The following is a 105,474-nucleotide window of genomic DNA, read 5'->3' on the forward strand; positions in this document are numbered from 1 at the left end:
TGCCGTTAGGTCAGACGATGGAAATGCCGTTTGCACGCTTAGAGTAGCGGATTGACGGTGACCAACTTTAAACAGAACTTGATTAATTTTCACACACATTTATTAAAATAATAAAAAGCATAGACATTATGTAACTTGATTCTGGATGCTGTTTACAATTGACAGTCTGAAGTTCCTTTGGTCTTGGTACGTTAATCTTATTCTCACATATCTCTGATACTTGACAAAGTGTCTATACATTTCTCCTCATGGCTATGTACAGGAATATGATAATCTTATTAGGCGCAGACTGAAACTTGACTATAGACTGGTACAGACAAATGCAGACTAATGCAGACTGGTGCAGACAAATGCAGACTGACTAACCGGAGGTCTGTACACTCGTTATAATACCTCCCGCATTCAGGTATCACTGCACGAGTGTGATCCGCGAGGAGAAAAGGTTCTACGTTATCAGCAATCTCATTGGCTGCATTACATATTAATACACGAATCGGCAGAAGCAGAATTTGGTCCATCTTTATGGCAGCGCCATCTCGTAGTGCAGAGACGGATGAGCGTTGCGCCTGAGCTGTTGTGCTTAGCGGGGCGGGCTCTAGTGGGAAAGTTGTGTACACGCTGACTACGCGGAACTATGTACACAACAATCTCACATATCTTTCAGATCCAGTAAAACATATTTTTTCAATTAACCTTTGGCTCAATTTTTCTGATATTAGATACTTGTCATTAGTGTAAAATTCATAGACTGTCTATCTGACAATGTCTTTATCAAAGTTGTTTAATTTGATAAAGAGCTGTGTTTTTTAGTATTTATTGGGAGAATCAAACATTTGGGATTTTCCTTCATGACACATGTGCTGAATAACTCTTAAATCAATGCCACAAGCTGCAGCACAACAGCTTGTACATTATCAAGGCTTTTTCCTTACCATGTTTTTTCTAAAGATATCACTGCATTTCTTAGTTATTTAGTTATGTATTCCATAGATCATATAAACAATTATTTAATCAAACTGATGTGTAATGAGGCAGTTTATACGACATGTATGACTGATTGGCGTTAACGATAGATAATAAGCACATTATTATTTTGGTCCTAATAATGCAGCTACATTTAAAAACAAGTTTTTTTTCATTTTTACTGACTACTACTTTTTAAGTAGAAATTAGTCAATGGGACAGGAGGAGTTGTCCAGAAGAAATGATTTTAAGTTAGGTTTAAAACTTGAATTGCTACCTGTCTGAGGTTTTATATTATGTGGCAAATGATTAAAGATTTTTGCTGCTGCATATGGAACTTCTTTCTGAGCCAGTGACATCTTTGAAAAAAGAGGTGAGAAAAGTCATTTTCCATCTAGTGCTGTAGGTATGGACAACAAATATGATGGATTATTTGTGATGAATTTCATTGCTGAATATAAGTACAGTGACAGTGGAGTTAGAAAGTCTAGCTCTTCAAAGAGGTACCTACATGACATCTGTGGGTGAGCACTATGTATTATTTTACTGCTTGCTTTTGTGCAATCAATACTTTGATTCTAAGTGATGAATTACCCCAGGAAATGATTCCAAAAGACATTAGTGAGTGGAAATAAAATACATCAAGAGGTTGATTCATTTGTTTCCAAGATTAGCAATTATACAAAAAGGAAAAGTAGCTAAACTTAATTTTTTGATAATCTCAGTAGATTCCTCTGGTCTACGTTTTCATGAATATGTATGCCCAAAAATTTGGATCATTCTACTCCGTTTACTGACCCCTGTTCATGTACTACATCAATTGTGGTACACGACTAATATAGTGTGTTTTTCAAAATTTAGGGAGAGTCCACTTTCTGAAAACCTTGTTTAATTCTTTGGAAAATATCATTTACCATCCCTTCTGTTGCTTTCTTTCTAACGGGATTTATTATAATTCTAGTATTGCCTGCAAAACGTACCAATTCTGCTTGTTGAATGTTAAGTGGAGAGCCATTCATACATATAAGAAATAAGAGTGGACCCAAATTTGAACCCAGAGGAACGTCCTTTGTATTTTCTCCTCAGTTTTTAAAATTTTCTATCCTTCCCACTTTGTTTTAATTATTCAGCACAATCTTTTGCATTCTGTTTGTTAAGTATGATTCAAACAATGTGTTTGTAAAGCCATCTGTAAAACTTGAATTTTTCTAAGAGAGTAACATGATAAATGCATTGGGGAAAAAAGCAGCTGGTGATATTGTGTTATTTAAGGCTTTTACTATTTGATGAGTGAGTTATAAATAGCACTCCCAGTTGAGCAACCCTTCTGGAATCCATACTGTGACATGCGAAGTTAATTATTTCCATGTAAGTGTGGCACTGCTCTTGAGTACTTTTTCAAATATTTTGGAAAATATGTCAGTATGGAAGTGGGGTGATAACTCCCTTTGAAAAAGTTATTGATTGGTTTCCTGCAAATGGGCTTGCTCTGAACTTTGGAAAAAGAAGCACAGTACATCCAATTTTATACTGCAAGGAGTACAATTCCTTCAATAAATATATTTGGGTGTTCATATAGATGAGAATCTTAAGTGGAAAATTCATGTTTTGGATCGTCTAAAGCAACTAGGTTCAGTAACTATTGCAATCAGAATAATTGCTAATTTTTAGGATATGGACATCAGCAAGCTAACATACTTTTCATACTTTCACTCGCTGATGTCATACGGAATAATATTTTGGGCTAACTCAACACTTCGGACAAAAAGTCTACACTGCTCAACAGAAAGTGGTTGGAATAATGTGTGAGGCTCATAGTCACACATCTTGTAGGTATATGTTTATTAGGTTAGGAATGCTTACAACAGCCTCACAGTACATTTAGTCAGTAATGAAATTTGTTCTTAACAACATGGACCAGTTTAAAAACAACAGTGACATTCATGATTATAATACCAGAAGAAAGAAAGACTTACACTATCCCCTATGTAATCTATCTAATCTATCTTTGACACAGAAAGGGGTAAAACATGCTGCTGTAAAACTTTTTGATAAATTACCAGATGAAATAAAAGTCTGACATACAGCAGTAATACTTCCAAAAATAAATGGAAATGGTATCCCCTTGACAACTCCTTCTATACCATAGATGGATTCTGGAATAGGAATAAATAAATCTATAAGTATAATATATGAACTTTGTGCCATTTAAGGGAATGGGGTAGGCAATAAAAATTTTAAGCTTTCTTTATAAAAAAAAAGAAAAAGAAGAAAAAGAAAAATCTCAATTCATATGTCATTTCTTATGCACTTGACACATTCCACAGCACAACAGTTTCTGTGAGATTGATCAATGGAACACGTAACTAACAAACTTCACTTCACCATCCACTGTTGTTTCTGCTGACGCCTTGAATTTTTTTTGCATGTTTTGCTCCTACTGCTGGGTCTATTGCTTCTACATTTTTTGAGGTTTTTTCGTCATTCCTGGTGGGTCTGATGATGGCATTGTGACTATGGGTTTGGTTTTGAAGTTAGTTTGGTGTTTTTTTAATTCCTTGGTTATCAGGTTCACCAGATATCTTTACCCAAGTCATTCACGTGTATCCATGTTGTGTGTGGAATCTGCATCCTATATTACTCACATCAACACATTTCTAAAATATGTGTAGATATTAGCAAACTGATTATTGGCACTTTGACACACGTCTTCCTCACAATATCATGGTGGTGTGGAATTTTCATAATTATGACAACTGTATGTGTGAGATTTTTCAGACATTGTTTAAGATTGCACGTAGCAATCACCACTTCATTTTTGTACAAGTTACTAGAACCTCCCAAAAGTACGACAAAGTCTTTATCGTGTAGATTTTTTACTGCTGCAGATGCAACCATTTTTTTAACTTCCCCAAATGAGGCTCCTGGTTACACTATACCACAAGAATATATATTAGATTTTTCTTTTAATTTATTTGCAAGACCATGACAATGGCTGTTTGAAAGCATGAACAGCTCGCTGTTATAGTTTACAATCTGGAAGTAATTTTGTGTCATTTTACTAACTGCTTCAGCACAACTTTGGTTCGCAGATCTGCATTGTCCACATTTATGCTTGGTTTCTTATTTGTCAGTGTTAGTAAATTTTCTTCTGCTTTATTCACATTGTCCTTTTCCTCTTCAACTTGTTGACGAGAACTGCATAGGCCTGCACTTTCACAATCATTGGTAGAAAGAACTTGAATTGAGTTTTCAGATACTAAGCTTATGTTACTTTCACAGTTTTTTGATTTAGCACTTTTTTTCTTGCTGCTATTGCACATCACATTTGTCCACTTTCCTATAACTGTCCTACTTTCATGTGGAAAGTACTTTCAATATGTTCAGTTCACTTTTTTGAGCTGTAATCTCACAATATCTGTTTTCAAAGTGCTGATAATAAACTGCAAACTAGTTAAGCATTCATTCAGTTTGCTAATGTCATCCCCACAGTTTTCACAGAAAAATTGACTTTTTTTTGGGAAGACACGTTTAACTTTTACACTTGCAGCCATATTGTAAAGATCAACTAACATCAATACCTTAACACATCCTTGTACAATTATGCTGTATGCTAATCTTGATGGTAAATTGGCTGGGAAGTTATTTATTATGCTGCAAAAAGTTGGATGTGATCTGCCCTCTACAATTCTTTCTCATGTGTGTGATCTTGCAAGAGCAGTAAGCAAGAATGGGAAAATGGTCATAATAGATCTACAACTTTGGTGTAAGCACTGCTTTGGCCAACAGCTGGTCAAAATAACTTGCTTCTGCTTGATTCCTGGTCTGCATGTAAAAATCATACTCCTTTAAAGGAAAGTATCCCTCCTGAAAAGTGTGTTACTTTGCAGTTCATACCACCTGGAACCACAGGATAAATTCAGTCTCTGGATGTTTGTTTTTTTGTGTGTATAAAACAGATTATTGCACTACATGCAGCTAACCTAAAGGGTAGCTAGTTTCACAATAAGTTCCATGACAGATTGTTTCATGATTCTATATGCTTTCTTTAAGAGTGCATACCTAGCTGAATGTCCTGCATGATTTGTAAGTCCTAAGGAGCTTGTATTCAGTCTTGATGGTGTGAACCTTTGTGATCACTGTGGGTGCCATTTTGCAGTATTCATGGTGCAAGTCAATGGTTCGTTTTGAATATTTCTTGAATGTTGATGTTGTCCATTTTGTGAAATGTAGTACATACATCCTGTACAAGACTGATCTCTGCATCTTCTGGATACTCATTTTCTGCCGCCCTTCTGATATGCTGATGAGTCATTAGCAGCTGATATTTTTCCTGTCATAATTTTTAACACAACACTTTCTAATGAGTCTTACTAAATATTGAACTTCTGACTTCTGACTCAAGAGGTTCCTTGTTAATAATTCTAAGAAAATGTCATCTACTCTAGGGGACTTACATATTTTTCCTCTTGATTATAATTTATATAGCTTATAATGTAAATGCATGACACATATTACTGTAAAATCATTATGTAGCTTTATATCTGTAATTCTTTTAAAATGAGAAGATTAACAAATGTGTTAAAAGTAAAGTACCTTCTATACTTGCAGGTGGGGGATCTTCAAGAATTGGGTGCAATAGCAGATTTATTTTTGAAGAAAAGATCATCTCCTTTGTTGATAGGTACTATCAAATCAAATATGGGCCATACAGAAGCAGCTTCAGGAATATGTTCTGTAATCAAATCACTATTAGTTCTAGAAAATAATGAAATTCCTCCCAACCTGCATTACAAAAATCCAAACTCTAAAGTGCCAGCTCTTTTAGATGGAAGACTGAAGGTGAGTCAATTTTGTTGAATCTCATGTCGTAGCATCAACATAATAATGACTGTTATGTAGTTGATAAGTTATAAGAGCATATTAGCAAAAGTTTAGAAGTCTATTATGCAGCAGCATGCATGAGATGGCTCTTGATCTCAAGATATGGAAGCAGAACTCCTATCTTGAGAGCTGGAAGTATGTAAAATGAGGAATAGGTGTAAACGAGTGTCAAAGGCTGTTAAGAGCAGTGCAACTTACTCACATCTCATGATCAGGGAACAGAGCAAATTGTGGGAGAAATGGGACTTTTAAGGCATAGTAGCTGAATTAAGTCTTATTGCCAGATCCAGAATGGGGCAGGTTCAGTTTCATTGACAGCCAATTCAACATCTCTCTATTTGTAGCTGCATGATTTCTTTATTTTTGTATTGGTATCAGAAACTTAGAATGTGGAGTCTCATTACATTATATGCCTGATGCTTTCTTAATTTTGTGGTGATATATTCTTCCTTTTGCAATATTGTTCTCCTTTAGTTCTATTCTTTCATCTGTGTAGCTAGTGAGGAAGTGTTTGCTGATTTACAATGCTTGAGAAGACAGTGCCATCACCTTTATACAGGGCTATTACAAATGACTGAAGCAATTTCATAAATTCACTGTAGCTCCATTCATTGACATATGGTCACGACACACTACAGATATGTAGAAAAACTCAAAGTTTTGTTCGGCTGAAGCTGCACTTCAGGTTTCTGCCGCCAGAGCGCTCGAGAGCGCAGTGAGACAAAATGGCGACAGGAGCCGAGAAAGCGTATGTCGTGCTTCACTTCAGGACGAAGTTCAACAAAGATCCACCAACTGCTAACTCCATTCGGTGATGGTATGCGAAGTTTAAAGCTTCTGGATGCCTCTGTAAGGGGAAATCAATGGGTCAGCCTGCAGTGAGCGAAGAAACGGTTGAACGCGTGCGGGCAAGTTTCACGCATAGCCCGCGGAAGTCGACAAATAAAGCAAGCAGGGAGCTAAACGTACCACAGCCGACGGTTTGGAAAATCTTACGTTTACAATTTTACAAGCCCTGACACCCGATGACAAAGTCAAACGCTTTGAATTGTCGGCGCAGTTGCAACAGCTCATGGAAGAGGATGTGTTCAGTGCGAAACTTGTTTTCAGTGATGAAGCAACATTTTTTCTTAATGGTGAAGTGAACAGACACAATGTGCGAATATGGGCAGTAGAGAATCCTCACGCATTCGTGCAACAAATTCGCAATTCACCATGAGTTAACGTGTTTTGTGCAATCTCACGGTTTAAAGTTTACGGCCCCTTTTTCTTCTGCGAAAAAAACGTTACAGGACACGCGTATCTGGACATGCTGGAAAATTGGCTCATGCCACAACTGGAGACCGACAGCACCGACTTCATCTTTCAACAGGATGGTGCTCCACTGCACTTCCATCATGATGTTCGGCATTTCTTAAACAGGATGTTGGAAAACCGATGGATCGGTCATGGTGGAGATCATGATCAGCAATTCATGTCATGGCCTCCATGCTCTCCCGACTTAACCCCATGCGATTTCTTTCTGTGGGGTTATGTGAAAGATTCAGTGTTTAAACCTCCTCTACCAAGAAACGTGCCAGAACTGTGAGCTCGCATCAACGATGCTTTCGAACTCATTGATGGGGACATGCTGCGCCGAGTGTGGGAGGAACTTGATTATCGGCGTGATGTCTGCTGAATCACTAAAGGGGCACATGTCGAACATTTGTGAATGCCTAAAAAACTTTTTGAGTTTTTGTATGTGTGTGCAAAGCATTGTGAAAATATCTCAAATAATAAAGTTATTGTAAAGCTGTGAAATTGCTTCAATCATTTGTAATAAGCCTGTACAGCTAGCTCCCAGCTAAATAAAAATTACAAATTTTGCTATTTTATCGCAATATTTGTGTATGTAGTGTCTTTATTTGCACAGTAATTGGTTTATTGATAGGTGGTTTCTGTTTTAGGTGGTCACTGAGCGACTTAAATGGCATGGTAACTTAATTGCTGTTAATTGCTTTGGATTTGGTGGATCAAATTCACATATAATTCTGAGAAGACCACAATCCACCCAGAGAAAAGATTCTTTCATATATCCTCTAACTAAAGTAATCTGTGTATCTGGACGCAATCAAGTGGCTGTGAAAACCCTGCTGACTAAAGTACAGTTGCCCAATTACTTTTGTTTGCCTGTAACCATATTATGGTATTCTGTGTATGATTTTAGCTATATTGGAGTCCAAAACCTTAATATAATTTAGAAAAGTGAAAGTGTAAAAAGTGAACAATCAGAGTAAATGGAAGTGAAGACAACCTCATAAAACAAAATTTTGCCATATTTTGAAGAATGATTCAAAACCAATAAAAACATGTTTTTTATTTACACAGTGTCTCAATAATGTGTACATTTTTGTTGCGAACAGAAGGTAACTTCCTGGTGATGTTTACAATGCAGTGCCACAAGGACTCCACTTGGCTCCTATTTTGTAGGGGTGAATCCACAGACACACTGTTGCAGACCACTCAGAGTAACAGTGAATGTATTATTAAGTGCCATTTCAAACCTTTTCTCAGGGTTCTGATATGCAGTAACTATTGATCAAAGGCCAGTATATGGTCGGCATATAAGCATTATATGGTAATTGCTCCACAAAATGAATCACTATCAGGCTCTGATGGCTTGGTAAAATCCTACAATATCTGCAAAGCTTACAATTATGCTAGGAGTTGCAGTTTGTTTTACAAAATTTGTGTTGGTGACCATTTATTGAGATGGGCAATTGGTTGGGTGTTACATCAACAATTTAAGTTCTGCAGTGATTACAGCAGAGTTGGTATACAACATGGCTGCTTTCACAGATGGTCTTGCCTATTAAGGGGTTAAGGTAGGCCTGTGACAGAAATGGAGTAGCAAATGCTGGGTGGGTGGATTTGATAGGTCTTGCACCTGGGTGTACCACAGAGATACAATAACTGTGGCAAGGAGTTGGGATTGGAAGTGGCATAGGGATGGGCTAGGTTGGTGTGTAACCTGGGTGGGCAATGGAACATCACTTTAGGAATGGTGGGAAGGATATTGGTTAGGATGTGCCACAGTTCAGGGCACGATGATAAATAATGAAAGCCATGACTAAAGATGTGGTTCAGTTATTCCAGTCCTTGGTGATACTAAATGATGAGGGAGAAGCTCTTTAGGGCTGATTCTTGGGGGTGGTGAGAGGATTAGAGGTGGGTGAGGATATGGCACAGGAAACCTGTTCGCAGACTGGGTTTGGAGAGGTAGTGCCCACTTGTGAAGGTCTTCATGAGACCTTCAGCATACTGGGCAAGTTAGTTCTTGTCCTTACAGATACACCGTCCATGGGTGGCCAGTTATTTCTTGGTGTGGATGGGGTAACAGCTGTCAAAATGCAGGTACTGTTGGTGACTGGTTGGTTTAATATAGACAGACATGTGAATGGAGCCACCAGAGAGGTGGAGGTAAACGTCCAGGAGAATGACATGCTGGGTTGAGGAGGAACACATGAAGCAGATGGGAAAGAAAGTATTGAGATTGTGAAGGACTGAGATAGTGTGTCTTGGCTCTGAGCCCAAATCATATAGATATCATCAGTGAGCCTGAACCAGACAAGGGTTTGCTGTTTTGGGAGGCTATGCATGTACCTCTAAATGGTCCATATAAATGTAACATAGGAGGGTACCAAGGGGTGCCCATGACTGTTTTGTGGATGTATTTATATACCTTCCCCTCGAAGGAGAAGTGCTAGTGTGTATGAAGATATAGTTGATAAGGTGTAAGAAGAATGAGGTAGTGGCTTTGGAGGCTGAAGGATGTTGGGTGAGGTAGTTTATGATAGTGGGAAGATAATGGGCGTGTGAGATGACTGTGCATATGGAGGTGTCAGCAAGAGTGATGAGTTTGGATCCAGGAGATAAAGGGGTGGGAATAATGGAGCATTGGTGGAGGAAGTGGTTGGTGCCTTTGATGAGAGAGGCCTTGTTTTGTGCAGTTGATTGGAGGTGTTGGTCAACACATGAGGAAATTCTTTCAGCAGGAGCACAATAATCTGCTACAGTGAGACATCCAGGATTGTTGGAGTTGTGGACTTTGGGGGGTATGTAGAGGATGGATGTGCATAGTGTCATGGTGAAGAGGTAGGTAGATTCTGGGGAGAGGTTCTGGGATGGGCTTAAGACTTTCAGTAGAGACTGAAGATTATATTGGACATCTGGGATGGGATCACTGTGTCAGAGCATTTAGTTGGAGATGTCAGACAGTTGGTGGAAACCTTCTGTCAGATAGCCCCTGTGATACATCATGGCAATGGTGGAGCTTTTTTCTGCAGGGGTGATAGTTACGTTAGGATCTGTTTTGAGGTGAGTATGGCTGTCGTTTCTTTTGCTGACAGTTTAGTTTTCTTTGGAAGAGCTTTGGGGAAGGATGGTGACACCAAGGCAGTGCTAAGGATTTCTCAGAAGAGCAGGGCTTGGTTGGTGGCGGGGGGGGGGGGGGGGGGGGGGGGGGGGGGGGGGGTTGGTCCTCAGCTGGAGGGTGGTATGAACAGGAAGAGGCAATCTTCTATGTTGGGATTATGTTGGCTTTGGTTCGAGGGATTGGTGGCAAAGAAGTGTTTCCACTGCAGGGATCAGGGAAGGAGAGTAGGTGTTTAATAAGTCTAGCATGATTAAACCTCCATCTGGCGAAGCCTTTGAATAGGACTGCAACTTCTGTGGGATTGAGGTTTTTGGTGGAAATTTAACAACAGTGTTTTGTGTTAGTTCGGTTTCTGAGTTTAGTACAGTGTTTGGAGCATCTGGGAGGATGTGGCACATTGAAAAAATTAGCTAGGCAGGGTGTGTATACTATGAGGAGTTGATAATGGAAAATCAGTGAGGCAGGGCATGGATAGTATGAGGAGTTGATAAGGGTAGTCACTGTGAATGGTTGGGATGTTGATGGCTAGTGATGCTCCAAGGCAGGAGTAAGATGTCAACAGGTTGGACAAATTTTGGAACTAGTATCTGGAACGCTCTTATAGGTGTTGGAGGGCAGGATTGTGTTTGAAGTCCAGTTGGTGAGTATGCTTAACAGCAAAACTCTCAGCATTTGAAGAAGACAGCTGGGCTACCCATTGAGATATTGTGCATAAAATGGAAACAATTTGGCAGAACACCCAGAAGCATGCTGTAATGAAGGTGTTTCTTGGGAAACTTTTCTGACAGCAATAAGATTATTAAGACCATTGAAAATAACCTTCCAGAAACACACGTAAGCTACTGATTCAAAAATTACAACTCATTATGCTGCCTTGATTATATATCTGGTAGGTCTCATCATTTGTGAAGAAGTTTTATAGAACAGAGAATAGCATATATTTGATATTTACATAAAAATTATAATATCATGTTAAAGGTGAAACTACATACAGAACTTTCACACAGGAAAGTGTAAACACTGAATCACTGCAAATCAAAATAAATCAAATGATCATATTGGAAAAAATAGTTCTTAATGTGCACCTCCCAAACAAGTGCTATTACAATGTATAGAAAAAGTTAGAAAATGACCAATAAGGTACTATTCTATAGGAAATTCAAATGGTTACTAAAAAAGTTTTTGCAGGAAACAGGGTTTGTTGTTAAGCATAATCCTTACATAATGCAATCACCTTGCTTTAATCCCTTCTATTTTCTTCAGTGAAATGATGTTTCATTTATATTCTACTGAAACACTGTCAAATATGATGTACCCACCGGATGCGGATGGGATGCGATTGTTAAGCTTGCCGAATACATTACTACTACGTAATGAATCTACTGGGAATCTTCACGTGTATTGTTCTTACTTGGATTCACCAATTAACAAGAAAGCTCATGCACAATCCAAACCCCTCTAAAATCTCATTACAATGGGTTGACACCTATGCTAAGAATGTGAAATTTGAAAAATGAACTTTTAGTACAGGCATACAATGAAATTATTTTAATTTAATTAATTCTGTCAGAATTGCTCATGTGCATAAAAACTATTATAATTAACCTTTAATGATGCTCATAGCTAATGACCATGTATATTATGTTGTTTAATGTAAGTAAAGTTACAGCTAAACATCTTTTAATAAAACCATAAGAGTAAAATATCTTAACCAGGATAGCTTTCAAGCCAGGTATTTACTGTTCTGTTTTACATGAGCAGCTTCAAGATGAGGATAAAAATCATGCATTCCAAGCACTTATACAAGAAATACACTCAATGAATATCATAAGACATGAATGGAGAGGCTACATAGTGATGAATCCCAGTGGTAACAACCTACAAGACATACAGGTAAACGAAATTCTTTGTTGTTAGTTAGTTTGTTACTTGTTCTATAGATTGTAGTCACTATAAACTTTATGATATGAATTGCATCAACACAGAAAACAGAATATAAAAACACATTCAAAGAGTGGGGTATTGTTTATGAAGAAACAAAACTTAATTTCACCATGAAGAAAATACCAATTTCTCACAAACAGTCTTGTATTCAGATCCTGCATCAGTAAGTCAGTGTTTCCAGTCAGTGTGTTAATACTACTACTTCATGGATCAAAAATGTTGCCACATATCTCTTGTGACTGACATTTGTAACTAAATTAGAAAAGACATAATGCAATATGTATCACTATGAACTTATATTATGTAGCAGGTCTCCCACCAACTAATTTTCATTTCATATGCCCTAACAGATCTGCAACAAACAGAGAAAACCAGTGTGGTTAGTTTTTTCTGGACTTGGTAGCCAATGGGCAGCTGCAGGGCGAGTGTTTCTGCAGCTATCAATCTTAAAAGATGTCATAAGACAGTGTGCTGAGTCACTTTATCCATTCAAAATTGATCTTTTTGAACTTCTCGAAGATGAAGATGATACATACACAGATCACACTAAAACATTCATTTCCATTGTTACAGTACAGGTGAGTGTTGAGTTGCAATTGGGTTTTGCAATAAATTAGGGGAAATAAAATTATGTCACTGTGCATATATGTCAAGAAAAAAGAACTTATCATTTTACCAAATGGAACAAGAAAAACTGGAGCAAAGGCAACACTCAAACTGTTGAAAAACTATATTTCAGAAATCTAGATTTGTAACAGTAAGTAGTCTTTCTCCTTCATTTTCACCTGTTTTTGCTGCCAAAAACTGTATCTGTTTCTGCAACCTAGTGAAGTGTCAGCCTCTTTCACATTTTCAGTTCTCACAATTGGTTTTACATCAACACTATACTTAAATCTGTTTCCAATTAGTAAGTTTATTTAGTTCTTGTAAATTCTTGCTGTTTTATTTTTATTTTATGTACTTATTTGTCGTTAGGTCATTTTACTTGAAATCAGATATGATAGTTTAAGAAGAAGCAAGAAGCTGCTGTGTTTCGTGTTACTGGACTGGTTATGGTTATACAAATATTCACAACATATACTACATAAAATGTTCATGCTACCTACAAAAACAAAAAGTTCATATATGCAATTGCATCCCATAAATAGTTAAGTATACATATACAGTTCATCTTCTTGGAGATTTTTTTCCTTTGTATTGTTCATGTTGCCTCAATTTATTTCACAGAATGTGTAGTACTGTTTCGTGTTTGACAATGAGAATATTTAAATACACAAAAATGGAAAACACATGGCAGATACGATAATACAACTGTGTGAGATAAGTTTTCACTCTGTTGCTAATTCTTTGCTTTAGTCACACACACTTTTACCCCTAAGCACATAGAGTTTGTGTTTAGTAGCTGTGATGTTTGTGCAGGTATTCTTTATGCTATAGGGACATGTCATAGTATGTAGACTTTAGTTTTTGTTTAAATTATGAAAATATTTTTATATCCTTTATATCATGTAGGAGATAACTATTCGAAATACACACTGCTTCTGTAAGGTCCTTATATGTTAATAGTTAGTATCAGTCTTTACATGTCATATGGCGATCATTCTAGTTTTAGTATTAAATAAGTGCAGAGCTTTATTCAGTGTTCCTTCAAGTTCATCGTGTTGTGTGTGTGTGTGTGTGTGTGTGTGTGTGTGTGAGAGAGAGAGAGAGAGAGAGAGAGAGAGAGAGAGAGAGAGAGAGAGAGAGAGAGAGACTGTGCAATACACCTTACAGCTTGCTTTTGGAGTGTAACCATTCTCGAGTATGGCTGGGAATGGTGGTACTGAGTTTTTAGTGTCAGGAAGCTTGTAGTACACCACCCTGGGTGTGATAGCAGTGAAGTGGTGTGTGGATGCCTGGTAGTCATTCAGCATGTCAGCATTAAAACATCAGTGTTAGTATAATAATTTACTGCTCAATAAACTACAGCAGTTACATTGAGGCTTGGAGAATACACCATCTCCAGGACATTAGTTGTAGGCACCCTATGAAGGCCTGCAGCTGTCAGCAACATCATGAATCCGGTAAAGTGATGATTGCAATGACCCCACAAACACTAATTGCAGCTGCTGGTGGTAAGCAATTTATCCACACAGCAGACTAAAGGCTACCCATGTGTACTTGCTGAGTTGTGCTGAGGCATACCACATCACTCTGTGATCCCACTGTGGATGAGATGGCTCACAGCAGCATCAGCGTCCACCCACATGAACGGAGGCAGGTAGCAAGGAGTTTACCTGTACAAGTGATGATGGCTGAGTGGCTGCCCATTCCTGGGCTTGAATGGTCAAGTCCTAAGGTAGCAAGCTGGTGGCAGGTGAAGCAAGGCCCCAGGTAGACTGCTGGTTGGAGAGTGCTAAAACCACATCATCAGACTTGGTGCAAGCAGCAGGGATGCAGCTAGCAGTGACAGGGTACAGAGGTGGTGACTTCTTGATACATGTTAGTTATTAGCTACATGTTCTATAGGTCATCTGAACAATTCTTTTACCGAAATGATGTGGAGTACGTCAAGATATGTATACATGATTAGTGTTAGCATTAATTAACACATTATCATTTCTTTGCTACTCGTGAAGCTGCACCTTTTTTTTCTGGCTACCACTTTTTAATTAGAAATTTGTCACTGGAATGCAAGGAGTTGTCCAGGAGATATGATCTTAAATTAAATTTAAGACTTGCTTCACTACCTGTCAGACATTTTATGTTATAAGGCAAATGATCAAAACATTGTATTGCTGTTTATCAAACTGCTCTTTGAGCCCCTGACAGTTTTAACAATGGGCAGTAAAGGTTATTTATCCCTGTAGCATTTTAGGTCTGTACCTCACTCTTCTTCTCAAATTGTGATGGATAATTTATGATGAATATCCTTGTAGGCTTGTAAGACTGATATGCCATTGTAGTTACTCTCTCAGGACTGCTGGCAGGCAGACACTGATTAAAAATGATGGGTATGCCATCTTCTGATGAAGAGGAATACAAGTTCTACCAAGATCTCTGATACATACTTCAGGCCATTCCTTCTGCAGATAAAGTCCTGTTGCTTGGAGATTTCAATGCTCATGTTAGCAGTGATTTCAATGCCCGGAATAGAGTCATTGGTCGCCATGAAATTGGAAAATGCAACTCAAATTGTCTTGATTTTTTAACTTTATATGCTGAATTTGAACTCTGTTTGACAAATACACATTTTCAGATGCCCGATAAATATAAAACGACATGGATGCACCCAAGATCTAAGCACTGGCACCTTCTAGAATATGTGATTGTATGGAAAAAAGATCTTGGTGAAGTACTGATCTCACGTGCTATGAGAGGCACTCAGGGTTGGACAGACCATCGACTTGTGAGGTCCAAATTAAATATAACTTTGAAAGCACCATATCCAAGTGTTACACAAAATACCATCAAAATTATCCAGCAAAATCTTGGTCTGCGATCAGACTGAGAACAAAACTGGGTGATGCATTCAGTTATGATGGGCTTTTGATATTCAAGTCTGCCTCTGTAGATGAGCACTGGAAAGTATATGCTACCAAACTGCACAGATGTGCCACAGAAGTCTTGGGAAAACCTCAGAAAAAGAAACAAGCTTGGTTTGACAGTTCAGATGTAGAGCTTCTTAATGGTTTCAGACCATCTCTTCACAGTCATGATCTTGCCAACTGCAAAGTAGCACATACAACCTGAAAGTGAAGGTGCACTCACTCAAAGACAAATGGCGGCTGAATAAAACCAATGAAATGCAATCATATGCTGACACAAACCAAACGGGCAGATTCTTCGATTGCCTGAAAACTATCTTTGGTCCAAAATCAAGGAAGATAGCACGTATTAATGACAAAGATAAAACCTGTCAGCTGACACAGTAGAGTGATATTCTTGCTTGGTGGACAGAACATTTTGATGACGTTCTTAATCCCTACCATCAGACAACTGATATTCCATACATAGAATTACCTGAAGGCCTGCCAGTCGATGAACAACTTGCTGATGCCCCTTCATTCAGTGAATTCATTTCAGCATTGGCTAAGGTGAAAAATAGCAAATCAGCAGGATTAGAGAACTTACCATCAGAACTCTATAAATATGGTGGGCCAAACATTATGAACCCACTGTTTGTTCTGGTTTCAAAGATTTGGGAGTGCGAAATAATTCCACAAGATTGGAAAGATTCCTGCATTTGCAAGATTCACAAAGGCAAAGGTGACATTTCTGACTGCTGTTCTCACAGGGGAATCTCTCTTGTATCAGCAGCAGGGAAAGTCCTGGCTCACATATTCAACAACCGGCTAATGCACCCTGCAGAAAAAGGGCTACCAGAGACCCAGTGTGGCTTTCGACTGAACAGAGACATAGTGGATGCCATATTTGTTATCAAACAAATGCAAGAGAAAAGCTTAGAGCATCATCAGCCTCTCTTCAGGTGCTTTGTAGACCTCGAAAAAGCATTTAGCCAAGTCCCACGGGAAGCTCTCTGGACTATACTAAAGAAAACCGGCTGCCCTGACAAAATTATTAATTTGATTAAACAGTTTCATGACAACACAATGGCAAAAATCCGCCATGAAAATGAGCTTTGAGACCAGTTTCCTGTGACATGCAGTCTAAAACAAGGGTGTGTACTGGCTCCCACACTCTTCTCACTTTATTTCACAGCTGTTATGAGAGACGTGATCAAAGCCTGCAGTGGGCAAATGGGTCTTGACTCGAGAACAGACAAAAGTGTCTTCAACATGTCTCGCCTCAGAACAAAAAGTCGCATAAATAAAGTATCTATCTTAGAAATTGTTTACGCAGATGACATATGCATGATGGCTAATTCCTGAATCTCTCCAAACATACATGAACCTGCTAAATGACTCTTGAAGAAGATTTGGTTTAGTCATAAGCATCACCAAGATGCAAGTCCATCAACAACCACTTAGGGGTTCCAATGCAGATGACTGCAGCATTAAGTTGAACAACAAATATTTGAAAAATGTGTCACACTTTAAATATCCTGGTAGCCAAACTAGAAGTGACAACAGCCTGACAACAGAAATTGCAGCTCATATAGACAATGCAGCCTCAGTTTTTGGCAAACTGAATCTCCGAGTATGGAAATCACATGATCTCAGACTACAAACTAAAACTGCGGTCTACAAAGCAATAATATTACCAGTTTTACTCTACACCTTGGAAACCAGATGCTGTTATAAAGCTGACATTTGGAGGCTAGACACCTTTCATCTTCGCTGTCTGAGATCAATTCTCCACATGAAATGGGAAGACCGTGTTCCAAACACGGAGATTTTGCATTGTGTGATACGGCCTGGCATTGAAGCTCTCTTAATGACACACCAATTGAGATGGAGTGGCCATATCATACGCATGGATGACAATAGACTTCCCAAAGCAGTGTTCTACTCAGAGCTCTTGTGTAGAAAGCAGTAGCAAGGTGGCCAACACCTGCGATATAAGGACACCATCAAACGCCACCTCACAGCCTGTGGCATTCCGAGCAAACGTTGGGAGGAGCTTGTATTGCACTGATCAGAGTGGTGCTCAACTGTACACAAGAGTGTGGAACAATTCGAGGATATCTGCCTAAAGAACCTGGACGATAAACGAAAGCTCTTCAAATCTACGCCCAAGCCTAATTACATATATACGCATATCTCTACTGGGCAACTGCATTGCACTCCGTGTGACCAGATTTTAAAAGCAAACCTCAGTTTTGCAAGCCACATCTGAGCCTGCCACAACATGGACTAAACAACTGATGGAGTTGCTGTCGCCAGACATGGCAAGGAGGACATGATGATGATGATGATGATGATGATGATGATGATAATGATTAAGCCTTGGGTTCCTCCACTCATTTGCAGCGTTTACTAATCACCCTGATACATTGGAGCCATTGCTTGCCATGTGAGCAAATAGATTCTGTTGTAACTGTGTTTGTCAGGCTCTGATCTGACCTGCTTCCATGGCTCTTGCATTAGCTATGGTAGAGATGTTTCTTCAGGAATGCCAAAAAAATAGTAGTGGCACTACTTTGTTTGTGTGTTTTTCCCAAAACAAGTACTTGTCGACCACCTCTCCCAAGAATTTGCAGCTGCTTGTCTATGTAGGTCTGTGTACCAAACTTAAAGGCTCATATTTTCAGTGTAGCCATTTCTGTCAGCATGGACCTACATGAGCCTCAGTTCTTTCCATTTATGAACAAATTTTTATTACTCAAATACTGGGTTGCATTTTCTATATTCAGAGAAATCCTTTTCTCCAGTTCATTTTCAGTGGTACTACTCACTGTAAGAAAGTTAGCATCAGCATACACAATGAAATCTCCACTCTCTGTCATACTCCTATAATTTGTGTAAAGAATGGAAAGTAGTGGACTCATTATTGACCTTTCAGGCAAACCATATATGACTTGTATTTTAGAGCCGATATTATTTATAATTTTCTTTTCCATTTTATGTTTCATATAAACACATAGTCTTCTGTTTATTCTCATAAACTATGGTATAATGTCAGCTATTTTTTTCTCAAATGGTATTGATGAAGTTTCTGCAACAGCATATTATGATATACATAATTGGAAGGTTTGAATAGATCTAGGAACAAACAACAAACTTCCTTTTGGTCTCACATTTATGGAAACTGTTACGAGCATTTATTAGGACGTCATACCTGTCCATGTTGTGGACCATCTGTCTTTGATATTGTCTCTATTACTTTTAAAAATACTGGGGTTATAACTGATGGGTCTGTAATTTGCTGGGTCATACTTCTGCATATGAATCACTTTTCTGGCTCTTTTATAAACTAGTTTATTAAAAAGAGGTCAGTGGCTGTAATAAATACTACAGGCAGTGCTTAAATACTGTGCTAGGTATGCAATCCAAACCTTCTATATTTTTTTCATTCTGCTCATTATTTTTGATACTTCCCTCTTTTCAGTAGGATAAAGGAATAAACATAGTGTTACATTTACTTTCTTTTCTATTATTTTTTTGTTTTGTGGCATTTTGGTCCACGAGTGTTACTACGGTTGCATAGTGCTAATAAGAAATGGGATTGACTTAATGTGTATCTGAAAAATTCTTTTATTCCTTTCTAAGTATTGTGTTTCCATTGCAGGTAAATTTTTTTAGTTTGTTAGAACGTATCACATTAGTCTTCAATTTATTTTACGTGATCAGTATTTCAACCCCTACGCTGCAATCTTCTTCAGGGTCTTGCAGTGTCCTCTGTTAGCTGAGTATTCAGTTAGCTGTAAACACCACATGAGGCTGAAGAGGAGTCTAGCAGAGGTTTGAAATGTTGATTATGTAGAAAAATTGAAGAATACAGTCACATGAATTTGTATTTCAGAAACTCTGATAGATCATGTCATCACAAACATATCTCAAATTTCATGTATCAAATACTGTAATTTCAGACCATTACGCACTGTTATTAGATAACAGTGACAGCTCTATTTCTGTTCCCATAGACCACAGTGTTGGTTTGGTTTTTATGTTTTTGGTACCTCTTGTACAGAAGCATCAGTTTCTCTGTTGCTCTTTATATGTTTGATGTGATCCAGTCCTATCCCAACTTCCTCATTACATTTTTGTTTTTCTTAGGGCATGTAGTTGTATTGCAGCACATACAAACAACTCCCTTTTTCTGATCCAAGCACAACATTTAACATGTTTATATTAGTTTCTATCATCTGCTTTACTTTCATAGAAGTGACATCATTGAGTTCTGAGTTGTCCATTATTTCTAATAACAGGGTGTCATTGGGCTGAAATTACAGTATTTGATACATGAAATTTGAGGTATGTTTGTGATGACATGATCCATCAGGGTTCTTGAAATACAACAGCTGTTTTTCTGTTACAAATTTAGATTGTGAACTCTGACCAGATCATAAATATCTCTTGGATGAAACTGTGTTTTAGTGTTATTATTATTATTATTATTATTTGGGCAGTTCTTCTTAAGAAAATGTAGTGCTGTTTTCATTCACATAATTAAATTCTGAAACTATCCTTATTTTTCCATATTTTGAATCCATATATATTAGTGCATCTTTAATGTTTGTCATGTATGCAGTTTTTTCAAATGCAATTTCTAGTAGTTTTTTCTGCTACCTCCTTTCCCATGTTAGATTCTGCTAAATGCATTTTAATAATAATGGAGACAGTCCATCTCCCTGCCTTATGCTTGTTTTAATTTCAAAAGATTTCAGTATTTCACCTAAAAATTTAACTTTGGAAACTCTTTTAGTCACAGTTTGCTTAATAATTGCCCTTTTTTTATTGTCAGCTCCAAATTCTTCAAGAAAATGAAAAGTGTATCTCTGTCTACATAAACATAAGCCTTTTTAAAATAAACAAAGGGTGCATAAAGTATTTGGGCTTGAAGTTTCTTATACTTGATTCATAGATTTATGTTTAATATCTGTGTATGACACATGAGAGGGGTTGGGTTGTTTGGGGGAAGAGACCAAACAGCGAAGTCATTGGTCTCATCGGATTGGGGAAGGATGGGGAAGAAAGTCAGCCATGCACTTTCAAAGGAACCATCCCGGCATTTGCCTGAAACAATTTAGGGAAATCACGGAAAACCAAAATCAGGATGGCCGGACGTGGGATTGAAGCGTCGTCCTCCAGAATGCCAGTCTGGTATGCTAACCACAGTGCCATCTCACTCAATACGACACATAATCTTCGTCTGCTAAACCCTCCATGGTATTCTCTTATTGTTCCTCCATTTTATTTTCTAATCTATTTTGGCAAGCTTTAGGCAGAATTTATATGTCACATGGAGGAGAAGATACCCCTCAGTAATTGTTTGCATCTGCTTTATCACCCTTTTTGTGTAATGGATGAATAAGTGTTTATGCAGTGTCCCAGATGTTTTCAGTTACTTTTTTTGGTTGCCAAATAGTTCTGTCATCTGCATTTTTACACACTTCTGCAGCAGTATAGTCTTTCTCTGGTGCTTTGTTGATTTTTAGTCTTAAATAAATTTGACATTTGTGAATCTTTAACTTTTTGTTCTGGAACTTGCTTTTGGGAATTTCTCCTTGAGTTCTTCACAGTTTCAAAGTATCAGGAAGTATCTTACCAGTATTCTATGGTTTTTGTGATTATTTAAGGCCAGATTTCTGTTTTGATCTTTGAAACATGTATTTGGTAGTTGCTATTTTTGAAAATTTGATTTAAAAGGTTTGTAGAAGGCCCATGTATTATTTTTCTGGAAGTCCTTATTACTTTGCAAAAATTGGTCCTCCTCGTGGTTCCCTTTAACTAATCATATGATTTCAGCTGTCTGTGATCTTTCTTTTAATTCAACATAATCTTCAGGTTGTTTTGGGAGAGTACCATTTTATCCAAGTTTGTTTTCTTAATTCTAGCACTTCCTCACAATGTGAATTTCATCATCTGTGATTCTTTGTTCTCTTTACTATGGTAGCTTCATAAGCTGACTTTACTGAATTAGAATGAATTTCATGTATATCTTCCATTTGCATATCGAATTTTTCTTTTCTTTTGGCATTCAGTATTTTCATATCTGCTTGTAAGGTTTTAGCCCAGATCACGTAAGAAACAGATTGCCCGTTCGCATGGTCTAGCAGGCAACCCTTTTTAGGGAACGGCCACCAGGCGGCAACAGCGTCACACCCTTACTTGTGGCACCAACCACTAAATGGCACTCCGTTCTGTGAAATATGTGGCAACATCGTCCGAACGCATGCAGCTTTCCACCATTTGGCGTCTGTGAAGTACAGCTGTTTGTGACATACCGGCGGTAGTGGATCGAGTCATCATGCCGAGGGCCTGTGAGTATAGCAACTGTAGAAGGAGTAGACGGACAAATCCTGAACTAAATATAATGTTCAGATTTCCTGTCAAAGATAAAGAAAGGTTATGGGAGTGGATTTTAAATTCAGGTAAAACAATAAATTAGTTACGAGTAAGAATTAATAAAGAGCCCTAAGCATTCGATCCTATCTAAATTTTGTCAATTTTATATTCTGATATAATGTGGCAGCACTTCCTGTACAAGAATCATATCGTACAATTGTTAAATGAAATCTTTGCTGTGATTCGGACTTTTTTTAAACTGTTTATTCACTTCACTGTCGTAATTTTGGCTGCAGAGGCATTTTTGTGTGCAGTGTGAAAACTGAAATCAATATAAGATATGGATAACAAAATGCAAAGCATAGTGTGGTAAAATTTGGTAAACAATTTAAGAAGCATTACCTTACAAGACCTTTCCCTTTGTACTTGAAAATGGCTCTAGAGCTGAAATCGCAACAGTGAAATAAATGAATAATAGCCGTCATCTAACTGCTAGGTCATCGGTCCCTCTAAATGCTGGTATATACTAGAGTGAACAAACTGAACGAGTGTAAAACCTCGTTTACAATGCTGCAAATGACTATTCATAGATAATTCGCCAATGTTCACTGCCATTCATTTATACTTGTGAACAAGTGTTTATACTGGAATGAAGGGAGGAGAATAGAAGAAAACGAGCATAACATGCAAACTATAGATGCGCCTAGATTAATTTTTTTTATCTGTGCGCTAATAATCCTCACACAGCTTTCACTCGAAAACAACACTACTTACAGTAACAGGTCAGCGCGAGTGCGGATATCCCCAGTAATAACTGTGTTGCAGATAAAAGCATACGTCTGTTGTGAATATTTGCGGGTTATCCTTAAACTGCACAAAGTAAATTTTTAACATAATTATGGTTTGCCGTCTGTGGCTCTACAAAGTTGACACTGCCAAAATATGCTCAAAAAACATCCCTTCACTTGTATATTACCGCGTTTGCAGCTCCCTTTCAACAACAATCCAAAATTCATCATTTTGTGCCACTCTTATATCATTTACGATAAGTTACATGCAAAGTAAGAGAATTTAAATTTGAAATGACTGTCACTGAAATATGTCCAGCCTTAATTCGCATCATAACCGAGTGCGGATTTTGAAAACTTTCTAGTGTTAACCTGCACGTGGAGATCTTTTTTACCACCATAATCCGTATCAGAAGAGCTGTATAGCAAAGAGGAAATAGACAGCATGGAAGGCGAGTGTAAAGCCTATGCGACTCCAATACAGTCTGCATTTAAACAGTAACTAACTCATGAGAAATGTTTGTGTGTTACTTTTCATATATTTCATTTCGCATATGATTGTGAGAAATAAACTTGGTTTGTAGAATTACAGGAGCTAATCTACATTCTTAGATTGAAAGCTTGGGAAAAACCACAGTCGATCATGAGCTACAGTGAGCAGTGTGACAAATGCATTTCGCATGCAGTGCTCTAGCCGAACGCAAATCAGCGTCATTCACGTCACCGAAGATACAGCGTTGCCAATTCCGTGACACGGACAGGTCAGTTAGCATTGTAGCGTCACCTGCGACATCTGTTGACCAATGGGATAACTATTTTTACGGTTGCCTGTTCCGCCGTGAGGACGGCCAATCTGTTTCTTACATGTTCTGGGGTTTTAGGTTTTGGTAACCTTTTCCTATTGTGTGGGATGAATTTCATTTTTATGGTGATAAGATAATGGTCTGTTTCTGCATTTCCTCCATTTCTAGTTCGTTAATTTATCCCTTCTTTCCAACATTGAATTAGAAGGCCATATGGTTAGTTCAGAAATCCCCCCAAAATGGATTAGGTGATATCCATTTTTCGATTTTCTTTGTTTTTTATCCTTCTGTTAAGGCTCATGAGTGATAATGCCAGGTTACACTTTAGCACACTTTATAACATCATCACAACAGTAACAGAGTCTGTATAACAACTGAAATGAACATCTTCAGTCAATTGTGAGTAATAGGACCAAAGTCCGTAGTGATGTAGGTTCAATGATCACACTACTACAAGTACACAGTCAATATTTCACAGTAGCACTACTGGTACAGTGGCACGGAATTCCGGGAAGGCCAGGGTCAGAGGAAGTGGCAAGTTGTGGTGAAGGTGTAGAACTCTGGCAGATGGTCCACTGAAGGCAGTTGGTGTGTGGTCAGAGTTGGGTAAAGAGCTGCCTGCTGAAGGTTGAGCCATGACTTAAATACACAGCAGGTGGAGGAATATCTCCAGGCACTTGACAGGCACATGGACTGTGGACGTAAGCTAGTTCCTTTGGTTGCAGTGCCACTGTTGCTGCTGCACATTCTGTCTATGAATGATAATGGTGGCCCTGGTTGTGCGTGGTAGCATTTAGCCTGTCAACAGATTATTTGTGATCAGTACAACATTTGAGGTATTATCAAGGTGTGTGTCTTTAAAGGAGGGAGTGCCTGCCACCCTGGAGCAGACTATCAACTGGTCACAGGTTTGTGCTGATAAAGAGTGTGACTGATGAACAGCCAGATACTAGAGCTCCCTTCTCTGTAGAGGAAAAGATAACAGAGCCATCTTGACAATAGCCAAAATGTCCTTCAATCTGACCCTCATGATGGAGCCAATCGAAGAAGGAGATTGCAGAATAATACTTTCGTTCGGTGAATGCAGAGGAACCCAAGGGGAAGGGGAGCTCTTGATGGTTGTGACCCTGACACCAGAATTCAGGACCTGAGATTGTGAAGCAATGCCCGCAGAGGTGTAGTGCCTAGCTAAGAAGACGGCGTATAACAAGTATGAAATGGAGGGGAAAAGAAAAAAAGAAAAAGAAAAACACGCAGGAGAACTGTGGCACTTGAGGTACACACTGACATGGCTATGTGGTGGAGTGGGTCCCAGAAGGAGTGACAGCAGTGCCAAGGACAACAAGCTGGTGGCCCATGCAAAGCAAACCAGGTGATCACCTAGAGCCAATTGGTGAGGTGCATGTACATGAGATGTAGAAGCCGCAAGAGCAACCAGTGGAGCAAAAATGCCATTGTGGTGGTGGGGCAGTTGTAGATAGTGGCGGCACTGGGAGACATGGCTCATCCAGTGTGGCCACCATAGGAGTGACAGTCTCCAAGCGGGATGCTGACGTGCTGGGAGATAGGGCTCCACTAGTGTGGCTGCCAGTACAACAGTACAGTGGCTGACAGGTCACTAGTGGCACTGGGAGACAGGACTTGACAAATGTTGCTACCGGAAACACAACTATGAAACAACCACAAAGCTTGTGAAGTGGGGATCGTCAGAAAAGAAAAGCCTGAAAACAGCAAACAAAAGGGGAAAGAATAGGCCTTGGGGGCAGAGCTGGAGCAAAGTGATGGAAGCACTATGGATGCTCAAATCAAAAATAACCATAAGGTCCAAAAATGTGATACACAGTGCAGAAACAATGAGTGTGGGTGGGCTGAGCATGCATGATGCCTGAAGGGTGGATCATACAATGAGTGTAGGAGCAAGCAAACAGAAAAGATCAGTAGAGAAAAACATCCTCAGGGTATGTGAAACATGCCATGTAACAGAAACTGACATAGGGCCATAGACAAGAATCAAACCATTACCATTGTCCTGAAGAAACAGAAATGATGATACGCAAAGGGGCACAAGAAGGAGCCACACCACACGAATGAAATGCAACAAAAGAAGCATGTGCAAGAGCCTGAGAAAGGTGTACATCACAGGATGAAAAGAAGAATGACAAAGCATGAGAAAAACAACACATTGTCATGAGTTATCCAGAAGAAGAGGCTCAAAGTATTTCTTCACACTTGCAGGGATGGCCAACATGGATGCATCTTCTTGTAGTGGGTGGAGCAGCATTGGGCTCAGACAGAAGGCAGCAACCAGGTAGGACATGGTGAGAGCTGAGTCTGATTGATGTAAGACCAAATGACTACACTGTGAAATGCTGTTTTTACCTTGTCACAAACTTTTGCATCATTTCGTTGGAAATATTGCATGCAAACAACTGATCAGTGATGACTCCATGCTACATTTATGTACACTTTTATTACAGCATCAAAACAGATGTTAATTTCCAAATAAGACATGTGAGTAACAGTGGAAATGATTGTCTTTGATCAGAAATAGGTAATATAATCAAAGTCTGTAGTGACGTCAGTCCATTGATCACACCAGCACAAGTACACATTTGACATTTTATAGTACCACTACTGGTACAGTAGCATGGGGTCCAGGGAAAGCCATGGTCAGAGTATTTGGAAGGCACCAACGAAGGTTGCTGGCTGCTCAGTGTCAAGTGTCATCACTGGTGGCTGCAGGAGCTGTGTCATGGTGCCGTATAAACTCAGTGAAGAGCTCCAACAGCTGGTCCGCTGAAGATGGCTGGTGCTTGGCCGGATCTGAGAGAACAGATGCCTGCTGGAGGTTGAACCATGACTTAAATACACAGTAGATGGAGGAATGTCCATGAGTGCTTGATAGACACAGGGTGCATGAATGCAAGTTAGTTCCCTCTATTGCAACGCTACTATTGCTGCTGCATGCACGGAGTCCTGGGAGAGCCATGGTTGGAGGATTTTGAAGGCACCAACAAAGGTTGCTGGCTGCTTAATGTGAAGTGTCATCACTGCCTATCAGTGATTACGGTGCCCCTGCTGGTGCCTGTCAGTATTTAGTCTGTCAACAGATTGTTTGTGATCAGTAGGGTGTCCACAAGATAAGATGTACTAGCAAGATGCGTAAACAGTCTCTGAAGGAGGAGCACCTCTGAACTTGGAGCACACTACCCAGCTGTTCATGGACAATATGTTGGAAACAAGAGTGGCCAATGAACAGCCAGATACTAGACTTGTGACTTTTTAAAGGTTGTGGACAGGAACTTGAGGTTAAATGCTATGCACAGTCCTATGAGCCTTTCACCATTCTTCTTTCATGAGCTGGATATTCTCCAACCATTTTTCTACAATTTTTTCTCACTTACTGTTTGCAGATTGAAGTTGCCCAGTGGTACTTTATATTGTTCCTTGCAACTTTAGCATTTCATCCTCTAGAAATTCCCAGAAGTGTTCCACTTTTTCATTATTTCTTTTATTATCTTCATTAATTCTGGTGCAGCTATTTATTGAAGTATATGTATCATTCATGCATCAAAGGGTTGGAATTGAAAGGCACTCAATTGCTGCTTAAAATGTGTAATAAAGTTCACCATCTATCTGTTGTTGGTAAATCCTGTTCCTAGATGTGTGATCTTTTTCCTCACTGGATTGTCTTCTAGCATATTGATATTACTGAAGAACCAAATAAACTTATACACCTGCCTAATATTGTGAAGCCCCCCCCCCTCCCCTCATGAGCATGCAGAAGTGCTGCAACAAGATGTGGTATGGATTAAATTAATGTCTGAAGTTGTGCTAGAGGGAAATGACACCATGAATCCTGCAGTGCAGTCCATAAATCCGTAACATATAAAGAGGTGGAGGCAAGGCATCCCTGATACGCTCAATAATGTTCGTGCCTGGAGAGTTTGGTGGGCATCACAAGTGTTTAGACTTAGAAGAGCTCAGAAGAGTGTTCTTGGAGCCACTCTATAGCAATTCTGGATGTGTGGGGTAGAGCATTGCCCTGCTGGAACTGCCCAAGTCTGTCAGAATGCACAATGGACATGAATGGATGCAGGTGATCAAACAGGATGCTTACGTACATGTTACCTGCCAGTGTTGTATCTAGATGTATCATGGGTCAGGTCCCATATCACTCCAACTGCACATGTCTCACACCATTACAGTGGCTTCACCAGCTTCAACCATCCATTTCTGTCATGCAGGGTCCATGGATGCATACTGTTGTCTCCATACCCATACATGTCCATCCGCCCACGTGAGGTGTAAAGCTTTGTGTCATGCAGTCATCAATGGTACACATGTCGGCCTTCCGTTCCGAAAGCCCATATCGATGATTTTGTGTTGAATGGTTCACACACAGACACTTGTTGATGGCCTGGCATTGAAATCTGCAGCAACTTGTGGAAGGGTTGCACTCGTGCCACATTGAATGATTCTCTCCAGTCGTCATTGGTCCCAGTCTTGCAGGATCTCTTTCCGACCACAGCAGTGTTTGAGATTTGATGTTTTACCAGATTCCTGATATTCATGGTACACTCATGAAATGGTTGTACAGGAAAATCCCCACTTCATTGCTACCTCAGAGATTCTGTGTCCCATTGCCAATCGTCCTTTATAACACCATGTTCAGACTCACTTAAATCTTGATAACCTGCCATTGTAGCAGCAGTAACCGATCTAACAACTGTGCCAGACACTTGTCTTATATAGGCATTGCCGACCGCAGTGCCATGTTATGCCTGTTTACATATCTCTGTATTTGAATACACATGCCTATACCAGTTTCTTTGGCATTTCAGTGTAGTATATACATGAATTTGCTGCTAGATGTTTCTCATAGTTCTTCCATTTCCTTACTTGACAGCTTGGAGATCTGTAGAGCCCTAATATTAGGATCTTTTCCCCTTTTAGCTTTGTCAGTATATCTGCTGCTTCAAAGATTATTTCTGTATTGTTTCTTACTATGCATGAAATGGTATCCTTTACCTCATTTTACACATAGATAGTAACTCCACTTCCTTTATATCCATCTCTGCTAAAATGTACTTCTTTTGTAACCAGTAATGTTGTAAATTTTCTTTTTCTTTGAGTTCATTTTCACTCATTTAAAAAAATCTATGGTGACTCAGAAGCAATTAGTACTTTGTTTCTTTCAGTTTTCAAGCTGTTTGTTGTGCATTTTGGAGTAAAATTCGTAGATTAGTGGTATTTATTCTTGTGACTGCATTTGCTATTTAACTTGTACATATGAAAATCATGTTCCTAAACAGCTGAACTACATTATTATCCAGAACCTATAGGGCAGTCAGGAGACAGGAGTGAATCTATAGTATAATAAAATTGAATTTTCTGTTGACGCAAAACATATGCTTTATGGTGATTTCTTTTTTCTTTTCCTTTACAAGTCATTATAAAAAATGAATATAACAGTCCAACAAGATGCAAGTACCTTTTAATTCTACTGTGGCCTAGTCATCACTCATGATAAAAATTTAGCAAGCAGGGATAGATTCACTTGCTGTGATTTTACTTCTAATGTGAATAATGAACTAATTTTTCCTGTCAAATTCACATACAGAATTTACATGAAACTATGGAGCTTTGAAAATAGTTTAGAGTTGTATTTTTCCAGTTCTTATTGTATTTAATTAAGTAATTTACATTTAGTTTCTTACGATACAATAAGTTTTCAAAAACTCGTGTGGTGCAGTCCCAAACAATCAGTCTTTCCTTCTCATCCTGTCTGGTGAGTCTCCCCTGACCCATGGTTCTGTGTGACTTTTCTAAACTGTACTCCTTTCCCTAAACCTCTCCAGTCCTTTTCCTTCACCTTATTCCTTTCCCTTCAACTCTTCTGCCAGAAGAAGGAGCCTCTGGCTCCAAAAGCTTGTAAAAATTAAATCTTTTGTGTGTGTGTTCCCCTACTGCCATTTGTTGAGTAGATTTTTTGTCTATCCATTTACACTATATTATCAAGAAGTTCTCAAAGATATATTTTATTTAAGGAAGTGTGCAAACTATATGAGCCAGTGAGTCCTTGTACACTTGAAATTCCAATCTCTCTAATAATTTTCAGCAGCAGGAGTGACCTCATTTTAAAGCATTATTATTCCTAAATAAAAGGAGACCCTCATCTTCTTTCAAAATTTTGAAGTTTAGTAAACATTGTTATTTAAAACTGTTGTAATCACAGGGAACATCAGAGTGTACAGTTTGAAAACACAACCCTTAAAAATGTAAGGTATTATGAACAAAGTTGGAATGACAGCTATCAGAAGGACTTTGCCAAAATATTTTATACAAACAAAATTACATAATTATAGTGATCCAACAATAAATAGAAGTCAACAGTTTATTCACTGATGCAATATGGTCATCTATTCCAAGTAGATGTTTACTTGAGACTGGCACTATAGCCAAAACAAGTTTGTAGTAAGTATTACTAATTAAACCATTAGCAGATTACCTGCAATTATTCATTACAAAATGTCATATCATGAAGTATTCTATGCTGCAGGTTTGACTGAAAAGAACATATTGACCAAATTTTATCATTTAATAAATAATTTGTAGAAAATGTCCTACAAGAAACTATGAACAGTGGACAATATTACAGTCCGTCCATCTTAATCGCTGTCGTATAAAGAGTAGGTTACAAGTAGTCACCACTAAACAGTCTGTCAGTGATAAACATTGTCTGATATAGGTGCATTTAATTAGTACCAAATATTAAGTCTGAATTAAGAATGTAAATATGAAGAGCCTGTGTTAATTTCATCACACGTACAAATATAATAGTTTCAGTTGAGTGAATGTGTGGTACTACCTACTATATTTTAACAAATACTGGTTAATTTTACACTGCAAGCTGATCCCCACTTCAGTGTGGTTGTTAAAACAGTTGACTATTGAAAAATGCTCCAAATATCTGCAATTTTTCCTAATTCAAGGAAAATTTCTATCACTGTGTACTATATCAGGAAGTTGAAAGAAGACTTCAAACAAGGCTTGCAGTGGAATTAAATTATATAATGGATTCTTGTGACTTTCAGTAGAGGCTAGCATCTTCCCTTTCTCCATGGCTTGGTACAACAACCCTTTGCACTGATGTTGAGCTAGCCTTCACCTCTCAGCAATCTGAAGATTTACCAGGAACATCATATTGTTTGGATTCAACTTTAATATCAGTCCCCTCTCCACAATAGCATTACTGGGTTAGGCTAAGGACGTGTAATTCGGCAAAGTGTTGTCCAATGGAAATTTTGCACCAGGCCATTGAGCCAAATGGAAATATTGTTGTTAAAGACATGTAATGATATCCAGTCTGTGACACAAACTACAATCAAGGGCTTTCTCTGCATCCCTTTGTTTTCTTATATAAGCTATATGTCATCCATTAAATCTCTCTAATCTCATTTGAATATATCTCCATTATAGCGCCCCTCCTTTGTTACCCCACAGTGCAGCCTAGGTTATCTGTTCCATGTTCCATTTCCTCCCCTCCTCCCATTTGTAGTTCTAGCAACCAATGAGAAATTTCCCCTTCTTTTATGAATTTTATGCTTCTGCTACATGCATACTTTCCCTTTTTTCTTCTCTTCACCCTAGAGGCCTTTCCACTTTTCTGTTGATTTTTTTAATTTTCCAAGTCATATACTATTACAGAGCAATTTTACATGTGAGACTTCCAATCCAGTTCACACTTACCGTCTACAATTACAACTTAACACAAATTTTGAACTGAACAACAGATTTCATGCAATCAATGTGGACAACATTGTGACAAACAAATTTTTTCTTCCATGCAATTGAAGGTTTTTTTTTTAGATGATACTTAGATGACCTCTACAACCCAGCTAACGGTGTTGTTGGATATGTTACCCCCACAGGTGTGGCAGTTGCCACTGGCTGAGCCTTGCTGCCTAGTTTTTGGATGCCTCAGATAGAATAAAGTAAGAAAATCATGTGTCTGAAAATTTACTCATGTGCTCATTAAATTCTGCTACAAGTTCTACTCCTGTAAATGAATTAGCTGTAATGACTATGATTCTGCACTAACACGTAATGTACTGTTACTTGAACAAATCAGAATATCAAATGTAACTTAACATTATTATCAGCAATTTACAAAACTGCATGAATTCCTTTTGCAACCCCCCCCCCCCCCCCCCCTCTCTTCTCCTCCATCCTCCCTTTCCATCCCTCCCTCCTTTACCCCTCTCTCAATTTTTTAAAGTTTCTCACAATTGAATTAATGTTGTCAGCATCATCTAGAAAGACAAAGCAGATGTCATCATCATAATTGTCTAAGGAACATACTACTTTTCCCATAGAGAAAAATCATAGGTGGTCTATTTGGTATATATGTATCATATACATGTATGAGGATTGGACAGAAATATGGAACCATCATGATAAGTGCATGTTTCAACAAGAATGCAGATGCTAGCCAACTCTATAGATGGTGGTCCTGTTTTTGACAATGGTTGGTTCCTGCACAATGTCATCAATCTGCTGCAAGCATCAGTCATGGTCAGAACATTCTTCTGTGTTGTTGTGAGTGCTTTATGTCAGAGTTAAGCAAAATTGAGCATGGACAAATTGTTGGTGTTTTTGTGATGAGTGCTATCATGATCAAGGTAGCCTGTCTGGTGTTTCAAGAGGCACTGTATTGAAGATTTGTACTGCATGTAAGGAAAGTGGAACATCATCATGAACTAAGTTACAATGCAGATGAAGGTATGTGTTACGTGATTGTGACAGATGATAATTGATGAGGATTATGATGAAAAATAAGAGGACAACAGCTGAAAACATCACTGAAGAAATCACACTCACAAACACTGCCAGAACCAAAACAACATAAAGGAAGCTCCATAAGCAGGGAACTGCTGGGTGAGCTGGAATTCCAAAGCAATACATCAGTGATGTAAATGCCTATAACAGGAAAATATGGTACCAAAGCCATAAAACCAGGACTATGGAACAATGGAGGAAAGTAATTTGGCTGGATGAGTCTTGTTTTACACTGTTTTCCACCTTCTGGCCAAATTCAATTCTGGTGTATGCCTACAATGCAGACTGCTTGCTGCCCAGAGTGAATATGGCGGGTGTTTGGTGATGATTTGGGCTGCCATATCATGGTATTCCAGGGACTCAATGGTTACTCTACAAGGTTGTGTTACTGCCAGGTATTGTATGACCATTTGTCTGATCAGGTCCTCATCATGATACAATATATTTGTTCACCATTGGTAATTTTGTGTTCCAGGATGGCAGTATCCTTGTTTAAACGACTTCCATTGTCCAGAATTGGTTTTTTGGCCACAAGGATGAATTGTCGCATCTACCCTGCCCACCACAGTTACCAGATCTCAGTATTCTTGAGCCTTTGTAGTGTACTTTGGAGAGAAGGGTGCATGATTGTTGTTGACCTCCATCATCTTTGCCTGAACTTGCCACTATTTTGTAGGAAGAACAGTTTAAGATTCTATTGAAAACCTGTATTTATCCTTTTCAAGGTGACTGGCAGCTGTTTTGAATACAGCAGTTTCCCTACATCATACCAATCATTGAATGTGTTGTGTTTCTGGTTTTTCCATATTTTGGTCCACACCTTGTAACTAATCATTTGTACATATCATTACATAACTTTTTAACTAAGTCCATAAAACATTTATGTAGCATCTCCTCTTGAGTTACATACAGCTCAGCACCTTGATACTGATGAAATGAGATGGGAAATCTCATCTTGAAGAATGTTCTGCCAGTGATGCTTAAGCTGAGCATACATCTGATCCAGGTGCGCACACACACACACACACACACACACACACACACACACACACACACACACACACACACTCTTCTAAAGCTTTTCTTTGGCAGCCCTGCAGCCAGGCGACTAGCGCGAGTTTTGGTGTTCTCGTAAAGATAAGTTATTTTAGATTATAAAACATATAGATTAGTACTGATTACGTGGTAAATAAGTGTATTAGTGTGCCGTTTAAGTGTACCATTAAAGGTTTCACTTTTCTTTACGTAATATAGCAGAAAACGCGAAAAGACCGTACAGTCGTATTTTTTGTTTACGTTCTGCTGCAGCAAATCTATAGAATTTCGCTTAGTTGTTCCTTGCTCTCTCCAGCAATTTAACTTAGCTTACCTCTTCATTATTTAACTAGCATTTCCGGAAAGTAGCGTAAAGTTTAACTTGTTGTTTCAGAAACTTTGCACTTTTGTTTTTGTTTACACACAGTTGCGTATAGGCCAAATTTGTGTAACCATATTTTCGTGTTTATCTGTAATTTAACTGACTTATTCTTAATCAACTATTACGTTTATCATGAGTGAAAAGTGCTTGACTTGCCGTAGAATTGTTAGGTCGGGGCTTTGGTGTGATGGGTGCTGTAGTTTTTTCCATGTGGGTGACTGTAGTGGCGTGGGAATAGGGGAAGTAAATGAGACTCATCAGTGGTTTTGTAGGATTTGTAGTAGAGATAGGAAGATACTGGAACAGGAGGGGAAAATTGCTGCCCTTCAGGCTGAATTAGACAAGGCCAGGGGAGATCTTGACAGGTTAAGGAGGGAGAAGGGTAAAGAGAGGTGGGAAGTGGCAACAGGCAACAGGAGGAACAGGCCTAGAACTTTGTCTGACAGCTTTATGGTGAATGTGGAAAATAGATTTGACCTGTTGCTTCAGTTAGAAGCTGGTGAGCCTCAAGCAATTGCAGGTGTAGACAGGGCACAACAAACTTTCAGCAGCAGATTGAAAAGTAAGAATGTAGGGAAATCAGAAAAGAGAAGGAAAGTGTTGTTGTTAGGTAGTTCCCATGGAAGAGGTGTTGGCCAACTCTTGCAGGATGAACTAGGATCAGAATACCAGGTCACCAATTTTTTTAAACCTAGTGCTGGTCTGGAGCAGGTGACAGAGGATTTAGGATCACTTTGCAAAGATTTCACTAAGGAAGACACCGTGGTTATAGTGGGTGGGGCAGGTAACAGTATTGACAGAAATCCTGGGTACAGTATAGAGTGTGACCTGGCGAAGATTGCATCAGATTAGATTAGATTAGATTTACTTTCATTCCAATTGATCCGTAGTGAGGAGGTCCTCCAGGATGTGGAACATGTCAGAAAAACAACAATACATGACAAATATTTAAACTAAAACAAATAAGCTAATGTACCATTCCACAGGTCCCAAGTGGAATGATCGTCATTTTTTAATGAACACTAAGAGTCATTTTACAAATACTATTGCACTGAATTTAAAATAAAAAAGTTTTATATTTATTTATAAGGTAAGAAACATGTAATACAACTACTGTAATACTTATTTACAATGAACACATTACTGCACTGAAATGGTGCAGAAGTTAGATTATACTTACACACACACACACACACAAATTTTCAGTGAACACATTACTGCACTGAAATTGTGCAGACGTTATGTTGTACTTATATACAAATCAGTTGGTTTTCCTCAGAAATTCATCAATGGAGTAGAAGGAGTTGGCCACCAATAAATCCTTTAGGCTTCTCTTAAACTGAATTTCATTGGTTGTTAAGCTTTTTATGGCTGCTGGCAAGTTATTGAAAATGTGTGTTCCTGAATAATGCACACCTTTTTGTACAAGACTAAGTGACTTTAAATCCTTGTGAAGATTATTCTTATTTCTAGTATTGATTCCATGAATTGAGCTGTTGGTTTGAAAAAGTGATATATTTTTAATGACAAATTTCATTAAGGAATAAATATATTGGGAAGCTGTAGTTAGTATCCCTAGTTCCCTAAACAGGCTTCTGCAGGATGTTCTTGAGTTCACACCACATATAATTCTTGCTGCACGTTTTTGTGCCCGGAAAACTTTAGCTTGGCTTGATGAATTACCCCAGAAAATAATCCCATATGACATTATGGAATGAAAGTAAGCATAGTATGCCAGCTTTTTCATTTTTATATCCCCTATGTCTGACAAAATTCGCATTGCAAACAGAGATTTGTTAAGACGCTTCAGCAGTTCTGTGGTGTGCTCCTCCCAGTTGAATTTATTATCAAGCTGTAATCCCAAGAATTTAACACCGTCCACTTCTTCTATCTTCTTGTCATCATATGTTAGACATATACTCTTGGGACACCCCTTACAAGTTCTGAACTGCATGTAGTGTGTTTTTTCAAAGTTTAGTGACAAAGAATTGGCTAGGAACCAGTGATTAATGTCTACAAATATTTTATTGGCTGATCTTTCTAAGACTACACTTGATTTGCTATTTATTGCAATGTTTGTATCATCAGCAAACAAAACAAACTTGGCATCTGGTAATGTTACTGATGAAAGGTCATTGATATACACAAGAAAAAGTAAGGGCCCCAAAATGGAACCTTGTGGGACCCCACATGTAATTAGTTCCCAGTTGGATGATGCCTGATAGCTTGATACATGTCTCTTTCCTAATAACACCCTTTGTTTCCTGCCAGAGATATAAGATTTGAACCATTTTGCAGCATTTCCTGTTACACTATAATATTCTAGTTAACTTAAAAGGATATTGTGATTTACACAGTCAAATGCCTTTGACAGATCACAAAATATACCAGTTTCCTGCAATTTTTTGTCTAATGAATTAAGTACATTTTCACTGTAAGTTTAGATAGCCTTCTCAATATCAGAACCTTTTAGAAATCCAAACTGTGACTTTGACAGTATGTTATTTGAGATAAGATGGTTATAAAGACGACTGTACATTACTTTTTCGAAAATTTTTGAGAATGCTGGCAACAGTGAAATTGGACGGAAATTTGATGCTATTTCTTTATCTCCCTTCTTAAACAGTGGCTTAACTTCAGCATATTTCAGCCATTCAGGAAATATTCCACTGATAAACGACTGGTTACACAGATAGCTTAATATGTTACTTAGCTCAGAATCACATTCTTTAATTAACTTTGTTGATATTTCATCATACCCACTAGATGTTTTTGATTTTAAAGATTTTATGATGGACATTATTTCTGTTGGGGTAGTGAGGGTCAAATTCATATTATGGAAGTTACTTGAAATGTCTGGTCTAAGGTAATCCATAGCAGCATCTACCGAACCTGACAACCCCATCTTTTCAGTAACAGTTATAAAATGTTTGTTAAAAAGTTCTGCAACACTATACACATCTGTCACCAATGCATCATTTACTCTTAATGCTATTTGTTCCTCTTCATGTCTGGTTCTACCGGTCTCCTCCTTCACTATATCCCATATTGTCTTTATTTTGTTATCTGATATGACTATCTTTTCCTTGTAATATATTTGCTTTGACATCCGTATTACAGTCTTTAATATTTTGCAGTATTTCTTATAATGTGCTATAGCATCAACATTGGAAATGTTTCGGATTGACAGATACAGTTTTCTTTTTGTTTTACAAGATACCCCTATTCCTCGAGTAATCCATGGCTTCTTTGTAGACTTTGCTCTAACCTTGGTAAGTTTTGGGGGAAAGCAGTGTTCAAATAAGGTAAGCACTTTATTAGCAAAAATGTTATATTTTTCATTCATGCCATGAGCACTGTAAACATCAGTCCAGTGAATGTCTCTGAGGAGTGTCCTAAAATAATCAATTTTTGGCTTACTGATTACCCTCTTGAGCTCAGATTTAACAGATTTTATATCCTGTTCAGTATTAACATTTAACAAAAGGAACTGCATGTCATGGTCTGAGAGGCCATTGACTATTGGTTTTGTAATATAATTTTGTTCATTTGACTTTTCTATAAAGATATTATCAATGGCTGTTTGTGAGCAAGTGGTTATCCTAGTGGGGAACTTTACTGTGGGAATTAAGTTGAATGATAGTGTTACTAACTCAAATAGGTTCTTATTGGGAGAGTCTTTAAGGAAATCTACATTGAAATCACCAGCAACCACTATTTCTTTGTTTTTGGTTGTTAAATGGGCCAGTACAGCTTCAAGGTGGTTTACAAACAGATTAAAGTTACCTGCAGGTGCTCGATATACACTTAATATTATGAAAGATTTTTTGTGAAAATCTAATTCTGTTGCACATGCTTCCATGTGCTGTTCTAGGCAAAATTTATGAATGTCTATGTTCTTAAATTTATGACAGTTCCTGATGAATGTGGCAACTCCTCCTTTCTCCATTTCTGATCTACAATAGTGAGATGCTAACCTAAACCCTGTAACACTTAAAAGTTCTATACCAGTGGTCACATGATGTTCAGAGAGGCAGATTATGTCAGCTGGGTTTGAAGACTCTAATTCATCTATGCAGATAGTTAATTCATTAATTTTATTTCTCAGTCCTCGAATATTTTGATGCAATAAAGATAGCTGACATTTCACATTGACTGACTTAAAATTGGATGGAGTTAAAATATCTGCTGACAGTTGAAAATTCTTAACCAATGGCTGTTTATGTTGATGTAATAAGCTGGAATTATGTTTTTTGATTTCTTTCTCAAACTGAAGGTTTGTCTCAGTTCTAACCTCTCTTAAAATTTGTTTTCTTTCTGTCCTCCCTACCCTAAAAAAGGGTCTTTTCTGAATCCTATAACCACTGGTATTTTACCACTCATGACAGTGCCTCCCCCCTTTAACTTTCCTGCTATTTCCCCAGCCAATTTACCCTTCCCCTTCCTGTTGAGGTGAAGGCCATGCCTAGTATAATCCCACCTACTGACAGAATCAACATGAACCACACCAATGTGTGACCCCGCACCCGACATGAGCAGCCGTTCCAGCTCCAAATTAACTCTCTTGACAGAAGAGTTCAAATGAGGTCGGTCATGGCGCCCAAGAACAGATACAAACTCAACACTGGTATGCCTCGATGCTGATGCAATCTTCGCCAGGTCACACTCTATGCTGTACCCAGGATCTCTGTCAATACTGTTACCTGCCCCACCCACTATAACCACGGTGTCTTCCTTAGTGAAATCTTTGCAAAGTGATCCTAAATCCTCTGTCACCTGCTCCAGACCAGCACTAGGTTTAAAAAAATTGGTGACCTGGTATTCTGATCCTAGTTCATCCTGCAAGAGTTGGCCAACACCTCTTCCATGGGAACTACCTAACAACAACACTTTCTTTCTCTTTACTGATTTCCCTACATTCTTACTTTTCAATTTGCTGCTGAAAGTTTGTTGTGCCCTGTCTACACCTGTAACTGCTTGAGGCTCACCAGCTTCTAACTGAAGCAACAGGTCAAATCTATTTTCCACATTCACCATAAAGCTGTCAGACAAAGTTCTAGGCCTGTTCCTCCTGTTGCCTGTTGCCACTTCCCACCTCTCTTTACCCTTCTCCCTCCTTAACCTGTCAAGATCTCCCCTGGCCTTGTCTAACTCAGCCTGAAGGGCAGCAATTTTCCCCTCCTGTTCCAGTATCTTCCTATCTCTACTACAAATCCTACAAAACCACTGATGAGTCTCATTTACTTCCCCTATTCCCACGCCACTACAGTCACCCACATGGAAAAAACTACAGCACCCATCACACCAAAGCCCCGACCTAACAATTCTACGGCAAGTCAAGCACTTTTCACTCATGATAAACGTAATAATTTATTAAGAATAAGTCAGTTAAATTACAGATAAACACGAAAATATGGTTACACAAATTTGGCCTATACGCAACTGTGTGTAAACAAAAACAAAAGTGCAAAGTTTCTGAAACAACAAGTTAAACTTTACGCTACTTTCCGGAAATGCTAGTTAAATAATGAAGAGGTACGCTAAGTTAAATTGCTGGAGAGAGCAAGGAACAACTAAACGAAATTCTATAGATTTGCTGCAGCAGAACGTAAACAGAAAATACGACTGTACGGTCTTTTCGCGTTTTCTGCTATATTACGTAATGAGAAATGAAACCTTTAATGGTACACTTAAACGGCACACTAATACACTTATTTACCACGTAATCAGTACTAATCTATGTGTTTTATAATCTAAAATAACTTATCTTTACGAGAACACCAAACCTCGCGCTAGTCGCTTGGCTGCAGACCTCAGCATCGAAGCATACTAGTGTTGAGTTTGTATCTGTTCTTGGGCGCCATGACCGACCTCATTTGAACTCTTCTGTCAAGAGAGTTAATTTGGAGCTGGAACGTCTGCTCATGTCGGGTGCGGGGTCACACATTGGTGTGGTTCATGTTGATTCTCTCAGTAGGTGGGATTATACTAGGCATGGCCTTCACCTCAACAGGAAGGGGAAGGGTAAATTGGCTGGGGAAATAGCAGGAAAGTTAAAGGGGGGAGGCACTGTCATGAGTGGTAAAATACCAGTGGTTATAGGATTCAGAAAAGACCCTTTTTTAGGGTAGGGAGGACAGAAAGAAAGCAAATTTTAAGAGAGGTTAGAACTGAGACAAACCTTCAGTTTGAAAAAGAAATCAAAAAACATAATTCCAGCTTATTACATCAGCATAAACAGCCATTGGTTAAGAATTTTCAACTGTCAGCAGATATTTTAACTCCACCCAATTTTAACTCAGACAATGTGAAATGTCAGCTATCTTTATTGCATCAAAATATTCGAGGACTGAGAAATAAAATTAATGAATTAACTATATGCATAGATGAATTAGAGTCTTCAAACCCAGCTGACATAATCTGCCTCTCTGAACATCATGTGACCACTGGTATAGAACTTTTAAGTGTTACAGGGTTTAGGTTAGCATCTCACTATTGTAGATCAGAAATGGAGAAAGGAGGAGTTGCCACATTCATCAGGAACTGTCATAAATTTAAGAACATAGACATTCATAAATTTTGCCTAGAACAGCATATGGAAGCATGTGCAACAGAATTAGATTTTCACAAAAAATCTTTCATAATATTAAGTGTATATCTAGCACCTGCAGGTAACTTTAATCTGTTTGTAAACCACCTTGAAGCTGTACTGGCCCATTTAATAACCAAAAACAAAGAAATAGTGGTTGCTGGTGATTTCAATGTAGATTTCCTTAAAGACTCTCCGAATAAGAACTTATTTGAGTTAGTAACACTATCATTCAACTTAATTCCCACAGTAAAGTTCCCCACTAGGATAGCCACTTGCTCACAAACAGCCATTGATAATATCTTTATAGAAAAGTCCAATGAACAAAATTATATTACAAAACCAATAGCCAATGGCCTCTCAGACCATGACATGCAGTTCCTTCTGTTAAATGTTAATACTGAACAGGATATAAAATCTGTTAAATCTGAGCTCAAGAGGGTAATCAGTAAGCCAAAAATTGATTATTTTAGGACACTCCTCAGAGACATTCACTGGACTGATGTTTACAGTGCTCATGGCATGAATGAAAAATATAACATTTTTGCTAATAAAGTGCTTACCTTATTTGAACACTGCTTTCCCCCAAAACTTACCAAGGTTAGAGGAAAATCTACAAAGAAGCCATGGATTACTCGAGGAATAAGGGTATCTTGTAAAACAAAAAGAAAACTGTATCTGTCAATCCGAAACATTTCCAATGTTGATGCTATAGCACATTATAAGAAATACTGCAAAATATTAAAGACTGTAATATGGATGTCAAAGCAAATATATTACAAGGAAAAGATAGTCATATCAGATAACAAAATAAAGACAATATGGGATATAGTGAAGGAGGAGACCGGTAGAACCAGACATGAAGAGGAACAAATAGCATTAAGAGTAAATGATACATTGGTGACAGATGTGTATAGTGTTGCAGAACTTTTTAACAAACATTTTATAACTGTTACTGAAAAGATGGGGTTGTCAGGTTCGGTAGATGCTGCTATGGATTACCTTAGACCAGACATTTCAAGTAATTTCCATAATATGAATTTGACCCTCACTACCCCAACAGAAATAATGTCCATCATAAAATCTTTAAAATCAAAAACATCTAGTGGGTATGATGAAATATCAACAAAGTTAATTAAAGAATGTGATTCTGAGCTAAGTAACATATTAAGCTATCTGTGTAACCAGTCGTTTATCAGTGGAATATTTCCTGAATGGCTGAAATATGCTGAAGTTAAGCCACTGTTTAAGAAGGGAGATAAAGAAATAGCATCAAATTTCCGTCCAATTTCACTGTTACCAGCATTCTCAAAAATTTTCGAAAAAGTAATGTACTGTCGTCTTTATAACCATCTTATCTCAAATAACATACTGTCAAAGTCACAGTTTGGATTTCTAAAAGGTTCTGATATTGAGAAGGCTATCTTCACTTACAGTGAAAATGTGCTTAATTCATTAGACAAAAAATTGCAGGCAACTGGTATATTTTGTGATCTATCAAAGGCATTTGACTGTGTAAATCACAATATCCTTTTAAGTAAACTAGAATATTATAGTGTAACAGGAAATGCTGCAAAATGGTTCAAATCTTATATCTCTGGCAGGAAACAAAGGGTGTTATTAGGGAAGAGCTTGATACATGTCTATCAGGCATCATCCAACTGGGAACTAATTACATGTGGGGTCCCACAAGGTTCCATTTTGGGGCCCTTACTTTTTCTTGTGTATATCAATGACCTTTCATCAGTAACATTACCAGATGCCAAGTTTGTTTTGTTTGCCGATGATACAAACATTGCAATAAATAGCAAATCAAGTGTAGTCTTAGAAAGATCAGCCAATAAAATATTTGTGGACATTAATCACTGGTTCCTAGCCAATTCTTTGTCACTAAACTTTGAAAAAACACACTACATGCAGTTCAGAACTTGTAAGGGGTGTCCCAAGAGTATATGTCTAACATATGATGACAAGAAGATAGAAGAAGTGGACAGTGTTAAATTCTTGGGATTACAGCTTGATAATAAATTCAATTGGGAGGAGCACACCACAGAACTGCTGAAGCGTCTTAACAAATCTCTGTTTGCAATGCGAATTTTGTCAGACGTAGGGGATATAAAAATGAAAAAGCTGGCATACTATTCTTACTTTCATTCCATAATGTCATATGGGATTATTTTTTGGGGTAATTCATCAAGCCAAGCTAAAGTTTTCCGGGCACAAAAACGTGCAGTAAGAATTATATGTGGTGTGAACTCAAGAACATCCTGCAGAAGCCTGTTTAGGGAACTAGGGATACTAACTACAGCTTCCCAGTATATTTATTCCTTAATGAAATTTGTCATTAAAAATATATCACTTTTTCAAACCAACAGCTCAATTCATGGAATCAATACTAGAAATAAGAATAATCTTCACAAGAATTTAAAGTCACTTAGTCTTGTACAAAAAGGTGTGCATTATTCAGGAACACACATTTTCAATAACTTGCCAGCAGCCATAAAAAGCTTAACAACCAATGAAATTCAGTTTAAGAGAAGCCTAAAGGATTTATTGGTGGCCAACTCCTTCTACTCCATTGATGAATTTCTTAGTAAAACCAACTGATTTGTATATAAGTACAACATAACGTCTGCACAATTTCAGTGCAGTAATGTGTTCACTGAAAATTTGTGTGTGTGTGTGTGTGTGTGTGTGTGTGTGTGTGTGTGTGTGTGTGTGTGTGTGTGTGTGTGTGTGTGTGTGTAAGTATAATCTAACTTCTGCACCATTTCAGTGCAGTAATGTGTTCATTGTAAATAAGTATTACAGTAGTTGTATTACATGTTTATTACCTTATAAATAAATAAAAAACGTTTTTTATTTTAAATTCAGTGCATTAGTATTTGTAAAATGACTCTTAGTGTTCATTAAAAATGACGATCATTCCACTTGGGACCTGTGGAATGGTACATTAGTTTATTTGTTTTAGTTGTAAATATTTGTTATGTATTGTTGTTTTTCTGACATGTTCCACATCCAGGAGGACCTCCTCACTACGGATCAATTGGAATGAAAGTAAATCTAATCTAATCTAATCTAATCTAATTTGAAAGTTATCCCAGGGATTTAGATCAGGGCCCATACTCTTCAGTTTTCAGAGGTGCCAAAGGTTTCAAAACGTTATAAATATAGAGATTTGCTTAGTGTGTTCCAAGAGGTTCATTTTTCCATGCTTGCTACTCGTCCCCAGACCATGATAGAAACTCCTTGAAATTTATGGATCCCCTGTACATTCCAAAGCCTTTCTGTATCACCTGATCACCTTCTAATGAATACTCTTCTTGAATCTAGGTGCAAACCAAAGCATGATTCATCTGTAAAGAGGATTTGCTTTCATTGATCCACTGTCCAATTTTGATCTTGTTGACACCACAAAACATATCATGCATGATTTTCATGCTGAATAGCTGGGAGCCTTAAAGTTCACCCGGCATGAAGGCCTCTTTTATTCAGTCTATTTATGATAGTTTGAGATGAAACAATTATGCTACCGGTACTTACATTTTGCAAGACAATTCATAACATTCTGGCAGTTGAAATTCTTTCTCACAGGGCTTTAAGGCACAAAAATCTGCCTCATCCTGCAGTTATAACTCTTGGTTTTCTGTGGTGCCTTTCTTCTGGAGTGCCAATATTCTGGAAATTACACGTCTTGCCTTATTTAGTATCCTTACTGCAGTGGCTTATATTCTATCATTTTCAATAGCCAAATCACCTTAACTATTTAATCATGGTTTAAATGATGCTGTTCTTGTACCATTAAATCTATTCTGAACCTTTCTTAATTGTTTACTATGATTTTACACAGTTATTAATTAATAACAAACTTACACATACCTCTCAAGCCAACATATGGTGCATGGCAGAGAGTACCTTGCACCACTAATACTCACTTCTTTTCCTGTTCCACTCAAAAATAAAATGAAGGATAAAGAATTGCCTACATGCCTCTTTACGAGTTCTAATTTCTTATCTATTCTTTGTGGTCATAATACAAATTGTACGCTGGCAACAATAGAAACATTTTGCTTTCAGCTTCAAACACCAGTTCTCTAAGTTTTCTCAATAGCATTTCACAAAAATAATGTTATCTTCCATTCACAGATTCCCATCTGAGTTTACAAAGCATCTCCATAATCCTTGCGTGTGGATCAGACCTATTGGTAAATAATTTTTCAGTGTATTCCTTTAATCTGACCTGCAAGGGATCCCAAGCACTCAAATGCTACTCAAGAATGGGCTGCACTAATGTTCTATATGTGTTTTTCTGTGTAGATGAGCTACAATTTTCTAAAATTTTCACAATAAACTGCAGTCAACCATCCACCTTCCCTCCTACTATCCTTACATGCTCATTACATATTGTATCATTTTGCAACATTATGCACAGATATTTAGTCGGAATGACTGTGTCAAGCAGCACACTACTAATTTCATATTTGAACAATATGGGATTGTTTTTGCTCAACTGCATTAATGTATTTTTCTACATTCAGAATAAGCTGGCATTCATAACATCAACTGGAAATTTAGTCTAAGTTGTCTTGTATTCTCTTACAGTCACTGAAGGATGACACCTTCCTGTACTCCATCATAGTGTCATCAGGAAACAGTAGCTGATTGCTGCTCATCCTGTCTGTCAGATAATTTATGTAAATAGAGAATAAGAGCAGCATTGTCACACTTCATTGGAACACACCAGATGATACCTTTGTCTCTGATGAACACTCATTGTCAAGGACAACATACTCGATTCTATTCTTTACAAGTCTTCAAGTTACTATTCACCTGCTTAGCTGGGTGGTAAAATGTTCGCCTCCCATGCAAGCGGGCCCATGTTCAATTCCTAGCCGGGTTGGAGATTTTCTCCCCTCGGATACTGGGTGTTGTGTTGTCCTCCTCATCATTTCATCCTCATCACTGGCGCACAAGTCGCCCAATGTGGCATTGACTGAGATAAGACTTGCACTTGGTGGCCGAACTTCCCCGGATGGGGCCTCCCCGCCAACGATGCCATATGCTCATTTCATTCCCATTCCAAGTTACTCACATATCTTTAGAACCTAATCCATATGCTTGTACTTTTGTTAACTGTCTGTAGTTGGGCACAGTGTCAATGCTTTTAGGAACTCTAGGAATATGGAATCTGCCTGCTGCCCTTTATCCATGCTTCATGGTATATTATGTGAGAAAGGGACAAGCTGGTTGTCACATGAGCAGTGCTTTCCAAATCCAAGTTGATTTGTGGACAGAAGCTTTTCTATCTCAAGGTTTTTTTTTGTGTTCAAATTCAGAATATCTTCTAGAATTCTATAGCAAACAGTTGTTAACGATATTGGTCTTGACTTTTGCAGGTGTGTTCTTTTACCCTTCTCATATACAGGAGTCAGCAGCACTTGTTTCCAGCCATTTGGTACTTTGAGCAGGATGAAAGATTCACAATAAATGCAAGCTAAATAAAGGACCAATGCAATAGAGTACTCTTTGTAAAACAGAGCAGGGGTTCCACCTGCAAGTGATGATTTATTTGTTTCCAACTCTTTCAGTTGGTTCTCTATACCAGGAAGATCTATTACTATGTCCTCTATATGGGAATCCATGTGACGGTCAAACAACAGTATGTTTGTATGATCATCCTACATGAATGATTTCTTAAATCCAAAATTTAAAACTTCAGTTTTCCTTTTTCTTTGCTCTATTGTCACACCAGACAGATCAGAGAGTGACTGAATGGAAGCAAATAGCCTATAAATATAATAGTAGAAACTTATGCAAGAACACATTAGTTTCGCACGAGAGAGCACACAGCAGCGACTCTAGTGGCTCGAAAAGATCACTATATTTTGATCACCTACTAGCATGTAATACACACATGAAATGAAGTACGAGATGTCTTGGATTTAGCTCTCATATGTGAAGTAATGGACATGAGAAGGCATTTAATGAATCATATATACTTCCTCTTCTTGCTTTCTCTTCTTTGACTTGGTCTGAAATTACTTTCCTTTCTGTGAGGCAAAACAGAAGGAACAGAGTAAGGCCAAATACTTAAATGAGGAGAAAAAATGTTATACATAGCAGCAGTAATGTAACAAATCATTGGCCAGTTATTAAATATAGCCATTTTATTGCTTTGCAGACAATTCTTACCCTTTGCTTAGTAAATTCTTGTTTCCGATGTCCTTCTCTACGAAATGATCAGAGCCTACTACATGACTCCTATTTAAATGCTCTGGGTCTTCTTTTCTAAATATTTTGTCAAGATCTGCCCTCCTACTATGAATAACCCACTGTTTACATCTAAAAATAATAAAAGCCAAGTTAGAAATAATAACTTTCTCAATTATTAGAAGTCCAGCTAACTCACTGGAAGACACTAACCACAGATTTACATTAATACTCACATTACTTTATCCCTCGGGAATCTATAGAAAGACTTTTGATCACTTTGGTGCCCAGAATTATTGCAACCATATATGGTGTAAATAACACCTCTGCCAGCCATTTTCAGCTCATGAACAAATGGAAACTATCTTTCAAGTAAACTCTCCTACGTTTGTTTACATATGCCAATCTGTTAGTAATCATTTTCAACCACCAGGGTATGCTGCAATCACTGTCACACACTCTTGGCCAGAGTTTCTGCTAGAGTCTTTATAGGCTATTTGATGGAATCCTTTGTCCATTTCACAATTTTACATATAACCAAAATGTTCATGAGTTCTCAGCAAGATCTTTTGCTGATGAATGGTGGCAGAAGGTGTGTGCTTCATGCATTATTCTTTCTATTTCTTTTAAAACATTTCTATTAACTTTTGCCTATTATCATTTCCATTTTCTTTTTTGAACTGAGAATGCAGCAGTCTCATCTTCTTCAACCTTCACTGAATTTTGTTATTAAACCACTGTCGGTCTTTTCTGTCCTTTATCAACTTACTCAGCACACTTTTCAAGAGTGCAGTTTACAGTTAGTTTAAACTGTGCCCATAATTCCTCTATGCCTATCATATTGACGTTCTTTCATTGAAGTGGGATGCTTGTTCTCTCATTGAAATGGGATGCTAACAACTGATTATCTGGTCTTTCTAGGAAAAATATTCTCCTATCCATCATTAGTGGCTTTGAGCACTATGGGACTTAACATCTATGGTCATCAGTCCCCTTATCCATCATTACTACGATCACATCACAGTCAGTGTAACAATACAAAATAACAAAATTGGCTACTATGATAAACTGTTACAACGACAAATGACTAATACTTTCATTTTCACTTCCATTAACTTTGTAGTTGGTCAGTTTTTTAATATCTCCAGTTACTGAATTATTCCTTACACAATTTTGATTATCTAATTAACCAAAAGGCTATAGTCATAGATTGCATGTTGGCTAGTTGTCTGATTCTTATCTACAGATCTTACAACGGTTCATGTGAAACCAAAGTTGGTCATTTGAATAACAAATTTGGTCTAGATGAACAGTAAAATATGTTGTGCGTGATACTGTGTAAGTCCAGTATTCCTCACAGCACCAGAGAAGTGATTATTTTCAAATTAAGTTTATGCCTTATGACATAGACCTATCGAAAATCAGATCTCATGGGTTTGTCATATGAACTTAAATTCTGTTGGTTAAGTTTGAATGTGGTGCCCATTCCAAAATCAGTTTGGTCCAGCATGAAATAGAATATTTTACAGGACCAATTTATCATCATGTACAATAATATATCCATTTGTGGAAGTTGCACAGTTCTGACAGGATCAGAATCAAATTATTTAAGATGTTTGGTAATAATTTAAGATGCACCATATAGCATATGTTAATCATGTAAGACACACCATGTTGTATCAACATGCTTTAATTAGCATATGATATGTTTAAAGGATATTTAACCACACATGCAACAAGATCTTATTAACACTCTCAGTTCGACATTTAGTACTATTTAAAATTTTTCAAACATCCAACAAAATTCATGATGGTATATGGTGACTCCCATAAATTATACAGTTAGCTTTACAGGTTACGTAAGTTTCGATAGGCCTAAATGAAATCGCCCTTCTACAAAGCACATTACTATTTTGGCAGTTATTAACTCCAGCAGGGAAGGGAAGTATATAAGAGAATTAATTTTTAATATTTATCTTTTTTTTTTTAGACAGCAGTAGAAAATAAGTATCATTGTTCAGTATGTTTGATGTACTTCTGTTTACTTCAGTGAAACATATTGAAGGTACTTTTCTCATTGTGTATTCTATTCCATATTTCTGCTTGACATTTTCAGAAAATTTTTCTAACTCATTTCCATTGCAATATTGACATTGGATCCTTACAAGGTACACTCAGTGATTGAATAGAACTAACATGACACTGACTCCTTGGTAATCACATTAACAACTAAGGTGGGTGATTTAATTTCAAATCAGGCCAGTCTTGTCAACTCGTGGTAATGAATATCTCTGGAAAAAATATATATTAGACCTCTGTATCATAAGTATTAAGAAATAAAGTATTTTCGTTTTATCTTAATTTTTGTGAATGTTACCACTCTTTGAAAAATGTATATTTTGTAAATAGCTCTTAAAACAGTAGATAAATATATATATTATAAAACTTAAGATAGAGTAGCATGGAGAGCAGCATCAAACCAGTCTTCGGACTGAAGACCACAACAACAACAACATAAAACTTAAAGTACTGGATACCTGGCAGATGTGTTGAAATTTAGTTGCCAACCATTCACTTATGGGCTACCTTTAACTTACAAATTTAAGATGAAAATATGATATCTAACTTAATTTTTCAACTTAAATTTTTTTCCTGTTTGGAAAGTTGTAGAACACTCTCTTTTCTATCATATTACCAGATGCTACTGAGGTAATTATAAACAGTATCTTCTCTGCTCCAGCTATATGTATTATGTAAATATTTATTACTAAAAATATAAAAAATTGCACTTTTATGAGTTTTTATGAATTATTTACTCGAAAATCACCATCCAAAAACTTTTGAGAATTACACAAAATATTGTTTGGTTTATATGTTTGTAGTCAGTGCAAACACAGTGAGCAATATTTTTCTGTGTAATGAAGTACAAATTTTTCAACATTCTGCATATTTCACATCACTGAATTTCTAATGTAAAATATGCATGTTGGCAACATTGTTTGCAGTGCTCTTGTGGTTATAATGATGAGTGAGAACTTGTACATAAACCATTCTGCATCGAGTTTTGTGTTTGGTTTGAACTTTTTGTTAGATACAATGTCAGTGAGGAAATGCAGTAGTAAAAGAGTGAGGTGTGTGGACAGTGAAAAAAGACACAAGAAAGTGGCGTTTAAGAAATTTGAAAAACTCTTCACAGTAATTGGAAATCTGTCAGAGGTACTGCAGAAATATCTTGGTTCTCAAGTAATGGTATTAGCATCACATCCATTGTGCAGGAATTGCTACACTCACTATAAGAAGAAATTTAGTGGCAACCCACCTGAACAGTCATCATCACCCAAATATGAAGCTGAAGAAGAGAGTCCAGATGTTCATATTCCTGGGTGTGAAGTTGGTGATTTCTGCTGTAGCCCCTACTGTACCCCCTCTCTCCACTCCTCCCCCCCCCCCTCTTAAATGTCTAGGAAAGGTAAGATGCACAAGAAGAAAACAGTATATAAAAGACAAGTGGAAGAAATTGAAACAAGTTTTACACAAGCAACATCTTCAAAACTTTGTGAGGTGTATAATGTAGATGCACTTGGTGCAGAAAATGAAGATAATAATATGTGCATGAAATGTGATGTGTGGTTTAGAAACCTAAATACTGCTATCTCTGCAGCCATATATACTGAGAAGGTACAATTACCGATACTGTACCAGGTAGCTACTCTAAGCAACAGATACAGAAGTACATACCCACTTCCTCACATTATTTGATTTCAAGAGCTCTTTAAATAAAGAATGAGAAAGGTATTTGGGCATGCCCAGATTCTTACTGGGGACATCCACTGCAAGATGATATGCTTACTGTTGCTCTGGAATATTACGTAAGTGATGAAAAAGATTGCAGCAGACAAAGTCCTAACCAGGCTGATGTTATCCCTGTTAGTGAAAATGGTGAAAAAGTTGAAAAGATATATCACAAGATCAATAAGAGAAGCATTTCTCCGAATTTAAAAATTGGTCTCACATAACTCTACTCTTTATGACCAAAATGGGTAAAATGCCAGCCAGTGAAGGGAGTATGCACAGGCATTTACTGCACTAATTTGAAACTTGTTTGTTTTGCCATAAGCAGTGTCACAGGAGAGAAGAACACAGAGTTGGACCTGTTGCTTTCATGTATATGTCAAGAGCTTCAAGATAAATGTTGGTTGCAGGAGTGTGCAATGCGTCCTGGCACTGAAGTGGTGACTATTGAAGCATTACACCTTCAGGATACTGACAATGATGTAACCCCTGCATTGTGAGAAGGAAGAGAGTTGTCGAAGAAGACAGTAGAGCCAGAGAAGTTGGTTACAGAGGTTAGTCATTGGGTCGTAAAAGCAGTAGTTCACCATCATATCTGGAGGATATGATGGTGATGGCTCCTAGGGGCCATCCATTTCCTAAACATGTGTATGTGTCTGATGATGCAGCATCTCATTATAAAAACTGCTTTCAGCTTTATGAGCTTTATCAACACTGTAGTACAAGACTTTACACAGAAAATGGATATTTTAAGCAACAGGTCATGGGAAAAGTGCATGTGATGGGGTAGTAGGACTCTGTAAACACATTGCAACAAGATTTGATCTCCAGCATGAAGCTGTTGGTGCTATAAGAGATGCTATTGGATTTATACACACCATATCAACATTAGTAAGAAATATGAAACTCTTAATTGTAAATGAAAGTATATTAAGGTAATTCTGTTTTTTCCAGTACACATTAGAAGACTTTGTAGTGAGCCACTTCATGTATTGCGTGTATGACAATTAGTGGTGGGTGGACAGATAATAAGTGTCTCTCATGAGCTGTAAGATATAACCATCTCCTTTATAACACCTTGTGATCCTGCTAATGCTTTCACACGGCCATCATCAAAAGATCAGTGTGCATTTTCCATTTCCCAAGTACTGGTATTGTTGGATCTTCCTTGTCTGTATGCAAATTCAGCCTGACTATACAAGTCCAATGGAAGCAGATGAAAAAACAAATGAGCTCTTTTCAACAGTGCAGTGTTGATTGCTACATTTTAGGCAATATTAATTCATGGGAAGTCATGAAGAAGTAAAATCATGACAGAAGACAATAATAATTTGTGAATAATATCATAAAAAGAAAAATGGGTTTAAATATTCAGTATCTCATTTTTGTTATAAAATGCTTTCGAACAAAATTATGAATTTTTCCCACTCACTTATAATGTTGTAAATTAATTATTTTGATTCATAAATACCAGTTTTGCATGACATTTACTTAAAAACAGAGATCAGTTTAAATATTTAAGTGTCCATGGTTTTTAACCTTGAGAGTAGAGTCAGGTCTACCCAAAAAATTTATCACATTTTGTGCAGACAAGTATTGCCCTGCCTGATTGTACATTTCCTGAATATTATGACTAAATAACATACAATTTAGGATGGGGGTTTTGAAGAAAATAGTTTCTAAATAACCAAAAAATTTCATATTGTTCAATCTTTATGTACAAATGTTTTTCAATAGTTTAAGAATTTCAAACATTAGTGTCATAGCTGACAGTTAGCAGTCCTTCCACTTTTTCATTTCTCAAGGCAGTTAACATCCTGTGGCTATTCATATTCTCAAACATAACTTTGAAATCAGAGGCTCAGAAGTGTGTATGTATTAACTATGTCTCATAGTATTGTGAACACAGTATTTATTGAAAATAAATTCAGATGTCTATCACTTTTGGTTTCTTTATTACAGTTTTTCAATTTTAACCTTCCTTTTGACATTTTCACAAATACTCCCATTTAGAGGTCTGTAGCGTTTGAACAAGTCATCAGAAAATCAAGATATTGTAGTTTTGGAGAGGTATCATGTGGAACTTCACCATGTATTTTTTTTAAACAACATTTGAAATAGTGATGTGACACATTCACTCTTGACCTGTATGATTTCAGATGAAATCACCCAGACACAGTTGGTGCACTTGTTGCAGATTTGTAATTTCTCTACTCATAGCAGAAAATTCTTGAATAAAAAGTCAGCAAAGATCATTGAAGTACCGGTTTCAAGCAAACATAGTTACCAAAAAACAGTAATGAATTTTTTCTCTAATAATGTTTTATTTCCTTTATGCACTAAAAAATGACAAAGAAAAAGACGTGGCTTGAATACTTGTTAGAGGGTCAACTTCTGCCACACATAGTATTTTGTATTCTTTCCTGAGATTACCTTGTTCCTGGTGTTTTTTGTTGCTACATAGTGGAAAGATTTGATCTCCTTTAAGTACCTGTCAGTATCATTACATTTTCCTGCACTTGGAAATATACTTTTATAGTCTTCAAGAGTGTCTGACTAACAGGTCTGTATTGCATTCAACAGAGCATTTAAGTTTGTTGTACTGTCCTATTCTCTTCTTATTGACTTATTTGCACAAAATTGCAGTTGTGGAAGGATTTGACATCAATAATCAAGCAACACTGCGTATCACAAGAACATATGTCTCATGTTTCCACAGTGTGACACTTTCAGCTCTTCCACAATTGATACTTGCTGTACATTTTTTGGCCAATTCATCATTTTATTGGTGCATCTCTATATGTTGCTTATCATGTAATCATTTTGTGTATAAACTGTTTAGTTCTATACACTCCTGATTTGTCATTTGTTTGTACACACTACAGTGCCACTGTCTATTACAAAAACATGTGGTCACAAAAATGAGATTGTTGAGTCCATTATTAATACATGACTATTGCATTTAGAAAGTAATTTAACATTATTTGCGCTCATCTTATAGAACAGGCTAATCATAGTTACCAACACTAAGGAACAATCTTTTTATGTTTTCCAGATATGCTTAGTCACTCTACTGAGAGCAGCTGGAGTGGAGGCAGACGGCTTCATAGGGCATTCACTTGGAGAAATTGCAGCGGGTTATGCAGATGGTTGCTTAACAGCTCAACAGGCAGTGCTTAGTGCTTACTACAGGGGAGAAGCTATGAGAAATAAGGAATTCAATGGTGGAGCAATGCTTTCAGCAGGTGCACATTCAGTTCTAATCTTGTCCACTTTTTTATTCTCCATTTTGGTGTTCATTCAGTTACAAATAATCAGAAGACCTAAATTATAAGGTATAAGAACATAAAAAATTACTTCTTAGAAAAGTAATGAGGAATATTCATGTTGGATTTTACTTTGATTGGTCCTTTGAGAGATTATAGAGTTCTAAATGAGAGTTTCACTCTGCAGCAGAGTGTGAGCTGATAAGAAACCTCCTGGCAGATTAACACTGTTTTCCGGACTCGGGATCTTTGCCTTTCACAGGCAGGTGCTCTGCCATCTGTGCTATCAAAGCAGATTATAAAGCTGACTTTGACAAATGAAATTCACATTCACCACATTTCCAGTTTGCAAATGAAATTCACATTCACCACATTGCCAGATTATCAAATGTTATTTATTCAGTGATATATTTACAAAACAGACCAAAGATTAAAAACTATGTCTACAATGATTAAGTAAAGAAAAAAAATTTGGATGTTCATGAAATCCCCACAAGTTCTTGAGATGTTAATTCGCAAACTCTGAAAGTCCCATAGCTTGGTAGCACTGCTGATGCTTAACCGGCTATACACATATGAGTACAGAATGTATAATTGTAACATTGCTAGCCTGTTGTATTAATGAAAACTAGCCAATGTAAGATAATATTAAATAGTTCTAATATATCTATGGATATATCATACTACAAATCAACAATATGTCAGATGTAATGTAAACATAAGCCTGACTTATCCTTTGTGGAATCTTTATCTAGAAGAGTAAAATTAATGATGGCAGAGGCCACTGAAAAGACACAAGATTCATGTTAGGAATAAAAGTTATTCTGCAATTTTAAAGTAATTAAGAGAAATAGTTAAGACATTATGAAAAGGATAGATTGCTACGCACCATGAATATAACATGCTGAATTGCAGAATGGCACGCTGAAATGACTGTTAAAAGTAAGATTTCAGTGGAAGCCTTCTTCTAGAAAAAAGAATGCACACACATTCACACAAGCAAGCATACTTCTCACACACATGACCACTAGCTCTGGACGCTCTGGCCAGAATGCAACTGAAATGCGTCAGATGGGAGCAGCAATCTGGTATGAGGTGGGAAAGTGGGAGAAATAACAGTTTAAGGGTGGGGAAAGAGGAATCAGTGGTGCCTGACTGAGTGTGCTGGAACTAGAAGTGGCAGGATAGTCATATTTTAACTTATTTAGGTTCATTTTAGATAATGTTACATCAGTCTTCTGATACCAAACATGTGATGCCAAATTTAGACCATGAATTTCCTCCTTCCACTTATAAACCTACATCTCCTCCCTCTTTTTCATGTAGCATTCAAACTGGCAAAAGTAAACTTCTTCATCAAGATCACTTTATACAAATGTAGTTCAAACATTGGTCTTGTCAGTTTCAGGATCAAATTCAGCTGTTAGCTTAAGGTGAGAAGGTTTCATCAGAGTCCATTCATGGTATCTGGTATAACATTTTGTAACAGAATGAGCCTTAAAACATTCACTTTCGCTATTTGATGTTTCTTTGTCTTTGAATATCCATTTTGAATTGATTGCCATTCTGTCTGGTCATAAATCAGTCAAAGTCAGTGTCTCATTTTCAATTAATTACTTACAGTCATCATTTAAGGCTTTCTTCCATTTTCATAATTACCATGACTCACTACTTCTTTATACAAATTTGGCTCAGAAATACTAACAAATGAAGCAAAATCATCATTAAAATATGTGGAATTTTGTTTCCTTTCACATGATGGTTTTCTAATCTCTGACTGTCCATACATTTCCATTCTCTACCTGCTCAGTTGTACTTTGCTCCAATTCAAGAGAAACAGCATCTCTATCAGCAGCTTGTGTCAGCTGTGTTGCCTCTTCAATGTCATGTGCTGCCACCCACTGGGTGTTGCGCATGCCATTACTCTGTCAGGTTACTGTTTGTGATGCTGTTTTCATGGATGCACTTTGAATACAACAAACTTCATCTAATCAGTGCATGCCACTTACTTGAGTTCCAGTTGTGACTGGTCTTCCAGAGAGAGTTACATGACTCTTATTATGTACACCACACTGCACATCATTGAACAACACTTACAATCCACATCTCATCATTTGACTAATCAACAGCAAGTTATATACAAGGCCTGGAACATAGGCAACATCATTAACAGTTATTCACTTGTTCTTGTCATCACAGGTAACTTCAAGATGAATGTTGCCCTCTGCATTGCCTGAAGATTGTTGTTATTTCCTACTGTAACTCCTGCAATTGTGGGTCATTTGAAAATTGTTGAATGAGTCTCTTTAATTGTCATGTTGATGTCTAGTCTCATACATAAAACCTGGCCACTGCAGAGGCGAAGTCCAAGTTGTTCACTTCAGGCAGCCCATAAAACCAGCAGCGCTTCAGAATTCTAAGTCTGGCCATATACACGATTTTTAGCAATGTAGGATGCAGATCTGTTTGGAGGAAGTGTTGTCTCCATCTTGAGCTGTCACAGTGCTGTATCAGCTCATGGTCTAACATGAAAATTCGTGAAATGTAGACACAAAGTCATGAGTTCAAGTCTCCTCATTCCCACTTTTGAAACCACATTTCAGCTGTCTGCTAAATTATCAGTCTAATGGTATCTCAAAGATAGTTTGCTTCACTTCCTAACTCACCAGTAATAGCAAAAACCTCCAGAAATAATTCCACAAAACAACTCTTAGCTGCTTCAAAATCAGAACAGTTTACACTCGAGAGTTTCCTAGCCTTACCGCAACCACCGGCTACCGGCTGCCAGCCACAAAGTTCCTGCTACCTCATGTCAAATGCCGTCTCACCTGGAGACCACACTGTGGCACATGAGAGTATTTATTGTCATTTTTTGGCTTAAAGTTCTAGTATTTATCTTGCAGTTCTGTCTTGGATTTTGCATTATTGAAACATATGAACGTTACATAAGAGTTTTAAAATAGAGTTACAAGTGTAAAAAAGTATAAATTTGTTATTTATTGTTCACTTTGGGCTTATTAGAGATGTGGAAGCAGTGATTGCTGCTCAAATTCTTTCTATAGTCTGTGGAGCAAGTCCTTTTTGGACAGGTTACATCAGAAGAGGATTTCCTTTGATTGGGATCATCCAGAAGGTCCCAATAACTGACACTTGTGATGAATTGTGGCAATTCAACCATTGTGTGAGATTTTCACTCCATAAGTAAAGTTCTGAAGTAGAGTTTGTGAGTACTGTATGCATTAATTCAAAGCAACAAAAAATTCAGGGATGAGTATTACTGCATATTTGCTTGAACATCATCAGTCTACTCACTGAGCATTCCTATGCACTATTATTGCTGGTGAAAAGTTATCATACTTGTATATTGATTTCTTAAGAAGAGTGTAGTAGGTGAACCCTAACAAAAGCCATATACTCAAGCAAAGTGCTGTGTGAATATAGTATTTTTCATGTGATGACCAAAAAGGCTGTTGTGCCCTACAACTTCCATCGCAGGGGAGTGTCCACTAGAGGTGGTATTTGTTGCTAACAACTTAGACACATTTTGGTCATAGTCTAAAGAAAAATGAGCAAAAAACTGCTTCATGTGTTACTACTACACAATAACAACTCTACTGTTTTCCAAGCAAAACTGTCCAGATGTTTACTCAGGATCTCATCTCTCATGCACTTATTCTTTTGATCTGTAACTCAGAACTAGTAGGTTTCCACAGGCATGGAATCAGTAAACTACCTAAGCGTTCTCAGATTGATAATGTGGAGGAACATACATGGTGTCCCAGGAGAAATGGTCAGTATTCAGCAAAGTGACAGAGACATTCACATGAACAAAAAAGTCTAGTAAATATGAGTTCTCAAATACATACATTAAGTGCTGCGAGCACTTGTTCAGTACAAGATATAAATATAGACAACATTGCTGATGGAGTACAGTGACCTGGTGCTATATTTAGGTTGAAACCAACAGTCAAGATTGCAATAATATTTGTTTATTTACCAGTTTCAGCTTATGTTAAAGCCATCTTCAGAATTTCTGACCCCCTATGACTGGTGCTGGTGGCTCCTCAGTTTTCTCGTGATACCAAAATTGTACACTGTCCTGATGGTGGTGGTTCCTCAGTTTCCTCATGATACCACAATAATACACTGTCCTGTGTATGATTGTGGTATCATGAGAATACCGGGGAGCCCTTCGCACCAACCATAGGGGGCTAAAATTTCTGTAGATGGCTTTAACATAAGCCGAAGTGGGTAAATAAACAAATATTATTGCGATCTCAACTGTTGGTTTTAACCTAAATACAGAATGAGATATAGTGAAGGTGAATAAGTGATCATAGCTCTTAAGGTATGCACATTACAGCCAATACTTATGGGATATTTCTTTCATTTTTTGGTCCATATTACCAAATACCAGAATATGGAAGACAAAGAACTTGCAGCAGAAGAGATTAAATTAAAGTATTGAAGGTGAAGAATTGCTCATAACTTTTAAGGTACACATTTTGGAGCCCATGTTTGCAAAATTTTTCTGCTTCAGATGACCACTCCATGTTTACTAAACTTTTCTGCTTCAGATGACCATTCCTTCTCATATCCCAGAATATTATCAATTCCCACAGGGAAACTCTGTGTTGTTGATAAATTAATTTTTCTCTGATATTACTGTTGTGTTCAATAAACCAATGTAAAATACTGTTAAAAGCACGCTGTACTAATACGTATGCAGTGCAATTTGCCATGATAACCATACAATGAAAGCTTATTTCAATAAAACATAAAGTCTCTATAGCATGAGTGAGACTCTATCAGCAGCAATTGTTAAGATGTTACTCACTTTGGACTTCAAAACAGTCTATGATTACTTGCTGTAATTGTCACAAACAAGTAGAATGGAAATGTGGCATTTTATAAATAAAAATATATTCACAGTTGGCAAAAATTATGTCAGTAGAATTGGAAAGAGACATTATCATTTGTGCAGTATCATAACTCTTTGGCCATTACGCTGTGGGGCTCTGGCAGTAGCAAAACAACATTCGGTGGAGAAGTACTCCTAAAGATTTCCTTATTGATTTTTGATCTGGCAGCTTGTAGCTTTGTCACAGAAAGGCTAACAAGCTGACCTTCAGTGAGGCTGGAACCATGAGCCATAGCAGCCTTCATTTTACAGGTGACCACTGTACCTTAGAGATAGTGAAGGAAAGCAACCTGTGTGTCTCCTTTATTATTCCAGTGGTGGCCAGTACAGATAAATCAGAATGTAAAAGACAAGATTAGTTGCAATTTTCACATGGAGTGACTTTTCTGACATCCAAACCATAAACTGATAACATCACTTCAAACATTAAATGAAAATTATCCCTGTTATTCAATGGAAAGTCACAAAAAATTAAGTGGATTTAGCAGGACAGTTCTGTACTAGTCAGGAAGTAATTCATCTGTCATACAGTTGGCAAAATAGTATGTGTTGTTACCAAGATTCAGTTATATTACTAGCAGAAAAAATACATGTCAGTGAGTTCCTTGAGCAGGATAGCAAGTGACTACAGCTAGTGTCTTAATGACATACCTATTGAGGTCCAGAATACCCCAATTATACACCAGTGAGTCTTATTCACATTTCATTAATTAGGTTTAGGACTAGAGCGTAGTTGGTAATAATACTTAGATGCACCTCCTGCAAAATAAACATAATAAGTCAATAACTGTCACAGCTATTTGTATTTTTATGTTTAAATGTACTGAAACCTAAATAGCTCAGTCACCAGGTGGGATTCATATTTTTAGAGCTTCCCATTGGTTATACTGTAGACATTGTGAGTAGGCCACATGTCTTTTGATCACTATAGACTTTGAAAATATTTTTTTGAGAATGCTATTATTGGCACTATCCCAAAAATATAAAAACACAAATGAATAGATACTGACATGGTGTTGATCGAAAATGTGAACATCCACAGAGAGACACCATAAGCTATGAATAACATAAAAGTTCCAAATAAAAAAAAGTTAATGTCCATGGAAACCATACACCATGATGAAAAATGCAGGCTCAAATAGAAGTGGAGAAAGTCAGTCCAGCTAATATGAAAGGAGAAGAATTTGTCACTATAAAGTGGAACAAACAACACAGAATGCTGCCAGTATTGTGCAGAATAAGTCATTCTAAAGCAAAACTGCCATTCAGACTATAAATACCAAGAACATGACAAAAATCACGTGCTCAGAATGCTTAGAATAGCAGCTGAGTATGATTCTGATTTTCTGTGCAGCACCTCAGTCAGAGCAGAGTGGCATTAATTTAGTTCCTTATGGTTTCATACAAAGATGCCTGTCGGCTGCTACAATATTCTGGAAAAATTGGAAATTTGTGGTAACTTCCTATGGGACCAAACTACTGAGGTCATCGGTCCCTAGGCTTACACACTACTTAATCTAAATTAAAATAACTTACACTAAGGACAACACTCGCACCCATGCCCGAGGGCAGACACGAACCTGCGATGGGGGGAGCTGCGCTAACCACGGCAAACCGCCTCAGACCGCGCAGTTAACAATATTCTAGTGAGCATCATTAACATGTAATGTGATGGCTGTGGTAGTAGGTAGTTACCTTTCATGCTCTGGTAGGAATCCTGCCCTATATGAGTACTTGTTCTTCCTCACCTGCATCTCCTGAGGGGAATATGTATAAACTCTTGTTCATCCAAATCTCTGTTAATTCTTATAAAATGCTCCACCTCTTCTCAACCCATAATGTACCAGCAGGAGAAGATATGGTCCAAACTTTCCCTGAACAAAAATGTCTTAATTTCATAGGAATCTCACCCAGGCAAGTAGAACCAGAGGCTCAGCATCTCGCACTGAAACATCAGTAAGCCCTATGGATTCTGGAGGGGAGGGGGGGGGGGGGAGGAGTAGTAAAAAGAATCAGCTAATCAAATTAAACAACCACAAAGGAAGAACATCTCAGCTGTTTGGAACGTGAAATGCAGAATGTCAAATGAGAGATACTGTGACTCAAATGAGGCTCCTAGGTGAAGCAACAATTGTCCTTAAGTCTGAATGCTTCCTATTACAGAGTAATTTGGACACTAATTTGTGTATTGCTGACACAGCTCCACTAATTCATAACAGGAGGGGACACCTTATTACCAAGACCATGTCCACTTCAGATAGAGTGAATTACGTGATCACTGAGATTAAAGGTGAGACTATTCTTCAAATTGTTTGCGTCTATGGACCTATTTCCACCTCAACCAATGAAGAACTATAGCTTCAGCTGCCAGAGACTGTGGTGGTCATGTGCATGTGTGTGTGTTTCACGGAAGGTGCCGTAACAGCTGTATGATACGTGAATGCCGTCCTCCAACCGATAGTGCAACCATATCGGTAGCATATTGGTGAGGAATTCATCTTCATGGATGACAATTCGTACCCTCATCATGTGCATCTTGTGAATGATTTCCTTCAGGATAATGACATCACTCAACTAGAGTGGCCAGCATGTTCTCCAGACATGAACCCTGTCGAACATGCATGGGATAGATTGAAAAGGGCTGTTTATGGACGATGTGGACCTACAGTGCCTTGATGAGCTTTTGGATAGTATGCCATGATGAATACAGGCATGCATCAATGCAAGAGGATGTGCCACTGGGTATTAGAGGTACTGGTATGCACTGCAATTTGGACCACCACCTCTGAAGGTCTCGCTGTGTGGTGGTACAACATGCAATGTGTGGTTTTCATGAGCAATAAGAAGGTCGGAAATGATGTTTATGTTGATCTCTCTTCCAATTTTATGTGCAGGTTCCGGAACTCTTGGAACTGAGGTGACACAAAACTTTCTTTGATGTGTGTATAATGGAGTTATTGTCAGTTTATTAAGCAAGTACTTATTTACAGTTGTGAAATGAGATATTGAGTAAAAAACCTCAACTGCTGGAGCAGACTAGTCTGCAAATGTTTGTTTCATATACAGCTTGAAATGCCATATCTACTTGCAGTAATCATTCCTGGATATCTGACGAAGGAAATATTGCACATTGCATCATACAAGCAATAAAGTCATTCCTTGCCTGATGTTTGACTTTTTCCTTTGTGATCCAGTCAGTCTAAATGAAGTACTGTTAATTATTATAATACTGGTCACCTCTCTCCTCCATGGCTTTATGTCACATTTATATTACTGAAATTAGGTAAAACATTCTCGAAAATCTTGGAATCTCTAGGACTAATATCTTTCCAGTATCAATATTGAGAACAGGCAAAAGTGGTTGACATTCTTGATTCCTGTAATGGATGTTAAAAACTGCAATAAAATAGAATTTGGTTTGATTGTGGCCATAAAGAGACTGTTTAAAACATTAATTTCATTCAATAAAGTCATATAACATGCATTTATTTTCATTACACTATCATAATCACTGCAGGAGATGTGGTACAATGACATTGTTCTTGTGGTTGATGGTCATTCACCAGGTGGCTAGTGAATTTGGCCATGTGATAGTCCTTTGCTATATGAAGACCAGCCGTTTGCGCTCACCAAATTTCTGTGATGTGCATGCAACAAAAGGAGGAGACAAATGAATACTTCATAGTTTTTCAGTAAACAAATATTACTACAGTAAAATGATGGATTTTTTTCTATAACGTACCATGTATCATAACTTACCATACAACATGAAGGCCGCAAAGTTCTTGATGGTACACCACAAATTTTGTATCAGTGTAATAGGTACAATGATAACAGAGTTTGTGAGAATGAAAGATTATATGAAATTTGTAAATTGACACCAGAGATAATTCCAACTGCCCTTTTCTTGGCTAAGAATGTTGTTTGTGAATGCACAGAGTTGCTTCAGAATATGACTCTGTGGGTTTTCTGGCTATAGCGACTGACTGCACATGGAAAACTCCAACTTATTATGATAAGGCACTTTTATTAAGGTTTGTATAATTACACAAAACACAAGGAAAACAATACAGAAAATTACAACATGAACATCATCACCTGAGTCTCCAAGACCACACCAAAGAACAACGAGTCCCAAAGATCATTTACTCTGCACTTCACAGGTGGCAGTTATTGGGAGTCAATTAGTGCCACAGAGCCACCGATCCTAACCCCCCCCCCCCTCCCTCCCTTCCGGGAGAGTGGAGTGCTGGGGGAAGTATGTGGGTGTCTTCCTGTGCAGTGGTGTTGTGGAATGCTTGCTCGCTCGTTGATAGAGGTGGACTAGCGTTGGTATAGTCCCGCCAACCAGTGAATGGGGAGGGGAGGGAGGGGGGGGGGGGGGGAGGATGGACTGCTCGACCAGCATGCGTGAACTGACTGGACTGGCACGGAGGATGTCAGCATTGAAGTACAGGCAGAGAGGGGAATGCGAATCTTGAGTATCCCATTGGTGCTGAATGTTGCAGCTATGCCAGGCATGTCCACCCCATTTGGGACAGGGACTGTGCACAGTATGGTGATATGTGACACATGTGTGTGGACTCACGTGAAGAGACCCCTATGCAGAGGATGAAGATGGTTCCCTCGTGGAGCTGCAAGGAAAGCTCATCACGTGGGCACCCAGAGGCTTGGTTGAGATGCAAATTTTGTCGACAGTGGATGTATGGGGCACTGGGGGGGGGGATAACGTAGTTCAGGAGAAACACTAAAACACTCTGTGGGGGCATTATTGAGTGCCAACACTTGCGATGGGGTAATGTCACACATAACATGTGTTTGGGCCTGAGGTTGTGGATTGTCACACACATCATCATACGCAACAACTGAGCTACCCACAGGTGTAGGCTCGGTGAACATATGATCATGGTGGGGCGCAGAGGAGTGGACGTTCTGTATGAGATCGAGGTCATCACATGACAGAGGAACACTCAACTCGAGAGAGTATGGTACGATTCCTCAATCATCCAGGTTGGTTTGACTCATTGAATGGAAACTGTCTGCTGACAGCCATTGATGATAATGTCCATAGTATTGTCTGTGCGAGCCATTACTCAATGTGGGCCAGAGTAAGGCAGCTGTAAGGCCGGTTTGACTTTGTCATCCCGTAACATAACGAACTCGCAAGAGTCCAGCTCAGAGTGCAGAAAGACCTGAGGACAGGTGTGTGGTCATGGAGGGGGCATGCAGATTGCAGCTATGTGCATCCAGACATGCTCAGATAGAGCGAGGTGGTTGGATATGTCAAGAATTGCTTAATTGTTGAACTCTGTGGGGAAAATTAGGGTCTTGCCATACAGGAGCTCTGAAAGTGAAGCCTGGAGTTCTGTCTTGTAAGCCATGCGTATTTTTAACATAACCCAGAGAAGGGTGTCGGACCACTCACCACCGTGGCACATGAGCATCGCTTTCAGAGTCCTGTGCCACTTCTCGAGCAGTCCATTGCTTGTGGGTGGTAAGCTGTAGTGTGGAACTTATCCACCCTGTAGAGCAGGCAGAGTTTGTTAAACAGGAGGGATTCAAACTGCCTTCCCTGGATGGAAGATGGACAGCCAAATTGAGCTATCCAGGAGGATACAAATGCGCGTGCTACAGAATACACTGTGATGTCCGGCGGGGGTATTACCACCACCCAATGTGTAATGCAGTCTATGATAGACAGGATGTACCTGAAACTGTCAGACATGAGCCCAAGTACAACAATTCCTCTTCACACCCGGCCACACAAAGCATCCTGTAACAAGGCGCATAGTAGCCTTAGCTCCAGGATGTGAAGGGTTATGTAATGCAGTGAATTCTTGGTGATGCAGTGCAGGGGGCACAATAGGCCAGGTAGTGCCAATGGACATATCGTCCACAGTGGCCTGACTGAGCCTGGTTGGTTGCAGGAAATGACCTGGAGGGAAGTATCTCAGTCCTCTTGGAGGTTGTGCAATTTGGTATCATAGTCCTGTAAGTGGGCCAATTTGTCAAAATTAATGGGGTCAAAATTGAATTGGTACGTATAGGTAGAAAGCCACCACATTTTCTAAACCTCAGATGTAATGGATGTCTCTTGTGTATTGGCAAATTGAGTCCATCTGCTTAAACCTACGTGAGGGAAGGTCAACAGGGGAGTTAGGGATAGCCTCTGCTAGGGGGAGATTATCTGTGAAAATTGTGATGTTCTTTCCTTCAATGTCTGTGCAGAGATATTTTACAGCTTCATAAACCACAATCAGTTCTCTGTCAAAAGCTGACCATTTACGTTGAGCCGTACATAGCTTTTTGGGGAAAAAAAATGAAGTGGCTGAGTCGTGTCACTGACGCACTGTTGGAGGAATGCACCGATTGTAAAATCGCTTGCACCCACTATAATAGAGATGCAGGCATTTGGCAAATGGTGGGCGAGAGTGATGCCACATGCTAACACTGATATAAGGTCTTCAGAAGCTCTCACTATGTTGTCAGACCACTGTACCAGGCAATTGCCTAAGGTTTGTCTCCTGGCTAGTGCCTCAGTCAGAAGGGCTTGAATTGCTGCCACCATCAGCAGGTTACAACAGTAGAAATTGATAGTTCCTAACAACTGGTGTAATTCGGAAATGACACTGGGAGAGGTAGATCGCAAATGCAGTGAACTTATTCCTGAGGAGGGTGTATACTTGCGGAGGAGACAGTGTATCCCAGAAAAGTGACAGTGGTGCATCAAAGTTGTGACTTGTTGTTATTGATCACGACTCCATTACATGTCAATAAGTCTTGTATCATGGCCAGATGGAGCTCATGATCTCTCTCAGAGAAGGAAAAAAACAAGTATGTCATCGAGATATGCGTTAACATTACGTGATATTAAACAGAAGTGAGTCTATAAAACATTGCCAAGTTTTTGCCATATTTTTGAGACCATAAGACATGTAACAAAATTCGTAGAGGCTGAAAGGTGTGATCAGTGCTGTCTTTGGTATGTCTCTCTGTCCCATGGGTATCTGTAAATATGCCTTGCAGCAGTCCAAGACACTGAAGATGTGTGCCCTGCTAAGTACTTGCACGAAGTGTTGTATATGACATATTGGATAATTGTCTAATACAGTCCACACATTGAGGCTGCGATAGCTGCCACAGAGGTGCACTGTGCCGTCCTTTTTGGGAACTAAATGTATGGGTGAAGACCAGTTACTGTCCGATGGATGAACAATACCTGCCTGCAGAAGTTCCTCCACTGCAGGCTTAGCAAGGCATACTTTATGTGGCTGCAGTCGGCGCACTTTATGACACACTGGTGGCCCATCTGTTGTGACAATTTTGTGTGTTGTTCCATTCATGATAGCGTTCAGCTGGGCTGGCAAACTTGTTTGGGGGCCATTGCAAACGGGAATTGTTAGCACACAAGAGCCACTAACTTCATGTGCCGGGGAAGATGTCCACGTCGGCGGTGACAAAGTTCCACAAGGTGCATCTCTGGTGTCAGGGGGAAGGTGTCAAAGTTCCATGCAATGCAGCATTGACAGGCATTGTACAAGGCATCGTGCCTCAGTGAGGGCTTGGGTAGCCAACGATATGGCGCAGAACAGTTTGGCGTTGTGAGCGTGGAGATTGTCAACTGCAGAGTGCTTGAACTGAATCTGGGTGGTAGAAGTTGCAAGGCTGTCCACCAGTGAAGAGCACTAGATGAGAGCCATATCAAAATCATCGGGAAGCTGATGGGGAGGGGGAGCCGAGGAGGTGACTAAACACACAATATGAGTAGACAAAGCATGGTGCAATAATGCAGTTGACTGCAGGTGTGGAGACAATCCAAAGTGAAAAAGGAATGGCTAATACTAGGTCTTCTATGTCAGCCATGTATAAGGACCAATTGAACCGTTTCCCAGGTATGAGTTCAATAGGTAACTCGGTAAAACCGTCAACATGAAGTTGCGATTTATTTGCCGTTTGAAGAAACAATTTGGCTGGTGTTGTGTCCTTTACAGTAAGTGAGGGCGGTATGACACTAACGTCTGCTGTTGTGTCAATGAGAAAATACTGGCCCTAACCTAAATCCAAGGTATACAGATGTTCTCCTGAGGCGGGGGTCTGACAGAAGGCAATGTCTGTGGGCGCCCTTCCTTGTATCTGCGTACCGTGGCATCTACTGTAGCCCACGTGTGGCATTTGGGAATGCACAGGGCAGGCAGCAATTGTAAGTGGCATCCCTGGAAGTGGAGTGGATTCAGCATATGCAAGAGTCAATTGTATTCATCCCGCCAGCCGAAGCATCAGGCGAGGGGAAGGCAGGGCGGGCAGAGGCTATTCCAGTTGGAGCAGGGAGAGGCCAGCAATTCTCGGTCATGGCCACTGGATGGCTGCTGTTCTGTCTGCTGTCTGCTGTACACATGTGCCCAGCCTCTACTGCCCGACGGTGGAACTATAGTCACAGGATTGCCAGCCTTGGCAGTATTAGGCACAGTGCTGCACGAATGGAGGTGGTGGTGCTGAATAATGACGTATGCCTGGTCTGCCAGCCATAGTTTACTCTCGAGTGATGCTGCAGTATGTGGAAGCAAATGTAATTGTAGTTCTTGTCGCAGCTTCACCAACCACAGTGCGTACAGCGCTAAGTTCGGCAAGATCTCGCTACTGACCTGCGCACGCAAGCTTCGCCACAGATGTGAGGAGGTCCTGTCACCTAACATCTCGTCATAAATAGTGTTGTGAATAGTATTGGCTGGCAGACGAGAAAGGCATTTGACAAGTAGTGTACGTGCAGAAGAATATTTGTTGCTCTTGGATGGGTTCAGCAGCAAGCCACTGATGAGATCAGGGTAGTTCATTAAACACACAAAATGAGTGCTGTTGTCCGATTGTAATGGCAGCAGCTTAGGAAAACGACCAGGGCCCAGTACTTGCTGGGATGTAGGAAAGGCATGAATCATACGGGGATTCTGCACAGTGTTCACTGATGCGAACTGTGCCTCAGTGATGGGCGATGTGGTGCATTGTAAGTCCGATAGCTGTGCAGGCGATATGTGATGTCCAGTCCTTGTAGGCAGGAAATCTGCATGGCCACAAAATGAGCACGGTGCACCAGGCATGGAAGGATCAATGGCCGATGCAGACAAAATCTTGAGAAGAGGCACAAAATCGTAATTGATCACTGTGTGACAGGGGAGAACCATGGCAGGCACATTGCCCGAGGTATGCATGGGGCTGCAGGATAGATAGCCCTATGCATGGCCCGGTGCTGTTGGCATGAGTGACCCTTCGACTGGTGCGGAGAGGGACACATTAAATGACAGACCGCTCTGAGGAGGGGGCGGCCATGTGTGTCGACCCCGAAACTGGACAGCTGCATGGTCCATGTTGGGGTGTGGTAGAAACTCAGTCATCAGTTTTCTGGAATCCTGTGCTGGAGGAGTATCCTGTCAAGTGTAGAATGCCACAGAAGGCATCCACACCGATGTGTTCGGCACCCAGTGTGGTGTGCTGGTGGAGGTTTGGGTAATCTGGCCAGTCGAAGCAAACACCGGAAACATGAACATTCCCAGTGCATCAATAGCACATGGGGTAAATTGTTGCACTTCACAGTCGAAGGTCCATTCTGCGGTCACAGCATCCTGCAGTGTTGGATAAACTGGAGGTTGTGACATTGTCTATTGGTACAAAACTGGTTATACACAGCAAGCAAATGCAATGTATTTTCACTACTCAGGGTCACCAATGTGGGTTTTCTGGCTATAGCAACTGACTGCACACAGGAAACTCCAACTTATTATGATCAGGCAATTTTATTAAAATTCATATAATTACACGAAACATAAGGAAAACAATACAGAAAATCACAACACCAACATCATCACCGAGTTACCAAGACCACTCCAAAGACCAAGTCCCAAAGACTGTTCACTCTGCACTTTGGAGGTGGCAGTTACTGGCAGTCTATGACCACCACAATACTATAGTATGCAGTACTATGAATGTTTCAAGGTAAACAAAATTTTGAATTTCAATGTCAGAGTTCTGGAGAATATTCTTATGGTCAAGATGCCAGCATTTACTTTCTGCTTGACATTCTGAATGAAGAGAACTTTTCATCTAGCTTCAAAACTAAGAAATAAAGAACCCAAAAATTAAATAACCTATACACAAAATTAATTCTTACTTATCGATTTATTTTTTTTGGGTCATAGGTAAAGAATTACACAAATCTTTTCATAGATACTTCACCCTTTCCAACTAGTACATAATACAATTTCTTCAAAGCGAAGTCCACTGCAAAATTTAGAGATAAATTAGAAACTGACAAACTTTAGAGATTGTACACTCCTTGATACAATCATCCAAGTTATTGTAAGACTACTTTCATATTCACCAGAGGACATAGTTTCGTCATATTCCAATTGCATAAAGCACGCCTTAATTAAACATGTGATTTTTTTGGAGAATATGCCATTCATTAAAGAACAAAGTTATGAATTCTCATTACTAAGCTTCCAGGCAATCAGAAATTAATTCGAGGGGGATGCATTCTTGGCTGACAACCACATGACATAAAAGAATGGAACTGAACTATTTCCATATGGGACATGTCTTTATGAACATTGAAACTATACAGCCACTTGTATTCTTACATCTAATGAATTTCTTACACTATAACAGCAGGCTGACATCAGATGACATGTTTGTTTTCATTTAAAAGTAGGCAATTTTTTTTAAGTTCTTTATATTATGTGGAAGTTTGTTATAAAATATACATCTGGCTATTTCATAATCTCCATAACTTAATTTAAATCTATTTATATACATGTTGTTTAATTATGTATATTTTTATTCAGAAAACATATATTGTGAGTGAACAAGTGAGCAACACTTTGCCAACAGAGTCTTGCAGCCCACTTATGACTGAAAGAATCACAATTATATTTGGAATGTGTTCATAGAGGAAAGTGGAAACTTCCTAACACACTCGTATAAAAATTTTGAAATGGCATCAATATGCTATATCAGATAATCTCAGTTTGCACCAGACATTCCCTCTCTGTCTCATTAAACTACACGCTAGTAATGCGTCTCATTAAATTGCACACTAGTAATGTATCAGAGGTGATTTTCAGCATGTGCCTTATGCAATTTATATACTGCAAAAATTGATAATTATTTTTTTCTTATTGTTGCGCGTTACAATAACTGATGCAACTTTATTTAACAGGAATTTCTGCAGAGCAAGCAAAAGATATCATCCCTCCCTGTGTTGATATTGCATGCTACAATAGTTCTAGTCATATTGCATTATCAGGCCCAAGCTCAGAAATTGCAATGTTGAAGAAGCAGCTCAGCAGACAGGATGTGATTGTGAAAGAGATTGAAGCAGGTGGAATTGCATTTCATAGCAGATACATAAAGTCTGCTGAGAATATACTCTTGCAGAATATGAGAAAGGTAAGTGGCTACAACAATTACTTGATTCACCAACCAATGAAATAAATCTGTATTGTGTTCTTATGAATTTTACACAGATAGTCTCATCTAATACATATGATTAATTTCATTCACCAACAGAAAATATCTGACCACAAGTCCTCTGCCACTAAATATTTCAGTTTTGTCTGCAGTGGTGACTACTTCCTGTTGTTTGAATAATTTTTTAACTTTCATTTAACATGTTATGGATCTCACTATCAAAGGTTGCCACAAGTTTTCAGAATGTGGTAAATGTGTTTGACAGTTTCTGTCACTCAGTAAAACAGTTTTTATATATTTCAGTTCCAGATAAAAAATAAATTGTTCTGAATGTTATGAATTAAACTTGTGTAGACTGTGTCTGCCTTGCACTGTTTATACATGAAGATGAGTCCATGATTTCTTTTATATATTCAAAATTCTGTCATGTCACTACCGTTTGATCCAAAATACAATATCACTTCTAGTGACATCTGTTTTCATTGAAGTAGACTGAAATGATTATTGGTAGAGATAAGTCTTATTTATTAATAGAGCCAAATAAACTGTAGGCTTGGATGTTCTTCTGTCAACTAATTTTGTTATGTAAGATCACTGACATCTTTAACATATTTTAGCATATTTTTAGTAATTCAGTGTTATAATTGTCTTTCATCTGAACAGGTGATACCCAAACCAAGAAAATGTTCAGAGAAATGGATTTGTTCCAGTGTACCTAAGAATGAATGGGATTCTAAATCTGTTAAAGAATGTTCTGCGGAATACCTAACACGTAACATGATGTCACCAGTATTATTTGCAGATGCACTGTCTATGGTACCACACAATGCATTTGTAATAGAAATAGCTCCACGAGGAATATTGCAAAGCATACTGCGTGGGGGACTACCTGGTTCTGTGACAATAGCAAGTGCAATGTCACGTTATGACAACTCTTTGTTGCAGTTTTCTCTTGTTCTGGGAAGGTGAGTGGTATCACATCAGCAGCCAATTTTTTTCAAGAGACTAAGCATACTGAAACACCAAATACCCACTAATAATCTAAGTTTATGTTCAAGACTTATCGTTGTGTAAACTGGTGGTAAAGTTAAACAAGAATCTGTAAATGTTCAGCATAAGATCTTGAGGCAGGGAATGCGACTTTAGAAGTCATGGACCAGTAAGTCTACTGATAATTCATTTGATTTCATTCATGTATTAGTTACTTCACCGAAACCACTTTCTTTTTAATATGTGTTATTGCATTACAGTATGTATTTCTTTACTATGCATTTTAGTGTTACATAATTAAATTTGCCCCTAGACATTCATTATGAACAATTGTGCAAACCCTCCATCACTGTGGTGCATGAAGAAGTAGCCAAGGGAGCACCTGGAATATAACCTTTACCAAGGACATAGGGTTTTCTTCATTCATAAGTCGATAATATGTTTAATGCCTGATGGTCATCGTAGATTAGTTATGAGGTGATAAGTTACTGGTGTGCATTGCAGGTATGCAGTTGTCTCTTCTTTTGGGCTGTTATAGTCATCAGGATCTTCTAAAATATTGCTCAGCCTTAAAGTCCACATTTCAGCAATGGGTCTGTCTTTCAAGGCATCCATGCACCAGCATACGGCACCCTCTGTGTAACAGCTCTCTCTAGGTGGCTGGAGTTAACAGAGTGAGATAGCCTATGGTACCTGCTGACACGTATTAATTTGAGCTTGCTTGGGACCAGTAAGTTGTCACAAGCCCACTCATCTCATACTGGGTATCTCAGAATGGTCATCACATAGGGTGGCATAGGTTTGAGCAGCAGTATCTCAACCACATTGTGGACAGCAAGACAAGGTGGATCCAAACATGGTAGAATACATAGGATGGGGCAGTACTGTATTGAATTTTACACAGCTGTAGGTTTTCACTTCAACAGTATACAGAGAGGTTCATTTCCAGACAGACAGCTGTTTCTAGGTACCATTTTGTTTTGTTTTCATTTTAGAGTAAAGTTATCCAATTAGTTTCACAATGTGCCTTTATTATAGTTATTGTTTTGTGTTTTTTAGAGTAAAGTTAGTTTTTTTAGTTTCTTAATGCTTGCTCTTTCATTTCCTGCACCTCGTGAATTTCAGTTCACGTATGTTTCCATTATTGCTGGGGAGTAGCTTCTAACTCTGAAAGATAGACTAGTTTATTTATACTTTTATTTGTGTCTACTAGTAGTGGGATTCTAATTATTACTCAAAGCAGATGAACAGAAAATGTAAGTTATTGTTGGTGTACTGTACAAATGTTGCATGTAGTGACTGCTTTTGCCCGTTAATGTAAACTCTACATCTCTGTAGCCCCCCCCCGCCCCCCCCCCCCCCCCCCTGCCACCTCCCCTTTGTGGTGGCACTTAAGGAGCACAGTGTTTGAATCATGTCTCAGAGACACAAATTTGATATGAAGTAGTGAGGTGGCGCACTGGTTAAGGCTCAGATTTAGGTAGATCTGTGTTCAAATCCTTTGTGGCGATCCAGATTTAAGTGTCCTGTTGTTTCCCTGAATTGACTGAAGTGAATGCTCCTTTAATTAGGACATGCTGATTTCCTTTCCCATACTTGCCCCGTTTGAGCTTGTGTTCCTTTTATAAAGACCAAACTGCCAATAAAACATTATTTCCTTTTTTTTTTGTACTCTTCCTTCTCCTTCTCTTTCTTCTTGCTGTTCAAAATTGTTCAGGTGATCAAAACCCAGTCTAATCAGTTATGTAGCCAGCATCAGAAAGTACTAGGCAAATCAAAATGTGTTACTTTCTACTAGATTATCAAACAGTGGAAAGTCCAGGATGGAACAATGAGAAACTGAAAAAGATAGCTTGCTACTCACCACTTAGTGGAGGCATTGTGTCACAGATAGCCACAGTGAAAAAGACAGCTAAAATGTTTACGCTTTTTGACGAGGTAGAAAGTGCACATGCGCGCACGAACACACACAGACACACACACACACACACACACACACACACACACACACACACACACACACATATACACACATACACACACACGCACACAAATGTAACCACTGTCTCCATATGCGGGGGCATGACTGCGTCTGACGTGAGTGACAAACTGTTGTGGTGGGTGTTGGGGACTGGTGGGAATAAGGAGGTAGCATGGGGGGGGGGGGGGGGGGGGGGGGGGGGGAGGGGGACAGGGAGTGAAATAATAAGATAGGAGCATAGAGGTGAGAGAAGATGCTGTCCTGTATGTGAGACCATGTAGGGGCTTGGTGTGGACAGGATATGGTTGCCAGGTGTGGAGTTGGGAAGGTGTGGTGGTGTTGAGTGGAGGGGTGGGGGAAGAGAGAGGGAAGGGAAGGGTAACAGAGAAGGAGAAAAGAATAGAAAGTGCATTTCTAGGATAGGAAGCATATGTACTGCTGGAGTGAGAGTAGAGAAGTGGATAGATAAGTGGAGAACAGGGTCTAGCGAAGGTTGAGACAAGGGCACTACAGGAATGTAGGATATGTCATAGGGAGAGATGCCATATGTGCATTTCCGAAAACCTGTTGTTCGTAAGAAGAATCTACATGGTGCAGCAGACTGTGAAGCAATAATTAAAGGAAAGCAAACCATCTTGGGTGCCATAGTCAGTGACTGGGTGACCCAGGTGCCTTGGCGACAGTTTGGTAATGGCCTTTCATACGGAGAGACTGCTTCTCAGGTGTTATTCCCACATAGAAAGCAGCACACTATCTGAAGCTTAGCCTGCAGATCATACGGCCGCTGTCATGGGTAGCCATACCTTTCATGAAATAGGAGATGCCTGTGACTGGACTGGAGTAGGTGGAATGGTAGGATGAGTAGGACAAATCTTGCATTTCAGTCTATTGCAGGAATACAGGCCATGAGCAAGGAGTTGGAAGCAGGTGTGGAGTAGGGATGAAAAAGGATACTGCATAAGTTTGGTGGTCAGCAGAATATCGCTGTTGGAGGATTTGGAGAACAGAGGGTAGGATATTCCTCATTTCTGGGCATGATGGGCTTTAGTCAAAATCCTGGCAGAGAGTGTTATTCAGTTGCTCCTGTCCTGGGTGATGCTGAGTCACAAGAGGTATGCTCCTTTGTCGTCAGCCATTGGGTGTGTGGAAAGTGGTCAGTGACAGGAGATTTAAGGCAAAGGAGATGTGTTCCTGGACAAGGTTGGCAGAGTTATTTCTGTCTGTGGAGGCCTCGGTGAGACCCTTGGCATATTTCAAGAGCAAATGCTCATCACAACAAATTTGATGACTACTGATGGCTAGACTGTGTGAAAGGGACTTCTTTGTATTGATTGGGTGGCAGCTGATAAAGTAGTGGTATTATTGATGGTTGGTAGGTTTGATGTGGGTGGAAGATACTGTTGTAGCCACCCTGGAGGTGCAGGTCCAGATCAAGAAATGTGGTGTGTTGGGTTGAAGAGGACCCAATGAAGCAAATGGAGGTGGTGTTACGAATCCAGAGACATTTGTACAGGGTGTCCTCACTGCCGGTTCAGATCATAAAGGTGTCATCAGCAAATCAGAACTGGGTGATGAGTTTGGGATTCTGAGTGTTAGTAAGGATTCCCCTAGATGGCCATTGAGCAGGCTGGCATAGGATTGTGCCATGTGGGTATCATTGCTGTAATATGGATTTGTTTGTAGGGAATGCCTTCAAAGGAGAAGTAATAGTAGATGAAGATACAGGTGATCATGGTGATCAGTATGGAGGTTGTAGGTTTGGAATCTGTTGGGATTTGGGAAAGGTAGTGTTTATGGTGGCAAGACCATGGGCATTAGGGATGTTAGTGCAGAAGAAGGTGGCACTGACAGTAATGAGCAGAGTACTGGGTGATAAAGGGACAGGATCTGTGGGGAGTCAATGGAGAAAATGGCTGGTATCTTTTATATAGCAGGTTAGGTTAGTGGTAATAGGCTGAAGGTGTTGGTCCATGAGAGCAGAGTTTCTCTCTTCAGGGGCACACTAACCAGTCACAATAGCATGTTCTGGGAGATTGGGTTTATGGAGTTCACAGAGCAACTCAAGTTTTTCTGAGTTGCACAGGTGGGAACTCTCCCTACAACATACACGTCATTCCTGTAACACCTCACCCCCCCCCCCCCCCCCTCCGTCCCCTCCAACATCAGACTTTGTTAATCACTGCTCTCTCCACCTACCTGTTCCCTCCCTGCTCTCACTCTAACCTACACAAGCTTTCTATGTCAGCAGTGCACCTACTGTTCTTTACCCTTTTCCCACTTCCCTCGTACTGTCCCCACCCCCCAACACATTCTCCAGACACCATACCTGGCAGGACAGCATTTCCCCCTGCACCTACCCTCCTACCCCACTGTCCCAGTCCTCAGTCCCCCCCCCCCTCCCCCCCTCCATGCTTCCTCCTTAACCTCACCACCCAATGCAGCAGTTTGTTGCTCACATCAGATTCAGTGCCGGGAGATAGTGGTCTTGTATGTGTGTGTGTGTGTGTGTGTGTGTGTGTGTGTGTGTGTGTGTGTGGGTGGGTGTGTGGGTGTGTGTGGGTGGGTTGGTGTGTGGGTGTGCCTGCTTGTGCATGTTGTGCTTGTGTGAATGTGTGTATGTGTGTGTTTTCTACTTTGGAAGAAGTATTTCGCCCAAAAGCTTAAACATTTTAGCAGTGTTTTTCATTGTGCCTGCCCCTGAGTCAGTTTGCCCCTATATGGCACGTACCATTCCATCTTTTCCATTTCTTCTAATTATCTCTTTATATATAAAATTAGGTTCTTCACTGCTTCTGTCTGTGTGTTTAGTAATCAAAAAATTACTATAGGGATTGTAATCTGGTTTCAACAAATATATACTGATTCATAAGGAAGATCAGGTATATAATTTTTATAAATATTTCGCGGAAACTGGCTGAACTATGATGAATTCAAGTCTGCCCCTACAGTGGAAACAGTGGCATCTGGTGGTACAGCCATCACAACTCCAGACAACAACAAAGCTTGAGCAGAATATCAGTTGGGCTTGGAGGCCTGCTGGTAAAGGATGCACTTGAAAACTGAAAGTTCATGGATTGAATCCAGGTCAGATCATGGATTTTTCACTGTCTTTTAACCTAGCATTCATCTCTTGATTATGTGGACATTTGCCAGAAGCAGATATTATTTGGATTCCTTGTTAAACTGTGGGTGTCATTTTTGAGAGTAGAAGTGAAGTTGGGTTTGGTGGTCTAGCAAACACACACACAAAATTCAAGCTTTCGTAACCTGCGGTTGCTTCATCAGGAAAGAGGGATGGAGAGGGAAAGACGAAAAGATGTGGGTGTTAAGGGAGAGGGTAAGGAGTCTTTCCAATTCCGGGAGGAGAAAGACTTACCTTAGGAGGAAAAAAGGACAGGTATACACTCACTCACACACACACACACACACACACACACACACACACACACACACACACATACCCATCTGCATATATACAGACACAAGCAGACATATGTAAAGGAGAAGTAATGCCTGAAGAGCTTGCCCATCTGAAGAGGGTGTTCAAAGAGAATGGATATTCTATCCAGCAAATTAGCAAGGCACTTGCAATTAAGCCAAAGAAACAGGGAGTGGAGAAAGAAGAGAGCACGTCTACTAAATCTTTAGCTTTTCTTCCCTTTGTTGGCAACATTTCCTTCAAAATTGCAAGAATCCTCCACAGTTTCGAAGTGAAAGTAATTTTCCGTCCACCATCGAAGATTTCCGACCTGCTGGGATCAGTGAAAGACGATGTGGTATTGTGGAAGGCGGGAATTTATAAAAAACCTTGTCAGTGTGGCATGTCATATATAGGACAAACACCAATATAATGGAAGGAAACATTCCACGTGGGAAAAATTATATATAAAAACAAAGATGAGGTGACTTACCGAACAAAAGCGCTGGCAGGTCGATAGACACACAAACAAACACAAACATACACACAAAATTCAAGCTTTCGCAACAAACTGTTGCCTCATCAGGAAAGAGGGAAGGAGAGGGAAAGACGAAAGGAAGTGAGTTTTAAAGGAGAGGGTAAGGAGTCATTCCAATCCCGGGAGCGGAAAGACTTACCTTAGGGGGAAAAAAGGACAGGTATACACTCGCACACACGCACATATCCATCCACACATATGGATGGTATGTGTGGATGGATATGTGCGTGTGTGCGAGTGTATACCTGTCCTTTTTTCCCCCTAAGGTAAGTCTTTCCGCTCCCGGGATTGGAATGACTCCTTACCCTCTCCTTTAAAACCCACTTCCTTTCGTCTTCCCCTCTCCTTCCCTCTTTCCTGATGAGGCAACAGTTTGTTGCGAAAGCTTGAATTTTGTGTGTATGTTTGTGTTTGTTTGTGTGTCTATCGACCTGCCAGCGCTTTTGTTCGGTAAGTCACCTCATCTTTGTTTTTATATATAGGACAAACACCTTTACATATGTCTGCTTGTGTCTGTATATGTGCATATGGATATGTGTGTGTGTGCGCCAGTGTATACCTGTCCCTTTTTCCTCCCAAGGTAAGTCTTTCCGCTCCCAGGATTGGAATGACTCCTTACCCTCTCCCTTAAAACCCACATCCTTTCGTCTTTCCCTCTCCTTCTCTCTTTCCTGATATACACTCGCACACAGACACACATATCTATCCGCACATATACAGACACAAGCGTACGCCAACCTATTTATGGGTCACTTAGAGGAAGCCTTCTTGATTACCCAAGTCTGCCAACCCAAAGTTTGGTACAGATTTATTGATGACATCTTCATGATCTGGACTCACAGTGAAGAACAACTCCAGAATTTCCTCTCCAACCTCAACTCCTTTGGTTCCATCAGATTCAACTGGTCCTGCTCCAAATCCCATGCTACTTTCCTCGATGTTGACCTCCATCTGTCCAATGGCCAGCTTCACACATCTGTCCACATCAAACCCACCAACAAGCAACAGTACCTCCATTTTGACAGCTGCCACCCATTCCATATCAAACGGTCCCTTCCCTACAGCTTAGGTCTTTGTGGCAAACGAATCTGCTCCAGTCCTGAATCCCTGAACCATTACACCAATAACCTGAAAACAGTTTTCGCATCCCGCAACTACCCTCCTGACCTGGTACAGAAACTAATAGCTAGAGCCACTTTCTCATCCCCTCAAACCCAGAACCTCCCGCAGAAGAACCCCAAAAGTGCCCCACTTGTGACAGGATACGTTCCGGGACTGGATCAGACTCTGGATATGGCTCTCCAGCAGGGACACATCTTCCTCAAATCCTGCCCTGAAATGAGATCCATCCTTCATGAAATCCTCCCCACCCCACCAAGAGTGTCTTTCCACCATTCACCTAACCTTCATAACCTCTTGGTTCATCCCTATGAAATCCCCAAACCACCTTCCCTACCCTCTGGCTCCTACTCTTGTAACCACCCCCGGTGTAATACCTGCACCCTCCCACCACCAGCTACTCAAGTACTGTAACCTGGAAGGTGTACATGATCAAAGGCAGAGCCACGTGTGAAAGCACCCACATGATTTACCAACTGACATGCCCACACTGTGAAGCCTTCTGTGTGGGAATGACCAGCAACAAACTGTCCATTCGCATGAACGTGCACGGGCAGACAGTGTTTGTTGGTAATGAGGATCACCCTGGGGCCAAACATGCCTTGGTGCATGGCCAGCACATCTTGGCATAGTGTTACGCCGTCTGGGTTATCTGGATACTTCCCACTGACACCAACCTATCAGAACTCCAGAGATGGGAACTTGCCCTTCAATATATTCCCTCTTCCCATTACCCACCAGGCCTCAACCTCTGCTAATTTCAAGTTGCCGCCCCTTGTACATCACCTGTCATTCAACAACATCTTTGCCTGTGTACTTCCGTCTCGACTGACATCTCTGCCCAACCTCTTTGAATTTACATACATCTGCCTGTGTCTGTATATGTGTGGATGGATATGTGTGTGTGTGCGAGTGTATACCTGTCCTTTTTTCCCCCTAAGGTAAGTCTTTCTGCTCCCGGGATTGGAATGACTCCTTGCCCTCTCCCTTAAAACCCACATCCTTTCGTCTTTCCCTCTCCTTCACTCTTTCCTGATGAAGCAACCTTAGGTTGCGAAAGCTTGAAATTTGTGTGTGTGTGTTTTTATTGTGTCTATCTACCAGCACTTTCTGGTTTGGTAAGTCACAGCATCTTTGTTTTTGTTATAAATTAAATTTTTCTGACTATTATGAATGCTAAGCTCACAGATTTTGATAAGATTTTCACAAATAGGTATACTGATTCATGAGGAAGGTTTATGTATATAATTTATAAATGTTTGATGCAAATTTCCTGAACCTTGGTGAATTACAGCCGCAACCATAGTTTTCTGTGTGTGAAGACTGCTCTCAGGAACTACCACCGTATACACTTTCATTCTCACAATGCACTGGTGCAACTATCCTACCAAAAATGAGCAGCCACCTCGGGTGCAAGGCTCGTATTGGTGGCAGGTTGCAGTTGTGCAGTCCACTCACTCCTTTACGTACTGCACTACACTAGCAAGAGGCATGTGCTGCTTAAATCATTTAATTTTTATATTGTTTGTACTCAGTCCTGCCCCAGTGTCCCCATCTGACCCATAGGCATCTCTATTAAGTTTTGAATGTTCACATTTGTATTCTGGGGTACTCAGCATACCATCTCATATGTTGAGGGAGACTTTATTTGAATCATAGTTGAGAGGTCACAGTCTTTGAATGATCAATCTGTCTGTCATTCCCTCACATTGGCCCACCATTTCAGCAGTGCTACTGTTTGGCTGTTGGTCACCAGTATGTAATGTAGGTGTTACTACTGAAATAAGGCTATTTTGCTGGGAAATGAGCAATGTCTGGTTATTCAGATGTCTGTTAATGCCACTATTTTTTAACTTTCTGATCAAATAACAATCATAACATTACATGAAAACAGTCAGTGTGTATTGTCTTGAATTCAAAAGGACATAAAACAAATTTTTCTATGAAATAAAAACAGAAAAATGACCAAAATAAAGGTAACCTTTACAAAAGTGGATATCTTTACACATTGTTAAAATCAAAATATACTGCTGTGTCACAGTCAATATACTGTTTAACAGTCAATATACTGTTGCTCCACCCTGTGCATCTTAACATTCTTGTATCAACTTTGGCACACTGTCCACAAACTGGTCAAAATGTTGCTGCTCAAGTGTGTCCCACTCTTTGATGGTAGCCCTCCTGAGGTTGTCCATTGTGTAAGGAGTGTTTTGGCAGTGGAGCACCCCAAGTTTCAACCTGTTCTGAGTTTGCTTAATCAGATTCATACCGGAAGATGCCATAGGACATTCAGTTTGATTGATTACTTCCTCCTAGAAAAAGATGTTCAGGGGGTGAAAACAGTGTACTTATTCACTATTGCCTTGAAAGATAAACCCATTATGCACTGTAAAATAGCTTTGAGTATCTTTTTCCGATACAGCACAGCGCTAAAATTACTATCAGTAGTGATGAGAGGTGTCTAACACTTGTACATGATACCAGCCCAAAACATGACTGTCCTAGCTCTCTGGTAAACTTGTGAGACGGTGTGCTTGAGATGTTCTTTGGTACCTGGCCACATCCATGCTCCTACTTATGTATTTATTTTTTCAAAGTGATTGTGGAGGCAGTTGTATACTATTCACTCCAATGTATTGTTGACTGATTTATACAGCAACCACTGTATTGAAAATAAAAGAGTCACAGTTGCAAAATTATTTTTATTTAAAAATAATGTATTTCACTGTGGTTAGGCATCATCAGATTGTCTAAAAGGAAAAAGGAGGCTAATTAAATAAGTAACCTATAAACATTATAAGGCATGGTTCTAAGCTGTACCGATAATTTAATTAAAATTGTAAGCCTCACTCACATAAAACTGCCAAAAAAAGTGCATTACACTAGGTACCAAAGCTCTTCTGTCAACTACATGCACATAAAACCATCTGTATGAAAATCCAGTTGTCAGAATACTAAAAGGAACTGTGGGAACTTAGATGGAAAAATTTCAGAAATCAACCCACAGCCACAATGGATTGCTTAGTATTGGCAGCTGATGGCCACTAACTTTTAAGTGCAGCGTTTAACAAGCCCTTTTCTATTCAGTAAATGCTCTTGCAATCTAGTCTTAAACATCCTATCCGTTTGTCCTATATATGAAGAATCACATTCACTGCAGTTGATCTTGTACACACTTGAGCCAGCAAATTTATTTTTATACAGCTGATCATTGTGGATACAGCACTTCTGTAAGCTGTTGGCCAAAGCAAAAATAACTTTCACACCCTGTTTCATAAAAAGTTTGGCTAACTTGTATGAAAGATTTCCTACGAAGGGGATTCTCATGAAATTAGGATTAGTAGCCAATGAAGCAAGTGAAATGGCGTACCTAGTTTGCAAAGCTTTTTTTTTTTTTTGTGTAGACTGTCGCTGTCTAATCTTATTTAATCCTGCTTATCAAGTGTAGGTTAATCAGTTTCATGATAACCTTGTGTGTAACTTAAGATACTAGCACCATCTGTTGTGCTTTTGTTATGTTAGTGCGGCTATATGTGGCCATCTGCCATTTAGTAATTCTAGTGCCACTGCTGGTTAGACTGTCCAGCTCTTATCATGTATGCATGGGTTTATGCTATGCTTTACTTGCCACTATAACAGTTCAAAGGTATTTGCAATTCTTCGTTGGTTTCCCCTACCAGTTTGTCAGTCATTTCCTTTGTGGCTGTGGTTTGATTTCTGATTTTTTTCTGTGAAGTTCTAACAGTTTCTTTTAGTTATTCTGACAGCTGGATTTTCATTTAGATTGTTTTATGTGTATTTGAATGACACAGAACTTTGGTAGCCAGTGAAATTAACTTTATTTGACAGTGTTACGTGAGTGTTGTTTATTATTTTAATTAAATGATTGGTGCAGCTCGGAACCAAGCTATATAACGTTTATAGGGTAGTTATTTAATTAGCCTATGTTTTACTTTTATATAATCTGATGATGGCTAATCATGTCAAAATGCATTGTTTTTAATAAGCTGTATGTGTACTGTCTAGCTTGACACTGCCTTCACAGTTGTCTCCAAAAAGGCATCACACAATTCTGTTACTTTCTCCTTAGCGTATCTATACTATAATTTTCAGGTAGCAGTTATTAACTGGTTTTGATGATTGTGGACAACCATAGGCAGCTTTCCATGCTGACAACCCATCTTACCATAAAATGACAATGCATTTATGGTCTAAATTTGAAATGATTCTTTAAGATATGTTGACAGACTATTCACAGTTGGAGACTCTCTACTGAACTGCATTTTGAATTCATGCTAACTTCACCTACAGTACAGGGGTGGCTTAACGTAGTAATTCCCTGTGGTCAGAAGAGCATGGTGAAGAAGTTTCTGATTAAAATTACAAGTCCTGTGCAATGCAGAGAGTGGTGCACAATCTTTTTTAAGCTATTTATTATTTCATCAAATCACAAAACAAGTTTCAGTAACTGCTTAGACAACTGGAAGCACTTTTTGTTTTATCTACACTTCCCAAAACAACAATACAACTTGCTTTACAATTTTATGAAATCTATTCCAGATTGTATTTGTCTGGGTCACAAATATGTCTTACAAAACTCTACCCTCACATTGAATACCCAGTCCCTGCTGGAACACCACATATTTCACCTCTAACAGTATGGAACCATGATCAAGAGTGGTTTGTACCAATTTTCTCTGACAAGGTAAGATTGCAACACAAAAAAACCATAATTAAAAACTGAAGTGCAATTCATGCATTTGACATATCTTTATGTTCCTGTAGGATTTTCTAAATAAACAGTGCGACAAGTTTGAGATTGATCTGAACAAGCATGAAGATGAGTGGTACAAGGGTCATACAATTGATGGAAGAATATTATTCCCAGCAACAGGATATCTGGTAATATACTCATAAAAATTAAAGGACATTTAAGGGAACAAGTAGTGTATGCCTTGCTCATATCACTGTTATAATTTTTCTGTTTTCTTTCTTATCACCTTGGTGCAAGGGAACAAATTTCATTTCATATTTCATTATTAATAACACTGGTTTATTCAGATTTAGTAGCATTACAATTTCATTTTTAAGTATCTTCTTTACATGGTGTTGGTTTTCTCTCTTCTGTTTGTTTGAGTTATATTCTTCATCTCTGTCATTTTCATTTTAACATTAGTTATTTCATGATAGTTGATGTTCTGTAGCTATTCAGTAACGTTTCTGGTTTTTCTTTTTTGGCATATTGTTATCTATGTTTTCTCTGTGTGCTTAACTTAAAACATATAGTGATGAAATACTGTTTCCATTTGTATGGCATGTTTTTTCATAATTGAAAATGGTCCACCTCTCTATGTTGTCAGACAAAGAGTTATATGTATAAAGGCATATTATTGTTTTTTATTCTCTTTTTATTTTGATAATGCCTTCAAGACTTCAATTATTTTCCAGTAATCATGTTTTAAGTGAGCTTCTGACTCAGTTCAGTACCTTCAGCATTAAGATGTAATTTTATTTTAATCAGAGGTCAACTAAATGTTCAAAGCACAGTATCACAATTAAAACATTTTAATTTTTAATGAATATATATGATACTCACATTACAGTTACAGATATAAAACCCTTATTTGACCTCATCCTACAAAGTAGCTATGTAATTTCAAACCTTTTTACAAGTTTGATTGCTTTATGGGCTTAAACGATTGTATTCATGAAAAGTTCTGTCTGAAGCATGTTGTTTGTAATATAATAAAAAAACATCATGTGTATCAGATCAACATCTGCTGTACATGATAGCATCACAGTCCAAATGATTAAGCTTATTATTGACCCACTACTGCCCACTACAAAAGATGTCTTCAACCACTACCTAGAAAAGACATTGCCACAGCATCTACTGATTATCAACCTATTTGCATTCTTTCTGTGTTATCCAAATCCTTAGAATACATAGCTAACAAACTACCTAACTATAAACAACCTAGTAGACAAATACCAGGCAGGTTTTCATAAACATCACAACACCTCTGCGTTAATAAAAGTATCAGATGACCTGAAGCTTGCCATGGATGCACAAGAGACAACTATCATGTGCTTCTTAGACTGTCAGCCTTGGAGACTGTCAGCTTTGACATTTTGCTTGTCAAACTTAGCAGCCTACATTTTTCACCTAGTGCATTGCAATGGTTCCATTCATACCTGACATATCAACAGTAATGTGCCATGTCTCGCACCACAAAGTCACAATGGAAGCAGGCAGTATCAGGCAACCCACAGGATTTGGTGTTAAGTACTACCTCTTTTTATTGTATGTAAATGATGTGTCATCAGTTTTGTCCTAAAGCAAATACTAAATGTATGCTGGTGCCTCCATTTGTATCTAAGTGTAAAACAAATAAACCGGAAGACAGTTTTTGAGTACCCAATACCAACCTGTGTGCATGTGGGGTTAAAACTCAACTCACCCAAAACCCAAGTAGTAGTGGTTGGTCATTCTAGGTTCATTACCACAAAATATTGGGAAATCTTACCATATTTTAACCCCAAATAGGACAAATACCAATTTCTCTCCTTCAGCAAAGAGCCTAATAGCATAATAGGTGAAAATCTAAGTTGGACTGAGCACATAACTGTAATGTGCAAGAAGGCATCAGCATCGCTTCCAGTTACTCCCTCTTGACCTGGAAAATAAATTTGGACAAACACCTGTACTTACAAATATTGATTACAGCAATGTTAACCTGCAGGGCTTTTCTTAGGAAAGCTCATGGTGCATGGAACTGATTATGAATGCTGTGCTCATTATATCTGAGATGTTTAACTTTTTGATCTTATATGACCGTCACATGCACAGCTATCCTGGCTGCGTACAGACTAATACAGAGATTTCCATACCTTCTGCCTTCTCTACTGTCTTATCAACCAACATTGACCCTCGTAACCCTCCTCAACCTTAACACTCTTATCTGAACAACATGTCATGAACACCTGTTCCCATCAGAGCAAAATCCTTTTTATTCCACACCATTGTTCAGCTACTTTCTTGAAGTCCTTCTCTGTAGCAGGAAACTGACTCTGAAATAACTTCGTGCATTATATTACAGAAATGAGTAAAACCTTCCAGCTCCAAAAGACAGTTGATGACATGTCTACTACAGCAACAATAAGGATTACCATTGTCCCTGTATGCCTTCGTAATTTCCCAGTATTCTTAGCTGGTGCAGTCAGTCTCCTTAGATTTCCTCTCCCAAGAACACTCTCTTTCAGAAAACATCTATCTTGTACTTCTATAAATTCATTTTATATCTTCCACTGCCATTGTTGTTTTATCATGATTATTGTTATTATTATTATTATTATTATTATTATCATCATTGTGCCTATCGCGACTCAGCATCTCCACTATATGGTGAGTAGCATCTTTCCTTCTTGGTTTGGATAGAGCAGCAATCAGTCGTAGAATTAAGTTGCTTTAATATGACATTTATAGTCACAACGCAGATCAGATTTTGACCTGTGTCAGGTCATTATCAATGCTAAAACAAATACAAGAGTATATATTACAATGTGATTTACAAAAGTTATAAGTCCATCACATCATTGTCTTTTAATGTTAACATTACATACCAGCGCGGAATTGTAGCAGTTGTTCTTGTTCAAGTGAATGCTTACACAGTGCAACCATTACTGTCATAAATTATATGTTGGTTTCACAGTACACATCAGTTTTGCGTATGGTGCCCTCTATGAGCTGTGCCTGAAGTTTACGGTTTTGACGACATGTTTTGTAATATTTATGTTGTATAGTAACTAAGTAGTAACATGAAATTATTATGAGTACAACTATGTAAAATTACAATTCTTACTTTTTCTTGTGTCTGTAATGTGCTAGATTTTTAAAATTACTATAGCATGTAACAGTGACAGTTTACGCCTCATGGGCTAAAATTAATTATAAAACTGATATGGCTACATAAAGTACGTTATAGGAAGTATTGCATATTTTGTGGTGTTGGGACCTGTCTTAACTTAATTAGTTGTTACTTGACAAAAGATATAATGTGAACTTTATTTACAAAATGCACTTTGTTGGCGCTAGTAGCGCTTGTAAGCATCATTTCCATATGTCGCACTTAGTGGCCGAGAAATAAGAGCAATATGATAAAGAGTGATCTTTTGAACACTTATTTTGAAAAATGACAGTTTTACGTATTAATTGCTGCTAATATTTACCCTCATGAGTTTGTGTGTTATTCTAATGCAGTAAGTTATGTAAATATAGTGTTATGAAAGTGGTACTCGTTTAGATCTTACGCAAGTGGCTGCTACATAATGGCGTGAGGTTCCAACTGATCTTTGAGACCCCCTGGGTCGAATTTTTCACTGCTTTCAAGTAGGCAGTTTTCAAACAATTTCCAGAAATGGGCATTTTTCATTATGACCTGATCATTTATCAGGTTACATTTAGCATTTCTTTGGTGGCAAAAGATCTCCATTTCCTCAAGAAGATCGAGGAGTCCGCCCTTCTCACCTCTATGTAGCAACCTTACATTTGACGTCAACATTGGCAATCTATGTTTAGTTGACAATAAATGTGCAGCCAGACTTGATTTCTCTGCTGCGTGTTTCCTTCTAGAAAGGAAAGATGCAGCGTCGTCGTCTCGTAGCAACGTTCAATGGGATGTGTCTCCATCATCTTCAGGTGAAGTGTTGGGATATTGTTGTTCATGGGCTGATATCTCTGCTGGACCACTCTCCACTTCCTGTCACTGGCCAATCAGGTGTCCATGGAATTGCCCAGTGCACTTGGAGCGGCCGGTGGTGGGGGAGACGTGTGTGCGGGGTTTATGTCCTGGCGTCCATCTCTGTCTACTCCATCCATGGCCCTTGGTGGATCGGAACATTCTTCTCTGATTTTTCTGATTGCAGGCTCCCAGCATGTGCTGAGATGGTAGCCACTGTCATGGTTGATTAGGTTTTCGTGTAACCGTATTTCTATGAACTCTTTGATTACTGAGTCCAAAAATCCGTATGGACTGCATACTTTCTTTCTGCCCTTGAAATTGAAGGTGTGCTTCTCATCAGTACTATGTTCTGCCATAGCAGATTTATTGGATGACCCAAGCGTACATGCCTGATGTGTTCATTGCAGCGCTATGAGATACAACGCTGCATCTGTCCTATATATTGCATCCCACATTCGCATCCGATCTTGTACACACCAGGTGCCGTCAGACCTAGTGGATTCTTGGTTGAATGGTGAAGGTCTTTGATTTTTCCCACTGTGTGGAAAACAGTCTTCACTTTATGTTTCTTGAGAGTTCTCGTAATCAAGAATTTGCTGTGGGGTACCTTCTATGGAAAGCCTCAGAATGGGGTACAGTAAATACTCAGAATTTTTCATCTTGGGGAGACTTTCAAAAGAAATTTCAAGAGAAATACTGGTCTGCTCAAGTAAAGTTGATATCAGATCCATGGGACCCGGGCGGAATCATCTATCCCCCAGATATGTTAATATTCTGAGTTAACAGGTGGAATGACGACCATCAGATCCTGAGTTGTTTTCAGTGTTTTTTTCCGAATAGTTTCCTGCACCGAATTGCTTTAAAATCTTAAACTATTCTGTCATCTATCCCACAGGGACATTAACATTCTGAGTTAATGGGCAGAGTAATGACTGTCGGATCCTGAGTTATTTTCGGTGATTTTTGTAAACTATTTTTCCTGCACCGAATTCCTTTATAATCTCAAACTATCATGTATTCTTATTGATTAGAAAACCTGATATGACTATGAAATAGAAAACATCTTAAGAGAATCACAGAAATAAAAGTGATATCTAGACGAAATAAATTGACTAGCGTATTATATTTGTGGAAAATGTAATATGATGTGACTGACTGAATAATACACTCCTGGAAATGGAAAAAAGAACACATTGACACCGATGTGTCAGACCCACCTTACTTGCTCCGGACACTGCGAGAGGGCTGTACAAGCAATGATCACACGCACGGCACAGCGGACACACCAGGAACCGCGGAGTTGGACGTCGAATGGCGCTAGCTGCGCAGCATTTGTGCACCGCCGCCGTCAGTGTCAGCCAGTTTGCCGTGGCATATGGGGCTCCATCACAGTCTTTAACACTGGTAGCATGCCGCGACAGCGTGGACGTGAACCGTATGTGCAGTTGACGGACTTTGAGCGAGGGCGTATAGTGGGCATGTGGAAGGCCGGGTGGACGTACCGCCGAATTGCTCAACACGTGGGGCGTGAGGTCTCCACAGTACATCGATGTTGTCGTCAGTGGTCGGCGGAAGGTGCACGTGCCCGTTGACCTGGGACCGGACCGCAGCGATGCACGGATGCACGCCAAGACCGTAGGATCCTACTCAGTGCCGTAGGGGACCGCACCGCCAGTTCCCAGCAAATTAGGGACACTGTTGCTCCTGGGGTATCGGCGAGGACCATTCGCAACCGTCTCCATGAAGCTGGGCTACGGTCCCGCACACCGTTAGGCCGTCTTCCGCTCACGCCCCAACATCGTGCAGCCCGCCTCCAGTGGTGTCGCGACAGGCGTGAATGGAGGGACGAATGGAGACGTGTCGTCTTCAGCGATGAGAGTCACTTCTGCCTTGGTGCCAATGATGGTCGTATGTGTGTTTGGCGCCGTGCAGGTGAGCGCCACAATGAGGACTGCATACGACCGAGGCACACAGGGCCAACACCTGGCATCATGGTGCGGGGAGCGATCTCCTACACTGGCCGTACACCACTGGCGATCGTCGAGGGGACACTGAATAGTGCATGGTACATCCAAACCGTCATCGAACCCATCGTTCTACCATTCCTAGACCGGCAAGGGAACTTGCTGTTCCAACAGGACAATGCATGTCCGCATGTATCCCGTGCCACCCAACGTGCTCTAGAAGGTGTAAGTCAACTACCCTGGGCAGCAAGATCTCCGGATCTGTCCCCCATTGAGCATGTTTGGGACTGGATGAAGCATCATCTCACGCGGTCTGCACGTCCAGCACGAACGCTGGTCCAACTGAGGCGCCAGGTGGAAATGGCATGGCAAGCCGTTCCACAGGACTACATCCAGCATCTCTACGATCGTCTCCATGGGAGAATAGCAGCCTGCATTGCTGCGAAAGGTGGATATACACTGTACTAGTGCCGACATTGTGCATGCTCTGTTGCCTGTGTCTATGTGCCTGTGGTTCTGTCAGTGTGATCATGTGATGTATCTGACCCCAGGAATGTGTCAGTAAAATTTCCCCTTCCTGGGACAATGAATTCATGGTGTTCTTATTTCAATTTCCAGGAGTGTAGTTATACAGTAGTGTATAGATTTTCTGTTTTGTATAGAGTATTTTATACCTTTTATGAGATGTGATATAGATGGGAGGGTTTGTATTAATTTTGAAAGCTTGATTTACAAGAACAGGTAAATCATGACTAACACAAAACACACATCACATCTTTCAAACAACCCTCAGAAACAAATGTGCTTGATTCTTCTTCAATTGCCGTTTCCACAGGGTTGCTAGGATTTTCTTCAGGGACTTCAAAGGGTGAAGGTGGGACAAGTCCATTCTGTAAGAGATGATTTAACACCAAACCTCCTCCGGCGTCTCACTCAAGTACCTGAGAGGTAGGGATCCTGGGGAAGGGGGGTGGGAAGAATTTCCTGTCTTTGAGGCTATCTTGTTTCTCTTCTTCAATCCTAACAACCACATCTGTTGTTTCCTTTCTTATTTCTCATCTTGAGGACCTGTCTGTTCTTTTCACTCTTCCCATGTTCATAAACTTCTATCGCTGAAGTCCTTCCTTATTTCCATGTTTACTAATAACCTACATCTTATCTTTACATAAGAAGGCCAAAGAATTAGACAAAACAAAGACACATGCACAGATACACAAATATGCACTTCTACACATTAATAATTACAAGACAAAGCCTGTCACAACGTGAGAACCGCCAGGTGTTGGGGAAAAGGTGTGTACATAGGGAATTATGCACACATATATGGGGAGTTTTGATGGTTCCACATTGAATATACGTAAGGAGAGGCACCCATACATAATGAACAACTATAAAATAGTAATGAGTAATGGATAAATAAGAAAAAGGCATGAGAAACGTCAGTGCAATAAAAACTTTGATGAATTGAAGGATAGTGGGACATAAGTAGTATATATAGACATAATATCTATTGGAAGTATAGAAGTTGATAAGTAGAGGAGGACTCTTAGGGAGTGAATGATATATTAAAGAATGAATGCGAAGTTTGAGTTAGATTTATATCTTTACCAGAAGATAATTAATTATATTATACATAGAAAAGTATATTAGGGTAATGAACCATGAGGTCTACTCAGAAAGGATAAGGGGGGTGTACTCGGCAATCACTAAGTATGTACCTACATGGAGCTAAGATGATCTGTGGCCTAAAAAATAAAGATGTATCATAAGGGGCATACCTACCAGAATGGAAAGGGGAAGTGTTCTCATAAGGTCAACCCGCAAGCAAGGAATAGGTGCTGATCCTAGGAGAATGGGACAGTATCATGACAAAAGTCACAAATTTTGTAGAAATTATTCTGGAAAGTGTAAATTCTATGAACAACTAGCATTATTATGTTTCGGGGAAGTAAATGAATGTCAAAAGAACACTTTCATATCGCCCAGAGTTCCTCCAAGGTACAACAAATGAAAATAGAACATACTAGTAAAAAGGTAGTACAAAAAGATAAGAATAGCAAATAGATTACTCATTTGTCATAAACACCTGAAGATTTCAACTGAAAAAGAAAATAAAGAAAAGAAAAAAAGTCCTCGCAATTCCTAAATATTAGTAAATCTGACTAAAACCTCTAGTGCATGCTCATGTCTTAATAACAAAGTAAAATAAGAAAAGAATAGAGAAACAATAAGAGAAAGATTGTTGTTATGGAAAGAAGATATGTATATAAACATATGTAAAAAATGTATACTGTTAAGATATGAGATGTTATTATGAGTGATATTAAGTGCATAATGATTATGAATAAAATATCGCATGTTCGATCTGAGGGAGGGGGGGCGGGGGGGGGGGATATATAGTGATTCAAGAATTTCTGTGTAAATTCTAGAACCACTCAGCCTTCTACCATCTCATACACATGATATTCTAGATACGAGTGTGGGATGGTAGAATCCTACCTACTGCACATCACATGTCTGTGTGTGCAGGTTTAAAATCAGTCGGGGGAAGAAGGTAGACATGGCAGTTGAACAGCACCGACAAGTACCTGTTGGGCATCCAGAGAGTTTTTAATGCATGTGTAAGGAGGAATCATGGAGTTTTTATGTCGCTCTGTCCTTATTGTGTCATTGACTATTGTTATGTGAAACAAGAACAGTTGAAAAAGTACTCTTAGAGACTCCTGACTCAGCCTTGGTAGAGGCAAGACATATTTCCTGATTCATTTTAAGAAAGTCATGGTAGTCAGGCCAACTTTCTTTTAACTGTAATTCATTTTGTTTCTAATGTACAACAGTACAAGGTACTTACAGAAAGTTACATATGTATGTTGAAAGTGTGAACTATATTGTGCATGAAAGTCAAATAAATCGTTAACTGGTGAAAAGGAAAGTTTGTATGTCTACTCATTTTATAAGTAGAAAGAGGCTTAAAAGTTCCTGTACCCAGCACTATTCGACGGAGAAAAAATCAAGAGATTTTCCAGCAGATGACTATCCCATAAAGAAGAGGGGCTGCAAAATTCCAAATATGTCACCTCATAAACAAGTGGAAGATTCACACTTTAAGTCATCAGAACATTAGACTAGTGCAGTGTAGTGATAACCCAGGGAAGACACAAGTGAGAAGCTGATATTGTATTGTCGTTAATTATGCATTGCATGTGAGAGTTAGTTAGTCAGAGTTGTGGACAGTTGCATGTTTTCAGCACTATGACAGGAAAATGCACTATCCATCAGAAGTCCAGCTATGGAGTCTATTGTGTGAAGGGCCCATACATTTGATGACCCTGAAGGTGGAGATTTGTCATGGCAGCAAAATCTGTTGCATACAGCTGCATTCTTCAGAGACCGGAAGTGGCCACTGTGAAAATTCCTGTGTGCTGGTAGAAAATGGCTACACTCTGGCCACACCTAGAAGAGCAAACTCAAAAGATTTCCTTATTTTGAAACCAAGTGAAAAGAGACGCAGATGATGTGTGGAAAGAGAAGAGTTTGTCATTCATTTTTGGAATGTGGGAGTAAAAGATTAAGATTTTATTGAGGGACATGTGACCTCCTACATTATGGGCAATTGACAGTGCTGAACGATTGAACAGATTGCATCTGAGTTGGTGAGATAGATACAAATGCAGTAGGTGGAGTAAAGGATTCAGTAAGCAGGCCTGGCAACAGTAGACCAGTTAGTTCTGTCCCATGATCAGAGTAATGTGGCCCTCAGCTGTGTAATCTGTGAAACACCTTCACTGTAGAAGTCGTGTTGGCCATATGATGGTAATTAAAGGTGTCTGGCACCCAGCATATAATAAGCACATAATTGTTAGTTGCTTAAAAGTAGATGTACATGCTTATTGATCCATTTATAGGAAGCACATTTCAGTATCAATTATATGTCACATATGAAACTGAAGTATGGGGGTGATGTCACATATGAAATTGAAGTATGGGGGTGAGCTGCAGCCAATAAATAGAGTATTTGTCCTTCAGAGGAAGGCAGTTAGAATTCTGTGCAATCTCAGATGTAATGAGCCACGTAAGAGGATGTTCTAGAGTAAGAAATTACTTACATTACTATCTATATATATTTCTAAAAGTTTGCTACTAATTTTAAAACATGAGCAGTACAATAGTTTAAGGAAAGATAAATGAATTTCTAACACATGGAGAGACTGTAACTAACACCTAGCAAGGCATAACACAAGGTTCAGACAACAGCCCCTATCATATGGGTATCAACCTGTTTAACCAGCTTCCAAAGTAAGTAAAAAGTTTAAACAGAATCCTCTTTGAAGGAGTACTGAATAATAGGTCTTTTTTAACAAAGAATTTCTCTCAAGGGAATAGACTATCTTCATCTGTAGCACATGATTTATAGCTAATTGAGATATCTTGCCTCTTCCAGTTTATACCTCTGTCCGGCCATGATCCCCCCTATCATCTTCAAGTAATTCCATGACCTCATTCTCTTTTCCTAGATCCCTTCCAAATAGCATAAACCTCTTGATGGACTAAATTATACCCAGCCATAACCTTACATCAGACTCTGATTTAATCATCCTCACTCCAGACAAAAGATCCCCCACAGCTGTGATGAACTGCAGAGATTATTTGACAGAAGGTATCTGTCAGCTATCTGACTCTTCCTGCTACACTGTGACATCCCAGAAGTCCAGCATAACCTCCAATCCCTACACAAACTCGTAGGTCCATCCCAGAATATCTCCCAGATCCACCAAGAACACCTACCTTTTCATGCTTCCCAAAACTCATAAACATAACAATTGTGGATGCCCATTTTAACTGGTTGCTGGGCTCCCACTGAAATAATCTCAGCTCTTATTGACCAGTGTCTCCATCCCATTACCTGCAGCCTACCTTATCATATCAAAGATACTAATCACATTCATCATCATCTTCTAACTATCTGGATCTGTACTTGTCATTGTTGACACCTCCTCAGTATACAGTGACATATCGCACGCTGATGACCTTGGCAATCTCAAACACTAACTCCAACAGCCTACTGACTTAAAATCATCACTTAAAACCAACTACATTCATATCCATAACTACTTCTTGTTTGTAGGGATGACATACTAACAAAGCCATGGTACAGCTATGAGCATCCACCTAATGCCCTCCTATGGTGTCATGTTTATGGTCTGTTTGAAGGAAACCCGCAGGGTCACCCAAAATCTCAAACCACTTGTCTGCCATAGGTTCATTGATGATACCTTCATGATTTGGATACAAGGTGAAGACGTTTTATCCTTATTCCCACAGAGCCTCAATATCATCTTATTTACCATCTGCTTCACTGGTCCTCCTCAAACTAGCCTGCTAAGTTCTCAGATGTTGTCCTCCACCTCTCCAATGGAAACATAAACACTTCTGTCCATATCACATCTACTAACCATCAACAGTACCTCAATTTTAAATGGTGTCATCCCTTCCATGCCAAAATGTCTCTCTGACATAGCCAGGCCACCCACTGATAGCACATCTGCAATGATGAGCAATTTATCACTCAGTAAGTTCAAGGTAATTACTAAGGCCTTCACAGAGAGGCATTACCCCAAAAACCTAGTCCACAAACAGATTACCATGCCATAGCCACATAAGCCCCTAATCCTCCAATGTTTCTAATGAATGAGGTGCAAAGCAACACTCCTTCCATTACCCAATATCTCCATGGACTAGCGCATATAAATCATATTATTTACAAAGCCTTCAACTACATATTGTGAAAATGAGGAATAGCCTACTAACCACCTTCCCAAGTCTAATTACTGTGCCTTTACTATCCACACACCCAGCACATTTTAACTCCAGTCCTGTCACAGGCATAACCTATCCTATCAGAGGCAGGGCCACCTGTCCAAGCAGCCATGTTATGTATCAGCTTGGCTATAACTTGTATATAGCATTTTATTTGGACATGACCACTAACCAGCTGTCCACCTAAATGAATGGCTACAGCTGGGAGTTGTCCTCCCAGCTCTAGCTTTTTTGAACAAAATGGATCAGAATTGTCATTGCTACCTTTAATCCAATAATCTTTATGGCCTCAGCCTCGGCTACCACCCCCCCCCCCCCCCCCCCACCCTCCTTCCCAGCCAAGTAGCAGTCCCACCCCATTATTGTAAGCCAGGGCAATGTATCTGTGCAGATTTATTTGTGAATATGGGTATTCTAACAGTATGTTATTACATCCTGGACTTTCCATTATATGGACATTCTGTTAGATCTGAAAAAGGATTTATCAGAAAACTCAGCAATGTTCAGAGTATTTTTATGAACCTAATGGTGATAACACCTCAACTTTATCCCTTTGCTATCTGAATACTTCTTTAAGAAAACTGAAGGGGGCTGTTTTAAGTATATCATTTCGGCATTTCGTAGCTTGTCATATGAGAAGATGATGTTTGGTTGGCATTCAAAACTATCGTCAAGGACTTTCTAGGAAATACACAAGCCCGGAATTATGTCAAAATTGTTCACCAACTCTTAGGGAGCTTTAAAAAGCTTGGCTGTAACATGAGTATCAAACTGCATTTCTTACATAGCCATCTTCCTAACTTTCCATAAAATCTTAGCGATGAACAGGGTGAGCAATTCCACCAATATTTGAGGATCATGGAGGCATGTTATCAAGGTAGATGGGATGTCAGTATGATGGCTGACTACTGTTGGAGCATCAAATGAGAATGTCCCCAGATGGACCATTGTAGGAAAAGTTATAAGTGTAAATTTGCACCCTAATATCTTTGTTTTTATTATTTGTATAAACACAATGTAACTTTGAATATTATAATAATCTCTGAATGAATAATATATTCTAATATTCTACTACATTTGGTTAGTACCCACTTTATTTTCCTTTGTATGCCCAAATTTAATGTCTTTTAGGGTAAAGAGAGAGAATCCTGTAGTTTAAAAACTTGATGTGATAGGGAAAAACTGCTAACAGTTTTGAATTCGGAGGCCAAAAGTTTGTTAATAAAAGTCACAGATCTAGGACAACAAAACTGATGTTCCCCGGGGTAATTGATCATAGTACAACACTATAAATTTGTTTTCAAACAACTGTACACAGCATATCACTGAAATGACCCAGTGTAATGTCATTACAAGCTGCTGACCTGATGACAACATGGTGCCTTTGTACAAAACTCACTTATTTGTGCCACAATGTATTGGCTCCAAGTAGCAGCAAAAAATGACAAATATCTGTGGTACTGAATGCACACAGTTGTTCCGGACTGGTTGGAAGGAAGGCAGGAAATATGGTCTGGCAGAAAAAAATAAAAACTGCACCCCCAGGAACATGTGCCTTCTGGCGCAAAGAGATACTTTGTGTTGTCCTCTTTACTCCTTCTATTATTTATATTCCACTCAGTGCTTACTATACCTATATTTACAATACAGTAATATTTTCCATATTTTCCCAGGTTCTCGCTTGGAAGACATTGGCAGCACATAAAGGCTTCAAGTATGAAACTCTGCCAGTCATTTTTCACAATGTGCACTTTCAGAGGACAACTGTGTTTCCTTCCACAGGTACTTTTGACATGTTGTATGCAATACAATGTGTAATACTATACATTAAACTATAAACACAAAATGAATGTGTGATGTTCCTTCACAGATAAGCTATAAATATCATTATAATTCATCCTGGACAAGGATGTATCTCTTAAAAAAATAGTGATAATCACAAGATTGAAAATCAGTTATTATAAGGGTGTTTTTAATACATCTTAAGAAACCAGTATTGTATTAAATCAGTATTACTGAGAAGAAATAATTTAAATCAGTATTACTGAGAAGAAATAATTACAAAAACTTGAATCTTTTTACATATGTTTTCTGGCTCTGTAGTACATTGTCTGCAGTTCATATCCATCTCATTCTCCTTAGGAGCATGTTTGTTCATGTGCTGAATGAAACATCCTTCATCATTTTAATACTTGACATTAATATCCATCCATACTTCTTTTCAAAACCAACATAATGAAAATATGCATCAGAGTAACAGTTAACAAAGCTCATCTTAATAATCTGAACAACTCAACTGCTGAAGAACATGTGAACTTCTGAATGTAGTTGGCACACTTTACCTCTACTTATAACAAAGCTGTTTGTACAAGAATCATCCTGAAGAATAACGTTTTAATTAAATCAGCTTTCTGATTGAAACATACATTTCAACAAAAGAATTCATTTTTGGAACTCATTATTTTAGTGTTACAAAAGGATAGTATTTGTTATTTGCATTAATTTGAAATTTTTGTTTTGAAGGTTCTAGAAGTTGCAAGTTTCTGTTCACACACACACACACACACACACACACACACACACACAGACACACACACACACACACACACACACACACACACACACACACATCATGATGAGAGAATTATCCAAATAGGACCTAAGTCAGCAGATGTGATATGCATGTAAAGTCAAACAAATGATTAAAATTTCAGGAAAATTAGATGATTTATTCAGGAGCAAGAGCTTCACAAATTGGATAAGTCAATAACATGTTGATCTATCTCTGGTCCTTATGTAAGCAGTTATACAGCTTGATATTGGTTGAAAGACTTGGCAGGTGTTCTCCTGAGGGATATCAAGCCATACTCTGTCCAGTTGATGTGGTAGATTCTCACAAACTCAAGATGGTTACAGACCGTGATGATAATGCTCCAGTCATTTTCAGTTCTCAGTTGGGGAGAGATCCGGCAAGCTTGCTGACCAAAGTGTGGTTTTACAAGTATGGAAGACAAGCAGTAGAAACTCGCCATATGTGGGCAGGCATTATCTTTTTGAAAGGTAAGCCCAGGACAGGTTGTCATGGAGGGCAACAAAATGGGGCTGGGACATAGAATATTATTGACATATAGCTGTGCTGTAAGGGCACCGCAGATCACAACCAAAGGGATTCAGCTATGAAAAGAAATGGCAGCCCAGACATCACTTCTGGTTGTTAGTGGGGTGGGGAGAGGCTAATGCTGCCTGTAGGAGCATGCAAGGACATGTTGGAGAGAGGAGAGGGCTGCTAGGTCCAGGATCATGTGGCTGTGATAGGGGGGGGGGGGGGGGGGGGGGGGGAATGTGGAGAAGACGAAAAGTGCATTTCCAGCATAGAACATGTGCCTGGGTCTGGAGTGGAAGAAGGGAGGCAGACAGGCAGTGGAAGAGAGAGATACTATTGAATGTTGAGTCAGGAGGGTTACGCAAATGAAGCATAAGTTGTTAGGAGAGTTCCCACCTGCACATTTAAGGAATGCTGGCATTCATTGGGAGAATTCAGAATGCAGAGGCTATAAAGCAATCAATGTGAAGCACATTGTCTTAGGTGGCATATTCAACAACTGGCTGGTCCAGCTATCTCTTGACCACAGTTTAGCGGTGGCCATTCACACAGACAGACAGCTTATTTATTGTGATTGCATGTAGAATACATCACTGTGGTTGCAGCTAAATTGGTAGATCACATTGCTGCTTTCACAGGTAGCCGTTCTTCTGATGAGGTGGGAAATGTCAGTGACAGGACTGGAGTAGGTTATAGCGAGGTTGTACGGGACAGGTTTTGCATGTAGATCTGGTGTAGAGATACAAGCCATGGAGCAAGAGGTTGACAGCAGGCTTGGAATAGGGACAGACAAGGATCTTGTGTAGGTTGGGTGAACGGTTGAATACCGCTGTCAGAGGGGTTGAGGGGATAATGGGGAGGGTATTGCTCATCTCAGGTTACAACGAGAGGTAACCTGTCTCCACAGGCTGCATTAGCCTCTTCCACTGCTGTTCCGCAACCTCTCCTCCCCACACCTCGTCCTTAACCTCAGTACCCACCCCAGCTGGGTTGCTGCTTGCATCAGACACAGTCGGGCTTTAGTGTCCGGTGACAGTGACTGTGTACATGAGTTATTCTTGTGTGAATGTGTGTCAGTTTCCAACTTCTGAGTAAGTACTTTGTCTGAATGATGAAATATTTCTAACATTCTCTTTCTTCGTGCCTGTCTGTGATCTGATGCCTTCACTATCTGCTGAGTAGCAATCTATCCTTTCCATATAGTTGTGTTATTCTTTCCTCACTTTTCATGGTTTTATAAGTATGTTCACTAACTTGAAGCAAATGTTGATACCAGAACTGTAGATTGACTATAAGTGAATTTCATATTTGAATTTTATGGTAACTTTTTTAAAACCAAACAATGAGGTACACAGATAACCTTTTCAGTAATGTTATCTGGAAATAATATAAAAAACTAAAACAATGCATATTTTGTTCCAGGGAAACTCACTTTCTTTGTTGAGATGATCTTTACAGAAGGACAATTCATTATTTGTGAAAGTGACCAAATAGTTGTGTCTGGTCAGATATTTGTCTGCCGGGAACCAGAGAAGGAATTTATTTGCCTGAATAAAGCTTCCCAGACTGGTGAACGAAGTACTATGCCATTACTCAAGAGCAAGGAAGCGTATTTGGATTTGCGTTTACATGGGTATCAATACACAGGAGTCTTTAAGGGAATGTTGGAAATAGATGGTATGAAAACTGATCTGAAATGTGTGTTTGTCATAAAACAGCATATAAGCAATTTCTTTAACTACATATGTATAAGCATTTTGATGAGAAATGTTATCTTACACTTTTTTTCTCTTCCACAATAATTTTTCTCTCTTATTTTAAATCATAATTGATACTTGGCAGATAACTGAACAAATTTTTTGCAGATAGTGGAGCCAAAGTTCATTTTACCAATAACTGGGTTGCTCTGATGGACTCTGTTTTGCAGGCAGCCTTAATGAAGAGTGCTTTCAGGTATTTCTCACATATCTGTTTTCCAACAAAACTGCAGAAGGTGATTATTGATCCGCAGAAAGTTTGTCAGACAGGTTGGTATTCAAAGACTGTTAATATTTAGTCTCTTTTCTTTTGCTTTTATTTCTTTAAGCTTTTGAATTATTTCATCCAGAAGACTTCCATAGCATTTCCTAGTTTTGTCCTTTGCAAGAATAATTCTCTTTTCTTAAGAGGAAACATTGGTAATAATCTTCCTGGCAGATGAAATGGACTTTGCAAGTTTTGGTTCAGGGTCAGCGGCCTCTACTGACCTGCTTGATTGCCATTTAATTTTTTGTGTAAAGTAATTGAGCCTTATGTCATACACAATAACAAGTCAACTTATCAAATAACTTTAAACGTCACTCCTATGTTGCTGAGAAATTTGTTTTTATAATAGCCTTCCACAAAGCTTTCTCATAATAAATTCATCATGTAAATCATTGAATTATCTATCAATGAAAATTATCAGTTTTTGAAAATGTAATGTAATTTTATAGATTAAAAATTTTTATCTGTTGAATTACATTATACAATATGATTTGTTCCATTAAACGTATGGTATGAGTTATTCAAGACATTTAAATCACTCGGCACGCTACCATATTGTGCACTTGAGTGATGTTTTCATCTTCTGTTTTAGGACTTTCTTCATGTGGGTCATTTCCAAGAGAAGCACAACTACATTTCTCATTCATTTATTCATTCATGTTCCATTAATCCATCAAGAAAGAAAACATTCTGAAATGTGGAACAAATCCAAGTACATATTGTAGTTGCATAGGCTTCCATCGCCAGAGTCAGTTAACATAGTAGTTTCCTTAGTACAGTGCCACATCATATTGTAAAATAACTATCACAGGATAAAACTGATGCTTTGGTCAGTGTGTGGAGAAGTCTGCATTTGAAAACCAGAAGGTCAGTATCAACATGCACCCAGGAGCATTAACATTTGGTTTAAATCTGGGAAGTTTGGTGGCAAGGGGGTACAGTAAATTCATCCTGGCCGCAAGTAAAGTCCCATCCACCAGAGGGGCGTGACGGGGCGTGAGTTGTGCTAGGGTAGCTCAGTTGGTAGAGCACTTGCCTGTGAAAGGCAAAGGTCCCGAGTTTGAGTCTCGGTCCAGCACACAGTTTTAATCTGCCAGGAAGTTTCATATCAGTGCACACTCCACTGCAGAGTGAAAACCTCATTCTGGAAACATCCCCCAGGCTGTGGCTGAGCCATGTCTCCACAATATCCTTTCTTTCAGGAGTGCTAGTTCTGCAGGGTTCGCAGGAGAGCTTCTGTAAGGTTTGGAAGGTAGGAGACAAGATACTGGCAGAAGTAAGGCTGTGAGGACGGGGCGTGAGTCGTGCTTGGGTAGATCAGTTGGTAGAGCACTTGCCCGCGAAAGGCAAAGGTCCCGTGTTCGAGTCTCGGTCCGGCACACAGTTTTAATCTGCCAGGAAATTTTTGACATTATTCATGCTGACCGCAGTGTGACTGTGGAAATGATAGTTGATAAGGTTCAAGTTAGTACTGGTACAGTTCATAACATTATCTGTAACAAACTGAAGTACCACAAAACATGTGCAAGATGGGTCCCAAAGGAGTTGACGCGGCTGTGCAAGGAAACAAGGTTGAGAGTGTGCACAGAGCTAAAGGAACATTACGAAAGAGAAGGTGAGCACTTCCTGAGCAAAATTTTAACTTGTGATGAAACATGGGTTCACTGATATGAGCCAGAATAAAAAAACAAAGCATGGAGTGGAAGCACAACAAATCACCTGTCAAGAAAAAAATTCAAAACCCAACCATCAGCAGGAAAAGTCATGTTGATGGTGTTTTCAGATGCTGAAGGTCCAGTTTTTTGTGATTATCTTGAAGGGCAGACAATATTACTCAGATTTTCTTTTAAACGAGGTGAAGCCAATGATGAGAGAGATATGTCATGGATCTCAGAGGAGAGGTGTGGTTTTCCAGCAAGATAATGCTCATTCTAATACTGCTCAACTAACCTGTGAAACCGTCGACAAAATGGGCTGGGAAGTACTGCCTAATCCCTTTTACAGTCCTGATTTAGCACCTAGTGATTTCCATATGTTTGGTGCACCGATGGAGGAATTACATGGGAAGAGGTCCCAGGACAATGAGGACATGAAAAAGTTAGTGGGAAATTGGTTCAAACAGAATTTGGTGACACTATACATCAACATGTCTTGTCCGTGTCCTATTTTTCTATGTAGTCTCTATCATGTTCTATGGCTGTATGCCAACATTGTGGAAGAGCATGTATTCCCTGCTGGTAAAAGCTGTTGTCCTGTAGGCATAGCCATGTTTTCATTGCGTGACTGACACTCTCGTCATCTTCAAAGTGTGTTCCTGATAGAGAAGCTTTTAAGCAGCCCAAAGAGATGGAAGTCTTGAGGGTGCAAGGTCTGGACTGTAGGGTGGATGAGGCAATGATGTCCAGCCCAATTTGGCAGTGTGTTTCTGGGTTCTCAGACTTGTGTATGGGCATGCATTATCATGTTGGAGCAAGATTTCTGCTGAATTCTTGTCCAATCGAACATATTGGAAACGCTTCTTGAGTTTATTCGAGTCTTGACAAACGCCTCTGAATTGATAGTTGACCCTCTTGGCACCACATCCATGAGAATGTCACCATCATAATCCCTGAAGGCTGTCACCTTGACTTTTCCAGCAGAAGAGGTTGTCTTGAATTTCTTCTTTTGTGGTGAATGAGAATGGTGCCACCCTGTGGACTGCTTTTTTATTTCTGGTACAAAATGGTGCACCCAGTCATCCCCCATAACGATCTGTGACAGAGAGGCCTCTCCATCAGTCTCAAAATGCTCCAACAATTCAGATGAAATGATCTTTCTTTGAATCTTGTGGTCCGCTGTGAGCATTTGTGGAACCCATCATGAGCACCTCTTTGAATATTTGAGAGTCTCGATCATTGCAGATGCACTTCCAATGCTGACTGACAACCGTAGAGCCAATTGTTGAGTTGTGATGTGCTGGTCGGCACAGATAATGGCATCCACATGATTCAGCACTGCACACAAACAGTTATGGGTGTTCACCACAGTTTCTTTTGCTGCACACAAGAATTCAATAACAGCACACTGCTTGTAATGTGAGTCATATGTAGATGCAGATGCCATTTTGATGCTGTACTAGGCTTTACCATCTGCCAGAACAGTTCGAAACTTCACCAGCACGCAGGACAAATAACAAATGTGAAGCACCAACAAGGACGTTTGTCTGTGTATATTAATGGCTTTTTAAAAAATGTTGGGCATTACTTATTGAATGATGCTCATATAAGTAAAACAAGTGATGTAAAAGGCATAGATTATTTCAAGTAATTTTATGTTGAAGAGTGAAGTATATGTTATGTTACATCAGGAACAACTTCTGTTGCACTAATATTTGGGTTACGAAAAGCAAAGAACTTTCAGTTTGAAGCAGTCAGTTAGATATAGGTCAAGTGCTTTCTATAGAATTGTATAACAAGCTATCTGTGGTTTAGTGATCCATTGTTTGTAACTGGTCTAAGACATTCTAAGACAGGCTACAGGATATGAGGCAGCCTCTGAAATATATATGCTTGTTACAGGAACACATTTCATTGCTGAAACTTGACTGGCTGGCAGTCCCAAAAGCCTACTTTGCTTCTCTCTCATGGAATAACAAACACTGACCAGCTTTTTTTTCTTTCTTAATGTAACAAAACTAAAGTAAGGAGGTCGAGGCCCAAACCACACATAAGAGCGGTAGTGTTAGGTGAAGAAGCTTACATTAGCCTCAAAAGACAAAACAGAACAGAAATTGGATTAGCCAAATGCAGGGCAATTGATGACTACATTTAAAAATCTTATAATAAATGTAAATTTCCTTGTAGTACCATTAATTCAAAATTAAGTAGAAGAAGAAAATGTGAAAAGCTACAAATGAAGTTAATATTACTTCTACTATTTACCTGTCTTCTGCTAATGATGCAAAGGCCATTTTACTGCCTTCTGGTAAAACAAGATGCTAACTCTACTTATTTTTATCTGTTTCTACAAAAATTTGTGCCTGGAAAGCAGTATGAGTACATTATTCATTAAATCATTGCCAAAACTGAGCTGTTTGAAGTTTGAAGACATTTCTGGTCAATCAAACTTTGTAATTAAAAACATAAAGAAGGTCAGAGCACATCCTCTTAGTGGAAATGGAAATGAAGTTCCATGCATCTTGACAGAGTGTAGAGGAACAATGCGGGAGACCTGCACTGCCGTACTAGGTAAGGTCCTAATGGAGGTGGTTTGCTGTTGCCTTCCTCTGACTGTAATGGGGATGAATGGTGATGATGAAGACGACACAACGCCACCCAGTTATCTCGGGGCAGGTGAAAATCCCCCGTGCTCAGGAAGCAAGGATGCTACAGCAAGACCTCGAGCTGCGGACACATTCTCTGAGTACATTGTGCAGTTGTACCTTAGTTATTTTAATTTTCCAAAATGTCTAGAAAGACAATGGTCATTCCAATACACAAAAAAGAGGACAAGTCTTGCACTAATAATTATTGTACAGTTTCTTTGGTTACAGTATTTTCTAAAATAATTGAATGTTGCATACAATAGCTAACATCTCTGCATTTGTCAGATAATAATATCTCAATGGAGTCTCAGTACGATTTCAGGCCCCAACTGTCAGCAATCAAAGCTGTTGGAAACATTATTTCTTTTGAGTGAACCTGTTTTGAATCAAAAGTATCTCCAGAAGCCACTCTAGTTGATCTGAGTAAGACATGTGATTCAGAAAAACCAAAAAATATTGCTCGAAAACTGTGGTGTTATGCCATCTGAAGTCTCCCTCACTGAATCCTACCACAGTAACAGAAAAAAATGTTAATCACTTTTGAATACATTGTGGGAGCAGACAGTGATCAATTTTATTACTAATAGTTACTATTAAAATCAGTCTTGATCACAAATTTATTTATTCTGGTAACCAGTTTTGACCACACCTGTGGTCATCTTCAGACCTACAAGTCAAATACAAAGTCTGATCAGAGGGCTACATACATTAAAGAAAATTATATAAAATTACAAAGTTAAAAAACGATGAATTACCAAAGTGCTGTATGAGCAGAAGCCTCGTTCTGGTGGTAAATCACTGCTAGATAGAGCCGTGCACATCTTACTAATGTACTGGAGGCTCCGCCCACTTTTGACAGAATGATGTCAGCACTAACCAATGGGTTAAAAGTCAAATAGCAATGAAAAATTCTGTAATTAAAAGAACAATGACAAGAATGAAAAATAAAAATACGTGGAACTTAGCTGGTTGAACAGCTATTGTCAGATAAAATATGTAAAAATATTAAACATATGAGATAAATAAAAATTGTTTCGACAGTACAGGGGTTGCCCTCTGTGGGCTGTCGGGGAACCATTTAGAAGCTACTGGTTGCCATGGTAAGTATAGATGCCATTCCAAAGACATGGCAGCAGGCTAATCTGCAATGAGGTTGTTGTAATATTGATAGGCAAATACTGTCATGTCAGACAACATACCATGAACAGCAGTGTGTTCTTAAACCTAAAATTTAAAACTTTTGCTATCTTCAACTGCTATACCAAACTGGTCAACAAGGGACTAAATGGAAGCCTT

At 39.0% G+C, this 105,474-nt stretch overlaps 1 protein-coding gene across 1 annotated transcript; it reads left to right on the forward strand.

Annotated features, from left to right (window-relative positions):
- The first annotated feature begins 5,523 nt into the window (after window positions 1-5,523).
- On the forward strand, window positions 5,524-100,221 carry LOC124606094 (fatty acid synthase-like). The gene is made up of 14 exons (XM_047138059.1): window positions 5,524-5,805; window positions 7,794-7,988; window positions 12,023-12,154; window positions 12,556-12,783; window positions 53,591-53,780; window positions 69,929-70,158; window positions 70,843-71,144; window positions 82,786-82,930; window positions 83,011-83,127; window positions 96,421-96,529; window positions 99,273-99,527; window positions 99,716-99,894; window positions 99,937-100,027; window positions 100,130-100,221. Exons 1-14 carry the CDS (start codon window positions 5,524-5,526, stop codon window positions 100,219-100,221), a joined length of 2,547 nt encoding a protein of 848 aa, XP_046994015.1.
- The last annotated feature ends 5,253 nt before the right edge of the window (window positions 100,222-105,474 follow it).

The sequence above is a fragment of the Schistocerca americana genome, chromosome 3 (genome assembly GCF_021461395.2).
Source record: "Schistocerca americana isolate TAMUIC-IGC-003095 chromosome 3, iqSchAmer2.1, whole genome shotgun sequence".
Lineage (NCBI taxonomy): Eukaryota > Metazoa > Arthropoda > Insecta > Orthoptera > Acrididae > Schistocerca > Schistocerca americana.

What these genes read in the sequence shown, in the direction of transcription:
- LOC124606094 (XM_047138059.1), top strand. Translation starts at nt 5,524, where the DNA reads ATGAGAAGATTAACAAATGTGTTAAAAGTAAAGTACCTTCTATACTTG. An exon ending in TGAAAACCCTGCTGACTAAA is followed by an intron (nt 7,989 to 12,022) that starts GTACAGTTGCCC and finishes TTACATGAGCAG; the next exon opens with CTTCAAGATGAGGATAAAAA. An exon ending in AACTGTGTTTCCTTCCACAG is followed by an intron (nt 96,530 to 99,272) that starts GTACTTTTGACA and finishes ATTTTGTTCCAG; the next exon opens with GGAAACTCACTTTCTTTGTT.